General features: G+C 44.0%; 2 protein-coding genes and 1 long non-coding RNA gene across 6 annotated transcripts in view; 2 read left to right on the plus strand and 1 right to left on the minus strand.

Annotated features, from left to right (window-relative positions):
• cdc42bpb (CDC42 binding protein kinase beta (DMPK-like)) overlaps nucleotides 1-8,555 on the plus strand; it is a 236,186-nt gene extending 227,631 nt beyond the window's left edge. For 2 of the 4 annotated variants that reach the window (XM_070879333.1, XM_070879335.1), the window contains 7 exons: nucleotides 531-628; nucleotides 732-816; nucleotides 2,129-2,249; nucleotides 2,366-2,483; nucleotides 3,589-3,697; nucleotides 7,173-7,234; nucleotides 7,374-8,555. In XM_070879333.1, the coding sequence (XP_070735434.1) occupies nucleotides 531-628; nucleotides 732-816; nucleotides 2,129-2,249; nucleotides 2,366-2,483; nucleotides 3,589-3,697; nucleotides 7,173-7,234; nucleotides 7,374-7,505 (725 nt within the window). In that variant the 3' untranslated portion in view covers nucleotides 7,506-8,555. Of the gene's footprint in view, nucleotides 1-530; nucleotides 629-731; nucleotides 817-2,128; nucleotides 2,250-2,365; nucleotides 2,484-3,260; nucleotides 3,450-3,588; nucleotides 3,698-7,172; nucleotides 7,235-7,373 lie in introns of all 4 variants that reach the window. The other 2 variants (XM_070879336.1, XM_070879334.1) reach the window with 2 other exon arrangements.
• Nucleotides 8,556-35,571: 27,016 nt separating this feature from the next.
• On the plus strand, nucleotides 35,572-37,403 carry LOC139262343 (uncharacterized). Its single transcript, XR_011592951.1, has 3 exons — nucleotides 35,572-35,643; nucleotides 35,804-35,919; nucleotides 37,320-37,403. It is a non-coding gene; the product is annotated as an uncharacterized lncRNA (long non-coding RNA).
• Nucleotides 37,404-44,674: 7,271 nt separating this feature from the next.
• amn (amnion associated transmembrane protein) lies at nucleotides 44,675-104,875 on the minus strand. Its single transcript, XM_070877922.1, has 12 exons — nucleotides 104,674-104,875; nucleotides 92,827-92,945; nucleotides 92,688-92,732; nucleotides 82,266-82,353; nucleotides 80,564-80,799; nucleotides 79,896-80,033; nucleotides 77,311-77,419; nucleotides 71,242-71,324; nucleotides 69,230-69,416; nucleotides 63,443-63,611; nucleotides 56,824-56,941; nucleotides 44,675-44,791 (listed from the first exon to the last, which is right to left on the minus strand). Exons 1-12 carry the CDS (start codon nucleotides 104,873-104,875, stop codon nucleotides 44,675-44,677), a joined length of 1,611 nt encoding a protein of 536 aa, XP_070734023.1.
• Between the last annotated feature and the right edge of the window lie 20,770 nt (nucleotides 104,876-125,645).

Raw genomic sequence — 125,645 nt, forward strand, 5'->3', positions numbered from 1 at the left:
GAATTTCGCGGGAGTCGATCTTCTCGCCGCACCCGGTCGGTAATTGCTTATCACCCCCCCCCCCCCCGCCCCCGGAGGTGATAATGGAAGACACTAAGGAGGCCAATTTCTAGATCATAATTCCCTGAAGGTCCAAATGCAGATACTTAGTTTTTAAAAAAGGCCAATAGCAATTTTGGTTTTATAAATACAGGTATAGGGGTACAATAGTCAAAAAAAATAGTACATTTGTACAAGAGAATGGCTAGACCATAGTTAAGAATATTGGGCCCAACTTTGGCCATGACTTGCATAGTGATTAATTCGATCTGGGGATGTGGCCAGTTTTGTGAACCGGTTTTTAAACTAGCGTAAAAGATTGCGGAAACTGGATTTACGCTGAATACACTGGAAATTTCCTTGATCTTTTGAACTGCTTTAGCCGATTTGGGGCAAATTGCACTGGAAATACCAGCGCAACCTAGCGGAAGCTCCAGGTCCACATCTTTTACTGAATTTGACTAATTATTTACTTTTTACATCTATGCTAGGTTACGCCTCTTCATATCTAGCAGTATACAGTGAATATGGTGTGGACGTTTTTGATGTGAACACCATGGAATGGGTCCAAACAATTCCTCTTAGGAAGGTACTGTAGATGGTCACAAAGTCCAGTTTGATGCAAAGGTCTGTTTAATTTTACATATCTTGCATAATACAGTATTCAGATTGAATTTTATCTTTTAAACTAGATCCGACCATTAAATGCTGAAGGTACACTAAACCAGCTCAACTCTGAACCCCCACGGTTAATATATTTCAAGAATAACTACTCAGGTTTGTTGCATTAATTTCATATGTATGTGTTAGAGTGCATGTCACGTCCTTGCGTATTAGAGAAGTGGACCTTTATTTGGATTGGAAAGTCGAATATTTCCCATTTTGTCCTGAACACACTAATGTTTAGATGTTGCAATGCAATTGGCCTCAAACACTGCTGCACCTTATCGTTAAGATCAGCATGTAATTTCACTTTCATGAGCCAGTTGCAACTGAGTAAAAAAAAATGATGTTCAACATGTTTTTGCTGTGGATCTGTGTTTAGAGATGTCTGATTTTTTTTTTTAGGTAAAAGTGTAGTAAGTTTATAGTCACATTGTGGAATACTGTTTGTCTTATTTTTCTTTTTAATTGAGCATCTTTAAACATTATTCCACTGACATACAACAATGTTGAGTTCCAACTATTTTGATAAATAAAATCCAGTATGTAGTCCATTTTATTGCAATTATGTTTGAGAATTACTGACTATCTCATTGCCAAAGAATTTATATTTTGCAAGCATGAAATATTTGAAGCAGCACTTAACATTGTGTGCAATGCAGTGTGCTGCTTTTTCAGGAATTATTTTTTAAAAGGTGAATGAAGTCTTAAAGATGCCAAGGTAAATGCACCACACATGTAGTACTGAGCTATATAGAGCAAAAAGGGTCCAGACTTCATCTACGGTCTGTACTGATTTAAATTCTCAGCTGGGACAGTGGTGGGGAGACTAGAGTCTTCCTGGGTTAGACAACTCCTGACTATCATCTTATGATCGTTGATGGAAAAGCCACATGAGAAGGTTGAGTGAAGACAAGGTAGAAGTAACCTGCCAACATTCACTGTCTGGGCTTGCACCTGAAAGGCCACTTGGGCAAAATTCTGGACAGTTACCAGTGGCATCTGTTGCTCTATTCAAGCATCAGTTACAATCTTTAAGACTGAAGACAACTGAGGAAAAATGCTTACAGGACCCATGTGCCATTGAATAACTAAGAGTGTCTCAATGGCAACATTGTTTACTTTCTCCAGTTGATTAGTTCCCAAATATTTGAAAGGCCATCCAGCTTTCTTGTATTTTATGCTCATGAAAGGTCAGTCATAACTCCTCATCTTTGGAAAAATAACCTTTGTATAGCTTGTAATATAGCCATGCATCCACATTATCATAAGCTGAGACTGCTATGATTAATTCACTGATGCCCTTTAATATTCTTTTTAACATCTTGGCTATAATTCCACACGAGGTATCGAGGCCTTATGTCTTAATTGTCTGACACAATTGGCTTTATGATGGGCATTTATTTCAAATAAACATTATTTACAGAGCGAGATGATTTGAGTGTGCCAGACACTTCAGACAACAGCAGAAAGCAGATGCTCAGAACCCGCAGCAAAAAGAGGTTTGCTTTTAAGATACCAGAAGAGGAACGGTTACAACAAAGACGGTAGGATAACATCTTTGAGCACTGTTACAATACATGTCATTTCAGAGATGTTGAGCCACTTTTAATAGCAAATTTCAGATCTTGATTTGCATGTATTATTTATATTTTCATACCAGGGAGATGCTGAGAGATCCTGAGATGCGGTCAAAGCTGATATCAAATCCAACAAACTTCAACCATGTGGCTCACATGGGGCCAGGAGATGGCATGCAAGTACTTATGGATCTCCCACTGGTAAATATGGGGGAGGGATAGTGAAACTGCAATATTATTGTCCAACTGAAATGTTTATTATTCATTTAGTTAGATTGTAAACTTAGCACAGTGCAGAACTGTATTGTTCCCAAATTATTTTGTAAATTAACTAAACTGTGGAGATTACTTGTTTAATTCATTTACAATATAAGTGAAAAATGCATTCTGGGCAGTTGGAATTAGTCTTAAAGTGCCATAAACAAGTTTGTAAGAGTAATTAAAGTGTTCAGAAAGGTCTCCAGCTTTATCTATTCATGTAACAGTATCACACATTCTAAACTGTTCATTCTACACTGTATCTGAGCTCACCCATGTTTGTACTTTCTAGTTTTCTTTTTATTTTATATCCTTATGTGCCTTCATTCCTTAATTAGGGAGCATCTATTCATTATGAGCTTTACATTGCAATGGAAACATAACTTATTAAATCAAAAAACTTACACCAAGTTATTCATCAGGTCTTGCATGTATAGGCTGAGCATCTACCATCTTTGTGGGTTTCAAAATATTAAATGTCTACATGCAGCAAGCTAAAAATCTATTATCATAGTTTAACTTTTTTTCATTCTAAAATAAACATTATGAAAGTTGGACTTTTAGTATCATTTCTTTATGAAACAGGATTTTTTTTTAATATTCTGATTTTAGTTACCAAAATCTAAAACTGTGTTTTAAATGAATCATGGAATAGCACAATAGTTTCTTTGATGTTTTTCCTGAGATAATTAACTAGTCTGTTTCCTTTTGTTGACTTAGCAGAATGAGTTTCCTTCCCCCTCATCCTCTCGACACCATGCCCAGATATCTCCTCCAACCAACTTCGAGCACGTCTATCACATGAGCCCACTCTCTGCTGAAATCTATCTCCAGAATGATCATTCCTCACTGCAAGGCTTACCTCTACTCTCTTCCTCTTCCTGTCCCTCTTCCTCTTCCTCAGTCAGGGTAGGAATACCTATCCCAAAGTGCAGCTGGTTATATCCTCGAAAAACAAAATCATCATAAGCTCAATGTTTATAGAGGTATTGAGCTTTTCTTGAAAAAGGAAAGCAAATTGAATTTAATCTTTCACTTGTTGCTGCAGAGTGTGTCACCAGTATCACAGGATGAGCAGTTAAGGGAAAAGCGTGTTTCCCATTCCAATCTTTCAAGACAACAGCGAAGCAAACAGTACATTACACGTACAGCATCAGGTAATGACATTTGCTTTGTGTAATTACATGGTCCTTTGTATTAAGCATCTTTTTATTGTACATGGGTGTTACTAACCTCATGGTTAAGAAACCAACACATTTAAAATAACTGGATGTTCTAGATCTAGGCATACTTTAAGTACATAGACAGCAGGGGAGTACATAAGGGAGAATACGAAAAGATTAGGAGAGAAGTCAAAAAAACAATTAGGAAGGTAAAGAACAATGAAAATAAATTATCAAGGAATATAAACAAAACAGTAAAATATTTTACAGGCACATCAATTTAAAAAAAAAACAAAGGCTGGGATTGGAATAGGGCCATTAAGGGATAGACAGGATAATACCACAGGTAATGATAGAGAGATGGCAGAAATATTAAATTATTTTGCATCAGTATTTACCAGGGAGATAGAACAGGTGGACATGACGTTGGATCATGAGATTAGTAATGAGATAAGTACATTTAAAATAAAAAGAGGCGATATATTAAATAAACTAATCAAACTCAAAGAGGATAAAACCCCTGGTCCGGATGGATTGCATCCACTCATTTTAAAAGAATCCAGGGAAGAGATAGCTGAAGCATTACTACATATATAATAATTCATTAGAAAAAGTTGTAATGCCAGAGGACTAGTGGAGAGCTAACAGAATACCTATATTTAAGAAGGGGGATAGAACATGTCCAGGGAATTATAGACCAGTCAGCTTAATATCAGTGGTAGGAAACATAATGGAATCCCTACTAAAGGAGAAAATAGAAGAACATCTAGAAACCAAAAATATAATGAATAGTCAACATTGATTTCAAAAGGGAAAGTCTTGCTTGACCAATTTTATTGAATTTTTTGAAGAATTAACAGAGAGTAGACAATGGTAATGCAGTAGATGTAATTTATCTAGATTTTCAATAGGTCTTCGATAAGGTACCCCTCAATAGACTGATGAACAAGGTCAGAGAATGCGGAGTCATAGGGAAAACTAGCAGAATGGATAGCTAACTGACTTCAAGACAGAAAGCAGAGTAGGGGTAAAAGTTAGCTGTTCACAATGGCAGAAGGTGGATAGTGGTGTTCCGCAAGGATCAGTGCTGGGACCACTTGTTGACAATTTATATTAATGATTTAGACTTTGGAATCAAAAACACAATTTCTAAGTTTGCGGATTGGGGAAGGGGGCGGCGGGGTGGGGTGCGATGGTCAATACTGGGGCGGGCTGAAGCAAATTACAGGAGGACATTAATAAACTTGAAGAATGGGCATATAATTGGCAAATGAAGTTCAACACAGATAAATGTGAGGTATTACATTTTGGCAGGAAGAATAGGGTGATCACATTACTTGGAGGGTGCGAGTCTAGGTCGGGTAGAGGAACAGAGTCATCTTTTCAGGTCGATGATCTTTCGTTAGAACTGGAAAAAGTTAGAGGTGCAACAAGTTTTAAACAAGTACAGAGGCAGAGCAAGGGAGGAGGGGAGAAAAGAACAAAAGGGAAAGTGTGTGATAGGGTGGAAGGCAGGAGAGATTAAATGTTAAAAAGGATGATGTGTAATGCGAAAGGAGGTGGTAATGGGACAAGTAAAGAAACAAAAGTTTTAAAATGCTTGTTTCCACAAGATTTGATATTCATCATAAAACTGACCATTATATGCTGTCTCTCAAATAGTTAACTTTGTAAAGCTTTCTGTTAACAAAAGGGAAAAACCTTACTATATAGTGCATTGCCATCCCACATAAATGCTAAGCAACTTAATCTATCAAGCTGGCTGCTTGGACAGTTCTTCCTAGCTCTAGACACAAACTTTTAGCATTAATATTTATATTTAAGCTTCACTGAGTAGAAGAACCAACAGTTTTCATCCTCGTGTTTAAATCCCACCTTGGCCTCACCCCTACCTATCTCTGTAATCACTTCCAACCTTATGCCATGCCCCCAAACTCTTCCTCTGTCCTGTCGTCCCTTTCCCATCATTGGCAGCCATAAACCTTCATTTGTGTGATTAACTGGGAAATAAGATATACACTACATTTATTTTTCCCTTTAAATTCTTACAAAGGAGACAAACGATGACTTAAAAAGTATACTGTCCCGGCACCAAAGCAGCACTAATCAATTACATTGATTTTTTTTTTGAAAGGGCATTTTCAGTACAACATTGTATGCCTTCCTGAATTTGAGGGGAAAGACAAAATAGATTCAGATGAAGAAAGCCCTTCAGTCATTGATCATATCCTTCCTGAATATCAACTGTACCATTTTTCCTTTACAGCATTTAGCCGTTAGGACATCAGCATTTTAGTCTTCGATACCTACCTGGAAAGCAGCCCACTCCAGCTGTTGTTGCCCTCTGTAAATAAATACTTTGATATTTGTCCTAAACTTATAAGTTGTTCCTCTAGTTCATCCCTATAGCACTTGGAATCAACCACGATGCTCCTCTCTTTACTGCCTATAGCATTTGGGTGTTGGCAGAACCGTACACGATATACACCAGAAGATTGTACAGTTTCAGCATAGCTCCTGGAGATTTGAACTCAACTGATTTACAAATATAGTCCAGCAACATGTTTGCTTTGTTTATTGCCACCTCAGTTTGATTATGAAATAACACCCCTAAGTTTCTTTCGATTTGAGTAGGATACACCAGGGGTCTATGCTGGATCCTTTCTGTACCTGGTATAAATAAATGACCAACATTCCAGTCTCAATACAAAATGGTTAAACTGCAGATGGCTCCAAGCTAGAGGGAACTATGGATTAAGAGGAAGCAGCCAAGATCACATAAACCCTTGACAAGTTCTATTCTACCCAAGAAGTATCTGTGATTCTTAATTTTGTTCCAATGTGAAATGACTAAACTTCATTTGTCACTGATCAATCAAGTTGCATACTTTGTGAAGCTCCCTTTATATGGCTACTTTCTCTGAATGCATTGTTCCCTCTAGCTTGGTGCCTGCCATCTGCAGTTTAACCACTTTGTATTGCGACTGGAACGTTTGTCATTTATTTTTCCATCTACAGGAAGTATCCCAAGCACAGACCATTGGTGCATCCTACTCGATACCTTTTGCCCCCAATTAACTTGGCTCTCCTTACTTTCTTTTAGTCAGTTACTAATACATGCCCATATTTTGTCCTCGATACCCACTGACTTTAGTTGATAGCCAAAGCTTTCTGAAATCTAGATATACTACATCATATAGTTTTCCTGCCAATTTGAGATGTCATTTCCTCAAAAAGTTTGAGTTTGGTCAGGCAAGATTTATCCTTCTGGAGCGATGTCGGCTGTCATTTATTAGATTATTTTCATTTGGATGTTCTCTGCTTCTGATTATTGATTCCATTAGTTCTCTGTAGTTGCCAGAGATGAGTCTTGTATGGTTCTTAAATATGATATCTAAATATTAGCTGTGCAACTCATTAAATGTGTCAAAGTACTGACATAAGATGTACTTATTTCTTATATATTTAGGTGGGGAAGCTGTTATGACATCACGTAATATCTCCGATCCTGACCAAGATTTTGAGAGAGAGGTAGGTATTTAGATGTAATTGTTTAGGTTCAGTTCATGTGCAATGAAACATAATGAAAACAGTATTTTTCTGCATTTGATTATATTTTCTTGGAGATTATCAGCAAACAAACTGATATGCTTACCTTTTTATTTATCAGCAGGACTCTGATTCAACAAGGCATTCAACACCTTCAAACAGCTCAAACCCAAGTAGCCCACCGAGCCCAAACTCTCCTCACAGGAATCAAATTACACTGGATGGTTTGGATCACTCCGCCTGTGATGCATGACTGTTGCCTCCAGTAACACTTTACAGTGCATAAAGCCACACACCAATAGGATTCTCCATTTTCATAAGATTATTTTCTTCTTGAAAAATGGATTTTTGCTGAATTACTACAAGAAAGTGCCAAGAATGAAGAATAATTTCTTCGGTTAATTCTTGCTGATTGCACATTAAATTATGTACTCATGCTCCTTTATGAACAATTCCAGCTTATTTTGACTGTCAGCCCAATAAAATGACTGACTGACTAAGTGTCACTCATATTCTTTGGTGATTACGGTTTTGTGCAGTGTTGATAAATTGCAGTCTTTAACAGCCAAATAAATTTGGGATTGTGAGGCCCACACATTCTTTCACACCAAACTTTCCTTCCAAATTTCTAATATAGTTGGTAAATGGTGAAATAAAATTGTTTGTGTACTGTTCCTGTTTGTGCATCTTAGTTTATATATATATTAAAAAAAAAAGAAAAATGTTTTCTTCAGGGTATACATGACACCAGTAAATAATACTGTGAATAAGAATTTTAGTTGCTTTTTGTATTACTGTTTTTAACCTCTGAAATAGATGTCCTTTCTTTGTGCTGTATTGTAGTGAAAAATCACACCTATGTCTATAAATGTCTATGGACACAATGCAGAAATATTAATGCTGGGAAATGCCAGACTTGGACCTGCTGCATCTTCAAATATACAATTATTGTAAAAGACACAAAAAGTGTGATTGTCCTAATTGCTGATCAAGAGGTATCATAGATATAAGGCAGTGGACTCTGGGATACAAGAAAGCTGCATTAATTTGATCATTTTCAAAGTCTGTCTTTGCATGAATATACATTCCTCCAAAAAGTGTTATACTGGTTATGTTCTTTAAAAACAATAAATATCCACAACAGTCTTGTACATTTTGATATGCACCCAGATGATGTGCTCCTGGTGGATGCAGTTAATGTGTGTGCGTGTGTGTCAATGTATATATAACTCATGTTCAGTGTATGATAACATTATTACTCATAGAATTGTGTCCATATTGCATTAAAGGCTTGTACACCACAGCCAGTATATCCATTTTGTCATCACACCTGTGTGCCTTCTGTGCCGTATTTATGACAATTTACTGTTCATACAGATGCAGTATGATTTCCTTATTCAAGATCACTGTAAAGAGCTTGCATGTTTTAGTCACCCAGATCCCTGACCGAGTGGATGGTAATTGTGACGTGCCACATTAAGCAACTAATCAAACTTCTTTCTCTCTCATTTACTTAAAAGGGCTCACTGTGGAGCCTAACACTACTGGTGAAACAGTTTGATTTTTTATGTTAATTTGTGAAAGTGGGGAGTCTTAAAATCGGCTAACCACTCTTTGTAATTATGGAATTGTGCTTTGACAAAATATTGAAAATTGACCTGTCAATAAAGCATAAGCGGGAGGTACCAAACTGTTTAATAGTCTGTGTTTACATAAACAAAAACCCTGAAATGAAGCTGTGGAATACAGACAAAGGAACATTAATGCATTCTTCTGAAATTCTTCACTCCACTATTTTAGCAGCACCATTAAGCCATTTAAAAAAAAAAACAAGATTGAATGACTTAACTCCTCTGATAGAATAGAGAGAGGAGCATCGCTGGAGAGGCCCAGTGAGTGTTTAAAAAGAGTGCAGTGTATCTGAGAGGGCAGAGCATCACAGGAGAGACCCGGTGCGTATTTAAAAAGTATCGGAGCAGCCAGAGAGTGGAGCATCACGAGAGAAACATTTTAAAAGGGATGTCATGGCAAACACAGAGGATGGAACGATGAAGCCCAAGGAATAAAAGCTAAGTGTTTCATTTATTTATTTATGTTTTATTATTTAACTATATAGGTGATATGGGGCGACTAAACTTAAAAATATATATACAACCTGTTGGGCTAAAAGGAAGACTTCTCTTCCTCGGGACGGACTACCTGATATAGGTAATCAACCCGTCGCCCTCCGTATAACGACCACAGAATTAAACAAATGAAACCTTCAGTTTAACCGGCTTTATTTCAAGCAAATGCAAGGGAGGGTTAAATTGTTGAACCTTCAAAATACCAGAGATTTCAAGTATAATTTATACAGGCTTTGGAGAGGAGCTACCCTCCTACAAAATCATCGATAGGTCTATTGCTATCAGCGGAGTTACATTGATTTGTCAACTCTTATCAGACTGGCTCTGAGTGGTACATGCAATTGTCCATCTCCCATCATATGTTAATTGTGTTTGTTCCGTGATTTGCACTTTGCCATAGTCTATATGACGCCTGAAGTAACTGTTCCGAAAATACTGGCTTTCTTATCTCTTCCTCAAAGACTTCTAATCATAATTGTAACTGCTGATTTCTGCTGTTTTGTTAAATGTTATTAAGGTTAACTATATAGTTTTAATGCGTTATAAGTGTGCTATACTTATATAAGCTAGTGTTACATACAATAGGCAATTATTCCTCAGACCCTCCTAATACTGATTGGTTCACTACCTTTAGTATTGTGTTGTGACCACCTATCTGCCTGCTACAATTCTATATCCCTTACACAACCCAAGAGGCAAAGGCAAAAACTGAACTATCAACTTTTAGTAAGTAGACATTAACCTTAAGTAAAATACCAGGGCAGTTGAGACCTATTGCATGCACATCCTGTGCCATGTGGGAACTCTAGGCCGCTTCATGTATCCTGAATAGCCATGTGTTCAGGAAATGGCATCAGCAGCTCGAGCCCGAGGTTTCTAAACTTGAGTGGCTGGTATCACTACAGAGCATACGGGAGGATGATAGTTTATTGGATCGCATGGTTCAGGAGGTCGCCCCACCGCCACAGAGAGTTCGGGTGGAAAGTGAATGTCTGGCCATCCGGACTGGTAGGAACAAGAGGCAGGCAGTGCAGAAATCCCCTGGGATTGTGGCTCTCAAATCTGTTTTCTCTGCTGAACACTGCTGAGGTTGATTGCACCTTGGGAGAGTGCAGTCTAGAGCAAATCCACAACACTGGGAGGCAGAAATGTTCACACGGAAGTGTAGCAATACAGTTGTCAATGGAGATTCTATAATCTAGGAAAGACATGCATTTCTGCAACTACCAACGTGAGTCTTGCATGGTGTCAGGTCAGAGGGTGTCACGGAATGGGTGCAGAGCATCATGCAGGTAAAGGGAAACCGCCAGAAATCATGGTCCATGTTGGAACCAGTGACATAGGAAAGAAAAAGTTTGAGGTCCTAACGACAGTTTTAGGAACTAGGAAGGAGACTAAAGAGCAGGACCTCAAAGATGGCAATCTCTGGATTACACCCAGTGCCACATGCTAGTGCGTATAGGAACAGAAAGAGAAAGCAGGTTAATATGTAGCAGGGGAAACGGTGCAGCAGGGAGGGCTTCAGATTCCTAGGGCATTGGTACCAGTTCTGGAACAGGAGGGATCTGCATACGTTTGGATGGGTTGCACCTTAACCGGGCTGGGACCAATGTCCACAGAACCAGAATGAAGCATCAGCAAGAAAGAAAGACTTGTTTTTATGTAGCACCTTTTATGACCTCAGGATGTCCCCTAGTGCTTTACAGCTAATGAAGTACTTTCGTAATGTAGGAAGTGTGGCAGCTAATTGTGTACAGCAAGGTCCCACAAACAGCAATGAGATAATGACCAGATAATCTGTTTGTGATGTTGGTCGAGGGATAAATATTAGCCAGGACACCGGGGAGAGATCGAATGGTGCTCTGGGATCTTTTATGTTCACCTGAGAAGGCAGATGGGACCTCTGTTTTTAACAGCTCATCCGAAAGACAGCACCTCCCACAAGGTAGCACACCCTCACTACTGCACTAGAGTGTCAGCCTAGATTTTGTGCTCGAGTACCTGGAGAGAGACGCGTACCCTGAACTTTTTGACTCGAGAAACAAAGGGCGCAGAAGCCTGCGAGAGAAAGAGTAGTCCAGAAAGAGGAGCAATCGAGCAAGGAAGAAATGCCAAGCAGATTATGGCAGGTTTGAATTGTAAATGCTCAGAATGTAACCAATAAGGTGGTACAAGTTGGCACATGGGGTTATGATATAGTAGCAATAACAGACCTGGCTCAAACAAGGGCAGGAGTGACAACTTGACATTCTTGTATCCAGGAAGAATAGGGAAGGAAAAAAGTAGAGGTGGCAGTATCGAAAATACAGCTCCATCCCTGGAAAGTGATAATGTGCTTGACATTTCACAGATGGAATCTATTTGGTTAAATTTGAGAAGACTACAAGCTGATACACTGCTGGGTGTATGCAATAGACCACCAAATAGTGGGAAGGAGATGGAGGTGCAAATCTGCAAGCAGATTTCAGATAGATGTAAAAACAATAGTGATAACAATAGTAATTAGTCAATTATCCTAATATAGTTTGGAGGGGTGACAAGGAGGTGAAGAATTCCTGAAACGTGTACAGGAGAACTTGGTCAGTACGTTTCAGCCCAATGAGGAAGGAAGCTGTGCTGGATCTACTGAGGAATGAAGTGAGGCAAGTGAAGCATGTTACATTGGGAGAGCCTTTGGGACATGGTGATCACAATATCATTAGGCTTATAGTAGTTATGAAAAGGGACACAGAACAATCAAAGGTGAAGATACTCAACTGGAACAGTGCTAATTTCAATGAATTGAAAAGAGATCTGTCCCAGGTGCATTGGGAGTAAAACATTAAATGAGCAATAGAAGGCCTTTTAAGGAGGAGATTATTTGGGTACAAACTAAACACATTCATTTGGGGGGAGGAGGAAGGTCATACAAAGCTAAAGTTCCCTGGATGACTGAAGAAATTGAGATAAGAATCAAGTATTGCCGAAAAGGCATTTGATATAAGTACCGCATAACAGACTTATTCAGAAAATAGAAGCACATGGTGTTAAAGGGATGTTGGTAATTTGGGTACATAATTGGCTGAGATATGAGACAGAGTAGTGGTGAATAGATGTTTTTCTGAGAGAAATATGCAGTGCGGTTCCCCAGGGGTTGGTATTGGGACCATTGCTTTTCTTCTATATAAATGACCTGGACTTTGGTATAGTGTGTACAATTTTGAAGTTTGCAGATGATATGGAATGTAGTAAATAATGAGCAGGATAGTAGCAGACTTCAGGAGGACATAGACTGGTAGAATGGGCAGACACATGGCAGATGCAATTTAATACAAGTAAGGATATTGGTAGTGATTGTGGGCTAAGCTTTTCTTTTTTAAATTAACATATAGTATATAACTAAATACTAAAAACTAACCTTTATTTGTTTAATTTAATAATCAAGTATTTACCCTATATAGTTTAACGCTAAACTAATTAAATAAAATAATGGGAAAACAGGAGATGTGTTGCTGCTGCAATATGTGGGAGCTTCTGGACGTTTTGGTCCAGGGTGACTACATCTGCAGTAAGTGTCTGCGGCTTGACAAACTTCGGCTCCGAGTTGAGGAGCTGCAGACATTGTGAGACATCAGGGAGGGAGAAAGTTACCTGGACCTTTTGCTCCAGGAGGCAGCCACACCCTCTAGATTAAATACTTTAGAATTGACACATGGTCAGGGACAGGAGAGTGTGACTGAGTGAAGCAGGTAAGGGGATCCAGGAGGTAGTGTTGCAGGAGCCTCAGTCCCTGCACTTGTCCAATCGATTTGAGATTCTTGCAACCCTTGTGGACAAGTGTGCAGATTGTGGGGCACACTGACCAAGGCACCCTTGCAGAAAGCCATTCAAGTGGGGGGAGTTGAGAGGCAGGTGGTTGTAGTAGGGGACAGCATATTTAGGGGGGGATAGATAGGGTTCTCTGCAGTCGAGAGCGTGCGTCCCGAAGGCTGTGTTGCTAGGGTAAAGGACATCTCCATCGGGCTTGAGAAGAATTTGGAGTGGGAGAGGGAGGATCCAGTTGCTGTGGTCCACGTAGGTACCAATGACATAGGTAGCACTAAGAAAGCGGTTCTGCTGAGAGAGTTTGAACAACTATGGACTAAATTGAAAAGCAGAACCACAAAGGTAATAATTTCTGCATTATTACCTGAGCCACGAGCAAATTGGCATAGGGTCAATAAACTCAGGGAGATGAATGCATGGCTCAGAAGTTGGTGTGAGAGAAGTGGATTTTGATTCGTGGGGCACTGGCACCAATACTCGGGAAAGAGAGCTGTTCTGTGGGGACGGACTACACCTGCTGGGACCAGAGTTCTAGCGAACCGAATAACTAGGGAGGTAGACAGGGCTTTAAACTAAACAAGGGATGAGGGTGGGGGGCTTGTGGGGACAGTCGCAGTAGAGAGCAATCTAGAATGCTAAAGAGAAAAGGAAAGGAAGCAATGCAGGAAAGTGATTGTGGTAAGGATAACCAGATTATGTCAGGAAGGGACAGAGCATACAAACACAAGAGTGCACTAACAAATAGGGTCCAGGTAAGAAAAGATAGCGATAAGACAAATAGGACTATAGTACAAAATAATGTTAAGATGTCTAATAATAAAAAGACAAATTTAAAAGCATTGTATCTAAATGCACGAAGCATCTGTAATAAAGCAGACGAATTAACTGCAAATAGATGTAAACTGGTATGATATAGTTGCAATTACAGAGACATGGTTGCAGGATGACTGGGGTTAGGAACTGAATATCCAAGGATATTCGATATTTGGAGTGGGAGAGGGAGGATCCAGTTGCTGTGGTCCACGTAGGTACCAATGACAAAAAGGAAGAGGGGGGTGGTGTGAGTCAAGAATGAAATCACAGCAATAGTGAGAAAGGATAGTGGCTCATAAAATCAAGATGTAGAATCAGTCTAGGTGGAGCTAAGGAGCACCAAGGGGCAGAAAATATTGGTGAGCGTTGTATATAGGCCTTCAAACAGTAGTGGTAGTGTAGGGGACGGCATTAAACAGGAAATTAGAGATGCATGTAGCAAGAGTACTACAGTAATCGTAGGTGACTTTAATCTACATATAGACTGGCCAAACCAAATTAGTAATCTGTGGCAGCTGAATTCCTGGAGTGTACATGAGATGTTTATTTAGACCAGTATGTTTGAGGAGCCTACTAGAGAACAGGCTATCCTAGATTGGGTATTGTGTAATGAGAAGGGGTTAATTAACAGTTTTGTGCGGGGTCCTTTAGGGAAGAGTGACCATAACATGATTGAATTCTTTATTAAGATGGAAACTGAAGTAGTCCAATCCAAAACTAGGGTCCTAAATCTAAACAAATGAAACTACGAAGTTATGAGGAATTAATTGGTTATGATAGATTGGGAAGATTCATTAAAAGGCATGATGGTGGATTGGCAATGGCTAATATTTAAGGAACAAATGCATGAATTGCAACAGTTATACATTCCTTTCTGGCGTAAAAACACAAAAGGAAAAATGGCCCAGCCATGACTAACAAGAAATTAAGCATAGTATTAGATCCAAAGAGGAGTTATACAAAGTTGCTAGAAAAAGTAGCAAGCCTGAGGATTGGGAGCAGTTTAGAATTCAGCAAAAAAGGATTCAGCAAGAGATTGATTAAGAGGGGGAAAATAGAGTATGAGAGTAAACTTGCAAGGAACATAAAAACTGACTGCAAAAGTTTCTACAAGTACGTAAAAAGAAAAAGATTAGTGAAGACAAATGTAGGTCATTTACAGACAGAAATGGGAGAATTTGTAATAGGGAACAAGGAAATGGCAGAACAATTCGGTTCTATCTTCACAGAAGAGGAAACAAATAATGTCCCAGAAATGCTAGGGAACCAAGGGTCTAGTGAGCAAGAGGAATTAAAGGAACTGATTATTAGTAAGAAAATAGTGCTGGAGAAACTAATGGGACTGAAGGCAGATATATCCCCAGGGCCTAATGATCTGCATCCCAGAGTACTAAAAGAGGTAGCCATGGAAATAGTAGATGCATTGGTTGTCATCTTCCAAAATTATATAGATTATGGAACAGTTCCTGCAGATTGGAGGGTGGCAAATGTAACCTCACTATTTAAAAAAGGAGGGAGAAAGAAAACAGAACTACAGACCGGTTAGCCTAACATCAGTAGTAGGGAAAATGCTAGAGTATTATAAAGGATGTGATAACGGCACACATGGATAATATCAACAGGATTAAACAAAGTCAACATGGATTTATGAAAGGAAAATCATGTTTGACAAAACTACTGGAGTTTTTTGAGGATGTAACTGGTAGGATAGATGAGGGAGAACCAGTGAATGTAGTGTATTTGGATTTTCAGAAGGCCTTTGATAAAGTCCCACAAGAGGTTATTGTGGGAGTTAATGTATTGGCATGGATTGAAAATTGGTTAACTGACAGGAAACAGAGAGTAGGAATAAACGGGTCTTTTTCAGGCAGTGACTAGTGGGGTATCAATAGGATCAGTGCTTCGGCCTCAGCTATTCACAATATATATACAAATGATTTGGATGAGGGAACCAAATGTAATATTTCCAAGTTTGCTGACAACACAAAACTCTGTGGGATTGTGAATTGTGAGGAGGATGCAAAGATGCTGCAAGGCGATTTAGATAGGTTGAGTGAGTGGGCAAACACATGGCAGATGCAGTATAAGATGGATAAATGTGAAGTTATCCACTTTGGTAGGAAAAACATAAGGACAAAGTATTATTTAAATGGTGATGGCTTGGGAAGTGTCAATGTACAGAGGGACCTGGGTGTCCTTGTACACCAGTCATTGAAAGCAAACATGCAGGTGCAGCAAGCAGTTAGGAAGGCAAATGATATGTTGGCCTTCATTGCAAGAGGATTTGAGTACAGGAGCAAGGATGTCTTACTACAGTTATACAGGGCCTTGGTGGAACCGCACCTGGAGTATTATGTGCAGTTTTGGTCTCCTTACCCAAGAAAGGATATACTTGCCATAGAGGGAGTGCAGCGAAGGTTCACCAGATTGATTCCTGGGATGGCAGGTCTGTCGTATGAGGAGAGATTGAGTCGACTAGGCCTGTATTCACTGGAGTTTAGAAGAATGAGAGGGGATCTCATTGAAACGTATAAAATTCTGACTGGGTTGCATAGACTGGATGCGGGGAGGATGTTTCCCTTGACTGGGAAGTCTAGAACAAGGGGTCACAGTCTCAGGATACGGGGTAGGAAATTTAGGACTGAGATGAGCAGAAATTTCTTCAGTGAGGGTGGTGACCCTGTGGAATTCTCTACCACAGAAGGTTGTGGAGGCCAAGCCTCTGAATATATTTAAGAGGGAGATAGATTTCTAGAAAGAAAAAACATCAAGGGGTATGGGGAAAAAGCGGGAATATGGTGTTGAGATAGAGGATCAGCCATGATCATATTGAATGGCGATGCAGACTTGAAGGGCTGAATGGCCTACCACTGTTCCTATTTTCTATATTTCTAAGTATGAAGTGATGCACTTTGGGAGAAACAACTTGGAGAGGCAGTATAATATAACTGGTACTAATTTTGAGGGGGGTGCAAGAGCTGAGGGTCTTGGGGTGAATATTTACAAATCTTTGAATGTGGCAGGGCAAGTTGATAAGGTGGTTAAGAAAGCGTGTTGTAAAGATATGGGGTAACAATGGAAACACAAGTCTTTTATTGGCATATAAAAAAGTAAAATGATAGTCAAAGGAAGGGTGGATCTGAGTAGAGACCAAAAAGGAAATCTTTTTGTGGAGACAGTATAGCTGAGGTACTAAATGAGTACTTTGCATATGTCTTCACAAAAGAAGGGGTCACTACCAATGTCTCAGTAAAGGAGGAGGGGGCGGATAGAGAGAAATTGGATAGGGTAAAAATAGATAAAGTACTTTGGTAGCACTCAAAGTAGAAAGTCTGAGACACTGGATAAGTATGATTTTTTTTTAAACTGGAAAGTAAAAAATTGCAGACGCTCTCAGACGATGCTTGTGGTTCAGACAATTTGCATTTGAGTCTTAAGGGAGGTGAGGTCTTAAATTAGTGAAGTTTTAACTGGCATTTTGAAAATTTGCTAAATTTGACAGATTGTAAAAATGCTCAAGTTCAGAAATCACTGAATTTATTTTTAAAACCCATTAAACAAAACTGTACTTAGAGATGCTTTCGTAAGCTCTATTATCTGCATCAGACATGACTGTTGTGTTTCAGGCACATTTACCATTGTTAAACTGCATTAGAAAAGTGAAATTAATTCCAGTCTGCCTCCTAAGAGATAACTTGGAATATAAAATACACTTGTCCTTCTTCTTGGTCTTTTCACATTGATTATGACGAATAGTTTTGTTTTTTTAATTTTGAATTCCATTTGTTTTGTGAAATTGAGTACAAAATGTTTTCTCTATGGTACTTGATTTTGTTCTCGTGATTCAAACAGACTGGGGAGCACATTTCAAAAGGTTCTATTCCTGATCAACTTCTTGATTCCTCTAAGGAATCATGTAAAGGTCTCCTAGCTTGTTCGAGTGTAGGAAAACATCTTTGGGGGAGTGGAGGTCACTTACCCAATGACTAAGCAACAGTATCTAATTAGCTAGTCCTGAGGATTTTGGAACTTTTAGACCTACCCTTTGATTATGCCCAATACTCATTATCACAGTTGATGGTCAATGGCTAAACTCTTCCACCACAGCTCTCCAAAGGTTACACAATACTATGATTTTAGAACCTTCAAAATAAAGCAGTGTACATGTCTGTTGGAGTAAAAAGACTTCTCTTCCTCAAGGTGGACTCCCTGATATAAGGAATCGACACCTGCCCCCTCTCTCATAGTAACCACGGAATCACTCAGACTAAACCTTGGTTCAACCGGTTTTTAGTCAAGCATGCTCGGGAAGGTTCCAATGAACACTGCTTAGAACAAAGGTTTTCAATTACAGTTATACATTTTTCGGGTGTGCGACCCTCCTACAAAACCACCGATTGGCCTACTGCTCAGACTGGCTGTTGAGTGGTCCTCCCCCATCTGTCCATCTCCCATCACATCACCCTTCTGGAATGTGTTATTGAGTGGTGTCAACTTTGCCTCAGTTCCTCATGATGTGAATTGACCTTGCTTCCCAGGATTTTCTATCTTTCTAGACTGATGAGTCTCCACTGCCCTTGGTGGATGTGTTATTCAGTACTGAGTGTATGTTTTCATCTTCTATCAGTCTGTGCTAAGGGTCAGTGCATTGTTGACTACTTATGATTCCTCAGAACCACCTAATACTCGAACTGAATTGTAGGGCTCATCAGTATCAGTTTTCCTCCCCTTACAATGTTCAGTGTTCAATCCATTCAGAGATGCTGGAGAAGTTTGATTAGAAATACATTGTCAATCAGGTTGCGAGAGAACATGGACATAAATCTTCAGGTGGTTCAAATTGGACCATTTCTGTTGTATTGTTCAGTTCAACACATCCTAAAGAATTATACAAGAATCTTTAAAAGTATAATACTATCAGGTCAGTAAGTATTGAATTTAGTGTATTCTACAAATTACAATGCCCAGCTGAGAGTAGGGTAGATTTTTGTTTTTACCATTTGTGTGTTGAGCATTACCTGAGATTTCTCTGATTCTCCTTCCATTAAAATTATTGGAGGGAAAACCCAGTGGCTTCAATAAGTGAAGTGCAAACTTCTCCGCTTGATTTTTCTTTCTGCACTCCACTCAAGCACTGCTTAATGCCCAGATAATAATGAAAACCTTGCCTAATTATAGATTGGGGTAGTAATACTGTAAAGAGCAGAGAGGGGGAAGAATTTCTGAAATGTGTTCAGGAGAACTTTCTTGATAAGTATATTTCTGGCCCAACGAGAAAGAAGGCATTGTTGGATCGGGTTCTGGGGAATGAGGTGGGTCATTGGAGCAAGTGTCAGTAGGGGAACATTTAGGGAACAGTGATCATAGTATCATAAGGTTTATATTAGTTATGGAAAAGGACAAGGAGCAATCCAGAGTAAAAATACTTAATTGTAGGTGGGCCAATTTCAGTGGGTTGACACTGGATCTGGCCCAGGTAAATTGGAATCAAACATTGGTAAGCAAAATTGCAATCAAACACTAAGCTTCCTTTTAAAGAGATAGTTCGGGTACAGTCGAGGTGTATTCCCACAGGTGGGAAAGGTAGGCAACCAAATTCTGAGCTCCCTGGATGATAAGAGATAGAATAAGATGAAGCAGAAAAAGGGGGTGCTTGACAGATGTCCGGTTGAGAATACAAGTACAGAGGGGAAGTGTAAAAAGAAATTAGAGGCAAAGAGAGAGTATGAGAATAGATTGGCAGCTAGCATAAAAGGGAATCCAAAAGTCTTCTATTGGCATAGAAATAATAAATGGGTAGTAAGAGGAGGGATGTGGCCAATTTGGGACCAAAAAGGAGACCTACATATGGAGGCAGAGGGCATGGCTGAGGTACTAAATGAATACTTTGGCAGCATCATCTTCCTTGGTAAAGACAGGTGCAGAGTATAGTGGAAGAGGAGGTAGTTGAGATACTGGACGGGATAAAAATTGCTAAAGAGGAGGTACTTAAAGTAGATAAGTCACCAGGACCAGATGGGATACTGAGTGAGGCAAGGGTGGAAATTGCAGAATTTGTAAATTGCATAATCTTCCAATCCTCAGACATCTGGTGGCTGTGAAAGGTGCTATATAAATGCAAGTCTTTCTTTCCTTAGATACGAGGGTGGTGCCAGAGGACTGGAGAATTGCAAATGTTACAACCTTGTTCAAAAAAGGGTATAAGGATAAACCCAGCAACTACAGCCCAATCAGTTTAACCTTGTTAGTGGAGAAAATTTTAGAAATAATAATCTGGGACAAGTATGGATTAATTAAGGAATGCCAGCATGGATTTGTCAAAGGCAATTCGTATTTAACTAACTTGATTGTTACCTCATCAAAAAACTCAGAGGATTGAGGTAATAGAGAGAGTTGATGTGGTGGACATGGACTTCCAAAAGGCGTTTGATCAAGTGCCTCAAAATAGGCTTGCCAGCAAAATTGAAGCCCATTGCATAAAAGGAACCGTGATAACATAAATACGAAATTGGTTTAGCGACAAGAAACAAAGAGTAGTGGTGAACAGTTGTTTTCAGACTGGTGGAATGCATCCCCAGGCGTCGGTACTAAGACCACTGCTTTTCTTGATATATATATAATGATTTGGACTTTGGTGTACAGGGCACAATTTCAAAATTTGAAGATTATACAAAACTGGAAGTATAGTGAACAGTGAGGAGAAAAGTGATAGACTTCAAGAGGACAGAGACAGGCTGGTGGACACGTGGCAGATGAAATTTAACCCAGAAAAGTGCGAAGTGATTCAGTTTGGGAGGAAAAGTGAGAAGAGGCAATATAAACTAACGGGTACAATCTAAAGGGGGTGCAGGAACAGAGAGACCTGGGGGTATATGTGCACAGATCATTGAAGGTGGAAGGGCTGGTTGAGAAAGTGGTTAAAAAAACAAGTAGGATTCTGGGCTTCATGAAGAGAGTACAAAAACAAGAAAGTTATGATAAACCTTTATAAAACACTGGTCTGACCTCAACTGGAGTATTGTGTCCAATTCTGGGCACCACATTTTAGGAAGGATGTGAAGGGCTTGGAGAGGGTGTAGAAATGATTTACAAGAATGGCTCCAGGGATGAGGGACTTCAGTTATGTGGATAAACTGGAGAAGCTGGGGTTGCTCTCCTTGAAAAGGTTGCGAGGAGATCTAATGGAGATGTTCAATATTATGACGGGTCTAGAGAGAGTAGATAGAGAGAAACTTTTCTCATTGGTGGAAGGGTGAAGAACCAGAGGACACAGGTTTAAGGTGATTGGCAGAAAAACCAAAGGTGCCATGAGGAAAAACTTTTTTACGCAGCGAGTGGTTAGGATCTAGAACGCACTGCCTGGAAGGGTGGTGGAGACAGATTCAATCGTGACTTTCAAAAGGGAATTGGATAGATACCTGAAGGAAAAACATTTGCAGGGCTACGGAGAAAGGGCGGGGGAGTGGGACTAGCTGAAGTGCTCTTGCAGAGAGCCGGCAGGGGCTCGACGGGCTGAATGTCCTCCTCCTGTGCTGTATGATTCTACCCCAGTGAGTGATTGAAGTTGATTATTGCAGCCTAGCCATGCATGATAGTGGTCACATGATGGGTGTGAACGCACTGCCTGAAAGTCTCTCACAACTGAAAGTGTATTGCAATGGTGAGATAATGTGGTTACTGTAAGGGCTTGGTTTTAATACATTCTGAACTATCTGGATAATTTCCTGATAAACCATTTCAGTTACTTTTTATTTTCATTCTAGTTGATAGCTCTATTGTTAGGTTATGAAATACCCTTATATTGACTTGTCAGAATGAAATGTCAAATTATAATGAATGTCAGAAGTCTAATCCACTAAGTACTACGGCAGAAATAGAAAGCCCTAAATAAGCACCACTGCAGTGACTTGCAAAAAATAATTAGTCACAGATGACTTGAATATTTATAGTAATCTATATACAATATGATTTTTTTTTTAAGTGTGAGACTACTCTGCCCAGACATGAAATACAAGGCTGGAAATAAATGTTCCACAGGCTCATGATCCAGCTAGTTCAAACAGCAAAGGCACATGCTCCTACAAGAAGTACTGTATCCATTCATTATTTGACAGGCTACACCCTTTTTGTTAGTTTAACAGATAAAAATCTAAAGTTAGAAAAGTTCATCGGGTTTTTGTGCCTTATGTTGTGGGTTCCTGTGTGTCCAACTTAGAACGTCCCATAGAACAATGTGGAGAGCAAGAAACCGTTATTTTTAGCTGCCAACCAGGCATGTTTAAAATAGCTCCCATGGCAAGAACATTTGAGACTTCCCCAAATATTTCCTTGTAGCTCATCTAGTTATTTTATTTACACCCACCCTCTTTCTGGAAGCTAGCAGTTACTATTTATTATATTTAGATAGAATGCTGGGAGCTGAGGAACTCTCCAAATTCCTGCTGTTTTCTCAACTGATCCCCAGAGAAGAAATTACAGCAGAGAAGGCCTTACCATACCAGTCTCACTGAAACTTCTTAACAATTATCCAACTTAAAAGGGATGTGGCTTGCAGATTATTAACAACAGTTTCTCAGGAAGGCTTGCCAAAACATCATACCCTATCTTTTCTCTTCACATGTTAACTGTATTTCCAGCATTTTCTGTTCTTACTACCATTTTTTTCCCTGTTTGTTGATCAATAGCCTTGCTGACTTACACTGGCTCCCAGTTTCCCAACATCTGAAATTTAAAATTTCAATCCCTACAACCACACCCTTGCACTCTCCATTCTATGACTCTGGCCGCTTGGGCATTCCTCCCTCCCTTTGCCCTGTCATTGGCAGCTGAGCCTCAAGCCTCCGATTCAAATCCTTAAAACCCACCTCTTAATCCAAGTTTGTTGCCACCCTCCTAATATCCTTCTTTGTTTTGGCATTTGAATTTCTCTTGTGCCTCTTTTGAAGTGCTTTGGTATTTATTTTTCATTCTTTTGGGTGAGATATTAAACCAAACATCTGCCTATTTCAGTGGTTCAGGTAGATTTTAAATCTCTCATGATATTATTCAGAGGAGCAAGGATTTTTCCTCTACCAACACAATCAAAAACAGAGTAATTGGTCATTTATCTCATTTTTGCTTGTGGGACCTTGATGTGCACAACATGGCTACCTTGTTTTCCCAAGTTGTGACTGTCATCAGTGACTAAAGTAATTAATTATATGTGAAGCAATTTGAGGCATTTCTGAGAGGTGATAAGTCAAAATCTTTACCTTGGAGGTGGGTCGGCTGCAGGTAGGCCACCATCCCGAAGATTTCAATAGCGCATTCTGCACTGCACGTTTAACTCAATGGCACCAATTAAGAGTCATGCCCAGCCCAACTAAATGGAGCGGGTCTGATGATGTCACCAAGCACTCATTTTGTGTGTGGATATTTAAAGCGGCCTTGCACACATTTCATTTGTAGGAGTGTTTTCAAGAGCTAAAAATTGCTCAATAAGATTGAGAATTCTGTGGGTCATGGAGACACAAAGACAGAGGACAGCACCAAGATTCCCACATGCCTCCCTGGAAGTGCTGGTCCAGGGAGTAAGAGCATGCAGGGAACATGAGAACATAAGAATTAGGAACAGGAGTAGGCCATTTAGCCCCTCGAGCCTGCTCCGCCATTCAACAAGATCATGGCTGATCTGGCTGTGGACTCAGCTCCATTTACCCGCCCGCTCCCCGTAACCTTAATTCCCTTATTGGTTAAAAATCTATCTATCTGTGACTTGAATACATTCAATGAGCTAGCCTCAACTGCTTCCTTGGGCAGAGAATTCCACAGATTCACAACCCTCTGGGAGAAGAAATTCCTTCTCAACTCAGTTTTAAATTGGCTCCCCCGTATTTTGAGGCTGTGCCCCCTAGTTCTAGTCTCCCCGACCTATGGAAACAACCTCTCTGCCTTTATCTTGTCTATACCTTTCATTATTTTAAATGTTTCTATAAGATCACCCCTCATCCTTCTGAACTCCAATGAGTAAAGAACCAGTCTACTCAATCTATCATCATAAGGTAACCCCCTCATCTCTGGAATCAGCCTAGTGAATCGTCTCTGTACCCCCTCCAAAGCCAGTATATCTTTCCTTAAGTAAGGTGACCAAAACTGCAAGCAGTACTCCAGGTGCAGCCTCACCAATTACCCTGTACAGTTGCAAAAGGACTTCCCTGCTTTTGTACTCCATCCCTCTCGCAATTCCATTCGCCTTCCTGATTACCTGCTGCACCAGCAAACTAACTTTTTGGGATTCATGCACAAGGACCCCCAGGTCCCTCTGCACCTCAGCATGTTGTAATTTCTCCCCATTCAAATAATATTCCCTTTTGCTGTTTTTTTTTCCCCAAGGTGGATGACCTCACATTTTCCGACATTGTATTCCATCTGCCAAACCTTAGCCCATTCGCTTAATCTATCCAAATCTCTTTGCAGCCTTTCTGTGTCCTCTACACAACCCGCTTTCCCACTAATCTTTGTGTCATCTGCAAATTTTGTTACACTACACTCTGTCCCCTCTTCCAGGTCATCTATGTATATTGTAAACAGTTGTGGTCCCAGCACCGATCCCTGTGGCACACCACTAACCACCGATTTCCAACCCGAAAAGGACCCATTTATCCCGACTCTCTTTCTGTTCGCCAGCCAATTCTCAGGGAGGTACTCTTCCCTGCGGATGGCTAAAAAAGATCAGCCAGAGGCACTAAGAGGGCATAGCTAACAATCACAGAGGTCAGCAGTAAGGATGTGGTGAGGAGGACATGGATCCAGTGCTGCAAAAGGTTCAATGATCTCATGAGGTTATTAAAGATGAGTGCAATGCCGCACTCACCTACATCCTGATGGGCGTGTCACCCCAAGCCTACTCCTGCACCTCACTTCTCACACCAACCTACCTTGCAGGCACACCCATCCCTCTCTGTCTAAGAACCTACTCACATTCCCATCTGACTAACCACCACTGACACTTGCCCTCATCCTAATGCAATCATAGCAAGTAACACCACAGGAGGCTGCCATTTTGCAATGTAACACCACTTGCTCATAGTCACCCTCAACAGATGTAGCCTATCCATCAGTCTCACTCAAAGTTCTCTTCTTTCCCTCCTTGCAGGGGTGGCTCTCCAATATTCACAAATTGTTTGACTCCAGCAGAGGAGGAGGCCCTAGAAATCTCTGTTGTTGCAGAAATGCTAGCGGTGGGAGATGGAGAGAGGGGGACTTCCCAGGTGACGGAATTAAATCTCATACTGCCACATGGCATAAAACAATCATACATGATGACTGTTGTCAACAGCCTGTAAAATGTCATCATGTGTATAATGATAACATTAGCCATTCTTATAACACTTCGAATTCATCTCGTTACTCTCCTACAGATCCAAGAGCCCCCTCCCCCCCCCCCCTCGCCCCACCAACTGTAGCTGCAGGAGGAAGATGACTACTCAGTGGAAGCTCCAGTCGCTGAGGGTGGACCGTCAGCATCCCATGTGCACCCATCACCATTGTAGATATGCACACCTCCTGTGAGGTGTGGATCCTGTGAGAGATAGAGTAGTGTTATATGGTGTCTTGCACATTACAAGTGACTGAGAGCAAATAATATAGACAGGGACAGCAGTGGAGACTCCACTTCTGAGGGTGCAGGATGCTCCAAGCTCTGCTGAGCTGCATGCAGATGCTAAACCTCGGGGGCCATCGAGAAAGAGGGTGATCTTGGCGGAGCAGCAACAATTGCATGAGATTTGGCCAGCTTTTGCAATCGCGATGTGTGCAACTACAAAGAATGGAGGCCTCCACCTCCAACATGAGCACCACCATCTCGCAGGTGAGAGCGACGATGTGTTCCATGGAAAGGATGGCCACCTGCATGGAGCAGCAAATGCACCAGTCCAATGAGAACATGCTGTAAGCAGATTGCAGACACCCATTGATCTCATCTTGAGGAGGGATGTTAAAATAGACTTGGGCCTTTATTCCACCACTGATGTGCAGCAAGGTACTCTCCAGCTCTTTGCTGGTAGGGAAGGAAGTACAGGTGGCCCATGGGAGGGATGATGTTGAGAGGGGACATGGAAGTGGGGACTCTATTCAAATGCCTTCCACTCAGTCAAAGCCTCACATCCCGATGGCTGAGTCTGCCCCTGCACAGTTGCAGGAGGAGCAGTCTTTGGCGGGACCGTCACAGGCTCCAAAACCCAGAGAATTTCTGTCAAAAGTGTCTAAGCAGCCACAGTAGGGAAGTGAGCAGCCTGCCTCTACCTCTGCCGAAGTCACAGGGGTTGCACCTCGTAGAAGCACGCGGAAACAAACAAAAACATTATACTAAATCCACAAGTGTATGCACATGGGTGTATGAAAAATTGTTAATGTAAAGTTATATTTATGATACACATACATTTATTTCTTTACACAACTTATCCATCATCCATTTTTACCTGCTACCTGGAAAGTGGCTTTGTCACTTGAAGTGAATGAACATAAGAACATAAGAATTAGGAACAGGAGTAGGCCATCTAGCCCCTCGAGCCTGCTCCGCCATTTAACAAGATCATGGCTGATCTGGCCGTGGACTCAGCTCCACTTACCCGCCCGCTCCCTGTAACCCTTAATTCCCTTATTGGTTAAAAATCTATCTATCTGTGACTTGAATACATTCAATGAGCTAGCCTCAACTGCTTCCTTGGGCAGAGAATTCCACAGATTCACAACCCTCTGGAAGAAGAAATTCCTTCTCAACTCGGTTTTAAATTGGCTCCCATGTATTTTGAGGCTGTGCCCCTTAGTTCTAGTCTCCCCGACCAGTGGAAACAACCTCTCTGCCTCTATCTTGTCTATACCTTTCATTATTTTAAATGTTTCTATAAGATCACCCCTCATCCTTCTGAACTCCAACGAGTAAAGACCCAGTCTACTCAATCTATCATCATAAGGTAACCCCCTTATCTCCGGAATCAGCCTCGTGAATCATCTCTGTACCCCCTCCAAAGCTAGTATATCCTTCCTTAAGGTGACCAAAACTGCACGCAGTACTCCAGGTGCAACTTCACCAATACCCTATACAGTTGCAGAAGGACCTCCCTGCTTTTGTACTCCATCCCTCTCGCAATGAAGGCCAACATTCCATTCGCCGTCCTGATTACCTGCTGCACCTGCAAACTAACTTTTTGGGATTCATGCACAAGAACACCCAGGTCCCTCTGCACCTCAGCATGTTGTAATTTCTCCCCATTCAAATAATATTCCCTTTTACTGTTTTTTTTTCCCAAGGTGGATGACCTCACACTTTCCGACATTGTATTCCATCTGCCAAACCTTAGCCCATTCGCTTAACCTATCTAAATCTCTTTGCAGCCTTTCTGTGTCCTCTACATAACCCGCTTTCCCACTAATCTTTGTGTCATATGCAAATTTTGTTACACTACACTCTGTCCCCTCTTCCAGGTCATCTATGTATATTGTAAACAGTTGTGGTCCCAGCACTGATCCCTGTGGCACACCATTAACCACCAATTTCCAACCCGAAAAGGACCCATTTATCCCGACTCTCTGCTTTCTGTTCGCCAGCCAATTCTCTATCCGTGCCAATTTCCTCTGACTCCGCGTACCTTTATCTTCTGCAGTAACCTTTTGTATGGCACCTTATCGAATGCCTTTTGAAAATCTAAATATACCATATCCATCGGTACACCTCTATCCACCATGCGCGTTATATCCTCAAAGAATTCCAGTAAATTAGTTAAACATGATTTCCCCTTCATGAATCCCTGCTGCGTCTGCTTGATTGCACTATTCCTATCTAGATGTCCCGCTATCTCTTCCTTAATGATAGTTTCAAGCATTTTCCCCACTACAGATGTTAAACTAACCGGCCTATAGTTACCTGCCTTTTGTCTGCCCCCTTTTTTAAACAGAGGCGTTACATTAGCTGCTTTCCAATCCATTGGTACCTCCCCAGAGTCCAGAGAATTTTGGTAGATTATAACGAATGCATCTGCTATAACTTCCGCCATCTCTTTTAATACCCTGGGATGCATTTCATCAGAACCAGGGGATTTGTCTACCTTAAGTCCCATTAGCCTGTCCAGCACTACCCCCCCTAGTGATAGTGATTGTCTCAAGGTCCTCCCTTCCCACATTCCTGTGACCAGCAATTTTTGGCATGGTTTTTGTGTCTTCCACTGTGAAGACCGAAGCAAAATAATTGTTTAAGGTCTCAGCCATTTCCACATTTCCCATTATTAAATCCCCCTTCTCATCTTCTAAGGGACCAACATTTACTTTAGTCACTCTTTTCCGTTTTATATATCTGTAAAAGCTTTTACTATCCGTTTTTATGTTTTGCGCAAGTTTACTTTCATAATCTATCTTTCCTTTCTTTATTGCTTTCTTAGTCATTCTTTGCTGTCGTTCAAAATTTTCCCACTCTTCTATTTTCCCACTAACCTTGGCCACCTTATACGCATTGGTTTTTAATTTGATACTCTCCTTTATTTCCTTGGTTATCCACGGCTGGTTATTCCTTCTCTTACCGCCCTTCTTTTTCACTGGAATATATTTTTGTTGAGCACTATGAAAGAGCTCCTTAAAAGTCCTCCACTGTTCCTCAATTGTGCCACCGTTTAGTCTGTGTTCCCAGTCTACTTTAGCCAACTCTGCCCTCATCCCACTGTAGTCCCCTTTGTTTAAGCATAGTACGCTCGTTTGAGACATTACTTCCTCACCCTCAATCTGTATTACAAATTCAACCATACTGTGATCACTCATTCCGAGAGGATCTTTTACTAGGAGATCGTTTATTATTCCTGTCTCATTACACAGGACCAGATCTAAGATAGCTTGCTCTCTTGTAGGTTCTGTAACATACTGTTCTAAGAAACAATCCCATATGCATTCTATGAATTCCTCCTCCAGGCTACCCCGTGCGATTTGAGTTGACCAATCGATATGTAGGGTAAAATCCCCCGTGGTTACTGCCGTTCCTTTTTCACATGCTTCCATTATTCCCTTGATTATTGCCCTCCCCACCGTGAAGTTATTATTTGGGGGCCTATAAACTACACCCACCAGTGGCTTTTTCCCCTTACTATCTCTAATCTCCACCCACAATGATTCAACATTTTGTTCATTAGAGCCAATATCGTCTCTCACAACTGCCCTGATATCATCCTTTATTAACAGAGCTACCCCACCTCCTTTCCCTTCTTGTCTATCTTTCCGAATGGTGAGATATTACTTAACCTCGAGCTTTGGGAATTTGGGTGAGAGGAATGACTTGGTCATTGTAGGACTGCTTTGTGGTGTTACTGGTTGGGGGGTGGGGGGGTGGGGGGCGGTGAAAAGCCACAGGCGTGAGCCGTATGTGCGCGGTGGTGCAAGTTAAATAAATCTGGCCATTATGAGGCTATCCCGGGCAGCAATGTCCTCCTCCTCATGTTTCACCTACACCTCCTCCTCATCCTCCTCCTTTTTCACATGTACCTCATCCTCCTGTTTCACCTGTACCTCCTCCACCTCCTGTTTCACGTGCACCTCCTCCTCCTGTTTCACCTGCACCTACTCCTCCTCTTCCTCCTCCTGTTTCACCAGTACTTCCTCTACTCCTCTTCCTCCAGCTGTTTCACCTCCTCGTGTTTCACCCATACCTCTTCCTAAGAACATAAGAAATAGGAGCAGGAGTAGATCATTTGGCCCCTCGCGCCTGCTCCACCATTCAATAAGATCATGGCTGATCTGATCATGGACTCAGCTCCACTTCCCTGCCTGCTCCCCGCAACCCTTTACTCCCTTATCGCTCAAAAATCTGTCTGTCTCCGCCTTAAATATATTCAATGACCCAGCCTGCACAGCTCTCTGCGGCAGAGAATTCCATAGATTTACAACCCTCTGAGAGAAGAAATTTCTCTTCATCTCAGTTTTTAATGGGCGGCCCCTTATTCTGAGACTATGTCCCCTAGTTTTAGTTTCCCCTGAGAGTGGAAGTATCCTCTCTGCATCCACCTGGTCGAGCCCCCTCATTATTTTATATGTTTCGATAAGATCACCTCTCATTCTTCAAAACTCCAATGAGTATAGGCCCAACCTATCCTCATAAGTCAACCCCCTCATCTCCAGAATCAATCGAGTGAACCTTCTCTGAACAGCCTCCAATGCAAGTATATCCTTCCTTAAATATGGAGACCAAAACTGTATGCAGTACTCCAGGTGTGGCCTCACCAATACCCTGTACAGTTGTAGGACTTCTCTGCTTCTATACTCTATCCCCCTTGCAATAAAGACTAATATTCCATTTGCCTTTCTGATTACTTGCTGTACCTCCATACTAACTTTTTGTGCTTCATGCATAAGGACTCCCAGATCTCTCTGTACTACAGCACTTTGCAATTTTTCTCCATTTAAATTATAATTCACTTTTCTATTATTTCTGCCAAAGTAAATAACCTCACATTTTCCTACATTATACTCCATCTGCCAAATGTTTGCCCACTCACTTAGCCTATCTGTATCCCTTTGCAGATTTTTTGTGTCCTCCTCACAATTTGCTTTCCCACCCATCTTTATATCATCAGCAAACTTGGCTACATTACACTCAGTCCCTTCATCCAAGTCATTAATATAGATTGTAATTAGTTGAGGACCCAGCACCGATCCCTGCGGCATCCCACAAGTCACTGTTTGCCAACCAGAAAATGACCCATTTATCCCGACTCTCTGTTTTCTGTTAGTTAGCCAATCCTCTATCCATGCTAATATATAACCCCCAACCCCATGAGCTTTTGTCTTGTGCAGTAACCTTTTATGCAAAAAGGAGGCAGATAAAAAGCAGGAAACTATAGACCAGTTAGCCTAACATCTGTGGTTGGGAAAATGTTGGAGTCCATTATTAAAGAAGCAGTAGCAGGACATTTGGATAAGCAAAATTCGATCAGGCAGAGTCAGCATGGACTTATGAAGGGGAAGTCATGCTTGACAAATTTGCTGGAGTTCTTTGACGATGTAACGAACAAGGTGGATAAAGGGGAACCAGTGGATGTGGTGTGTTTGGACTTCCAGAAGGCATTTGACAAGGTGCCACATAAAAGGTTACTGCACAAGATAAAAGTTCACGGGGCTGGAGGTAATATATTAGCATGGATAGAGGATTGGCTAACTAACAGAAAACAGAGAGTCGGGATAAATGGTTCATTCTCTGGTTAGCAACCAGTAACTAGTGGGGTGCCGCAGGGATCGGTGCTGGGACCTCAACTATTTACAATCTATATTAATGACTTGGATGAAGGGACCGACCGAATGTAATGTAGCCAAGTTTTCTGATGATACAAAGATTGGTGGGAAAGCAAATTATGAGGAGGACATAAAATCTGCAAAGGGACATAGACAGGCTGAGTGAGTGGGCAAAAATTTGGCAGATGGAGTATAATGTTGGAAAGTGTGAGGTCATGCACTTTCGGAGAAAAAAAATCAAAGAGCAAGTTATTATTTAAATGGAGAAAGATTACAAAGTGCCGCAATACAGCAGGACCTGGGGGTACTTGTGCATGAAACACCAAAGGATAGTATGCAAGTACAGCAAGTGATCAGGAAGGCCAATGGAATATTGGCCTTTATTACAAAGGGGATGGAGTATAAAAGCAGGGAAGTCTTGCTACAGCTATACAAGGTATTGGTGAGTCCACACCTGGAATACTGCGTGCAGTTTTGATTTCCATATTTACGAAAGGATATACTTGCTTTGGAGGCAGTTCAGAGAAGGTTCACTAGGTTGATTCCGGGGATGGGGCTGACTTATGAGGAAAGGTTGAGTAGATTGGGCCTCTACTCATTGGAATTCAGAAGAATGAGAGGTGATCTTATCAAAACATATAAGATTATGAGGGGGCTTGACAAGGTGGACGCAGAGAGGATGTTTCCACTGATGGGGGGAGACTAGAACTAGAGTGCATGATCTTAAAATAAGGAGCCGCCCATTTTAAACAGAGATGAGGAGAAATTTCTTCTCTGAGGGTTGCAATTCTGTGGAATTTGCTGCCCCAGAGAACTGTGAAAGGTGGGACATTGAATAAATTTAAGACAGAAATAGACAGTTTCTTGAGCGATAAGGGGATAAAGGATTATGGGGAGCAGGCGGGGAAGTGGAGCCGAGTCCATAATCAGATCAGCAATGATCTTATTGAAAGGCGGAGCAGGCTCGAGAGGTCATGTGGCCTACTCCTCTTCCTATTTCTTATATTCTTATGTGGCACCTTATCAAATGCCTTCTGGATATTCAAATACACCACATCCACTGGTTCCCCCTTATACACCCTGCTCGTTACATCCTCAAAGAACTCCAGCAAATTTGTCAAACATGATTTCCCTTTCATAAAATCATGTTGACTCTGCTTGATTGAATCATGCTTTTCCAAATGTCCCGTTCCATCATTTTCCTAACGGCAGATGTTAGGCTAACTGGTCTACAGTTTCCTGCTTTTTATCTGCCTCCTTTTTTAAATAGGGGCGTTACATTTGCGGTTTTCCAACCTGCTGGGACAACCCCAGAATCCAGGGAATTTTGGTAGATTACAACAAATGCATCCATTATCTCTGCTGCCACATCTCTTAAGACCCTAGGATGTAATCCATCTGGTCCAGGGGACTTGTCCGCCTTGTCCACCTAGTCCTATTCTTTATGTTTCACTGTACCTCCTCCGCTTCCTCCTGCTTCACATCTTCTTCTTCCTCCTCTTCCTCCATGTTTCACCTGCTTCTCCTGTCTCATCTGAACCACTTCCTTCTCCTCCTCCTTCCTCCTCTTCATGCTTCACCTGCTCTTCCTCATCCTGCTCCTCCTGTATCTCTTCCTCCTCCTCCTCTTCATGTTTCACCTGTACCTCCTCATGTTTCATCTGCTCCTCCTTTTCAACATATATCACCTGTACCTCCTCCTTCCTCTTCTTGTTTCATCTGTACCTCTTCCTCCTCTAAATGTTTACCTGTACCTCCTCATCCTCTTCCACCTGTACCTCCTTCTCCTCTTCGTGTTTTGCCTGTACCTCTTGGTCCTCCCCTTCATGTTTCACCTGTACCTCCTCCTCTTCCACCTCTACCTCCTCCTCCATGTTTTATCTGTACCCCATCTTCCTCCTCCTCTGCAAAGGCTGTGCGCTCTGCGCCTTGCTCCTCCTGCAGCTCCAATCCTCACTGCTGTGCTATGTTGTGCAGCATTCAGCATATGACGATGATTCTGGAGACCCTGGCTGGTGTGTACTGAAGGGCTCCTCCAGATCTGTCAAGCACCTGAAGCACATTTTCATCACACCAATTGCTTGCCCTATGACACATCTGGTGGACATGTGGCTGTCATTATAATGCTCCTCGGCTTCATTTCTTGGCCTCCTCAAGGGTGTCTTCAGCCATGTCTTCAGTGGATAGCCCTTGTCTTCAGGCAGTCAGTGGTAAGTCTGGTTGTAGGTGCGAAGAAATGGAGGGTGGACTGGCGCAGCAAAAAAGAGTCATGTCAGCTGCCAGGGCATTTGGCACACACATGCATGATGATCTTTTTACAGTTGCAGATGAGCTGCACATAAAGGAGTGGAAGCCTTTGTGGTTCACAAAGACTTCTTGGTGATGTGGGGGTGCGTTGATGGCCACGTGTGTAGTCGATGATGTCCTGCCCTGTGGGAAGTCAGCCAGAGCCGTAAAGTCACACTGGCTTCATCAGTGGCGAAGTTTACATCATTGAGTGATTTGTGAAACAAGGTATCAATCACCTGGGTGATGCACCTGTGGGCGGTCAACTGCAAGATCCGGCAAATGTCTGCTGCAGATCCCTAGAAGAAGCCTGTGGCAAAGAAGTTGAGCAGTGGTGACTTTGACAGTCACTGGGAAGGCGTGTCCACCACATCCTCTAAGCAGCAGGTCTTGTTCCAGCAAGCTACAAATGTCTACCACAACCTGGCGCGAAAGCCTGATCCTCCTGAAGCACTGCTTTCAGTCATGTCCAGGCAGCTCATCCTCTGCCTGTATACTCTGTGTTGGGGTTATCGCCTCCGACGCAGTGCAGTCCTGTGCTGACCCCCTCTCTCTTGTGGCGCATCAGGTCGACGTGGAGTAGGCTGCTGGTGGTGTTGCTGCTGTTCTGGTTGTGGTTGTTGTAACTGGTGTTGGTGCTCATTTTGGTCCAATTCGGAGGTGCAAGGTGAGCTAGCATAAGCGCACCCATGCTGATCTAATAGACGGCAGGTAAAGTGGAGATCAGAGGCACAATCCCTAAATGTTCTGATAGTGACTAGTAATGTTGTGAGAGTGGCTACCGATGTTGCAGAAATGATCTGCAAATTCTTGCCAGCTAAATCGCCACATAAAGTGGTGTCAGCAAGAGCCTTTCCCTTAGGCAAGGAAGCCGGTGTAATGTGTGAGTATTTGTGTTTTTCCAGCTGCCACTTGATGGATTCGCACAATGGCCACTGAGCTCCGTCTCCCTTTCACAGGCAATGTTCCTGAGGATCCACAAGTTAAAGCCAAAACCTGATGTTAAAAAGTCACCAAGGGTTTCTTAACAAGCAGTTACCTCAATGTGGTCACCCATCTCTCCTGCGCGGGTATGTGCCGCGCCTCGAAATGTGCCCGAGTTAAAAGCAGAAGTCGACGTGTTCCCGACGCACTGTCAATTTCCGCGCTTTAAACTGCCGACCCACCCCCAAACCCACATGCTTGGCAATGGGAAACTTCCGGCCATTGTGAGGGAACTGAGTCAGCATTAGCACAGAAATATATTCATTAACCTAAAATATTACAGCTTTAACTGGACATTAATTTGTCTCCCTTGTCAGGAAGCCTTCCAGACTTTCCTGGATGATTTCATCTGAATTCATTGTTGATTTCTGCTTTGCATACTTTAGTTTAAACCAAAAGTCAGAAAATGAAATGCTCAGTTAACTGCACTTTTATGTAAGCTCTTGATTGTTGAGCAGCAGTTCTAATATTGGAATTTTCTTGAAAGAAGTCACCAGATGGTCTTTATAGACGGGGTGGGGGAGGGGGCAGGATTACAATTGCATGTTCAAGTCAGGGCTGTTATTTAACTTTTGCACCAATCAACCCCCCCCCCCCCCCCCCCCGCTGCCGCCGCTGCAGACACGTGGTGTCACTATAGGTGGTGATTCTTTACATTTATCTTCACTACTCTCTCAGTATTTCCCACAAGAGGCGTTTTCCAGCTCGACCTGCTTGAGACAGGAGTGGGGCGGATGGTGTGAGCTACAGATGTCTCCACTGCTACTGTCAATGTGGCTCTGTAATTAGCTGGCACAAACATCTGTTTCTCCCTCGGAGACAATCCTCTCATAATGTAGCACTCTAGCTATTCAGCTGACCAACAAATAACAGAGATCACTGGCATCTGAACCTGGCATCAATGATATTGCTGTAGTGAAAAGGCAGATTTTCTTTTTTTTAATGTTTAAATCATTGAAATAAACTTTAGGGCAGAAACCATGGAAATATAAATGAATTATTTTATAGCTGCTGGATATTGATAAGTAAAATGTTTTTGATTTTAACAAATCAGAATAAACATGATAGAAAATGAAGGCAGTATATTAATTTCACCAGTTTTGACTGACAGGAAGCGGCTCCATGTTCACCAAGGTAGGAATGGAGAGTCAGGAAAGTGCAACAATTCCTGTAAATAGATACTAAAAGAAATACTTGTATTTATATAGTGCCTTTCACAATCTCAGGACATCTCAAAGTGTTTTACAGCCAATGAAGTGAAGTCACTTTTTAATTTTTATAAATTTGTTCACAGGATGTGGGAGTCACTGGCAAGACCAGCATTTATTGGCCACCCCTTGAGGTCATTTCAGGGAGCAGTTAAAAGTCAACCACATTCCTATGGGTCTGGAATCACATAGGCCAGACCGGGTAAGGATACAGATTTCTTTCTCTAAAGGACATTTGTGAACCAGATGGGTTTTTACAACAATCCGGTAGTTTCATGGTCACCATTACCGATACGAGTCTTTTATTTCAGATTTATTTAATTGAATTTAAATTTCCCAGCTGCCATGAAGGGATTTGAACTCTTATCTCCAGATCATTAGGCCAGGACTCTGAATTACTAGTCTAGTAACATTACCACTATGCTACCGTCCCCTAACATGTAATGGAGGAAACGTGGCAGCCAATTTGGGCACAGCAAGTTCCCAACAGCAATGAGATGACGACCAGATAATCTGTTTTAATGATTTTGGTTGAGGGATGAATATTGGCCATGACAATGAGGGAGAACTCCCCTGCTCTTCGAACAGTGCCATGGGATCTTTTGCATCCACAACCTTCTGACTTCGAGGCAAGAGTGCTACCAACTGCAATGTCTGACACATTATACATATTAAGTGTGTGGCTACAGGATACACCTTGGGTAGCAATGGTGTACGGGACCATACACTACTGAATGATATTGGGGTGAATAGGTTGTTCTGCATTTTAAAATATATTAAAAAAAAACAGTGTACTGGCTCCATCTAGTGTTCTGTGCTGAGCTTTTTCACTTCCTGTGGAACAATATCATTGATGACAGTCTTGTTTGAAGTGGTATGTGGCTGACAATACATTCACTGGTGTGATCTGCGTAAATTGTCACAACTGAGTTATCCTTCACATTTCCTAGTGATAGAAAGAAGCCTCATGATCATCAGTTGGATCCCATTCATCACATTGAGCCCAGTGCTTCCCAAAATGATGGGGCTCCAACAGCTATTTCATTCAGGAAGTTTACATTCGTACTTTCTTATGTTGAAGTGATGCCAACTCCACTCACATGACACTATAGGATACAGGGAAAGGACAGGTAAATGAGATATAGAGGAGATAACTCCAGTTGAAACATTCACACTGACACAACCACAATGGGCCACCTCCTGTGCAGTAATTTCTATGATTCTACATCCCATTTCTGCAGCATGTCCTGCCTTCTTAATCAAGGTCTTTTGATGTCACTCATGAAGTCAACAATTTTTAAAAGTCTAAGCAAGGGTTAGACTCGCCACAATCGGTACCATTTCACAACAGCGGCCCTCATCTTCCATGTAATCCTTTGGTTCTACATACTTTGGAACTTTACTTTCAAAACTGCTTCCAGCTCCAACCTTCCACAGGACAGTCAGTTCCTTAATAAGTATCATCTTCGACCTTCTGCCCCACAGCACTGTTTCCAGTTGGATGTTTATCTGAATAATCTCGACAGTTACAGCCATGTTCAACCTCTCTGCAGTAGGCTTCACTTTCAGTAACTTTCACAAATGTCCGATTTTCTCCTGCAGGCATAAACATAACAGGGCCAAAAATCCGCAGCCCTTCTAGTGCTCCTCTGCAGGAAAGAAGGGTTGGAAATTGTGATATAGGGCTAGACTTTCCCAAGAGCTCCTTAACGCCCGATTGCCCGCCCAGAAAAACTGCTAAAGTTTGGTAAGTAACGCTGGCGAAAATTTTCACTTAAGTTAAAACTAATCGCCCGGTGAGAAAATGGTTCTTGCACCATTATTCTTGGAGGTTAAGGGGAAACTAAGTAAAACAGGCGGTTTGTAAAAAATTTAGCCCGAAGCTGCGTTTGGGCCTAGGGAGGGGGAAATCTTTAAAAAAAAAATGTCACAATAAAAATTAAAAAACATTCCCAAAACACTTTTACACCTAATCGCTGTTTAAAATGTTAAAAAAATATATAGAACCTTTAACTTACCTTTCTTTGCAGAATACTCACCTACCACCCTGTTCAAGCAGCTTTCACAGGACAGTTCCCTCGGCGATTTGGACGGGCTTCCGTTGAGACAAAACTTAGGCCCTGACGATTTTCTCGGCGGTGCACGTCGGTGATTTGGTCTCAGCGGGCGTTTGCAGATTTGGACGATAACATTGAAAAACACAAGGGGAAACTTTCGCCGAGCGGAAAAACAACTATACTGCCGAGGAAATCGGCAAGAACCCACCGAAAATGAAAGGAAAGTTTAGCCCACAGTGATTCCTGCCCTTGCCTATCTTTTTCCAAGGGTTTTGTTTTGGGAGGAGCCTCTGTCTACTTTAAGCAAGAACACTGGCATGAGTAGGGATGGGGTTCCATGGCTAGAACTTCCCTCATCCCCAGCCTGACAGAACATTAACAGGTTGATACAGCAGGTAAAAGCAGGAATATCCTGAAGGGTGGAAGACACCTGTGCATGGAGTTTTTTTTAACGTGTGGTGGCCGTTGCACCCCAGCCATCACACGAGCTTGACAGAGCTAAGTCTTGGTCCAGTGGCAAGGATTAACCAAGACGGCTGTGTTAGATATACGCTGTAACACCACTGCCCGTATCCTGTTTACCCATAACCCCTGTGACATTGGCTCCTGGTCTGGTAACGCCTCAATTTTAAAGTTCTCAGCCTTGTTTTCAAGTCCCTCCATGCCCTCACTCTCCCTATCTCTGTAACCTCCTCCAGCTCACTCCATTGGTGTCCATGTTTTCAGCTTTCCTAAACCTCTCCGCCTCGCCTTCTTTCTCCTTCTTTAAGACACTACTTAAAACCTACCTTGTTGACTGTCCTAATATCGCCTTATGTGGATCAGTGTCAAATTTTGTTTGAATGCGCTCCTGTAAAGTGCTTGGGGACATTTTGCTACGTTAAATGCTCTATAAAAATGCAAGTGTTGTAACACTGTTATGTACTTGGTTTTTTATTATCTGTACTGTTTAAATACATTCTCCTAAATATCATGGCAAAAAATATGGATAACGTGCATAAAAACCAATCTGTTTTGTTATCGTGTGTAGTCAGTAATATGCTCAATGTGTTCATGTCGCACCATCAACAGTCAGTAACACATTAAGTGACAAGGGCCAATTATGCAAGCCAATCCGGAGACTTCATGGGATTGGGCTAAAAAGTTTCCTTGTATTTCAAAATGGATAAATATGAGCACGACATTGTCTGTGCTTAAACCTTTGTTTTGCAACTGCTATTCCTAACTGAGATTGTTGTAATCAATAATGTGGTATATCTGTACATTTTATATTTGAAATTATTTCTCTACAGTTAATTCAACTTCTAGTAAAATGTTGCTGTTTTGAAACATTAGAATGTGCTTTGAAGAATGAGCAATAAATTATATAGTGTAATAACGCTTTATATTGTGAAAACATCATCTGAAATTGACAGAAAGTCAGAAGATACAGAGCAGTTATAGGGGGCATGGTGAGGAGTATAATTGATCCCTAGATGAGTCCAACAACATATCATCTGTGAAAAGAACCACTGCAATACTAAAAAACTCAGAACAGACTCTCCAAAGCTGTCTTTTAAAGATTTGATAACATTGAGAGATAATTTTGAGAGAGAGGGGAAGAGAGATGGGTTCTGCAAATCTTTCATCTACCCTCACATGGAAATTGGAGCAGGAATACATATCCCAAATAAAAACTGCCACATATTCCCGTAGCTTCTGGCTTCCTTATGAAGGTCAAATGAAGCACTACATCAAAATCCTTTTGAAAATCAATGAGCACCGTCTAAGTTCCATTTCCATGAGCCTTACAATGCTCTGTGATATCATATAAATCTGCAACCAGCTCTACAAATGCCTCATGAGAACAAATGCCAGCCTGGTCCTTTCTAATGCTACTAACCTCAAAAGCATTGGCATGTGTGTTATAATAACCAAAGAACCATTGATGTCAGCCACATTGATATCAGCAAGGTTCCTTGGTAGTTTTTGAGCTCACTGGGATCCTCCCTGTGAATGGAAACCACAGCTGCACTCTAGAACACTGATGGCATGCATGCCTCAAACAAAATACTATTCACCAGTCTCAGAGAAGTAGCCCCAAAGTGAGTTGATGGTTCCTGCCACTATTCCCCCCACTTTGCCTAAAACAGCAGTCCAAACACTCACATTTGGCAAGTATCTATCACCTCTCTGATTGTAGATTTTACATAATGGCTGTGTCTCATGCATTGGCTTAAAAATGTTGACAGTTCACATGTATGACTATGTATAGTGAAATAGTAAACCTATTTACCACAAGATCACAATATAACTATGGACGGGAAAGCCCATATGACCACCTTAGTTCATCCATCCAAAGAGAGTCTAATGTCTCTCCAATTTTGGTATCCAAGTGTTTAAGTAACTTCAACATTTTCGACTCCATTACCCTACCCTGAAATCCATTCCATATTTTGATTGTGCATGTGTGTGCATATACACGTGAAGAACATACTGCTATCAGCCATAAATTTGCTACTTTGAACCTGCCTTTGAACTTACCTCTCATAATTTACTTGGTCATTTTCTGAATTTCCACATTGTTTACTGTTAAGTATCGAATAACTCCACGAGGCTAAGTACGGTGAGCTAGTTCAGGCATGCCCTTACTCCAGTTTATTTATTCTCAAAGTGAGGATTCAACATGGCTGCCAACATTATATACACAGCTTGCACGTGTCTGCCAGTGACCATTAGGACTCTGACAGTCGCGCCCTCCGGTGGCAGGTAAAACCCAGTTAACATACATAACATTTACTATCTTGTACATTTGCATAAGATATACAAATGCACAGAAACAGGCCATTTGGCCCAACCAATCCATTGCTACAAGGTCACCTCTCCATTGCCTTGTTTCAAGCACCATTCGTGGGGTACATTTGTCAACTTGCTTTTCCTATGTGCAGTACTTTAAATTAAATTTTATCTGGGACATATTTTGTCCAACTGATTTTATTCTTTCTAAGTTGTCTCTTCAGTATCAGTTGCCCGTCCTAGTTGGGCATCTTCTTCAAATTTCACCAATTTACATTATATATCTGAATCCAAGTCATTGATATCAATTAGAAAATGTAGTGGTCCCACTAATAATCGCTGGCAGCACTACATTAATTCACCATTCAACCCCTCACCCCACCTGCCCCTCCCCCCCCCCCCTCCACTCCACCCCCCTGCCACCTACCCTACAAAACAGAACTAGTCTCTACTGTTTTTTGCCCTTCAGGAAATTCGTCATCCATTCCCAAGGATTACCCTGAATCCCCATTGCTTTGAGTTTTTTGTGCATATCTTGGTTAAATGTGATTAGGAGGTCTAGCTTTTCTACACCATGGGGGTTTCCACCATTCACCTGGAATGTCATTTCCGCAAAAGAATTAAGGAGTTTGGTCAAACAGGATGTTCTCCTTCTGAATCTGTGCTGGCTGTTGTTTACTGAATTATTATTGTACCGATAATCCTCAAGTTTACCCTTTATAATTGTTTCAATTATGTCACATGGTATAGAAGTTAGACAAATTGATCTATAGCTCTCTGCATCTGCTTTGTCATTAAATTAAATATTACCATGCTAGCCTGTTTCCAATCTATTGGTATCTCCAGAGTGCCCACGACTCTCCAATAACATGTTTCACAAATCTTGTCTCCTGTTTCTTTTAGTACTCTGACATAAATGCCCTTTATTCCTGTGAATGTATTTGTTTAGAGCCTATTTAGCCTGTCTAGTATTTCCATCTCATTTAGATCAAAATCACTAGTTCTAATTAGTTTATCACTGCTTATGAATACTTGGAGAAAATAAATGTCCAGAATATTAACTATTCCATTTCCTGACATTTCCATACCCCTTTTCCCTGAATGGGCCTCTCATCATCTTAGTTTTTGCACCTTCTTTTGTTTTGAAATGTTTTTCCATTCACTGAAATTTTTTTATATCAGTTAACAAATTTCTGCTTTTCTTTTAAACAGATTACAGGTCTTTCAACCCATTAACTTTCTCTCTTCGATTGGAGCAGTTAATATGGCTTTTGGGGTTTTTTCTCCTTTTTTCTGGTTCTGTAAAATGCTCGCTTATTTTCCAGATTTCAGTTCTGAAGCAAGTCCTACCTAAAATGTTAATTTCTCTTTTCTATCTACATACAGACTTATCTGCTGTGTGTTTCCATCATTATCTTTATTTTGTTTCAGTTTAACCTCCCTCTGGCCTTGTAATTTGCATATCCTTTGCTCCATTGCATCACACACAAAAGTCTTTATTTTGCATTAAAATGCCAATACACTTAATTAAAAACCTAAAAAATTATTTTCAAACAATTGCATAAACCATTGGAAATTTCAGAGAGATGCTCAGATCTGAAATAAAATATATGCACGGTAACCATCATAACAGAGACACAACTTGAGCATGGAGGATGGGTGGGGAAAGATTTCTCTGTGCATTCTATGTAGTGAAAACTATGAATTTATGCCTTTGATGCAGTACAACAAAAAGATATGGATGTTACAAAGCCAGCGGGAGATTGCACTGGTCTGTGGATCAAGTAGGTTGGTATCAGACAGTGGAGAGAATTTCCGCAGGGTTCTCCTGATCTCCCGCAGTAACTTTGATGGGAAATCAGTGGAAACCCTGGAGAAATGGTGTAAGCAGCAGATTAAGCCAATTTTGCAGAGGTGCTGTCAGAGAACCTCTAGAAATTCCAGGATCTGTTCGTGAGCTGTATTGAACCTTTTTAAAAATGTTATATTGTGTGTAGCAGGTATAAGGATAAGTAAGGTTTTTTTGGGGGGGTGTGGGGGGGGGGGGGGGGGAATGCAGCCTGCTGTATTAACATTTAAAAATGATTTAATACTGAAAGCCATAGTCAGAGGAGCTGAGATGTGTAGTTCTCAGGCTAAACTGGTAATTGAGGATCTGTTGATACTGGATAATCTCTCCAATGTCTAATCAGCAATATGGAGCAACAGTTGTCTTGCCCATCCTGAGGCGTTTAAACCTATCTACAAACATCATCTCATTAATTTTCAACTCTGTAGATATTTTTTAATTCCCCTATATATTGTGCTAGCTGTGCTATAAAACCCGAGAAAGAATTTTGTCTCAAACAGAAACATTTTTGTACATTCTAAAATTCTTTGCCAAGTTTCACAGTAGAATTACAAAGCACAAGCTGACCAATCACATCATCCTTACCAGATATGTCATTATTTCCATAATTCAAGGCCTGTAAAAAAAATCCAGGGATATTGTCTGCGGTTTATGGTTACTGTGGTGCACTACTCCCCCTGCTGGTGAAACTATTTAACATTTCAAAACAGGAACAATTTGTTCAAAATATTTGTTGAGCATTTTGCTTTAAAGCAAATGATGGATGTTGAAAAGTATTTAAACAGGATAGCATTCACTTGATACTCTCTGGATCACTTCAGTAGAATCAACTGTGTTTTACTGGTGTTTAATGCAGCAGCCACTAGCCAATGAACATTAAGGCTTATTTAATTTTCTTTATCGCTGTGTCTGATAGAATGAGGATAGGGAGGAGATTGTTGTCCTTTTTAAATGAAGCATGGTGAAAGACAACAATTCAAATTTTTAACTGCACAATGACAATCTATGGGTTTACATTTTTCTGTCAATGGTGTTTGTAAACAGGATCATGAACTTGTTTTTTTTTAAATTTATTTCTCATAGCCATTAAAATATGATTTAATTTTAATTATTGCCTAAAAACATTAGTCCAACATAAAATGTGTTTACAATATATGTAAAAGGAACAATAGAAAGAACAGACATCATAAGATAGTCACCTGTCTATCTGTGTAGATCTTTCTCTGTCCTTTAGTCCGTGTCTGAGTACTAGTATCTGTTTATGATCTCCTATCTACTTACCTGTTTCAATTTTCTAGATGCCATGTCGTTGTCTACATTTGATCAAATTTACACCAAAAAATCAAATGTAATTGAGGCAAAGCTAAGTTGTCTGTTTATGGTTCAAAGTAAACCCCTCATTTCTTTACCTCAGAATTGGCCTGGATCAAGATAATAACAGTTATGCAATAGTTATAAATGTCTGATGCTAATCCCCTGCCCTTCTTTGTGGAAAGGAGAAGTCAGTCTATGTGTTAGGCTGTCAATTTAATCATACCAGAAGCTGAATATGGACTGAGTCTGAATTAGCACAAGAATTAACCCCAGGAAGCTGGCAGTTACTCCTGATAATCCAGGTTCAAACTAGGAGTATTCACCATAGCGATTGTAGGATAAATTAAGCATTAACCCAGTTTCTGTCAGTTGCCCATCAAAAAATTATTTCATCTCTTTTGCTGTTCTTTCATTTTTTACCTTTTCAGTTTAGTATATTACTCAGTTTATTTTCTCCCCATTGATCTACCTTTGTTGCCATCATCTGTCCCTTGAGGTTTTCTTTCACTCTCTAATTATTTTTCCTTAATTCAGTCTAAAATCCAGTTAAGCGCATTAGTGAGTAAGACTGGGAGAGAGTATTTAGCATCAGGCAGAAAGGAAACAACATCCTGTGGATTCACAAGTTTTTCTTGGCAATGAACAGACAGGCTTCCTAACAGGCAGCTAGGTTCATCTGCTCAGCTGAATTAATGTCTGCAGGTTGAAAGGTGAAAACGTATGTTATCACATATTAAAAACACATTGGAAAGCATTTAAGTTTATATACCACTCAATGTCCCATTGCTACCCGAGACAACTTTCATTGAGAGAAGTTTGAAACTGAAATAAATAATTTTCTACAATTGTGGTAAACAAGCAAACTCTCACCATGCGATTGGTCTGTGAAGAGGGAAATTATATCTTGCAAGTTAACTTGGTTTTCAGAATATTAAAAATGAACACAGCAACAACACAATTTTTTAACAATCTTTTTTGCCAAAATCGTGCTCATCAAAGAGTGGATTAACAAAATTGGTCTCAGATTGAGTTGTGACTATGTTTATTGCATTTTCTCCGGAGTAAAGACCATAAGAATCCTGTAAAAAAAGAAAGAAAAGGTTTGTCTAGATCAAGATAGATGCAAGGCTATCTATCAAGTTGCCTATTATCATCTGATGCCTGATTGAATTTTGACGTGTCTGTTTGCAACACAGTGCTGTAAAATGTACATCAGATGGTTACAGATTGCACTCTTGATCATGTTACAGGTTTGAGTCCTGGGGTTGCCTTCCACTTGCCTTAGTTCAGTAAATTTCAGAACCTCTGATAAAGCTGTGCATGTGCCATTCTACATTAGCAAAGTGAAAAATCAACATCAGCCGAGTTATCTAATAGTAATGCAACTTAATCAGAGCTCCTGGAGTAATACAGCAACCTGATCTCCTGTGCTGCTATCCTGCTCTCACACTATGCTGAAGTCTGCATCAGATAGGCTGGAAGGGGCAACAATCTATAAATTTGCATTTGTTTTCCAATTTTCTAGACGCACAGCGTGGTAAGTTTTTGCAATGCAATGATCACAATAATTGGATACTGGTACAGAAGCCAACCTTGTCTTGGGTGTACAAAGGAAAACATTTTAATATTTGCAATGTGAAGTGGCAGCTATAATCTTCTTAATTACTAAGCGTCAAACTGGATACAATAGAATAGTCCACAGCTGTCTTTGGGAATGATGTGTATGTGACAACGCATCAGTTCCACTAGTTAGTACAAAAAGGATTTCAATCTTAAGACATTATAGTCTGATTTTACAGTTTTCATTGAATCGCTTCCCCTGGGTAACGAATGTGGCTTCTAATGTTACAATACAAGTCTCCCATCCACTCTACCTTCAGGAAGCCACACAGGCTCGAATAGTTAGATTTTGTTGATGTCAGTAAGTAGTCTTTAGTGAAACATCTTATTTTTAGATTGAAGTATTGCATACACAAAGCCTACTCTTTAATAAATACAGATGGTGAAACATCTAGAACTCTGAACTATGTCACCACCCGCTGATTGAAGGAGATTAAACTGATTGAACCAGTATCCTGATCTTAAATAAAGGCTATTAAAAAGGTATGAAGGCAGAGTTGGCTAACGTGGACTGGAAAATAGATTAAAGTGTAAGATGGTTGATAAGCAGTGGCAGACATTTAAGGAGATATTTCATAACTTTCAACAAAAATATCATCGTCATCATAGGCAGTCCTTCGGGGTCGAGGATGACTTGCTTCCACACTAAAAATGAGTTCTCAGGTGACTGAAGAGTCCGATACGGGACCTACCGTCTCCGTCACAGGTAGGGCAGATGGTGGTTGAAGGAACGGGTAAATGGGGTGCTTCGGTTGTCGTGCGCTCCTTCCGCTGTCAATGCTTGGCTTCAGCTTGCTCTCGGCGAAGTGACTCAAGGTGTTCAGCGCTTGCGCGGATGCTTTTCCTCCACTTTGGATGGTCTTGGGCCAGGGATTCCAGGTGTTGGTAGGGTTGTTACAATTTTCAAGGCGGCTTTGTGGGTGTCCTTGAAGAGTTTCCTCTGCCCACTTGGGGCTCGCTTGCCATGTTGGAGCTCCGAGTAGAGCACTTGTTTTGGGAATCTTGTGTTAGGCATGTGGATGATGTGGCCCGTCCAGCGGAGTTGATCGAGTGTGGTCAGTACTTCGATGCTGGGGATGTTCACCTGAGTGAGGACACTGACATTGGTGTGCCTATCCTGTAGGTGGATTTGCAGGATCTTGTGAAGGCCACTTTGGTGGTACTTCTCCAGTGCTGTACATAGTTCATGTCTCTGAGCCAAATAGGAGGGTGGGTTTCACCACTGCTCTGTAGACCATGAGCTTGGTGCTGGTTTGAGGTCCTGGTCTTCAAATATATATATTCCAGTGAGAAGGAAAGACTTTAAGAGAAGGGAATACCATCCGTGGCTAACTAAGGAACTAAAGGGTGGTATCAAACTGAATAAAATGGCATACAAAGTGTCCAAGATTAGTGGGAGGCCAGAGGATTTGCACATTTTTAAAAACTAGCAAACGATGACTAAAAATATAATAAAGAAAGATAGACTATGAGAGTAAACTAGCAAGAAATATAAGAGCTTCTCCACCTATATAAAAAGAAAGAAAGCAGCTAAGTAAACATTGGTTCCCTTAGAGGATGAAACTGGGGACTTAATAATAGGGAATAGGGAAATGGCAGAGACTTTGAACAAATATTTTGTATCGGTCTTCACGGCAGAAGACACTAAAAACTTCTCAATAATGGATAATCAAGGGGCTATAGGAAGGGAGGAACTTAAAACAATCACTATCACTAAAGAACAAGTGCTCAGTAAAATAATGGGACTAAAGGTGGACAAGTCCCCTGGACCCGATGGCTTGCATCCTAGGGTCTTAAAAAAAGTGGCTGCAGAGATAGTGAATGCATTGGTTGTAATCTACCAAAGTTCCCTAGATTCTGGAGAGGTCCCAGCAGATTGGAAAAGTGCAAATGTAACAAGCTTATTTAAAAAAGGAGGCAGACAGAAAGCAGGAAACTATAGACCAGGTAGCCTAACATCTGTCGTTGGTAAAATGCTGGAGTCCATTATTAAGGAAGCAGTAGCAGGACATTTGGAAAAGCATAATATAATCAAGCAGAGTCAGCATGGTTTTATGAAAGGGAAATCACGTTTGACAAATTTGCTGGAGTTCTTTCAGGATGTAGCAAGCAGGGTGGATAAAGTGGAACCGATGGATGTGGTGTATTTGGATTTCCAGAAGGCATTTGATAAGGTACCACATAAAAGGTTACTGCACAAGATAAAAGCTCACGTGTTTGAGGGTAATATATTAGCATGGATAACGGACTGGCTAACTAACAGAAAACAGAGAGTCGGGATAAATGGGTCATTTTCTGGTTGGCAAACGGTAATTAGTGGGGTGCCACAAGGATCGATGCTGGGGCCTCAACTATTTACAATCTATATTAATGACTTAGATGAAGGGACCGAGTGTAATGTAACCACGTTTGCTGATTATACAAAGATGGGTAGGAAAGCAAGTTGCGAGGAGGACTCAAAGAATTTGCAAACGGATATAGACAGGCTAAGTAAATGGACAAACATTTGACAGATGGAGTATAATGTGGGAAAGTATGAGGTTATCCACTTTGGTAGGAAAAAATAAAAAAGCAAATTATTATAGAGAGAGATTACAAGATGCTGCAGTACAGAGGGACCTGGGGGTCTTTGTGCATGAAACACAAAAAGTTAGTATGAAGGTACAGCAAGTAATCAGGAAGGCAAATGGAATGCTGGCCTTTATTGCAAGGGGATGGAGTATAAAAGCAGGGAAGTACTATTGCAACTATACAGGGTATTGGTGAGACCACACCTAGAGTACTGCGTACAGTTTTGGTCTCCAGTGGATGTGGTGTATTTGGATTTCCAGAAGGCATTTGATAAGGTACCACATAAAAGGTTACTGCAAAGATAAAAGCTCATGGGGTTGGAGGCATTGGAGCAGGAGTAGGCCATTCGGCCCCTCGAGCCTGATCCACCATTCTATAAGATCATAGCAGATCTGACTATGGACTCAGCTCCACTTCCCTGCATCCTCCCCATAACCCTTCACTCCCGTATCTTTCAAAAATCTGTCTATCCCCACCTTAAATATATTCAATGACCCAGTCTCCACAGCTCTCTGGGGCAGAGTATTCAACAGATTTATGATCCTCTAAGAGAAGAAATTCTCCCTCATTTCAGTTCTAAATGGGTGACCCCTTATTCTTAAACTATATCCCCTAGTGCTAGATTCCCCCACGATTGAAAACATCTTCTCTGCACCTTCCTTGTCGAGCCCCCTCAGTATCTTATATGTTTCAATAAGATCCCCAAGATCCCCTCTCATTCTTCTAAACTCCAGTGAATGTAGGCTCAACCTACTCAAATTTTCTTCATTAGTCAATCCCCTCATCTCAGGAATCAACCTAGTGAACCTTCTCTGAACTGCCTCTAATGCAAGTACATCCCTCCTTAAATAAGACGACCAAAACTGTACGCAGTACTCCAGGTGTGGCCTCACCAATATCCTGTACAGTTTTAGTAGGACTTCTCTGCTTTTATACTCTAACCCCTTGCAATAAAGGTCAACATTCCATTTGCCTTCCAGATTACTTGCTGTACCTGCATACATACTTTTTGTGTTTCATGCAGAAGGATCCCTAGGTCACTCTGTACTGCAGCATTTTCTAATCTCTCTCCATTTAAATAATAATTTGCTTTTTTATACATTATATTCCATCTGCCAAATGTTTGCCCACTCACTTAGCCTGTCTATATCCATTTGCAGATTCTTTGTGTAATCAGGGGGCTTTGTCCAGCTTTAGTCCCATTTCTTTACTGAGTACTTTTTTTTTAGTGATAGTGATTGTTTTAAGTTCCTCACTCCCTATAGCCCTTTGATTATCCACTATTGGCATGTTTTTAGTGTCTTCTACCGTGAAGGGCGATACAAAATATTTGTTCAAAGTCTCTGCCATTTCCCTGTTCCCCATTTTAAATTTGAGGTAATGCTTCCCTCTTCCAGGTGTTAGCTCCTGGCTGCAAGCAGGCATTGGGATGGTCAGAGATCCACTTCGTGGAAGGAGGAGAGGTCAGAGTGGCCACTGCCATTGCACTCACCACGTGCTCGACAGGGGCTCCGCAGCTGTGTGGGACCAGCGGCCGGAGGGAGGCCAGAGTGTCGCCGGAGGGAGGCCAGAGTGTCGCCGGAGGGAGGCCAGAGTGTCGCCGGAGGGAGGCCCGAAACGTCGCTGGAGAGAGGCCTGAAACGTCGCTGGAGAGAGGCCTGAAACGTCGCTGGAGAGAGGCCTGAAACGTCGCCAGAGGGAGGCCTGAAACGTCGCTGGAGAGAGGCCTGAAACGTCGCTGGAGAGAGGCCCGAAACGTCGCTGGAGGGAGGCCCGAAACGTCGCTGGAGAGAGGCCCGAAACGTCGCTGGAGGGAGGCCCGAAACGTCGCTGGAGAGAGGCCCGAAACGTCGCTGGAGAGAGGCCCGAAACGTCGCTGGAGGGAGGCCCGAAACGTCGCTGGAGAGAGGCCTGAAACGTCGCTGGAGGGAGGCCTGAAACGTCGCCGGAGAGAGGCCCGAAACGTCGCCGGAGAGAGGCCCGAAACGTCGCCGGAGAGAGGCCCGAAACGTCGCTGGAGGGAGGCCCGAAACGTCGCTGGAGAGAGGCCCGAAACGTCGCTGGAGGGAGGCCCGAAACGTCGCTGGAGAGAGGCCTGAAACGTCGCCAGAGAGAGGCCCGAAACATCGCTGGAGAGAGGCCTGAAACGTCGCCGGAGAGAGGCCCGAAACGTCGCTGGAGAGAGGCCCGAAACGTCGCTGGAGAGAGGCCTGAAACGTCGCTGGAGAGAGGCCCGAAACGTCGCCAGAGAGAGGCCCGAAACGTCGCTGGAGAGAGGCCCGAAACGTCGCCAGAGAGAGGCCCGAAACGTCGCCAGAGAGAGGCCCGAAACGTCGCCAGAGAGAGGCCCGAAACGTCGCTGGAGAGAGGCCCGAAACGTCGCCAGAGAGAGGCCCGAAACGTCGCCAGAGGGAGGCCTGAAACGTCGCCAGAGAGAGGCCCGAAACGTCGCTGGAGGGAGGACCAAAACGTCGCCAGAGAGAGGCCTGAAACGTCGCCAGAGAGAGGCCCGAAACGTCGCTGGAGGGAGGACCAAAACGTCGCCAGAGAGAGGCCCGAAACGTCGCTGGAGAAAGGCCCGAAACGTCGCCAGAGGGAGGCCCGAAACGTCGCCAGAGAGAGGCCCGAAACGTCGCCAGAGGGAGGCCCGAAACGTCGCCAGAGAGAGGCCCGAAACGTCGCCAGAGGGAGGCCCGAAACGTCGCCAGAGGGAGGCCCGAAACGTCGCCAGAGAGAGGCCCGAAACGTCGCCAGAGGGAGGCCCGAAACGTCGCCAGAGAGAGGCCCGAAACGTCGCCAGAGGGAGGCCCGAAACGTCGCCAGAGGGAGGCCCGAAACGTCGCCAGAGAGAGGCCCGAAACGTCGCCAGAGAGAGGCCCGAAACGTCGCCAGAGAGAGGACCAAAACGTCGCTGGAGAGAGGCCCGAAACGTCGCTGGAGGGAGGACCAAAACGTCGCCGGAGGGAGGCCCAAACGTGAGGGTGGAGAGAAAAGACAGGGCCTGTCATGTATCTCACACCACTGTATATAACTGTATCTTACCATGCTATACATGACTGTAACTAGATACGACCTGTAAACACAAGCATACCTTACCACCAGGGGTGTACTTGCAGGAGACACTGCACACCTGTCCCACACAGGTATATAAAGGCAGGTCTCAGGCAACTGAGGCATTCCAGAGCTGGAAATAAAGGTACAGGTCCTGAGTGACCTTGACTTCAAGATGTGCCTCGTGTAAGTTTGTACTGCAGGATCAGGACTTTACAGTGGCGACGAGTTACGGGATCACAGAATCCACAGAATGGCTACCAACGGCTCAGATGAGAAATACAATGCTGGAGATAATTGGGAGGACTTTATAGAAAGGCTCCAGCAAAGCTTTGTAACCAAAGACTGGTTAGGCGACGATAAGGCAGATAAGAGAAGAGCCCATCTCTTGACCAGAACAAACGCCTTATTGAAGGACCTGCTGGCACCCGAGAAACCAGCAAGCAAGTCGTTTGAAGAGTTGAGCACACTGGTGAGACACCACCTGAAGCCAGCAAGCAGCCTACACATGGCCAGACACAGGTTCTACAACTACAGACGGTGTGTGGGCCAGAGCATACTCGACTTTGTGGCGGAACTTCAGAGGCTGGCTAGTTTATGTGAGTTCTCCGATGAACTAAGGAGAGAAGTACTGAGAGACTTTTTTATTGAAGGAATAAGCCACGCAGGCATATTCCGAAAGCTCATAGAGACCAAGAACTTGACCCTAGAGGCAGCAACACTGGTCGCACAGACATTCTTGGCAGGAGAAGAAGAAACAAGGTTGATCTATTCTGCGGATATGACAACTAACAAAACATCGGAACAAGGGGTTCACAGCATGAAATGAGCCGCTACCCCCACACACAGACAAATCAGGAGAGCAGGCCTTCAACAGCAGGCAGTGGCGCCAGAAGCCATCAAGGGCCACATGAATGGCCGTTCACACCTCATCAACCCACAATGCAAACAATCAACTACAAACTGAGAGAAGCTCAAGCGAGATCAGCCAGATGCAGCTCATCCTTCGGAAACAATGGAAGCGGTCTGTGCTGGAGATGTGGGCGAAAGCACTCATCAAGGGGGTGTCGATTTCAGCATACCATTTTCAGAAACTGCAACTATACAGGGCATCTGGCCCGCATGTGCAGAAAAACAGCAGCTTGGCTGGTATATAAATCGGAAGGGTCGGAAAGCGGACCAGAAGACGGTGGGGACAGTGCCCGGGACACCGAGATGCAGCGGGTCAATACGATCAATGTCCACTGTTCTTACAACAAGACGCCTCCAATAATGATGAGGGTCCTACTCAATGGAATACCCGTCAACATGGAACTGGACACGGGAGCGAATCAATCTCTCATGAGTGTCCAAAAATTTGAACAGCTGTGGCCGCACAAAAGCAACAGACCAAAACTCACAAGGGTCGACATCAAACTAAGGACCTATACCAAAGAAATCATCCCAGTCCTTGGCAGCGCCATGCTCTCAGTCACACACAAAGGGACGGTGAACCGACTTCCCCTGTGGATTGTCCCTGGAGATCTCCCAGCACTGTTGGGGAGAAGCTGGCTGGCAAAACTAAATTGGAAATGGGATGATGTTCATGCCATGTAATCAGAGGAACGGACCTCCTGCTCAACAATTCTAAAGCGATTTGAACATCTCTTTCAGACACAAAGGGGCTAAAGTTAAAATCTACATCACACAGGATGCTAGACCGGTCCATCACAAGGCTAGAGCTGTGCCTTATGTGATGAGGGAAAAGATTGAACATGAACTGGACCAGCTTCTGCAGGAAGGCAGTATCTCACCCGTGGAATTTAGTGACTGGGCAAGTCCCATCGTCCCCGTCATGAAGCCTGATGGATCCGTACGAATCTGTGGGGATTACAAATCTACCATAAACAGAGTCTCCCTACAGGGCCAATACCCGCTGCCCAGAGCGGAGGACCTATTTTCCAAATTGGCTGGAGGAAAACTTTTCTCGAAACTAGATCTCACATCTGCGTATATGACGCAAGAATTGACCGACGAGTCTAAGCTACTCACCACCATCAACACACATCGAGGCCTTTTCATGTACAATCGATGCCCATTCGGCATCAGGTCGGCAGCTGCTATATTCCAGCGCAACATGGAGAGTCTGCTCAAGTCCATCCCGGGGACGGTTGTGTTTCAAGATGACATACTCATCATGGGCAGGGACACCGACTCTCATCTCCGCAATTTGGAGGAAGTACTAAAGCGATTGGATCGGGTAGGCCTAAGAGTTAAGAAATCCAAGTGTCTGTTTCTCGCGCCCGAGGTTGAATTGCCGCTGATGGAATCCGCCCAACAGAATCCAAAACCGAAGCAATTCGTCTGGCACCCAGGCCCCGGAATGCCTTGGAACTGCACACATTTCTTGGGCTACTCAATTACTTTGGGAACTTTATGCAGAACTTGAGCACGCTGCTGGAGCCTCTCCATGTGCTGCTCAGAAAGGGGTGCGATTGGTTTTGGGGGGACGCCCAAGAACGTGCCTTCAATAAGGCACGCAGCCTTCGATGTTCCAACAGTGTTTTGACTTTTTTGACCCAGGTAAAAAGCTAGTTCTTACATGTGATGCATCAGCTTACGGGGTCGGGTGCGTTTTACAGCATGTCAATGGTGCAGGTAAATTACAACCCATTGCTTATGCCTCCAGGTCACTTTTGCGGGTGGAGCGCGGGTACGGTATGGTTGAGAAGGAGGCGCTCGCGTGCGTGTACGGTGTCAAAAAGATGCCTGCCCCGAGGAGATCAAACCTTTCCATAGGCGCATGCATGAACTATCACTACAGGCAGAGTGCCTGATGTGGGGCAGCCGAGTAGTCATGCCTTTGCGAGGCAGAGAGGCGTTTGTCCGGCAGCTCCACCGCGATCACCCGGGGATCGTTCTCATGAAGGCCATAGCCAGATCTCACGTCTGGTGGCCTGGCATTGACGCGGACTTGGAGCTCTGCGTCCGACAGTGCACCATTTGTGCCCAACTCAGCAATGCCCCCATGGAGGCCCCCCTGAGCCCCAGGCCCTGGCCCACCAAACCGTGGTCGCAGGTGCACGTAGACTATGCGGGCCCATTCATGGGCAAAATGTTCCTTGTAGTCGTCGATGCATTTTCAAAGTGGATCGAATGCACTATTTTAAACTCGAGCACCACCTCCACCACTGTGGAGAGCCTTAGAACCATGTTTGCAATGCACGGAATTCCTGACATATTGGTCAGTGATAATGGTCCGTGCTTCACCAGCGCAGAATTCCAAGATTTTATAGTTGACCAGGGCATAAATCACGTTAAGACGGCACCGTTCAAGCCGGCCTCCAATGGCCAGGCGGAGTGAGCAGTGCAAATCATTAAACAAGGCATGCTTAAAATCCAAGGTCCCACGCTGCAGAGCCGCCTGTCGCGATTGCTGCTGGCATACAGATCTCGTCCGCATTCGTTGACTGGGGTTCCCCCCGCGCAACTATTGATGAAATGGACCTTAAAGACTAGGCTCTTGTTAATCCTCCCAGACATGCATGAAATTGTTGAGGCAAAGCGCCGGAAGCTAACGGAGTACCATGACTGAAATTCGAGGGGGAGGTGGAATGAGATAGGGGAAAAATTGTTTGTGCTAAACTATGGCAGGGGTCCCAAATAGCTTGCAGGGACAGTAACAGGCAAGGAAGGAAATAGGCTACTGGTTGTACAAATGGACAATGGCCAAGCCTGCCGGAGACATGTAGACCAAGTAAAAAGTAGATTCACCAACAACACTGCAGAACCAGAGGTAACTACAATTTGGAACTCACACCACACCTGGTGGATAGACAGAGGGAACAACCTGAGGAAAGGGTAGTCTCAACAGACAGCCCAGGCGAGATACCAGCAATCATACTGAACGAAACAGACAGCCCAGGCGAGATACCAGCAATCACACCGAAAGAAAAACAGGCACCAAGGCAAACAACTGAACCACAACTAAGACGCTCCACGCGAGAGCGTAGACCACCTGAGAGACTGAATCTATAAAGACAATAAGACCTTGGGGGAGGGTGATGTCATGTATCTCACACCACTGTATATAACTGTATCTCATCATGCTATACATGACTGTAACTAGATATGACCTGTAACCACAAGCATACCGTACCACCAGGGGTGCACTTGCAAGAGACACTGCATACCTGTCCCACACAGGTATATAAAGGCAGGTCTCAGGTAAGTGAGGCATTCCAGAGCTGTGAAATAAAGGTGCAGGTCCTGAGTGACCTTGACTTCAAGATGTGCCTCGTGTAAGTCTGTACTGCAGGGTCAGGACTTTACAGGGCCCAAATCTGAGGTCAGGGCTGGTCGGAGGCTCACCGGACGCCATTGGGGATCAATTGTTAGGTACCACCAGCGCTGCATCCGCAAGATCCTGTAAATCCACTGGGAGGACAAACGCACTAACGTCAGTGTTCTCGATCAGGCCAACATCCCCAGCATTGAAGCACTGACTACACTCGACCAGCTCCATTGGGCGGGCTACATCGTCTGCATGGCCGACACAAGACTCCCAAAGCAAGTGCTCTACTTGGAACTCCTACACGGCAAGCGAGCCCCAGGTGGGCAGAGGAAACGTTTCAAGAACACCCTCAAAGCCTCCTTGATAAAGTGTAACATCCCCATCGACACCTGGGAATCCCTGACCCAAGACTACCCACAGTGGAGGAAGTGCATCCGGGAGGACGCTGAGCACCTCGAGTCTCATTGCCGAGAGCATGCAGAAATCAAGCGCAGACAACGGAAGGAGCGTGCGGCAAACCAAGTTCCCCACCCACCCTTTTCTTCAACGACTGTCTGCCCCACCTGTCACAGAGACTATACAGCCACTTGAGAACACACTTTTAGAGTGGAAGCAAGTCTTCCTCGATTTCGAGAGGCTACCTATGATGATGATGACTTTCATAATCTATCTTCCCTCTATTATTTTTTTTAGTCATCCTTTGCTGGTTTTTAAAAATGTCCCATCCTCTGGTCTCCCACTAATCTTGGACACTTTTTATGCCACTGTTTTCAGTTTAAACCATCCTTTATTTCCTTAGTTAGCCACGGATGGTATTCCCTTCTCTTAAAGTCTTTCCTTCTCACTGGAATATATTTTTGTTGAAAGTTATGAAATATCTGAGGTTAATTTGATCCCAAAACTATTTTAACCTAATAAGTTGTGATGTCAGAGCCTGGTGACAGCCTTGCCAGGGAAACCCGACGGCAAGTAGCAGGCCCAGAAGAGGGGCATGATGGTAACTGATTTTTTTTTTTTAAGATTTACTTGTGGGCCAAGAAGAGCAGGTGTGCTCTTCCGGGCCCAACAAGAAAACCCAGGGCTTTTCCTGCCCCCCCTTCACCAACCACAATCGCTTAATCGCTTGCACCCCCTGCCTGTTCCCCCCCCCCCGCCCCTATCCACATACCGGACGGCTGGGGCTGCGGCCTTCTGCCTCAAACACCCAACTCCCACCAACCAGTCTCATATCATTGATGCTGGGTTCTGTTCGGGCAAGAGTCGGGCCTGGTGCATTTAAATGAGTCCTGGGAGTTAAATTGCTCTGGGACTCACGTTGGCGAGCTTGACACTCACCCCGACGATCTCATGCTTGCCTCTCGCCCGTTTTAAAACCAATGTTATGGAGATTCAAAGAGGGAAAAAATTGTATGGAAATCTGAGGAAATTAGCTATTTTAAAAGAGCAACTTGAAACAAATATATATGAAGACTCTGTCTGCAAATGCGTGTACAGCTACCCTTAAGATCTCACTTGGTTAACGTGTTGAGCATCATTCAAATCCCTTTCATTATTTGCTGGTTTGTAAAGGGAAAGGAGCAGATTTTAATGACTTACAGGCGACAGATTTACTGGTGGATCAAACATAGGATTGCTGAAACCTTTGTCAATGGCTTCTCCGGTGTCGAAGTTATAATAACTTTTGAAATCGATGAGAACTGATGGAATCTTGACTCTGAAGAAAAATTCATAAGAAGAGATTGTTAATCATTTCTTCAAGACACAAACTGCTGTAAACTGTTCGTGTGCTGCCAGTTCCTAACCCATGAGACTTATACAACTGCTGACAGTCACAAGCTAACCATGTTGGATTTGTTTTTATTAGGTTTTCCCGACTGCAGCTGATCTTCCTGAGCCCAGTAAATGTTCTGTTGACCGTGCAATCCTACCAATGACATTATCACAATAGCACATAGGGCTCAATTTTCCCCAATTATTTGTGCGTTTTTTGGCGCCAGCGTAATTCACTTAGGTGCAATTTCTTTAGGCCACCCTCCTGCTCCAACGCTCGAGCCCAGTGAGGAGAGGTTCGGTAGTGGGGTGGTACTTTGAAAGAAAATCAAAAATTCAACAATTGCATTACACTTTGTTGCCTCAAATGTCTTCATTGAATGCCTAGCTTCCCGTTGTAAGCAAACCTATTGCGCATGCACAGACCAGTGTGTGGTCCATATTAGGGCATCCACCTTGGAAAGAGAGAGGAAAGAAGAGATGTCAGTGTTTTGACTTGCTGTTTTGAGGTTGTTGCAAAGCTACAATCTAATTATGGGGGCAATATTGACAATGCCATACCTCGTGCAAGCCTTCTGCATGATGGTGTTGCGGAGGAGAAGATTGATTAAACAGCATCACCTGAGGAACCTCAGAGCATGTAGGATGATGGGCAGGAGGCCTTACCCACATCGGGTATATGAAGACAGGCGTTCATACCTGTACCTGAGTGAGGCGGACTGTGTGAGAAGGATGCATTTCCACAAAGATGTTGTAACTGAGATCTGTGAGTTAATAAAAGCAGACCTGCACCCTAGAAGCGTCAGGAGCACTGCTTTGTCAGTTGAAGTAAAGGTTACAGCTGTACTTTCATTTTATGCATCTGGATCATTCTAGGCCACAACGGGAGATGTGTGTGCCATTTCTCAACATGCAACACATATCTGCATTCGGCAGGTGACTGCTGCACTATATGCCCGGAGGAATGACTACATAAAGTACCCCATGACCACACAGGCAATGCGTGACAAGGCTGTGGGCTCCTCCAGGATTGCTGGCTTGCCAAAGGTACAGGGCTGCATTGATTGTACCCACATCACCTTGCGAGCATCTTTGGAGGATTCCGACATGTACAGGAACAAAAAAGGCTTCCATTCCATGAGTGTGCAGCTCGTCTGTGACGACAAGCATCGCATCATGGCAGTTGATGCAAGATACCCTGGGAGTACCCATGATGCTTTCATCCTACACGAGAGTGCTATATCTGCCATGTTTCAGCAGCAGCCAGAAGGACAGAGCTGGCTGCTGGGGGACAAAGGGTACGGCCTTGCCACCTGGCTCATGATGCCCCTACGCGTAACCCAGATGGAAGCTGAGTGGGAATACAATATGCAGCATAATAGAGAGGACCATTGGCATCTTGAAACAGCGTTTCCGATGCCTGAACCATTCCGGAGGCTACTTGCAATACTTCCCTGAGATTGTCGGTCAGTTCACTGTTGTCTGCTGATTGCTGCACAACTTAGCCATCATGAGGCAACAGCAGCTGATAGTTGAAGACCCACCTGAGCTGATGATGAGAAGGAAGATGCAGATGAGGAGGATGAGGAATCTGTGCAACTACCTGAACCCGGAACATGATGGCAGAGGAGGGCGGGCACGTGCAGACATTAGGCTCCACCCTCCGAAGCTAAAGGACAGGCTGCGTGGTGTAAATTTCAAAAATTAGAATGGGAAAACACTAACGGGTTTTTTTGGCGTAGTCGGGTCCAAAAAAAACGGGCATAACTCTTCAAAAAACGGCATTGGGGAGAATTGAGCCCATAGAGCAGAGCAGAGCTTCATTGTGGTGATGTCATGGCGCATTGTACTTCGTGCATGCTCATCAGCCAAACTTGTCACAGCTAGAAACCAGCTGCTAGATTCAATTGCAATCATGAGAGAGTGGTGCACATAGATTGGTCTCCTGAAACCCAACCTGTTATATAAAAGCCACTACCACTGTGTCTTCACAGAAAAGAGAATTCTTACAAAAGCTAACAAAAATCTGCAATCTACCACAAATGAGATAATAATGGATACTGTGATACTCAGCTTCTAAACCTTGCAAGGTAAGGATTGTGGAGTAGAATTAAACAAATCACTAAACAACGGATATGAAATAACATTGTACTGGGAACAATGTCATCCTTACTCCCTCCCCTCCCCCGCAATAATTCTTTGAACACTTACTGACAAGACCGGAGTGCATCCAATCCTCTCTTTGATGCCAATACTAAAAGCTCCTTTTTGTGCACTGCCTCCAAATTAAACATTACAGTCAACAGAAGCACTGGAGCAGAAAAGTGTCTATTCCTAAAGCAAATCATTACTATCAAGCAGCATCCTATAAATACAGAGTTGCAAAGAATTCTGATTATGATTAAGATTAAGATCCTTTAATTTTAATGTTTCCATATCTGTTGTTTATTGGGACCGGGGGCTCTGAGTGCCAGCATACTCAACGGAGTACATTGGAGCACCATCGAACTGTTCAATGGCAGAAGAAGCAATGACAGCCAGTTGTCATGGTGCACATTGGTACCAACGATAGAGGTAAAAAAAGGGATGAGGTCCTACAAGACGAATTTAAGGAGCTAGGAGCTAAATTAAAACGTAGGACCTCAAAAGTAGTAATCTCAGGATTGCTATCAGTGCCACGTGCTAGTCAGAGTAGGAATCGCAGGATAGCTCAGGTGAATACGTGGCTTAAGCAGTGCTGCAGCAGGGAGGGATTCAAATTTCTGGGGCATTGGAACCGGTTCTGGGGGAGGTGGGACCAGTACAAACCGGACGGTCTGCACCTGGGCAAGACCGGAACCAATGTCCTAGGGGGAGTGTTTGCTAGTGCTGTTGGGGAGGAGTTAAACTAATATGGCAGGGCGATGGGAACCAATGCAGGGAGACAGAGGGAAACAAAAAGGAGACAAAAGCAAAAGACAGAAAGGAGATGAGTAAAAGTGGAGGGCAGAGACACCCAAGGCAAAAAACAAAAAGGGCCACTGAATTTTAAGGGGCTGCAGGAGGGGTCAAAACTAAAAATCATGGTTTAAAAACTAGTATTAAAACACTCTACCTAAACGCACGCAGCATTCGAAATAAAGTAAATGAGTTGACGGCACAAATCATTACAAATGGATATGATTTGGTGGCCATTACAGAAACGTGGTTGCAGGGGGGCCAAGACTGGGAATTAAACATACAGGGGTATTTGACGATTCGGAAAGATAGACAAGAAGGGAAAGGAGGAGGGGTAGCTCAGTTAATAAAGGATGATATCAGGGCAGTTGTGAGAGACGATATTGGCTCTAATGAACAAAATGTTGAATTACTGTGGGTGGAGACGAGAGATAGTAAGGGGAAAAAGTCACTGGTGGGTGTAGTTTATAGGCCCCCAAATAATAACTTCACGGTGGGGCGGACAATAATCAGGGGAATAATGGAGGCATGTGAAAAAGGAACGGCAATAATCATGGGGGATTTTACCCTACATATCGATTGGTCAAATCAAATCGCAAGGGGTAGCCTGGAGGAGGAATTCATAGAATGCATACGGGATTGTTTCTTAGAACAGTATGTTACAGAACCTACAAGGGAGCAAGCTATCTTAGATCTGGTCCTGTGTAATGAGACAGGAATAATAAACAATCTCCAAGTAAAAGATCCTCTCGGAATGAGTGATCACAGTATGGTTGAATTTGTAATACAGATTGAGGATGAGGAAGTAGTGTCTCAAACGAGCGTACTATGTTTAAATAAAGGGAACTACAGTGGGATGAGGGCAGAGTTGGCTAAAGTAGACTGGAAACACAGACTAAACGGTGGCACAATTGAGGAACAGTGGAGGACTTTTAAGGAGCTCTTTCATAGTGCTCAACAAAAATATATTCCAGTGGAAAAAGAAGGGCGGTAAGAGAAAGGATAACCAGCCGTGGATAACCAAGGAAATAAAGGAGAGTATCAAATTAAAAACCAATGCGTATAAGGTGGCCAAGGTTAGTGGGAAAATAGAAGAGTGGGAAAATTTTAAACGACAGCAAAGAATGACTAAGAAAGCAATAAAGAAAGGAAAGATAGATTACGAAGGTAAACTTGCGCAAAACATAAAAACGGATAGTAAAAGCTTTTACAGATATATAAAACGGAAAAGAGTGACTAAAGTAAATGTTGGTCCCTTAGAAGATGAGAATGGGGATTTAATAATGGGAAATGTGGAAATGGCCGAGACCTTAAACAATTATTTTGCTTCAGTCTTCACAGTGGAAGACACAAAAACCATGCCAAAAATTGCTGGTCACGGGAATGTGGGAAGGGAGGACCTTGAGATGATCACTATCACTAGGGGGGTAGTGCTGGACAGGCTAATGGGACTCAAGGTAGACAAGTCCCCTGGTCCTGATGAAATGCATCCCAGGGTATTAAAAGAGATGGCGGAAGTTGTAGCAGATGCATTCGTTATAATCTACCAAAATTCTCTGGACTCTGGGGAGGTACCAGCGGATTGGAAAGCAGCTAATGTAACGCCTCGGTTTAAAAAAGGGGACAGACAAAAGGCAGGTAACTATAGGCCGGTTAGTTTAACATCTGTAGTGGGGAAAATGCTTGAAACTATCATTAAGGAAGAAATAGCGGGACATCTAGATAGGAATAGTGCAATCAAGCAGACGCAGCAGGGATTCATGAAGGGGAAATCATGTTTAACTAATTTACTGGAATTCTTTGAGGATATAATGAGCATGGTGGATAGAGTTGTACCGATGGATGTGGTGTATTTAGATTTCCAAAAGGCATTCGATAAGGTGCCACACAAAAGGTTACTGCAGAAGATAAAGGTACGCGGAGTCAGAGGAAATGTATTCGCATGGATAGAGAATTGGCTGGCGAACAGAAAGCAGAGAGTCAGGATAAATGGGTCCTTTTCGGGTTGGAAATCGGTGGTTAGTGGTGTGCCACAGGGATCGGTGCTGGGACCACAACTGTTTAGAATATACATAGATGACCTGGAAGAGGGGACAGAGTGTAGTGTAACAAAATTTGCAGATGACACAAAGATTAGTGGGAAAGCGGGTTGTGTAGAGGACACAGAAAGGCTGCAAAGAGATTTAGATAGGTTAAGCGAATGGGCTAAGGTTTGGCAGATGGAATACAATGTCGGAAAGTGTAAGGTCATCCACCTTGGGAAAAAAAACAGTAAAAGGGAATATTATTTGAATGGGGAGAAATTACAACATGCTGCGGTTCAGAGGGACCTGGGGGTCCTTGTGCATGAATCCCAAAAAGCTAGTTTGCAGGTGCAGCAGGTAATCAGAAAGGCAATTGGAATGTTGGCCTTCATTGCGAGAGGGATGGAGTACAAAAGCAGGGAGGTCCTTCTGCAACTGTATAGGGTATTGGTGAGGCCGTACCTGGAGTACTGTGTACAGTTTTGGTCACCTTACTTAAGGAAGGATATACTAGCTTTGGAGGGGGTACAGAGATGATTCATGAGGCTGATTCCGGAGATGAGGGGGTTACCTTATGATGATAGATTGAGTAGACTGGATCTTTACTCGTTGGAGTTCAGAAGGATGAAGGGTGATCTTATAGAAACATTTAAAATAATGAAAGGGATAGACAAGATAGAGGCAGAGAGGTTGTTTCCACTGGTCGGGGAGACTAGAACTGGGGGCACAGCCTCAAAATACGGGGAGACAATTTAAAACCGAGTTGAGAAGGAATTTCTTCTCCCAGAGGGTTGTGAATCTGTGGAATTCTCTGCCCAAGGAAGCAGTTGAGGCTAGCTCATTGAATGTATTCAAGTCACAGATAGATAGATTTTTAACCAATAAGGGAATTAAGGGTTACGGGGTGCGGGCGGGTAAGTGGAGCTGAGTCCACGGCCAGATCAGCCATGATCTTGTTGAATGGCGGAGCAGGCTCGAGGGGCTAGATGGCTTACTCCTGTTCCTAATTCTTATGTTCTTATGGATTCAAGACGAGTTATTGTCAAGGTAACAGTGAGTGACAGATGCATCTTGAGAGGAGTTGACTTGGAAGAATTGCATGAGCACAAAGCCAGGACCTAGTGAACATCAATAATGTGTACTAGTTCAACTCCATCACACTGAGGCACTCCAGCTGAGTAACCGAATAGCTATCCCCCTCCCCGACTCCGCCATGATGCCATCAGGACTCACTCTAAGCAAATAAAACATTTTTAAATCAACTGAAATGGGCGGAACAAACATAGATTAAATTCCCCAATCTTTAGCATTGGATTGGCCGATTTGTGCTGATATTACTGGTGTAAAGGAGTGGAAACTACCGCAAGGATGGTAATATTTATCAGAATTCTTTGAATCATTTGTAAAAAGTATCCTGATGGAAAGGCTTGGATACAAACTAAATACTTGTAAATTTCTTCTCTTCCAGAAGAAATTCTTTTCACCTAATTCTTCCTGAAATGATGAAGAATATCAAGCTTCCCATTAACAGGACAGCAATGATAACTCCAGCCACAATCCCAGCAATCGCTCCGGCAGTGAGGTTTCCTCCCTCCTGTCCTTCACTGTTGGTGCTTTTCTGGAGTTCAGCATTCGTGATTCCAAACACATCGCCTGTATTCAAACACAACAGACACAGATTGCTTGAAGATCATTAGTTGATAGCATCGTTTGCTCTAACTGCAATGAACCTTTTTAAATAGCTATTAATTTAACTCGAAGTGTTGAACAAATGATAAATGCAAGTTTACTCAAAGATTAAACTCTGGTCTCGTGCTATGAGATCTGATTCACTCCATCATATTTTGGGATTTTATGATAATTTTTTCACAGAAATGATTGGAAGGGGTGGGTATGTTACTTTTAATGTCAGAATCTTAAAGGCGTAGAGTATTAAGACGTTAAAAAAAAGGTGGATGATAGTTACAAAACTAATGAGTTATAATGCTTTTATTTCCCCATAGATTGTAAATAATAAGCAATTTGTTAGACTGGCTCAGTCATCAAAATCTGCCTTGTATTGTACTGGCTGTGAACAGCTGGAGATACGAGAGAAGCTGGTAGAAAGGCTTTGTGAAACCAGAAGGCTGTGAAGACAGCCAGATTTTGTTTAAAAAAAGAAAACTATGAGGATTTTTTTAAGTCAAAGAGGCTAGAAATGCTGAAGGTCATCAGGGGAAATTTTAAGGTTTCTCACCAGTGGAAATGGGTGGTAGTGTACCTAACATTGTGACGAAGAACTTGCCAACCCATTCCCACTGCTGCTATAGCCACTGACATTTTGCCAGATTCCTGGAAATAAGAGGCCCTGGCAGCCAACTGAATTAAGTGCACATAGGAACATAGGGTCAGGATTAGGCCATTCAGCCTCTCGAGCCTGTTCCATCAGTCAATGAGATCACAGCTGATCTGTATCTCAACTCCATCTACCCACCATGGCTCCATCTTCTTTTATACCCATGGCTAGCAAAAAACTGCCGATCTCAGAATTAAAATTATTGGGCGATAAATTGGGGCCTCTCCGGGTACGAACGATGTGTGCACGCACCTGAAGAGGCCTCGCAAATGCCGGTTCTCAGTGCACGATGCACATGCGGCAAGAACCAGCTTGGCAATCTGTCAAAATTTCTTTTGACAGAGTGCACGTGTCCCCAGGAGAAGGACATTCACATGCAGAAATTTGGCTATTTACCTAACTCTTGCCCAGCGAATGTCCTTCAAACTCTTACGCCTGGTAAAAGTAGGTATATAGCCTAGTTTTACCAGCGTAAGAGTTTTAAAAGATAGAAAAATTCAATTTTATCATAAATTTTTATATTAAAAACCCTGTCCATTAAGGTAAGTTTATCTTTAACCCTTATTAAAACCTTTTTAAAACATTTCCCCAAAAATAATTTTTTTCCTAAAACATTTAATTTAATTCAATTTCAATTAATTTTTAAATATGTGAAGTGTTTTTTTATGGGGGGGGGGGGTTTCTCATTGATAGTAATGTGAGCTTGTACAAACGTAATTATCAATGAGAATATTACATTGTGATTGGTGGTCCAGGCCCACGTGATCCCAGGTTGTGCTTATATCCCTGGGATGTGTGAGCCTATACGCTGGGCTGCGAAAGGATGCCTTGGACCGCAAGTATACGTTCCTCTGGGACCACCAGGTACTTACATTAAAAAAAATGCAGTCAGAGGTGTTCGCACACAGGAAGCCTCTGATCGCAATTTTCGGGCCAATAATTAAGCTAGCATCTACTGCTTTTTTGGAAGAGAGTTACACACTTCTAACACCCCTTGCATGAAGAAGTGTTTCCTAACTTCTCTCCTGAATGGCCTGACTTTGATTTTAAGATTATGTTCCCTTGTCCTAGGCTCCCCCACTAATTGAAAAGGTTTCTCTATCCTTTAAAAATCCTTTAAAAATCCGAGTAAGCTCAAACAAATCACCACTTAACCTTCTACATTCCAGGGAATAAAAGCCTAGTTAATGTAATCTCGCTTCATAATCTAACCCTTGGAGCCCTGGTAACCTCTAATTTAGGTATTTAAATCAGCGTTCGATGATGTCAATGGGACTCAATGCCATTTTAGGGCTGAACTGGCGTGTACTGTGCCCACTCTGCCCAATACTCTAGCCGAAGAGGAACCCAAAAGTAAGTACTTATTTATTTCACTAATACAAAAGCAAAATACTGCGGATGCTGAAATCTGAAGTAAAACCAGAAAATGCTGGAAATCTCAGCAGGTCAGGCAGCATCGCTGGAGAGAAACAGAGTTAACATTTCAGGTTGATGACTCGTCGACAGTTCTGATGAAGGGTCATCGACCTGAAACGTTAACTCTGTTTCTCTCCACAGATGCTGCCTGACCCGCTGAGATTTCCAGCATTTTTTGTTTTTATTACTTATTTATTTTTGTGAGGCTAGACAGCAGCAGTGCTCCTTGGGCTCCACAAAAATAAGCTGGGTTACTGCTGCCCCTCCCCCTCCCTAGAATGGATCCCCACCAACCTTTTTCTGGGCCCAGTGGCTGGCCGGGCTGCCCAAGGGCACTTGTTTTCTACCTGCAGCCCGCTGGCCCTAGGTTAATGAGACACAACCTTCACACTGGGCCAAGCCTGTGTTGGCACAATCTGGTGGCCGGCCAGTACGTTCTGCTGAACACTGCACAGAGGGAGAATCTACCCCATCGTGTTTAACTCAAGGAAGATGACCCATTGACGTCGTGTAACATGTTTGTTGCTTTTGTTGTATTATTTCGAGAAGATAATTTTTGTTGTTTGAATGAAGTCTGATCATATGCTCACCGTACTATGAAATAAAGCAGCCTATTGATTTGTATCAAGCCTTTTCTCACTGAGCATTTGTTCAGTCTGTCTTCAGAGAGAATGATGCAAATAGACGCAAATTGGACCCTTCAACCAATATCCCAGACTCCTCCATCACCATATTCGGGATGTGGCAGCACAGTGGTATAGAGTCAGGAGGGAGTTTTCAACATTTGACTCCAAACCCCATGAAGTCTCATGGCTTCAGGTCAAGCATGGGCAAGGAAACCTCCTACTGATTATCACCTACCGCCCTCCATCAGCTGAAGAATCAGTACTCCTCCATGTTGAACACCATTTGGAAGAAGCACTGAGGGTAGCAAGGGTAGGTGGGGGAGTTCAATGTTCATCACCAAGAATGACTCCATAGCACCACTACTGACCGAGTCCTGAAGGACATAGATGCCAGACTGGGCCTGCAGCAGGTGGTGAGAGAACCAACACGAAGGAAAAACCTACTTAACCTCGTTCCCATCAATCTACCTGTCGCAGATGCATCTGTCCATGACAGCATTGGTAGCAGTGACCACCGCACAGTCATTGTGGAGATGAAGTCCCGTCTTCACACTGAGGACACCCTCCATTGTGCTGTGTGGCACTACCACCGTGCTAAATGGGATAGATTCAGAATAGATCTTGCAGCTCAAAACTGGCCATCCATGAGGCACTGTGGGCCATCAGCAACAGCAGAATTGTATTCCACCACAATCTGTAGTATCATAGCCCACCATATCTCTTACTCTACCATTACCATCAAGCCAGGGGACCAACCCTGGTTCAATGACGAGTGCAGAAGAGCATGTCAGGAGCAGCACCAGGTGCACCTAAAAATGAGATGCCAACCTGTAGAAGCTGTAACACAGAACCACATGCATGCTGACCAGCAGAAGCAGCATGCTATAGACAGAGCTAAGCAATCCCACACTCAACGGATCAGATCAAAGCTCTGCAGTCCTGCCACATCCAGTCGTGAATGATGGTGAAGAATTAAACAACTAACGGGTGGAGGAGGCTCTATAAATATTCCCATCTTCACTGATGGCAGAGCCCAGCACGCGAGAGCAAAAGGCAAGGTTGAATCGTTCGCAACAATCTTCGGCCAGAAGTGCTGAGTGGATGATCCATATCAGCCTCCTCCTGAGGTCCCCCCCATCATAGAAGTCAGTTTTCAGCCAATTCGATTCACTCCACATGATAATCAAGAAACGGCTGAGTGCACTGGATACAGCAAAGGCTATAGGCTCCAACAACATGCCGGCTGTCGTGCTGAAGACTTCTGCTCCAGAACTAGCCGCGCCTCTAGCCAACCTGTTCCAGTACAACTAGAACACTGGCATCTACCCAACAATGTGAAAAACTGCCTAGGTATGTCCTGTCCACAAAAAGTAGGTAAAGCCAATCTGGCCAATTACCGCCCCATCAGTAAACTCTCAATCATCTGCAAAGTGATGGAAGATGTCGTCGACAGTGCTATCAAGCAACAACTACTCACTAATAACCTGCTCACCGATGCTCAGTTTGGGTTCCGCCAGGACCACTCGGCTCAAGACTGCATTACAGCCTTGGTCCAAAAATGGACAAAAGAGGTGAATTCCAGAGGTGAGGTGAGAATAACAGCCCTTGACATCAAGGCAGCATTTGTCCGAGTGTGACATCAAGGAGCCTTAGCAAATTTGAAGTCAATGGGAATCAGAGGGAACACTCTCCACTGGCACAAAGGAAGATGGTTGTGGTTGTTGGAGGTCAATCAGCACAGCCCCAAGACATCACTGCAGGAGTTCCTCAGGGCAGTGTCCAAGGCTCAACCATCTTCAGCTGCTTCATCAATGACCTTCCTTCCATCATAAGGTCAGAAGTGAGGGTGTTCGCTGATGATTGCACTGTGTTCAGTTCCATTCACAACTCCTCAGAAAATGAAGCAGTCCATGCCTGTATGCAGGAAGACCTGGACGACATTCAGGTTTGGGCTGATAAGTGGCTAGTAACATTTACACCACAAGTGTCAGATAATGACTATCTCCAACAAGCGAGAGTCTAACCACCGCCCCTTGACATTCAATGGCATTACCATCACCGAATCCCCCACCATCAACATCCTGGGTGTAACCATTGACCAGAAATCTAACTGGACCAGTTACATAAATACTGTGGCAACAAGAGCAGGTCATAGGCTGGGTACTCTGCAGCGAGTGTCTCACCTCCTTACTCCAAAAAGCCTTTCCATCATCTACAAGGCACAAGTCAAGAGTGTGATGGAATACTCTCCACTTACCTGGATAAGTGCAGCTCCAACAACACTCAAGGAGCTCCACACCATCCAGGACAAAGCAGCCCGCTTAATTGGCACTTCATCCACCATCTTCAATATTCTCACCCTCCACCATTGGTGCACCGTGGCTGCAGTGTGTACCATTTACAAGATGTACTGCAGCAACTCGCCAAGGCTTCTTCGGCAGCACTTCCCAAACCCGCAACTTCTACCACCTAGAAGGACAAGGGCAGCAGGCACATGGGAACACCATCACCTCCACGTTCCCCTCCAAGTTACACACCATGCTGACTTGGAAATATATCGCCATTCCTTCATTGTCGCTCGGTCAACATCCTGGAATTCCCTCCCTAACAGCACTGTGGGAGTACCCGCACCTCATGGGCTGCAGCGGTTCAAGAAGACTGCTCACTATCACCTTCTCGGGGCAATTAGGGATGGGCAATAAATGCCAGCCTTGCCAGTGATGCCCATATCCCAGGAACAAATTTTTAAACAGATTCAATCCAGTTGATAAACCACACATCACACTCTCAGTGCTGCCTTGGAGTACCAGCGTAGGTTATGGGGCTCAAACTCTCAAGATTCTACCCAGAAGGCACAATGATTTAAACAAATGTATCAATGCAAATATGGTTACCTTGGAAGGTGATATCCTCCATAATTTCACGTGCTAGTGCAGCTGCGAGTGTTCCTATTGCTGACTCGGTCTCATTATCGATTAGCGTGATCTGAATATGGGGAACTGCATCAATTGGGAAGGTTTGCTTGGAAGACTGCTTTTTGGAAACTTTTGTCATGGATATCTGCACACCTTTATAGTTCTTCTGATAAAGTGAAAAGAAACTTTCAAGTATAATGAATAACAGACAATATTCAGCAAGTAATGTCATCATTATACAAGTACAGGTATAGAAATAAAGGCTACAGATCCACTGTACAGGAAGGCCCAGAGCTGGTCACCTGGCATCAGTCGAAATAAACTCACTTCCACTCATATTCTAAAAACCAGAAGAGAGTATTTGATGGAATGCAAATCCACCCTCTCTTTGCAGTTTCAGCTTTCACTGTAATCCTCAATATACGTCTAGCGTTCCAAAGAATTATAACCGTCATTCTTTTGTTTATTTTCTTTCTATTCATGATCACGTTTAAATATTCATTTGTTTAAATAGTATATACTAAAGACATCATCTGGTTTGAATGAGTTCCGGAGGCTATTAGCAGTTCAATTACCATTCAGAGATTTACAATATTTACAGCACTGCTTGCTACCAGTAATTCACAGGCTAAATATTAGAAACCAGGAAAGAGGTCATCCAACCAGGTTTTAGAGTCCTCAGTCTATATCCAAGAGAGGTATCAGTTCCAGAAGAAAGTGTAGCAGTATAACATAATAGGACCCCATGGTCATTAGGGTAGAACCTTGGAGTATCCAAATACCATAGTTTCAACGAAACATTATAGCTCCTTCGTGGCTAAATGCACTACCTGATGTGGTAATGACCTACATTGATAAGGGAGATCCAGGTTTGATTCCTGGTCTGTATTGCAGTAGCTGGTCCCAACTGAAGCAGTGGTAGTAGCACTGCAGTTAGTCTGAGTGCCTCTGGGCTAGGGAAGGGAAAATCAGCCATGATTTCTGCTGCTACTTGTTATGCAGTTTTGCTGGTAAAATAGTGAACATTGAGTAAGGTTAGAATCAGGCTCAGCTGCCATTTCTCCCATGGTCAAAGAAACCCACAAACACTCACTATCTACGCTTACATGTAAAGAAAGCCACTCATATAATACTGCAATGCCTGGGGAATGGTGCCTCAGGAAAGGAAGGGAGAAAACTGCATAAAATAGGAAGAAACTATGTTTTATAGTCTTCAATCAGCATTGACCACGCTCGACCAGCTCCGTTGGGCGTTAAACTTCACTGACCACCTGCAGGGAAATTGCAACCTCGGAACTTAAAGCAAAATGTCGTCATCATCATCATCATAGGCAGTCCCTCGAAATTGAGGAAGACTTGCTTCCACTCTAAAAGTGAGTTCTCGGGTGACTGTACAGTCTAATGCGGGAATTACAGTCTCTGTCACAGGTGGGGCAAACAGTGGTTGAAGGAAAGGGTGGGTGGGGAGCCTGGTTAGCTGCACGCTTTTTCCGCTGCCTGCGCTTGTTTTCTGCATGCTCTCGGCGACAAGACTCGAGATGCTCAGCGCCCTCCCGGATGCTCTTCCTTCACTTTGGGTGGTCTTGGGCCAGGGATTCCCAGATGCCGGTGGGGATGCTGCACTTTGTCAAGGAGGCTTTGAGGGTGTCCTTGAAACGTTTCCTCTGCCCACCTTGGGCTCGCTTGCCGTGTCGGAGCTCCAAGTAGAGCGCTTGCTTAGGGAGTCTCGTGTTGGGCATGCGGACGATGTGACCTGCCCAATGGAACTGGTCGAGCATGGTCAGTGCTGATTGAAGACCATAAAACGTAACACTGTAATACCAATAAGTACTTATTTTGTTCTTACAACTACTGCATACGGTTGAAAGAAAGACAGGAGAACAAAAGAAAAACAAAAGTTGAAAAATATTTGGCTGTCATTATTCGGCAAGCTTTATTTATTTATTTTGTAAAGAAAAAATGAATTACTGAGAGATTTGAAGACAACTTACCAAGCCAAGAAACGAGTGGATGAGTTGGGCCTGGTATGATTCCAGCTCAAAATCTGGGCCATATTCTAAATAAATAATAGCACCTAGAATTCAATGTGAAAGCAATAATTTGTTATTGTTCCAATTTTTTGACTTTTCCACCTTAAACATTCACTCCCTCCATCATTGGCGCACCGTGGCTGCAGTGTGTACCATCTATAAGATGCTCTGCAGCAACTCGCCACAGCTTCTTCAGCAGCACCTCCCAAGCACCACCTACAAGGACAAGGGCAGCAGGCGCATGGGAGTACCATCATCTTCAAGTTCCCCTCCAAGTCACACACCATCCTGACTTGGAAATATATTGCTGTTCCTTCATCATTACTGGGTCAAAATCGTGCAACTCTCTCCCTAAAAGCACTGTGGGAGCACCTTCACCACAAGGACTGCAGTGGTTCAAGAAGGCGGTTCACCACCACCATCTCAAGGGCAATTAGGGACGGGCAATAAAAGCTGGCCTTGCCAGCAATGCCCACATCCCAGGAACGAATAAAAAAAAGATTTGGTTATTTATCTCATTACTGTCTGTGGGACCTTGCTATCAGCAAATTGGCTGCTCTAGTCCCCAACATTACAATTTCAAAACTTTAGGTTTGTTAACTTGATGCTATATTAACATATCTAGTCATGCACTTTTTAAGACTTGCATATCAGAGGTGGGAAATATGTATATACTCTTAGACTCTTTTCTAAAATGAACCTTTTTCTGAGTGTGGGCGCTACTCATTGAATGTGAGAGGTGATACAAAATGGATATCTTCATACAGGAAGAAATAAGTCAGCTGAGAGAGCAGACTAGTTTCCATCGCCTAGGTGGATCAGAGAGGAATTTCCCAGATTTTCCCCCCCCAAATTTGCCTGAGTTTTTATCTGGTTTTTCACCTCTCTCGGGAGATCATATGGTTTTCGGTGTGGTGGAGAGTATATATATTGTGACATACTAGCTATCATAATTGGACCAGCGGGCCTTTACCTCTCCGTCATTGTTTGTATGTTGTATTCACGTTACCATGGATATATTTCTAAATCTGTACAAATAGCAATCCTGCTAAGGGAGGAGTTCTAGATTTTGTTTGCTGATTCAGGATGCATAATTCAAGAATTTCTAATGACAGACATCAATTTTTCACAGATTTTGGGTCCAATCCAATTTCTCACTATGATATAAACTGTTCCTAATTTGGCACTGTAGTATATTCTTTATGACCTCACAAACACACAGACTTCAAGATGGCTGTTAACACAGGAACTTGTCTGGTGACCTATCATCTGATGTCTTTATCGCATTTACAGCAATGGTTGCATTACCACAGTAGTCCACTAGGTGGAACTATATATTACACTTCTCCCTCCTTAAAAAGAAACAATCATCATACATAACTTGCACGGTTATACATAACAAAAGATATGGACTTATTTTGCCATATTTACAAATCAAACTTAACCACTTGTTTTCTGTTTCGAAGAGGATACCTTCACTTTCGAACAGAACCTTCCAAACATGGTTACGAACTTAGACTCATTCAAGGCTGATCCTGAGGAGAATTTGTCTCCAAGGGACGTCAACATCTACATTTGAACTCTCTTCAACTTCAGACTGTTTGTCTGCCTGACTCAGACTCAGACTTAAATTCTGACTTTCTCTTGGACTTGTTTCTAGTACATTTGATGTACGATATGCTACTGGTGCTGTACTTGTAATAAGACTAACTGATGTCAGAAATAATCAAATCATTCCAACTTTCAACTCCTTCCATATCTGTAGGTAAAATATGATCAATGTGAATAAACCTAACCTGTCCATGATCAAGCATCTTGACCAAATATGTGCGAGGACCACATATCTTCACCACTCTTCCTGGTAACTACTTTAATTATTTATGGTGATGGTTCTTCACTTACACCTTCTGATTTAATTTCACGCTTCTCTCTCTTACTCTATATCATGATTCTCTTTCTGTCTTAATTGTTTCTCTTCTACTGACTGTGCCAAGTTTGGCTTTAACAACAAGAATCTGATTCATGGCTGTCATTTGAGAAACAACTCTGCTGGTGTTTGACCAGTAGTTGTATGAGGAGTATTACGATAAGTAATTAAAAAAGTAGCGAATTTGTGGTTCAACGACACTTGTCGTTTCTTTGGATTTGTATCTAGCATTTGTTTGATGAGGGCACGTTTTACAATTTGTACTGTGCACTCTGCTGCACCATTTGAAGCAGAGTGGTACAGTGGAACCTTGGTATGTTTCACACCATTTTTGCTCGTGAACAGTGCAAATTCTTCTGAACAAAATTATGGTCCATTATCAGACACAGTTTCTTCTGGAAGGACATATGAAGAAAATATTCTTTGCAAATTGTCTAGTGTTTTACTTGTTGTTATTTTTCGCATCAGAAACACCTCTACCCACTTCGAATGGCTATCAATCACAATGAATAATTGCTGTCCTTCTAGTTCAGCAAAATCGATATGTAACCTTTGCCACACCCTGAGAGGCCATGGCTGTAATGGTACTAATGGTGGTTTCTTGCTCACCAATTAACATGTTGTACACTGACTAACAATATACTCCGTATCTTTATCTAGACCTGGTCACCATAAGTAACTGCATGCAAAACTCTTGGTCAAGCACATTCCTAGCTGCTGGTCATGAAGATCTCCTAATAACTTGGACCTGAATTTATTTGGTATAATCACTCTTGCACCCCATGTGATACAATCTTTATTCATGGACAGTTCATTCCTACAAATAAAGAATGAATTAATATCTTTCTCTGATACCTGGTTTGGCCAGCCATTTGCTATGTAATCATACACCTTTGACATAACTGGGTCACATTTGGTTGCTCTACCAATCTTTTCAGCTGCGACTGGCAGTTCATCAATGTATGAAAAATAGAACACTTCATCCCTATTGGGTGTAACTTGTGATGGGGATGGCAAACTAGATATAAAATCAGCATTACTGTGATCAGCTGATCGTCTGTACTCAATGTCATACATATATGCTGACAAAATCAAAGCCCATCTCTGCATTTGGGCTGCAGCTAATGTTGGAACTGGAGACTTTGGATGGAGGATTGCTGTCAGTGGCTTATGGTCCGTAACGATGGTAAACTTACAACCACACAAAAACTTGTGGAACTTCTTGACCCCAAAAATTAATGCCAAAGCTTTCCTTTCGATTTGCTCATAATTACACTCTCTGGCACTGAGAGTGCGTGAAGCAAAAACAATTGGTCTCTCCTCCCCACTTCGTAGTACATGAGAGATCACTGCCCCAACTCTATAGGGAGAGGCGTCACATGCTAGCTTGATCTCCTTTGATACATTATAGTGAACTCATCATCATCATTGTAGGCAGTCCCTCGAAACAAGGATGACTTGCTTCCACGCTGGAAAGGGATGAGTTCACAGGTGTTTCAATGAAGGATCTAATATTCTGGATCCCGAACTACATCTTGAAGGGTGGAAGATGCTTGCGCGTGGATTTTTTTAACGTGTGGTGGCTGTTGCACTCCAGCCACCACACGGGGTTGACAGAGATAGGTCTTGGTCCAGTGGCAAGGATTAACCAGGACGACTGGAGACCAGCTGTGCTGCATGCGCATACATATCGCAGTGTGGGCTGGCCCGTGCTGCCCTTGGGCCCTAACATGGTGCTCTCTACCAACTGGCTTTTACATTCCTTGAATGCTGCGTCGCATTCTTCTGACCACTTCCAATGGACCTGTTTTTTCAACAGTTCATTCAGTGGATGTAACACTGTAGCCAAATTTGTTAGGAACTTCTTATAATAATTTAAAAGACCCCAAAATTATCGAAGTTCAGTGACATTCTTGGGAGTGGGTGCATTTCTGATTGAATCCAGCTTTCCCTTGGTTGGAAGTAAACCATCTTTGTCTACTCTGTGCCCTAAGTACTCCACTGAGTTTTGAAATAACTCACACTTGTGAGCAGTCACTCGTACTCTGTGCTTCTCTAGCCGTTTGAGCACTTCATTCAATATATTATTATGGATTTACCTGTTTGGTGCTGAAATTAGTATGGCATCTAAATAACATATTACCCCTTCAATGCCTTGCAAAATCTGGTTCATCACCCCTTGGAATATGGTGGGGGTGGAAGACACTCCAAATGATAGCCTATTAAATTGATATAGGCCTAGATGAGTATTTATAGTCAAGCATGACTTGGACTCCTCATCTAATTACAGTTGTAAGTAGGCATTTGTAAGATCTAACTTTGAGAAGATCTGATCACTTGTCAGTATTGTGACCAAATCTTTTAAAGTTGACAATGTATTGGGTATATTACCCTCTAGAACCTGGTTTACGGTTATTTTATAATCACCACACCACACTTACCTTACCATCTGACTTAGGTACAACAACAATAGTTTAGCCCAATTATATAGATCTATTTTAGAGATAATGTTCTCAGTCTCTAGTCTTTTGAGTTCTTGCTCAAATCTCTCTGAGTGCATATGGCACAGGATGTGGCTTGCAGTAAACTGGTCTAGTGCCCTTCTGTACCCTGACACTCGCCTTGAAGCCTTGGATCTGACTGCCTGTTTCATAGAACTCCTTTGGATACTTCTTGATGACATCACCCTACAATGCAAATCTCATTTCAACACGAAAAATCTCATTCCAATCCAGCTTCAGTGATCCCAACCAATTTCTTCCTAATAAGGCAGGCTTGTCTCCTGCCACTACTGAGAGGCAAGCTTTGAAATTGATCCTGTATTTCACCGGTACGGTGATACGACCTACCACAGGAATTTACTCTCCTGAGTAGCCTTGCAGCTCTACCTTAGATTTCTCCAATGGAAAATCACGCAATTTATCGAGATATAGCGATTCCGGTACTATGCTCACGGATGCACCAGTGTCAATTTTCATGGGCATCCTGGTTCCTGCAACATCTACTTGGATGATAATTTTTGAATTGCTGTGAGATACATTTGTGCTCCCGATGACTTGTATCCCCAAAACCTCCTTGCCCTGTTGCTTTTCTTCCATTCTATGTAGTCTCTGGGGATTTTTACTTAGAGCCTTGAAAGTTGGTTTACTTTTCAGTCGGCATGCCTTTGCAAGATACCCAGTTTTCCTGCTTTCATATATGGACAACTTTGAGCAATGTTTTGTCCTAGACACCGATAACACGACTTCAATGCGCTGTTACCTTGGCAAGTTGCTGAGGCCTTGGGACCCAACTGCCTTTTAGTTTTAACCTGCAGACGATTCACCTTGATTGTCTGATGACTGGAAATGGTACGAAATTCTCGGGAATATTGTTCGGCCATATACATTGACATAGCTGTCTGACTAGCTAAATCAAAAGTCAAGTTAGGAGTTGTCAATTACTTTTTTCTGAATGCTTCATTTTTTTTCATCCCACAAACAAAGTGGTCACGCAATGCTCGGTCCTGAAAGTTTCCGAAATGACAGTGAATGGATAGTGTTTTTAATGCTACAATGTACTCACTGATACTTTCTTCAGGTTATTATCTTTGGATTCCAAAACGATAACTTTCAGCAATTTCCAGGGGCTTAGGACTGTAGTGCTGAGTTAGAATCTCCGTAAGTGATGTGTCCTTTGGCTTGATGGGAACAAGCACATTTTTCAAGGTTTCATATATCTCAGTTAGGAAAATAGCCCGTTTTCTTTCTAAAACCACATGGTTACTGTTTTCATCATCGGGGACTTTGATGATAATATTTGCAGTGAAAAACATTTCTAGCCGGTCCACATAGGCTCCGAAAGTCTTTCAGTCACGATGGAATTCACCAAAATGCCCTATTATTCCCATAGGCGCAGCCATCTCAACTCTTCAGTTCAGCCAAGTGAGCTTATAATTTACCTTGGATTTTTAGCTGTTATTCAAAACAAAGGACCTCTCTCTGTTCACCAACAAAAATTTTAGCTAGGAAATCCAGAAATCCTATCCTTTTTCCCAATGTGGTATAAAATCGAAGTGGATCAAAATTGAATATAAAAGTAAATTTAGCATTAGCAACACTCACCACATATCTCACAGCAGTGTCCTTGAGGCTTCAAGGGGTTTGTACAAACAAGCTCTGGACAATGGCCTCCTGATTCTTGTTGCAAATTAGAACAAATCCTTTCGAGGTTCTGCAAATGAAAACATGAGTTATAGCAGCACAGTGTGTCCAATGATTTAATAGGTTGTGGACACACTTTATTACATTAAAGGGTTATGGGGAGCGGGCAGAGAAGTGGAACTGAGTCCATGATCAGATCAGCCATGATTTTATTAAATGGCGGAGCAGGCTCGAGGGGTCAAATAGCCTACTCCTGCTCCTATTTCTTATGTTCTTATGTTCTTATTCCCACTGCCTTGTTGGTAGATATTCTGTCCTTTTACAGCAGTCTTCCTTATCTATTGGGGCAAAAATCCCGGCCTTCCCGGGTCCACATGGAGTACTCATTGCTATTAATGAGAATGCTGTGGAATACTTTACCTGATTGGTTGTGCGGTCACACGTGACTGCACCTTCTGCATCCGAACCTGGAGGACGGGAGCATGTTTCGCAGCGCGGGAAGAGAAGGTCTCCCCACCAGAATCCCAGGGCCTCCGGGACCACCAGGTAATTTTGTAAAAGTTCTCCGGTCGGAGGCGTTCATTCGAAAGAAGCCTCCAACCGGAATTTCAGGGCCATATATCTTTCTCCTTACAACCCATCCAGATGCTCTCTATACTCCTTCCAGCTCTGCAGTATCTTTCTCCTCCACTTGAAACTAATTAAATGGGGAATTAGATTGGAGATGTAAACCACCTGATTCATTGCAGTACCCTGTGTAAATTAGCCACACTGCCTCCTGCGTACTAAGCAAGCTGAATCTAGCATCCCTATTCTTCGCTGATTGTAACTTCTCATTAGCAGTCAGGACTAGACTGACGTTGTTCCACACTACTGGCACTGGAGAGGAGTTGACATTTCAGGTGTGGACCCTTTATCAAAACTTTGAAAATTCAACTCCTCTCACCAGATGTTGCCTCAGCTTCTGATTGTTTGTAGCATTTTCTGTTTCTTGCTTTCAGATTTTCAGCATCTGCGGGGGGGGGGGGTTTGTTTATATTTTGTTAACATCAACCTATGAAATAGTAATTGATCGCTTTAAGTTAGTTCTACAATATCTCAGAGTCTCTGGGTGAGGTCGAATACACATTCTATAGGTGTGGCTACAATTTGCATTGTGAGGCAAACCAGGTCCACAGTTAATACAACCAAATACGGTTGACATGACACTAGTTGATATGTTAACATATTTTATGTGCAAAGCAAGTAGTATTGATCTCTTGAGAAGCACTTCCTGTTCACTAGTTGCCTAGTTTTGAATCTGGTTGATTGGCAACTGGTCCCTTTGGGTCACTGGTTCCTGAGGAATAAGTTTGATTTCTCTGAAGCTCACTTGATGGTCAGTTCAGGAAGTTACTGATTCTGAAGGATAAGGGGGACAGCTTTCCCCAGTTCTTCTCATACCATTGTACTGGAGCCTGGGTGGAGGGAGCACTTGGAGACTCCATAATAACCATATGAAATCTCATGATCCAGATTTATTATTAAGAGAATTAGCAACATTTGTTACTTTTAGATTCAAAGAGATATGTAGGAAATTCTGCAACCAAGTGAAATTTGCTGTATGGACTTTATGCTGCTGCTTAACCTTTACTTGTAATAAATCTGAGTTGTAGTTTATAGCTAAGTCACATGATTCAATGGATAGTTCATTTATTTACTATCAGAAGGCTAGGAGAGCACAAAAGGTTTGGTATCAATGGCAGAAAGTTATTATAAGAAGCAACATTACATACAGAAGAAAGGAAGGATTTGCATTTCTACTATCATATCCTCAGAATGTCCCAAAGTGCTTTACAACCAATTACTATTAAAGTTCAGTTGCCGCTGTTATACAGATAAGCGCAGCAGCCACTGTAGGCAAAACCGCATGAATTAATGAGCAGATCATCTATTTTTAATGGTGTTCTGGCTGAGGGACGTATGTTGGTCAGGACACTGGGAAAACGTCCTGCTTTTCTTCCAATAGTGCCACGAGACCTTTTACAGCCACCAGAGCCGGCAGACTGGGCACCAGTTTAACGTTTCATATGACAGCACATCCAACATTGCAGCACTTGCTCAGGACTGCACTGGAGTGTCGGCCTAAACTGAGCTCAAGTCTAGAGTAGATCCTGACTCAGAGGCAAGAGTGTTATGAAAATGAGCCAAGCTGACTGTTAACCAGGGCATACAATGTCACACTCTGGTTCATAGGGTGCGATGTCTCACTTTTGGGAAGGAGGTTTGGCAGTCAGAATGACAAAAATATTTGAGTGAAGGTTAAAAATGTAACAATATGATCCAACTGTTTAAAACATAGTTTAAAAAAAATCTATTGCCAACAAATATATGGTCAAAAGGTTACATATTAAACTTATTATCCAGACCAGTTTAGTCTCCACCTGACCCTAAAAAGATTATGCAATGATGGTGTCTAAATAACAACTTCTTCATGGAAGTCGAGAACATGAATGCTTCACAAATCTAAGGTTAACACAGTAATGTGATTTGAGCTTGATGCTTACACCTGAGTTACCACATTCACAGCCAGATTTATCTTCACACTTGGCGTTAGTCACAGCGATTGAGCCATTTCCATGGAACTGCAGTTTTCCAGTGTTTGACCGCTTGTACTCACCGAAATTTTCACTGCTAGCAAATTTCTATTATGTGAAACAAAATATTCAATCTCATGTCATTTAAATGAGCAAAAGACAATAGTTAGACACATGATCGATTGTCATCATTATGCATCGATTCAAAGAGCTGAAGGCCTAGAAATTCATATAGAGCAGTTTTCAAGCAGCAAATGGTCTGCCTTGCTGATAAGTCCCGGGAGAGGTGAGGAGGGCAGCAGGTAGGAGGCCAATCACAGCCGGTAGGAATGCTGTGGAGCTGAAAAAATATAATTAAATTGACCTTTTCAGTGGCAGCTGGCTCGGCCACATCCATGTCTAGAAAACCTGATGCCAACTCCGTTCAGGGTCGCCCAATTTCCCAGAGGCTTCCTAAAACAGGCCTATTTTAGGTGGCCACACCTGACCTCTGCAAAACAGCCTGACCTAATTTGTTACTTTGTCTCGGTAAACCTTTTCACAAAGCAGGAGCTTCACATTTTAAATTGAGAAATATGGATACGGATCAATGTATAGGATCAAAAAGCGGTTGGCTTTTGAGGAAATGGAGGACTCACCCTATTCATTATCGAAATGGTTTTAACATTAATATCTTGCGTATCACTGTCCAAGTCTACACGAAAAGATGTTCCAGGTCGGAAAATTATATCATCATGTTGGCAGGGGATGCTTTCCTCATCCACAATGAACAGGTAGTTCTCATTTTCCAGGTCACTTGTCGATGAAGCTGTCTGCCAATATTTGGGATCATACCATTTATACTGATCAGGGTCTTTGAAAATGATATCCTCGCCTGCAGTTGAAAAAAATGTGACATGTAATTTTAGTACTTCAGAATTAATATCTCAGTATTAATTGTTTTATTCGTTTTTCTATGTGGGGTTATTTGTTCTCCTCATTCTGGTGAGAGCAATTAATACTGGGAAATTAAATATTTCCCACTTTGTGAATCCAGTATCAATAAACCTTCTTATCTATATCATGTGTTACATTCTCAAAATAACTCCCAGACAACCTTCGCAACGTGCCTTAACTGGAATTCTAGAAGCTTACGCACGACTAAATCAGTGTTGGACAGTCCCATGTCTTACAACAGCACTCTACATAGCTTCTTTGAGAAACAAATTGATTGTGAGCAGTGGTGAATTATGGGCAGTTTGTGCCAGTGAACTGTTGGGCACTCAGGACTGAAAATGTATTTAGCTTATAAGCATCAGAGGAAAGATCTGTGACAGATTTCAATCAGGTCCGAAAGGTAAACTTGGAGCGCGAGTCAAGACGGACGGCTGCTGGAGGTCAGAAAGACTTGAAGGAAGTAAGATGCTGCACATTTTTGAGGTTTTGGGAAAGAAAGCATTTGAGCTGCAATCTTGATTTCAACACTGTGCGAATGCAGAGATGGGGACTAGCACGTAGAATGGTGTATTTGCCTCTTATGAGGAAAAAAAATAAATGTTTAACCTACATTTTCTCCTTTCTGACGCTGAAAGATCCACTGTGTATTTTTATTCAAGAAGCGATAGCTTTTGGTTGGACATACTAAAAATATGCCGAAACTCTGTCTTTAACGAATGACAAGAAACAAGACTTTTGTTTCCCTGTTGAAGGGTGTGGAGGAGATCAAGGTGTGGTGATTGAACCCATTACACTGTAATTGGAATGAAGACCACATGTTCTAAGCACGCAATCTGAAAGATGTTAATGAGTGTAAAGTGGTTAGGGCTGCATGGTGAGTCCAGAGGCCATTGATATGCAAAAGGCACAGAGTGAGAGAGAGAACATTGAACCAAAATTGTCAGAAAGTGGTGATCCAGAACTGGGAGCATAAGTCAGGGGAGTCCTGGGTCAATCATTCAAGTCAGGATAGATAAATAAATCAAAGGCAAAATTATCTTTTTTGGAGGCCTGTAATACAGGGTTAGATATATGTTATTTTTAGTTAATGATATGGACATGACTTTAAAAGCTTGAGCAGGCTAAATATGGGTTTTCTTTTCCTAAGACTATGATTTTAGCAGCAATCTGTGTCTGGTATTTCATTTCTTCTGCTGACAGCAGTATGTTTGCCTGTGTGCAATAATTAGCTCTGCTCTTCCACAGCTTTAAAATTGAAGTACATTAAAGATATTGGTCGATACTAGGGAATGAAAATGTTTTTATATTGGGAATAAGGTTAGTATTGGCATTAGCATTAGTACAGACTTTAGGAAGGTTGACTGCTTTTTTTTTGTTAAGTAAAATCACTAAATGACATTATACCTCTTTCACATCCTGGTTCACTCTGACCATCACTAGCAGCAAATCCAGCACCGTGGGTGAGGATGAACTCCCCATCAAGAGGTATGTACTAAACAGATCAAGTAAAAGATAGTTACATTCTTTTCAATCCGAATAGACAATAGTTCAAAGTGATCATCACTAATATTTTTATCTTAATGTTTCATCATAGGCAGTCCCTCGGAATCGAGAAAGACTTGTTTCTATTCCCAAAGTGAGTTCGTTGATGGCTGAACAGTCCGATACAAGAGCCACAGACTCTGTTACAATTGGGACAGACATTCGTCGAGGGAAGGGATGGGTGGATCTGGTTTGCCGCGCGCTCCTTCCGCTGCCTGCACTTGACCTCTTCATGCTCTTTGCGTTGAGAATCGAAGAGCTCAACGCCCTCCTGGATGCACTTTCTCCACCTCAGGCGGTCTTCGGCCAGGGTCTCCCAGGTGTCAGTGGTGGTCACAGTATTGTGGGTCTAGGTCAGCTCACTGATACAGGGCATGGTCCTGTGCAGTAATTACGGACGAGGGGTGGGGGGTTGGGGGGAGGGGAATTACGGTCGGAGGCTACCTTCGTTCCTCTGACGATAAAAAAATCTACAAAGTGCCTGGTGGTCCCGAAGGAACATAGGATTCCGATCAGAGGTCTAGATTCGCTGCGCAGCGCATGGGGAGATGTCTTTCAGGTACATGCTGGAGTCACGTGGGCCTGGACCACCAATCACGATGCAGTATTCGCATTGATAAAAATGGAAGCTCTGTTTGTACGGGTTCCCATTACTATCAATGAGAAACCCCCCATAAACACCAAAACACAGCATAATAAATAAATAAAACACTTCACATATTTAAAATTAATTGAAATGAAATGTAATTAAATGTTTTAGAAAAAAATATATATTTTTTGGAATTTTTTTTAAACTGTATTTTAATAGGGTTAAAAATAAACTTACCTTAATAGACATGGGGCCCGAACTTGGTGAAAGCCAAGGCCGGCCGAGAGACCGGGCGGTACTTTGCCAGGAAGATTCCTCTAAAAGATCTGCCAGTACCGCTCGGTGGCAAAATACCGACTTACAGCCTAAATCTGGGCGGCAGCAGGCGGGAGCTCCCAATCTCGGCAGCAAATGCGAACCTCGCCAAAGTGCCGCCAAGGATTGAGTCGGGCCCAGGAATGGGGGAAACACATAAAAATAAAAATTAACACCAAAAAAAAATCCACTTGAACACCTTCAGGGGATCCCATCCCCCTGATTCGCTGAAAAAAATAACTGAAGTTTACTAACCTTTTTTGAAGGTCTTCATACTTACCGTTGGGGTTAGACCTGCCTCCACACAGCGGTCCTTCCCCTATTGCCACCAACTCCCGGCCGCACCAATATGGCAGCTCGGCGGGCGGGAGGCCACTTACGTGGCTTGCTCGCTAGCGGCTGTCAGCAAACAGTTCGCAGCGGTCCACCCCTTGGGAGGCCTCCATGAAAATGGCACCGAGGGGAGACTGCCCAGAAAACTCGCTAGCGGCAGTAGGTGGTAAGGCCATCAAGTTCGGGCCCATGGTTTTTAATATAAAAATGAGTGTTTAAATTAAATTATTATATGTTTTTAAAGTATTATGCTGGTAAAAGTAAGCTATGCGACTGCTTTTACCAGACATAAAAGTTTGAAGGACATTCGCTGGGCATGAGTTGGACAAATAGACCAATCTTTCACGCTTGGATGTCCTTCTCCCGGGGATGCGTAGGACCTGTACCGAGAAATCTTGACCGATCGGTAAAGCCGGTTCTCGGATCATGCACATTGCGCACCGAGAATCGGCTTTTGCGAAGCCTCGCCGGGTCCATGCGCAGAGGCCGGAATTTTCGGCTCGGTTTATTTGTTACATGAAATTATTTCCCCTGCAATCTTCAGTGATTATTCACTGCTAAGGTGAGAGACTTCAGTCCTGGAAGAATAGAACATTTGGTTTACTGTTTAACAGCATCTGCAGAGATTTATTGCAGAGTAAAGCATCTTCCAGTTAGTCGCAGCCTCAGAAAAACATCACTATTGCACAGGCGTAACATTTTCAGTTGCCGCACCAGGCATTCCAGAGCCTCTCAGTGACATTGTGCAGCTTAATGTTAATTAGTGCTACATTATGGGCAGTTTATGTCAGACTATTAGAAGCAAAGACTCTTCTCTCTACTAGCTGCAAAGATCCTATCTGAAATGAGCTTGACAAACTCAACTCAGTTCCTATTGGGGATGAATGCACAGTATTACCCATAAGTCTGCACAACTGGCTCTCTCACGCCGAAACAACAACATTAACTTGCACTTATATAGTGCCTTTAATGTAGTAACACAACCCAAGACACTTCATAGAGCAATAATCAGACAAACCTAACACTGAGCCAACGAAAGAGATATCAGCAGAGAGGCCTAGAAACTTGGTCAAAGAGGTGAGTTTTAAGGGGGGGTGTTAAAGGAAGAGAGGGAGGTGGAGAAACGCGGAGGATTAGGGAGGGAATGCCAGAGTATAGGGCCTAGACAACTGAAGGCACAGCTGCCAATGATGGGGTGAATAGAGTGGGGAATGTACATGAGGTCAGAAGTTGAAGAATGCAGAATTCTAGAAGAGCTGTAATGCTGGAGAAGGTACAGAGATAGGGCTGAAATTTCCCCAGGAGTTGCCCTGTTTTTTTGGAGCAAGTAGTTTTTTTTGGAGTAATTTAAAAATCGCAAATTGCCCCATTTAACTTGTTCCAGTGTAAGTCAGTTAGTTAGGTTTTTTTTAGTTTCGTTTTTTTCCTCCAAGAGGGGGCGTGGCCAGCCACTTACGCCTGTTTTGGCCATAGAAGCAAATTTGGCCAGCTAAAAGTTACTCCAAATTAACTTAGGCCAGTATATGTGGCCATTTTTGTAGGCGCAGAAAAACCTTACCTACATTTAAGAAATCAGCGTAGGTAGCCAGAGATGGGGGGGGGGGGGGGGGGGGGGTGGAGGTGAATTAGAGGATTCTAAAGCACTAACACCTTCACCGCACACAGCACCAGCACAACATCACAACATCTTCAGCACAACATCTTCACAACATCATCAAAAATAAAGGAAAGATAAATCAGCTACTGAAAATAGAGCAGTCCTGTCTTGCCAACTGCAGAACGCACCGGCGAGCCCTTCGGCTGGGATTAGGGGCGGCAGGCACGCATGACTGTAGGGGTGAGGGATTTTTTTTTAAAACAGGTGTTCCTAAATGTTGTGTGGTGATAATGGAACATGATTCAGTCTTAATGCAAAATATATTTTATTGGAAAGTTTACAATGCACTTCAACAACAACAACAACAACAACAGTGACAACAGCAAAGAAAGTTTGCATCCATTCTCACATCTCGGGGAAAGTGCACTTCCTCATAGAGTCGGTGATGGTAGTGGGGGGGGTTGGGGGCCTGGCTTGGATCTCACCGGTGGCTGATGCGCGGATTGAAGTGGGAGTGGCATTTGAGTATCCGGCCTTTGTGCCCTTATTGCAGCAGCTAGCTCCCTCATGGCATCTGCCATCGTTTGCACACCCTCTGAAATACTTACCCTCAAGTTCCCATCTCAGTGCTGATATTTCTCCTGACAGTGTCGCCGCTACCTCATCACGCACCCCACTGACGGCCACCATGAGTGATCTTGTGAGGGCATTGGTCTCCTCACCCAATGCCATAACCTGATTAACAACTGATGAAGGCTGCATCTCAGGAGAGACTGGTCGGCTTCTCCTTCCCCTCGCCGTGGGTCTGCCTAGTGGCACCCCTCCAGTGCGAGGCGCAGGCTGGGACAGTGGGGCACTGGGTGTTCCATCATGCACTTCACCACCGCCATTGGGACCTGTAACCTCGGAAGGTGTGAAACCATGGAGTGTCGCCGCGGAGCTCATGGAGGTTTCTGGCAGTGTGATGCCCTGTACTATGGACTGATCCATATCACGATCAGCATTCTCCCGTGAACACATTTCCATGGAGCCCTCCTCTCCCCACCCGCCTTGGTCTGGAGCGCACACATCTGGATATTCTGGTGGATCTTCAGGATGTTCAGGATTGTCGTCGTCTTCTGCAAAATACAACAGAACAGTCAAATGGTTAGCAGCACAGGAGGGGGCAGGATGGGTGGCATGAGTAGTCTCATGTGTAGCAGGCCAGTCAGCAGGTTGATTTGAAGGGCGACGATGCATTTTAATGACTCACCCTCACCCTTGCGTGTGGGTCCAGCTTGTGTAGAGCTGATTCTTTTTCTGCAGGTGCGACTCAGCAAGACAGCAACCCTCTGTTCCAGGGGTGATAGTTGGTGCAGATTTGGCGGCCCTCCTCCTGTTCTAAGTCTTTCCCTTATGTTGTGGGCCAATTTCTTCTGCAAAGATGAAAATATAACTTTTCACACATGGTGCACTTCTGATGGGTGGGACATATACAGATGGTCATACTTACAATTGCAATTCCATTTAAAGATGAAGCTATTACTTACACTCACTACTTGACCAAAGTCCTGCCATTTCTTTTTACACTGGCTTCCAGATTTTGTGGTAGTCACCTCTGCGGAGTATTCTTCTGCAACTATGCTCCATCGTCTTCTCATTTCTTTGGGTGGAACATTTGTGGGACTGCATTTACTGATATCCAGCTCCAGCCATTTGTCCTCCATGACAGTGACTAGTTTCTCCACTTCCTCATGGAGGAAATTCTTTGTTCTTGTTGCACGCTCTTGCATCATTGGTGTATTGGACTTACACTCAGGTTATCTTGAAAAATCACAGTTCTCACCTTTCTTCCACCTATGCAGCACTCCTTTCCACTCCCTCAGCCACCCAAAAATCACTATTCACACCTTACCTTTATATATGGTCCATTGCCAATGCTGCTGTGGCACTGAGGATGCTCTCCCTTTAATTGGCCGATTGCCAAGCTTCCTGCTCCATTGCGCATGCGCACACGCTGAAACGGACATGCGTCCCCCTGCCAGCATTCGAGGAGACGCTGGTACCAAGTCCCGCCCCCCTGCCGGCTGCGCTGAGCAAGCGCGGCCGAAGCTCTGCCCCCCACAGTCTCTGCAGTGCCATGCCACAGGACCAGAAGGATGACGGAGTGGCCAAATTAAAAGGTACATTTTTAACGCGTTTTTTGCCCCTCGAAGTCGGTGTACCACGGCTAACTACGCCGCTCTAGGCGGCTGGGGAAATTTGGGCCCATAGAGAGGGGCAAGGTCATGAAGCGATTTGAAAGCGAGGTGTGAATTTTAAATTTGAGGTGTTAGAGTACTGGAGTCTCGTGTGAATCTGTACTGAGGGGACAGGACTTTACAGAGCCAAAGTAGGTCAGCAAGGAAAAGGGATGATGGGTGAGTGGATAGGATACAGGCAATTTACTCTGCACACCTCCTTGGCTCTCCATTTTCCACTGGAAAACCTCCAGCAGTGCATCCTCTGATACTCTGCTCCCAAATAGCTCCTAGACTTGCTCACTCTCTTTGAATCTGGACATTGATCCATCAATGCTCCAAGCAGACTCCACCCTGTCTCCAAGTCAACTTCGTCCCACCACAGGTTCTCAAGTTTAAACTTTTGATCCTCTTATATTGTCTGCTCTCTGTCCTCAATCAGAACATGTTTCCTGAGGTTTGCCATGCCTGTTTAACCTGAATTCCCTCTGCGTCCATTCACACGCGCATTTCAGCTGCTGCTCTGGAACGGAGCCCAATATGTCAATCTCCTTTATTTTTCCTCTTCTCTTGATCCCTCTTGAGCCCTTCTCCCCTGTTGCCCCTCCTCTCACCCAAGTCATGCCACCTTTGCCTCACCAATCTCTACCCTAACCCATCACTAGTTCTTTGGCTTTCTGCTCTCCTGCTGCCTTCTCAGGCTTGACATCCTCCTGGCTTCCCTCTGTGCCTCTGCTGGCATTCTCAGAAGGGCCAAGCAAGGCATATCGCTGCCTCCTTAGAAGCAGTAACCCCAACTACCCCATTCTCAACTTTCGCTGAACTTTCTGCCCAGTGCACCTGCTGGGGACTACTTTCACCAAAGTCCATCCTATACCTCTCACCCCACCACTGCCCCTTCAACTCCACCAGATGATCAATAATTACTGCCCCTTTTTGCTTTTCCCTCCAGAATGTCTGTCAACTTGTGAGCAGGACCGTTGCCATCCACAAGCTTATTGTGAATGATTACACTGAGATCCTGACTTTGATGGAAACATTTTAAAAATTTGTTCCTGGGATGTGGGCGTCGCTGGCAAGGCCAGCATTTGTGGCCCATCCCTAATTACCCTTGAGAATGTGATGGTGAGCCGCCTTCTTGAACCGCTGCAGTCCGTGTGGTGAAGGTACATCACAGTCCCCAGGACATCGCTGCAGGAGTTCCTCAGGGCAGTGGCTTAGGCCCAACCATCTTCAGCTGCTTCATCAATGACCTTCCCTCCATCATAAGGTCAGAACTGAGGATGTTCCTCATGATTGCACAGTGTTCAGTTCCATTCGCAACTCCTCAGAAAATGAAGCAGTCCATGCCCGCATGCAACAAGACCAGGACGACATTCAGGCTTGGGCTGATAAGTGGCAAGTAACATTCACCTCACACAAGTTCCAGACAATGACCATCTCCAACAAGCAAGAGTCTAACCACCTCCCCTTGATATTCAATGGCATTACCATCGCCGAATCCCCCATCAACATCCTGGGGGTTACCATTGACTAGAAACTTAATTGGACCAGCCACATAAATCCTGTGGCAACAAGAGCAGGTCAGGGGCTGGGTATTCTGTGGCAAGTGTCTCACCTCCTGACTCCCTAAAGCCTTTCCACCATCTACAAGGTGCAAGTCAGGAGTGTGATGGAATACTCTCCACTTGCCTGCATGAACACAGCTCCAACAACACTCAAGAAGCTCAACATCATCCAGGACAAAGCTTGATTGGCACCCCATCCACCACCTTAAACATTCACTCCCTCCACCACCGGTGCACCATGGCTGCAGTGTGTACCATCGAAAAAATGCACTGTAGCAACTCGCCAACGAGTCTTCAGCAGCACCTCCAAAACCCGCGACCTCTACCAGCTAGAAGGACAAAGATAGCAGGGGCATGGGAACATTATTACCTGCAAGTTCCCCTCCAAGTTACACATCATTTTGACTTTGAAATATAATCGCCGTTCCTTTATCATGGCTGGGTCAAAATCCTGGAACGCCCTCCCTAACAGCACTGTGGGAGTACCTTCGCCACACGGACTGCAGCAGTTCAAGAAGGTGGCTCACCACCACCGTCATTTAGGGATGGGCAATAAATGCTGGCCTTGCCAGTGGCACCCACAGCTCGGAACGAATGAGAAAAAAACAGTGTTGTTAAGGGGGCAGTTCCAGGATTTTGACGTAGTGATGATGAAGGAACAGCAATATATTTCCAAGTCACTATGGTGTGTGACTTGGAAGGAAATTTGCAGGTGGTGTTCCCATGTGCCTGCTGCCCTTGTGGTGAAGTTTGCAGGTTTGGGAGGTGCTGCTGAAGAAGCCTTGGCAAGTTGCTGCAGTGAATCTTGTAGATGGTATACACTGCAGCCATGATGTACCGGGGGTGGAGGGAATGAATGTTGAAGGTGGTGGATGGGGCGCCAATCAAGCGGGCTGCTTTGTCTTGGATGGTGTCGAGCTTCTTGAGTGTTGTTGGAGCTGCGCTCATCCAGGCAAGTGGAGAGTACTCCAAAGCCTTTCCACCATCTACAAGGCACAAGTCAGGTGTGTGATGGAATTCAAGCTGGAGAAGTGTGAGATAATGCATTCGGGGAGGGCTAACAAGGCAAGGGAATACCGAATAAATGATAGGACACTGAGAATTGTAGAGGAACAGAGATACCTTGAAGAGCACATCTATAGATCCCTGAAGGTAGCAGAACAGGTAGATAAGGTGGTTAAGAAGGCATAAGCAAAAGCTAGATTTTTTTCTGGCTGTGGCGGAGATTGACTCTTATATACTGCAGGGAATTTAATGACCAGAGTGATGATCTGGACTAATTTCGATCGCCTAGATGGGTCAGAGAGGAATTTCCTAGATTTTTTCCCCCAAATTGACCTTGGATTTTTTAATCTGTTTTTTTCTTTCCCAGGAGCTTACATGGTTTTGGGTGGGGTGGAGTGTATATTTTGTGATACACAAGGTATCGCAATTGTGTGGGACAGGCTCGATGGACCCGATGGTATTTACCTGTGGTTATTGTTCGTGTGTTCCTATGTTCATACGGGATACTTCCCTTCATTAGCTGAGGCATAGAATATAAGAGAAGGAATTGTATAAAATCACAGCGACAGTACTGTGTACAGTTCTGGTCATCTGGTCATTACAGGAAAGATGTCATTGCACGAGAGAGGGTACAGAGGAGATTTATGAGGATGTTGCCAGCTCTGGAGAATTTTAGCTATGAGGAAAGATTGGATAGGCTGAGATTGTTTGCTTTGGAAAAGAGAATGCTGAGCGGAGATTTAATTGAGGTGTATAAAATTATGAGGGGCCTAGATAGAGTGGATAGTCCTATTTCCCTTAGCATAGAGATCAATAACCAGAGGACATATATTCAAAGTAATTGTTACAAGGATTAGAAGGGAGTTGAAGAGAAATTTTTTCGCCCAGAGGGAGGTGGGGGTCTGGAACTCATTGCTTGAAAGGATGGTAGAGGCAGAAACCCTCATAGCATTTAAAAACGACTTCAATAACTTGAAGTGCTGTAACCTACCAGGCTACGGACCAAGAGCTGGAAAGTGGGATGAGACTGGATAGCTCTTTTTCGGCCAGCACAGACTTGATGGGCCGAATGGCCTCCTTCTTTGCCACAAATTTCTATGATTCTAGGTGGCAACATCTTGCCCATTGCTAACGCCTTCCCGTCTGGCCATACTTTCCAGCACCTGCCCCGTCCAAACCACGGTGGCAGTATGGCTCTCGTTACCAAATCACTCTTTGGTCTCTTCCCCCTAAATCTCTAATACTTCTCTTCGTTTGAGCATCTTGCCTTGTTTCACAACTTTCTCCTCTCCTTTAAAATCCTTATTCTCTACAACCCACCAAGCTCTGCCTGGAGTTAGATAAATGTAAAATTGTCATCTGATTGGCTGCTGAATAGTCATTAATTCCCATGCCTCGTACAAGCTCTGATTTCAACCTTCCTTGCGTACAGATCCTGCCTACAGCTGCTGTAATGAGTGATCCAGTGAGTATCATGTTGTAATATAGACCTTGGACTAAGCCGTCGTCTTAGCTTTCCATCCTGTCATTCAGCCAGAACTTGCTGAGCTGTTTAAAACTCATTTCAAGTTTAATTAAAAAGGTGTGGTTTGGTTCAATTGAATTCAAACTCAGCACATCTAATGTAAATGTAGCAAACCTGTTTTGTGTCGTTCTCTTCAGCTCAACTGCAAATTGAACCATGGGCAAAATGCGGAAATATTTCCACATCATAATAAAAAACTCAATAAAGGCCTCTCCAAAACAGAATACCAGTAAAACGCGTTGTATCCTTGATGCAATTGTCACATGCTGGGCGAGGGGAAGATTAGTATTGAATTTTAATTGTGGAACTATCAGCACAAGTAGCAGCTTGCCATAGGGATTTTATTTAAACTTCGATAATTTTACTGAGCAATTGTAGTAAACTTTATAAATTAAATGCCATTCCCCACCTCCAATAAATATTAAGCATCCAAAGTATAGCCATTTTACTTTGGACAGGCTCAGGTGAGTTGACAAAGAGTAAGGCTCCACAGCTTGCAATTGCTCAGAATTTGAGATTTATTAGACAATCTTGCTGAGAGGGATCAAGGATAGCTGGCATGTGAAATGGAAATGTCTCAATCATGTAGTAAGAGATGTGCTTTTGGAGGTAGAATATCGGAAGTTTTGCGAGCTATGGGCTATATCTGACCTGGGGAGTATTTTTTATGCCAACACTGGATGCAAAATGTGGAAATGTTCAATTCCTCGGCACAAATTTGATGAACTTTGAAAAGTAAATGAAATGGGAAAAAAATAAAAACAAATATGGTTCAGTTGTTAGAAAATAATTTTGAAATAGTTATTGCAACGTCTTTCTTCACGCCCCACGCTCTCTGTTAAGCTACCCATTTGCTATTAGGTATGTCAGATTGTTCAGTTGTATATTGATGGACTAATGCTGTGAATTCCAACAGTGATTCTTCCAATCAGCTGCATTAACCTCAGTGGAAACCCTGTTTACACATACATAACTTCAGCAATCATGTTATCTATGAGAATAAATACCCCAAACTACACAACACGTTAACACTTATTGAAATAGTGCTTGTTTTGCCAGTGCTAAAAAGCACACTTGAATCTAACCATTTCCTTTACAAAGGTCTCTTTACAAAAATACTAAATTATTCTTACCATTTCCATCAAATCCAGCGGTGATTGCACAAAAACAGAAAAACTCTGCAAGAAAACAGTAAGGTTAAAAAGTAAGTTTATTTGTCACACTGTAAATATAAAATACAAAGAAAACAAAGACAATCGTACTCTAACATACCTTATCTCTGGGAAATTGGACTCGGTCATTTTTACAAGGAATTCTCCCTTTGTCCCAGTTTGTGACATTGTTGAAGTTGGTGTCAGGAATCCATTGTCTGTACAAAGCACCCGCAACATCTTTAATAAAAGTATTGAGAGATAATTGAAATAAAACCAGTAGAACGAAGAAGGCAGGAGCAGGCAATTAGGCTCACTCACTGGGTAAGGTCAGAGTAGGAGCAGGTCTATATAGCAGTTCACACCTGGTGTGGTAGTAGAATTTACAAACATCATGAAGATAAGATGAAGGAGACCATCTGGCCCATTGAGTTCATCTTTGTACATAACAGAAAATTCCCTCCATCACAGCACTTTACCTCCGTTATGCTACCTGGAAGCCCATCCCATTCTTGTTTCCCAAGATGAATTGTAAACTTACTTTTTTAACCAGGTTGTTCCTATGTCCCCTTGTCCTGCAGTCATGGGTTAACGGAACAGTGCTCAGGTTAAAGGTCTTCGATTCCACTTTATGTGCATGAATTTCCACAGCTGTTTTCCCGCTCACTCCCAATAACTTAGAATCACATAACGGTTACAGCACAGGAGGAGGCCATTTGGCTCGTTGAGCCTGTGCGTAATCTCTGCAAGAACACTTCAGCTAGTCCCGCTCCCCCACCCATAGTCCTGCATTGTTTATTCCTTCAGGTACTTATCCAATTCCCTTTTGAAGGCCACGATTGAGTCTGCCTACACCACCCTTTCAGGCAGTGCATTCTAGATCCTAGCCACTCGATGCGTAAAACAGTTTTTCCTCATGTAGCCTTTGATTCTTTTGCCAATCACCTTAAATGTGTGTCCTCTGGTTCTCGAATCTTCCGCCAATGGGAACATTTCTATCTATCTAATCTGTCTAGACCCCTCAATATTTTGAGCAGCCCTATCAAATTTCCTCTCAACCTTCTCTGCTCGAAGGAGAACAATCCTAGCTTCTCTAGTCTATCCACAGAACTGAAGTCCCTGGAACTATTCTCATAAACCTGTTCTGCACCTTCTCTAAGGCATTCACATCCTTCCTAACCAGTGCTTTATAAAGGATCATCATAACTTCCTTGCTTTTGTACTCTATGCATCTATGAAGCCCAGGATTCCATATGTGTTGTGTATCTGTAAAGCATGCACTCCCATGATCCGCCACCAGGGAGCGCATCCCCTGAAGTCCCAAGGGATCCCAGCATCCCTTGGGAGCACTGTATATAAGCCGGCCCTGAAGGCCTGTTCCTCACACTGGAGTGTCTTAATAAAGACTGAGATCACTGTTACTTTAACCTCCCTGTGTGCAGCCTCATCTGTGTTAGGAACACAATAACTGGCGATGAGTATACGAATCCAACGCAAAGATGCAGCAAATTGTGGGCATCCTTGAAAAGTTCTCGGAGGGTGAGGACTGGGAAGCCTATGTCGAACGACTAGACCAGTACTTTGTAACAAACGAGCTGGACGGAGAAGGAAGCGCTGCAAAAAAGAGACCGGTCCTCCTCACAGTCTGCGGGGCACCGACCTACAGCCTCATGAAGAATCTTCTAGCTCCAGTGAAACCCATCGATAAGTCATATGAGGAGCTGTGTACACTGGTTCGGGAGCATCTTAACCCGAGGGAGAGCGTGCTGATGGCGAGGTATCGGTTCTACACGTGTCAGCGATCTGAAGGTCAGGAAGTGGCGAGCTACGTCACCGAGCTAAGGCGACTTGCAGGACAATGTGAGATTGATGGCTACCTGGAGCAAATGCTCAGCGACTTTTTTGTACTGGGCATTGGCCACGAGACCATCCTACGAAAACTTTTGACTGCAGAGACACTGACCCTCAGTAAGGCCAATGCGATAGCACAGGCGTTTATGTCCACCAGTGATAACACCAAACAAATCTCTCAGCACACAAGTGCCAGTAATGTTCATAAATTAACCGGAACTGTGTTTGCGAGCAAAAATGTACAGGGCAGAACCCACGAGATTGCAACTGCCAGCAGGCCTCAGGTGACCCAGATGGCTCAGAGTCCGCAACAAAGGATGAATGCAAGGCAATTTACATCTTGTTGGCGTTGTGGAGGCTTCCATTCAGCCTATTCATGCCGCTTCAAAGGGTATGTTTGCAAGGGCTGTGGAACAATGGGGCACCTCCAATGAGCTTGCAGACGAACTGCAAGCTCTGCAAAACCTGCTAACCACCACGTGGTAGAGGAAAGATCGGTCCATGGTGGATCAAAGCAATTTCGAGCCTCAGAGAGAGGAGGCAGATGCTGAAGTACACAAGGTGCACACATTTTTGACGAAATGTCCACCTATAATGCTAAATGTAAAATTGAATGGCTTACCCGTAGCCAATCCATCATGAGTAAAAAGATGTTTGAGAGACTGTGGTGCAACAAGGCACTCAGACCAGCCCTGAGCCCCATCCACACGAAACTGAGAACGTACACCAAAGAGCTTATCACTGTCCTGGGCAGCACCATGGTCAAGGTCACCTAAGAGGGCACGGTGCACGAATTGCCACTCTGGATTGTCCCGTTCGATGGTCCCACACTGCTTGGAAGGAGCTGGCTGGGCAAAATCCGCTGGAACTGGGATGACATCCGAGCACTATCACATGTCAATGAGGCCTCATGTACCCAGGTTCTTAACAAATTCCCTTCCCTTTTTGAGCCAGGCATTGGAACTTTTCCAGGGCGAAGGTACGGATCCACTTGGTCCCAGAGGCATGACCCATTCACCACAAGGTGTGAGCAGTACCTCACATGATGAGGGAGAGAGTGGAAATCGAGCTGGACAGGCTGCAATGCGAGGGCATCATCTCCCCAGTGGAATTCAGCAAGTGAGCCAGCCCGATTGTTCCAGTCCTCAAAAGTGATGGCACGGTCAGGATTTGCGGCGATTATAAAGTAACTATTAATCGTTTCTCGCTACAGGACCAATACCCGCTACCTAAGGCAGACGACCTATTTGCGACGCTGGCAGGAGGCAAGACATTCACCAAGCTCGACCTGACTTCGGCCTACATGACGCAGGAGCTGGAGGAGTCTTCAAAGGGCCTCACCTGCATCAACATGCACAAGGGACTGTTCATCTACAATAGATGCCCATTTGGAATTCCGTCGGCTGCAGCGATCTTCCAGAGAAACAAACAGAGCCTACTCAAGTCGGTACCACGCACGGTGGTTTTTCAGGACGACATATTGGTCACAGGTCGGGACACCATCGAGCATCTACAAAACCTGGAGGAGGTCCTCAGCGACTGGATCACGTAGGGCTGTGGCTGAAGAGGTCGAAATGCGACTTCATGGCAACAGAAGGAGTTTTTGGGGAGAAAGATCACGACGGATAGCATTCAGCCCACAGACGCCATGACAGAGGCTATCAGGAACGCGCCCAGGCCACAGAACGTCACGGAGCTGCGGTCGTTCCTGGGACTCCTCAACTACTTTGGTAACTTCCTACTGGGGTTAAGCACCCTCTTGTGTTATTGCATAAAGGTGAGAACTGGGTATGGGGAAAAAAACCAAGTAATTGCTTTTGAGAAAGCCAGAAATATTTTATGCTCCATCAAGCTGCTTGTATTGTACAACCCATGTAAAAGACTTGTGCTAGCATATGATGCATCGTCGTACGGAGTCGGGTGTGTATTACAACAAGCTAATGTTGCAGGGAAGTTGCAACCTGTCGCCTATGCTTCCAGGAGCTTGTCTAAGGTTGAGCGGGCCTACAGCATGATTGAGAAAGAGGCATTAGCGTGTGTGTTCGGGGTAAAGAAAATGCATCAGTACCTGTTTGGCCTCAAATTTGAGTTGGAAACCGATCACAAGCCCCTGCCCTGCAGCGCATTTGGAAAGCAGTGACAGGATCGGACCAAGTCGGCATGGATTTATGAAAGGGAAATCATGCTTGACGAATCTTCTGGAATTTTTTGAGGATGTAACTAGCAGAGTGGACAAGGGAGAACCAGTGTATGTGGCGTATTTGGATTTTCAAAAGGCTTTTGACAAGGTCCCGCACAAGAGATTGGTGTGCAAAATCAAAGCGGATGGTATTGGGGGTAATATACTGACGTGGATAGGGAATGGGTTGGCAGACAGGAAGCAGAGAGTCGGGATAAACGGGTCCTTTTCAGAATGGCAGGCAGTGACTAGTGGAATGCCGCAGGGCTCAGTGCTGGGACTCTAGCTCTTTACAATATACATTAACGATTTAGATGAAGGAATTGAGTGTAATATCTCCAAGTTTGCGGATGACACTAAACTGGGTGGCGGTGTGAGCTGTGAGGAGGATGCTAAGAGGCTGCAGGGTGACTTGGACAGGTTAGGTGAGTGGGCAAATGCATGGCAGATGCAATATAATGTGGATAAATGTGAGGTTATCCACTTTGGCGGCAAAAACACGAAGGCAGAATATTATCTGAATGGCAGCAGATTAGGAAAAGGGAAGGTGCAACGAGACCTGGGTGTCATGGTTCATCAGTCACTGAAAGTGGGCATGCAGGTACAGCAGGCGGTGAAGAAGGCAAATGGTATGTTGGCCTTCATAGCAAGGGGATTTGAGTATAGGAGTAGGGAGGTCTTACTGCAGTTGTACAGGGCCTTAGTGAGGCCTCACCTGGAATATTGCGTTCAGTTTTGGTCTCCTAATCTAAGGAAGGACGTTCTTGCTATTGAGGGAGTGCAGCGAAGGTTCACCAGACTGACTCCAGGGATGGCTGGACTGTCATATGAGGAGAGACTGGATCAACTGGGCCTTTATTCACTGGCGTTTAGAAGGATGAGAGGGGATTTCATAGAAACGTATAAGATTCTGACGGGACTGGACAGGTTAGATGCGGGAAGAATGTTTCCAATGTTGGGGATGTCCAGAACCAGGGGACATAGTATTAGGATAAGGGGTAGTCCATTTAAGACTGAGATGAGGAGAAACCTCTTCACTCAGAGAGTTGTTAACCTAAGGAATTTCCTGCCGCAGTGAGTTGTTGATGCCAGTTCATTGGATATATTCAAGAGGGAGTTAGATATGGCCCTTATGGCTAAGGGAACAAGGGGTATGGAGAGAAAGCAGGAAAGGGGTACTGAGGGAATGACCAGCCAGGATCTTATTGAATGGCGGTGCAGGCTCGAAGGGCCGAATGGCCTACTCCTGCACCTATTTTCTATGTTTCTATGTTTCTATCCCTGTTCGCTGAAAACAAGGGGATAAATACTAATGCCTCAGCCCGCATACAAAGGTGGCCACTTGCGCTATCAGTTTATAACTATACCATCCACCACAGGCCAGACACTGAGAACTGTGCGGATGCTCTCAGTCCGCTACCATTGCCCACCACGGGGGGTGGAAATGGCGCAGCCCGCAAACTTGTTGATGGTGGCGCAGCCTGCAGAATTGTTGATGGTCATGGAAGCATTTGAAAATGATAAGTCACCTGTCACGGCCCACCAGATTAGGACTTGGACCAGCCAAGATCCTCTGCTGTCCCTAGTAAAAAAAACTGTGTACTGCATGGGAGCTGGGCCAGCATCCCCGTTGAAATGCAAGAGCTAATCAAGCCGTTCCAGCGGCGAAAGGACGAGCTGTCCATTCAGGCAGACTGCCTGTTGTGGGGTAAACGTGTAGTGCTACCCAAAAACGGCAGGGAGACGTTCATCTCGGATCTCCACAGCACACACCCAGGTATAGTAATGATGAAAGCGATAGCCAGATCCCACATGTGGTGGCCCGGTATCGACTCTGACTTAGAGTCCTGTGTACGGCAATGCAGCGTGTGTGCTCAGTTGAGCAATGCGCCCAGAGAGGCACCACTAAGTTTGTGGTCCTGGCCCTCCAGACCATGGTCGAGGATCCATGTCGACTATGCAGGCCTTTTTCTCGGTAAAGTTTTCCTGGTGGTGGTGGATGCTTTTTCAAAATGGATTAAATATAAAATAATGTCAGGAAGCACCGCCACCGCCACCATTGAAAGTCTGAGGGCCATGTTTGCCACCCACGGCCTGCCTGACATACTGGTCAGTGACAACAGGCCATGTTTCACCAGTGCAGAATTTAAAGAATTCATGACCCGCAATGGAATCAAACATGTCACCTCAGCCCCGTTTAAACCAGCCTCCAATGGGCAGGCAGAGCGAGCAGTACAAACCATCAAACAGAGCCTTAAACGAGCCACAGAAGGCTCACTCCAAACCCGCCTGTCCCGGGTACTGCTCAGCTACCGCACGAGACCCCACTCGCTCACAGGGGTGCCCCCGGCTGAGCTACTCATGAAAAGGACACTTGAAACCAGACTCTCGCTGGTTCACCCCAACCTGCATGATCAGGTAGAGAGCAGGCGGCAGCAACAAAATGTAAACGATGGTCGCGCCACTGTGTCACGGGAAATTGATCTGAATGATCCTGTGTAAACTATGGACGTGGTCCCAAGTGAATCGCGGGCACGGTGATAGCTAAAGAAGGGAGCCGGGTGTTTGTAGTCAAACTAGACAATGGACAAATTTGCAGAAAGCACCTGGACCAAACGAGGCTGTGGTTCACAAACTGGCCTGAACAACCCACAGCAGACACCACCTTTTTCAAGTCCACAACACACACCCAAATGATCAATGACACCACACCGGACCAGGAAATCGAACCCATCATGCCCAACAGCCCAGCAAGGCCAGACTCACCCAGCAGCTCTGCAGGGCCAACAACACGCCAGCCCAGCGAGGGCACAGCCAAAACACCAGAACAGACATTTGTACCGAGGCTGTCCACCAGGGAAAGAAAGGCTCCCGACTGCCTCACCTTGTAAATAGTTTTCACTTTGACTTTGGGGGGAGTGATGTTGTGTATCTGTAAAGCATGCACTCCCATGTTCCGCTACCAGGGAATGGATCTCCTGAAGTCCCAAGGGATCCCAGCATCCCTTGGGAGCACTGTATATAAGCCAGCCCCTAAGGCCTGTTCCTCATTCTGGAGTGTCTTAATAAAGACTGAGGTCACTGTTACTTTAACCTCCCTGTGTGCAGTCTCATCTGTATTAGGAACACAATAATATGCTTTTTTAACAGCTTTCCCAACTTGCCCTGCCATCTTCAACGATTTGTGCACATATATCCCCAGGTCTCTCGGTTTATGCACCACCTTTAGGATTGTCCCCTTTAGTTTATATTGCCTCTCCTCGTTCTTCCTACCAAAATGTATCACTTCGCACTTTGCTGCGTTAAATTTCATCTGCTACGTGTCCGTCGAAAAGTACAAACTTCAGGAGAAGAGCTGCGGAAGCCCTTGGAAAACGGTGTAATCAATGAAATGAAAATCGGGTGGGTTACCGCCCAGGCAGTGAAGTTGAAAATTACCCACAGAATGCCCCCACTAGAAACAGTGGTGGAAACAGAATCCATAATAGCTTTTCAAAGGAATGTGGATAAGTATTTTTTTAATAAAAAATGTGGGAGAAGGACAGGGCAGGGACTGAGTGGCCAGCTCTTTCAGAGAGCCAAGACAGACAGACAGAGAAGGGAGAAGGAAAGAGAGAGGGAGAGAGGGAGAGAGAGGGGGAGGGAGGGAGAAGGAGTGAGCAAGGGAGGGAGAAGGAAAGAGAGAGGGAGGGAGGGAGAAGAAAAGAGAGAAGGAGAAGGAAAGAGAGAGGGAAAGAGGGAGAAGGAAGTAGAGGGAGAGAGGGAGAAGGACAGAGGGAGAAGGAAAGAGAGAGGGAGAGAGGGAGAGACAGACAGCGAGAGAGAGAGAGAAACAGTCAGCGAGAGAGAGGGAGACAGCCGTGGCTGTGGTAACACTCTCACCTTTGAGTCAGAAGGTCACGGACTCAAGGCCCGCTCCAGAGACTTGAGCACATAATCTAGGCTGACTCTTCAGTGCAGTACTGAGGCAGTGCTGTACAGTTGAAGGTGCCATCTTTTGGATGAGACATTAAATCAATGTCCCATCTGCCCTCTCAGCTGGATCCTATTACGTATGCAATAAAGGTACAAACTGAGTACTGTTTAACTGAACAAGGTACACTCTTGGCTCTGCTTTATTACGGCCCAAAGTGCCTGACTCACAAAATGGCTGGCCTTTTATACCAGAGCAGCACCATGTGCGTGCTGCTCAGTGGCCTCCAAAAATGACACCATCTGGTGGCTACAAACAGCATGTACATACATGACAATACCCTCCTCTGAGATCTTATCACAGTTTTCACAGGTTGAGACAGTCCGGTGCTTTATACTCCCGGGTTGACCGTCTCAATTCGATTCCAGCCTTGGGTGAATGTGCGGAGTATGTTGAGGCTGGTGGCTGGATGGCTGACTTGTTGGGAGTGGCAGTGGCTATGTCAGGAATTGCAAATCCATTTTTATTGAACAAGTCCGTGATGAAAGTTCCGGGTTCACTGATGACCCTTGAGTCCACTGAAGGCTGCTGGTATGTTGGTTGGTCGTTGACGGTTTCTTCGTCTGACTGCTCTGGCTCGTCTGTGTGCCTCAGCTTTGTTTGATCCATGTGTTTCCTGAAAGTTTGCCCATTCTTGAGCTTAATAACAAATACTCTGTTGTCCTCCTTGGCCATGACCATACCAGCGATCCATTTGGGACCCTGACCATAATTCAACACATATACAGGATCATTAACAGAAATCTCACGCGATACAGTTGCGCAATCGTGGTATCCTTGTTGACTCTGTCTTCTGTATTCAACGTGATTACTTAAATCTGGGTGTAGAAGAGATAACTTGGTCTTAAGTCCTCTTTTCATCATCAGTTCAGCAGGTGAGACCCCTGTGAACGTGTGGGGTTTTGTCCTGTAACTCAGCACTATGCAAGACAAGTGGGTCTGCAGTGACCCTTGGGTTACTCTCCTCATGCTTTGCTTGATAATTTGTACTGCACGTTCTGCTTGCCCGTTGGATGCAAGCTTGAATGGTGCTGACCTTACATGGTTTATGCCATTAAGTTTTACAAATTCCTGAAACTCCTGACTGGTGAAGCACGACCCATTGTCGCTCACCACTATGTCAGGCAGACCATGTGTCGCGAACATGACATTGAGATTCTCTATGGTTGCCATGGATGTACTGGATGACATGATTATGCATTTTATCCACTTTGAATAAGCATCCACCACCACTAAAAACATCATGCCCAGGAAGGAACCTGCAAAATCTACATGGATCCTGGACCAAGGTTTAGATGGCCATGACCACAGACTCAGCAGCAACTCCGCTGGTGCTTTGCTGAGCTGCATGCAGGTGTTGCACTGATGCACGCATGCTTCCAGCTCAGAATCAATTCCTGGCCACTATACATGGGACCTGGCGATGGCCTTCATCATCACTATACCAGGATGTGTGCTGCGTGACTCATGCACAAACTTCGCTTTCCCTTTCTTAGGCATTACAATTCAATTGCCCGACAATATGCAATCTGCTTGAATAGACAGTTCGTCCTTGTGACGAATGTACAGTTAGGCCTCCTCGCACATTTGCTTAGGTATGGCAGACCAATCCCCTTTGAGGATAAATCCCCTTATCATCGATAATATCGGGTCCTGACTGGTCCAGGTCTTAACTTGTTGAGCCATGACAGGGGTACCTTCACTCTCAAAAGCATCCATGATTAACATTAAATCTGCCGGTTGTGGTGTTTCCACCTTCAGTGTGGGCAACGGCAACCGGCTCAAAGCATCGGCACAATTCTCTGTGCCAGGTCTGTGGCGAATTACATAATCATAGGCAGATAATGTCAGCGCGCCCACCTTTGGATGCGGGATGAAGTGTTGGTATTGAGACCTTTGCTCTCGGAAATTAATGAAATGAGCGGCTTGTGATCGGTCTCTAATTCAAACCTCAGACCGAACAGGTATTGATGCACCTTTTTAACACCGTACACACATGCTAAAGCTTCTTTTTCTACCATACTGTAGGCTCTTTTTGCTTTAGACAAACTTTTGGATGCATACGCGACAGGTTGAAGTTTCCCCGCCTCATTGGCTTGTTGTAACACGTAACCAATTCGATATGATGATGCATCATAGGCCAAAACTAAATGTTTACATGGGTCATAATGTACCAGCAGCTTGTTCGAGCAAAGTAGATTGATGGCATTCTCGAAAGTTCTGTCTTGCAATGCGCCCCACACCCAGTTGTTGCCTTTTCTCAATACCATGTGCAGTGGTTCAAGTAAGGTGCTCAATTTAGGTAGGAAGTTACCAAAGTAGTTGAGTAGACCCAGGAACGAACACAGCTCCATCATGTTCTGCGGCTTAGGTACATTTTTGATGGCTTTGGTTTTCACGTCAGTTGGTCTGATGCCATCAGCGGCGATTTCCCTCCCAAGGAATTCGACCTCCGGTGCCATGAAGACGCACTTCGAGTGTTTAAGTCTGAGTCCCACTCTGTCCAAACGCAGTAGAACCTCTTCCAGGTTGTTCAGATGTTCCTTGGAGTCACAACCAGTGATCAGGATGTCATCTTGGAACACGACGGTTCTGGGAACGGACTTCAGTAGACTTTCCATATTCCTCTGGAATATTGCTGCAGCCAAGCGAATTCCAAACGGGCACCTGTGGTAAATAAACAGTCCTTTGTGCGTGTTAATGCACGTAAGTCCCTTCGACGTCTCGACCAATTCCTGCATCATATAGGCTGATGTCAAGTCCATTTTTGTGAACAACTTCCCTCCGGCTAGCGTCGCAAACAAGTCATCAGTCTTCGGTAATGAGTACTGATCTTGTTTCGAAACCCTGTTGATCATAGCCTTGTAGTCTTCACAGATTCTGACTGTGCCATCACTTTTCAGTGCAGGAACAATGGGGCTGGCCCATTCATTAAATTCGACCGGTGATATGATCCCTTCCCACTGGAGTCTATCCAATTCAATTTCGACCTTCTCCCTTATCATATACGGCACTGCCCTAGCTTTATGATGGACGGGTCTTGCATCTGAGTCCACGTGGATCTGCACCTTGACTCCCGTGAAGTTGCCGATACCCAGTTTGAACAGCGAGGGGAACTTGCTCAATAATTGGGCACATGTATCTTCCTCCGATGACAACGCCTTTATGTCGTTCCAGTCGCATCTGATTTTCTCCAACCATCTCCTGCCGAGCAGCATTGGGCCATTGCCTGGAACAATCTACAGCAGTAACTCGTGAACCGCACCGTTATATGACACGTTAATTTGTGCATTGCCAATCATCTTTATCAGTTCTTTGGTGTACATGCGCAGCTTGGCGTTAACAGGGCTCAGCCTGGACCTCACAGTCTTAGTATCCAACAGCTTATAAAATGCCCTCTCGTTCATGAGCGATTGACTCGCCCCAGTTCCATCGATATCAGTATCCCGTTACACTTCACATTATTCAAAATTGGTTTACTCTTGGTTATGAAAGAGTACAGTCCATACACTTTCTCCTCTGGCATCTCGGATTGCGTATCCGGATCCGCGCTAGTCTGACTCTCATCCTCCACGTGGTGTGTCGCAGCTCGCTTGCTCATCTGCGGACACTTGCGCTGGAAATGCCCCACCCTCAGACAGCCTTTGCAATTATATTGCTTAAATCGGCACTGCTGGTGCCGGTGATTTCCCCCACAATGCCAACACGGAGAATTCAGATACATTCCCGCTGGCGGACTTTGGGCAGCCACAGTTTGGCGAACACAGCCAGATAGGCCCTGCCACGTGCCGCTCTGCCGAACGCTGAATCAATCGCATTTACAGTACTTGCCGAAGTTAAGTTCTTCACTATTTGCTTTAGACTCCTGTCCATCGTCATATATGATTGAGCGATCTGGATGGCTCTTTTTAAATCCAACTCCTCCACTGCCAGAAGTTTGTGCAGGATCACCTCGTGGTTGATACCGATAACAAAGAAGTCCCGCATCATGTCTGCCAACACTGTCCAGAACTTGGACGGTCCCGCTAGACGTCTCAGGTCGGCAATGAATTCCGCCACGCTCTGGTACTCCAATCCATTGTGTGTATAAAACCTGTATCTCGAGATGACGATGCCGTCGGCTGGCTTGAGGTGCTCCCGTACCAATGTACACAACTCCTCATACATTTTCTCTGTTGGATCACTAGGCATGAGTAGATTCTTTATCAGACTGTAAATCTTTGAACCGCACAAAGTGAGGAACACGGCCCAGCACCGATCTGCATTGTCGACCCCCTTCATTTTGTTGGCCACGAAGTACTGGTTCAAATGGCTCACAAAGTCTGCCCAATCTTCTCCCTCCATGAACCACTCTAAAAATCCAATCATGCTCATTTTGCAAACAAAGGTTCTTGTATTCTCGTCGCCAAATGTTATGTATGCAATAAAGGTACAAACTGAGCACTGTTTAACTGAACAAGGTACACCCTTGGCTCTGCTTTATTATGGCCCAAAATGCCTGACTCACAAAATGGCTGGCCTTTTATACCAGAGCAGCACCATGTGCGTGCTGCTCAGTGGCCTCCATCAATGACACCATCTGGTGGCTACAAACAGCATGTACATACATGACAGATCCCATGCACAATTTTGAAGACGAGCAGGGCAGTTCTATGCTGTTTCCTGCCAACATTTATCCCTCAACCAACATCTCTAAAGCAGATGATCTGGTCATTTAACTCATTATTGTTTGTGGGACTTTACTGTGTGCAAATTAGCTGCTGCCTTTCCTACATTACAACTGTGACTATACTTCAAAAGTACTTAATTGGCTGTGAAGTGCTTTGTGACGTTCTGAGGTCGTGAAAGGCACTTTAGAAACGCAAGCTCGTTCTTTCTTTAGTTACTTCTCAATTTTCAAATTTTACCTCGGATACTCACTGCCTTAAGCTTATGTGGAAATTTATCAACAGCTATCTAGAAGTCAATGGGGGGAGAAATTCGGTCGCGCCTCTGTTGCAGCGTTAATCCAAGCGGAGCAGTACTTTTAGCACCTTGAAAAAGTTTGCGCCTCCCACCCAGAAATTCAGCAGAATCGGCTGAACGCTAAACCAGCCGTTGCACACCAGAGCTGCGGGTGTGATAACAAAAGTTTGGTCAGTAAATTTTACGGACCCATTGCGTATGCGCCAAGTTCCGATTCAGACCCCGGAAGAATCCGAGTTTTAAAGGCGCGGCAAGGTAAGTTAGCACATGAGCAGCTCCAGCTCCACTGTGTCTTCAGAGTGCGAAAATGGAGGAGCAAGGAGGATTACAGTTATCTCCCCGCTTCTCGCCCACTGCTCTTGATGCCTTGCTGGAGGCAGTGGAGAGTCGCTGGAATGCCCTCCAGCCTGGAGGGGGACGAAGGCCATCGCTCCAACAGATTCTACCCTGAGGGAGTGGCAGCCAGTCGGTCACGATGGAACCTGATGTCCTCTCTCAGAAGGACATCATTCGGTCGCTCGACACTATCATTCCGCCTTTGCAGCTGCCGCGGCCTGCACCCCAGCCATCCCACACTGCTGCCGCCCATTCTCAGGCGGTGCTGTCAGCAGCCGGGCCTTCCAGGCCCAGAGCTGTTCCAGGACGTCGTGCTAGGTCAGCTGTCCTGTCTCCCTCAGATACACAGCAGCCCTCAAGCGGCCTTGTTGCAGGCACAGAGGATCCATTGAGGAGGAGCAATAGGCGAGGGAGGGGGCTGAGGCAGAGGGGTGGGAAATGCCAGAAGACGCACTGAATAAATGTGTCCCCATGGGACACATTTGGGATGTTTCAGCATCATTTTTTGAAGGGGTGGGTGCTCCATTTTGTTTTATTGGAGGGTGTGGCATTTTTGGGGTTGTTTGAGGCATGTTTGACAAATAAAATGCTAGTTGAACCATTTCCTTCAGCCTCTGGTGTCTGACTGTTCAGTTGTGATGGAGATATGGCATAGTCGTGGCACAATGCATGGTCATTATTAGCTGCATCCTTCAGCTACCTCCATTTAAGCAAAGCTCTCCCTTCTGAACCGCCGGCGAATAGCCCTGATGCCGCCAACATTGGCACGCTGCTTCCTCCGTGGCTGCTGCTGGTCCTCGTCGGTTGCTGGAGATTCGGGGCTCCTGTTCCTCTTCACCTCTTCCTGAGATGGGCCTGTGATCCCCACTGGCAAGGCCTGAGCCTTCATGATGGCCAAGTTGTGCAGCATGCCGCACATCACAATGAGTAGCGAGACCAGTTGAGGGGAGTATTGAAGGCCGCCTCCAGAGCAGTCCAGGCATCGGAATCGCTGCTTCAGCACCCCCATTGTCTGCTTGATGATGTTGCGGGTGGCGGCATGGCTCTCATTGTAGCGTTCCTCCGGCTCTGTGGTGGGGTTGCAATGGGGGAGGGGCATTAGCCAGGTGGCCAGGCCGTATACCTTGTCCCCGAGCAGCCAACCTCGGTCTTCCCGTGGTGGCTGAAACAATCGTGGCACAGTGCTCTCCCGCAGGATAAAGGCGTCATATGCGCTTCCAGGATAGCGAGCATTGACTGCGAGGATGCATTACCAGTGGTCGCACACCAGCTGCACATTTAGGGAGTGGTATCCCTTTCGGTTTCTAAAAACCTCTGCATTCTTGAATGGTGCTCGCAAGGCCACGTGCGTGCAGCCAATTGCTCCTTGCACCCTAGGAAAGCCTACTATCCTGGCAAATCTTCATGCGTGCTCATCCTCTTTCTCCCTAGTCGTCTAGAAAATAATGAAGTCCATTCTGCATGTGTAGAATACCTGTGTAACGTCATGGATGGAGCAATGTTCTGCGAATCTGCTGTATATGTCCCCTGATGCAGCCTGGATGGAGCTGGAGTCATAGAAGGTGAGTGCCACCGTGACCTTCACTGCAACGGGCAGCGCAGTCCTGGTGCCGGTGAGGCTGCAGGTCTTCCTGCAGTAGATGGCAAATCTCTGGAACAACCTCCTTTCGGAAGCACAACATTCTGACACTCTGCTCCTCAGACAGGTCCAGGTATGAGCGTTGCCGCTGAAGAAGCTGTGGGGGTTATGGTCCCCTGCACTGACGTTGAGGGGCTCTCCTCCTTCGGCCGCTGACATAGACAACAGCCCTTCTCCGTTGATGCTGCCTTACTAGAGCATGTACAATGCGACGCTGGCGGCATAGTAATGCACCCATCAAAGTTTAGCAAATTACTTTTTGTAATGCTAAACCATTGTGTGTCTGCTGCTGCAAACTCAGAGGCTTACGCACCATGCTGTGTGTAAACGTTGCACTGACTGTGACCTCTGAGGGAAGCACTTCCTCATCCCTTTAAATAGCCACCAGTTAACGATTCTGCAAGCCTGTACCGACTGTTTTTCCAGATGTTGTTATTGCCGAGCGCTCAATGAGGCGCACACACTGAATCTAGCCACCGGAGTGCAAGTGTGGGGTTGCACCAGGATTACGTCACGATTGGAGTGATTGTCAGCAGCCAGATGCTAATAGTTGCCGCCCCCGGTGAGCCTCCAATGAATTTTCCGTCATGGCGCTAAAAGTCGCGCGCCTGGTTGCTAAGCTCTAACGCTCGCATTAACGCCCCCTCTGGCTATAGACAACCAAAAATTCAGCCCAATGTGTACTATATCATAAGAACATAGGAACAGGAGTAGGCCATTTAACCCCGTGAGCCTGTTCTGCCATTCAATTAGATCATGGCATATCTGTGACCTAACACCATATACCCGCCTTTTTCCCATTGCCTTAATACCTTTGGTTAACAAAAATCAAAATTACAGATTTAAAATTACAACTGATCTAGCATCAAATGCCATTTGCAGAAGAGAGTTCCAAACTTCTACCACCCTTTGCATGTAGAAGAGTTCACTCCTGAAAAGCCTGGCTCTAACTTCAAGGCGGAGTCACCTAGTCCTAGAGTCTCCAACCAACAGAAATAATTTCTCTCTATCAGTTCCCCTTAATACCTTGAAAACATTGATCAAATCACCCCTTAAATTCCAGGAAATACAACCCTAGTTTATGTAATCTCTCCTTATAATTTAACCCTTGGAGCCCAAGTATCATGCGCAACTCCTCAGATAACGAGGTAGACAGTGCCTGCATGCGGCAATACATGGACAACATTCAGGCTTGGCCTGATAAGCGGCAAGTAACATTTAAGAACATAAGAAATAGGAGCAGGAGTAGGCCATTTGGCCCCTCGAGCCTGCTCTGTCATTTAATAAGATCATGGCTGATCTGATCATGGACTCAGCTCCACTTGCCTGCCCGCTTCCTATAACCCTTTGTTCTCTTATCGCTCAAAAATCTGTCTATCTCTGCCTTAAATATATTCAATTACCCAACCTCCACAGCTCTCTTGCAAAGAATTCCATAGATTTACAACCCTCTGAGAAAGGAAATTCCTCCTCATCTCAGTTTTAAATGGGCGGCCCTTTATTCTGAGACTATGCCCCTTAGTTTTAGTTTCCCCTATGTGGAAATATCCTCTCTACATCCACCTTGTCGAGCCCCCTCGTTATCTTATATTCGTGCCAGACAATGACCATCTCCAACAAGAGAGTCTAGTCACCTCTCCTTGACATTCAACGGCATTATCATCACCGAATCCCCTCCATCAACTTCCTGGGGGTCACGATTGACCAGAACTACTGTGGCTACAGGAGCAAATCAAAGGCTAGGTATTCTGCGGTGAGTGACTCACCTCCTGACTCCCCAAAGCCTTTCTACATTCTACAAGGCAAAAGTCAGGAGTGTAATTGAATACTCTACACTTGCCTGGATGAGTGCAGCTCCAACAACATTGAAGATGCTCGGCGCTTGAGGATAAAGTAACCCACTTGATTGGCACCCCATCTACCACCTTAAACATTCACTCCCTCCACCAGAAGCGCACCGTGGCTGCAGTCTGTACCGTCTACAAAGTGCACTGCAGTAATTCACCACAGTTTCTTTGACAGCACTTCCAAACCCATGACTTCTACCACCTAAAGCGACAAGGGAAGCAGGCGCATGGGAACACCATCATCTGCAATTCATACACCATCCTGACTTGAACATATATTGCCGCTGCGTCAAAATCCTGAAACTCCCTCCTTAACAGCAATGTGGGAGTACCTTCATCACAAGGATTGCCGCGGTTCAAGAAGCCGGTTCACCACCACCTTCTCACGGGCAATTAGGGATGGGCAATAAATGCTGGCCTTGCCAGTGATGCCTACATTCCATGAATGAATAAATAAAAAATAAAATTCTGGTATCTGTGCTGCACTCCATCCAAAGCCAATATATCCGTCCTAAGGTGTGGTGCCCAGAACAGAACACAGTGCTCCAGGTGTGGTCCAATTAGGGCTTTGTATAGCTGTAGCATAACTTCTACCCCCTTGTATTCTAGTCATTTAGATATAAAGGCAGCTTTCCATTAGCCTTTTTAATTATTTTCTGTACTTGTCCATGATATTTTAACTATCTATGTACATGGACCCCCAAGTCTCGTTGGACCTCTAGCTTTTCACCATTTAGGAAGTACTCTGATCTATCCTTTTTAGGTCCAAAGTGGATGACCTCACACTTGCTTATATTGAAATCCGTTTGGCACAGTTTTCCCATTCACTTAATCTATTAATATCACTTTTTAATTTTATGCTTCCACTTAACACTGCTTACAATACCATCTATCTTTGTGGCATCGGCAAACTTGGATATGTGGCTCTGTATCCCATCATCTAAGTCGTTAATAAATACGGTGAATAGTTGAGGCTCTAACACAGATCCCTGTGGAACATCACTAGTGACATAGGGCCTTACAACATCCACTTGGGATGTCACTTCCTCAAAAAAGTCAAATGTTTTGGTCAGATAGTATCTACCCCTTCTGAACTGAAATTGGCTGCCAATTACAACAATGACTACTCTCTAAAAGTACTTCATTGGCTGTAAAGTGCTTTGAGACATCCGGTGGTCATGAAAGGCGCTATAGAAATGCAAGTCTTTCTTTCTTTACTAGGTTATTTTTGTACAGGTTCACTTCAGCTCTGTTTCTAATGATCGATTCCATTATTTTGTCAACTACTGATGTAAAGCCAATGGTTTTTTAGTTACCCAGGTTTATTTTATTGCCTTTTTTATAAATAGTTACTAAAATAAATAGCTGTATTTTTTTCCCAATCCATTGAAATCTCCCAGTATTCAATTACCCGGATTTTGTGGTCAGCAGCAAAGGAACGGAGCTTGCTATTCCCCTCGCTTACAACGGTCTACAGTTTTCACAGGCTTTAGAGTGCAGAGTTGCTCTTATCCAGCGTCTGTTTCAGCACAGCACCCTCTACAGGGCACGTGACGTCTGTGAGCAGAGCAAGAAACAGCGAGATTCTTCAACCGATCAGATTGAAGAATCCTCACTGAAACTTGCAGAGTCTAAACCAGAAACTGTAAAACAGGTAATATAAATTAGATTTAAATGATGTACAGCAAGGGAAATAAAGATTGGGAAATACACGAGATTAAGGGATACCGGCAGACAGAAAAAGTAAAAACAAATTATTTAAAATAAAATCTCCGACACTAATTTTCTCCTGAGGAATTGGGACACCACATTTGTAAAATTAAATGTTATGGGCCAGAATGATGGTCCAGTATTAATTATCATGCCATTAAAAACTCACTTACTTCTGAATGCACCAACCCTAACTTTTTCATCCGCTTTTAGTGCAGAACTAGTGGGCAAGTACCCCAAGTTCATGCCGTTGGATTCATTTCAGTGCCGAATCTATCGGCGAGGACTGCAACAGTGTACCCTGCGGAGTATCTCCTATAACAACTTCCGGATTTGCGCGTTTAACTGCACATGTGCGGATGCCAGAAGTTGCTGCCCTATTTACCCCATAATAACGGTGAGCATTATTAACCTCAACCGTATTATCAAAAAATTTGGTCCATTGACTTGAGTACATAAGGGGTATGAAAGACTCAAAAACCACAACTGACAACTGTTTCATGAGTAGAATTACACCTGTGATAATGGCAATGTGTTTTGTTCTGTTGTTTGTTCTGCTGGCTCAATCTGGAACACATGGGATGGCACCGGTTGTAAAATAATAATAAACTCCCTTTGTTTCTATTTCCACAGTACTTAATCAACATATTCCTGAGCTGCAGAATTGACACCAATAACCAGTGAATGGAATTTTAGGACTGCCTACATAGTCATTGCATTGGCTTTGTTTCATTGCACATATGGAAAAGACACCAGTCATCGTTTCTAAGAGAATCCCCATCTCGTATATCTGGACAACCCCACCTTTCCAGATAAAGAAAGCTTTACGATGAAAAAAATGTTTTTCTTTCTTCTCATTCCAGTGCACAATTCAGCTATTTCCTTCTGTCCTACTAATGCAAATAATAGTTACTACATCTAGGACAATACTTACGGAAAAGCAGGCCGAAGATGAAGTGTGCTGACCTCATGTCGCTTAATCCAGGAAGAACAGTTTCCTCAGTTGTTATGCAACCTTTGGTTGCATTTTACAGTAAACTTTGAACGATCTTGTGTGTGGAAATGTCATGTGAAGAAGTGAATTGCAGTAGTTAAACAGTAATGACATTAGTAACACATTAAAACTTTTCTAACTCTTTTTCTCTTTCATCTTCCTCTTTTGAAGGCCTCAATTCATAATAAAATATAGTTTCACGGGTGCAAGCAGCCTTCTCATATGACACATAACTGGCGATAATATGACTTTTCGTGCAATGGATGCTGGTGATGGGCAATAGAACATTTGCCATTTCAGGTGTCCCAGGTCCCCCCACTGCCAGCAGCAAGCACTCCCAGGTCATGGGGAATGTATAGTTCCCTCAGCTCTACACCAACTGCAGAAGTTCACCTTCTGCTGCACCAGTGTAACGTTATTCCATTTCCCAGACTGGCCATCCTGTGATTCTCTGAGTGAGATTCCCAATTTAGTAGCCAATGAGTCTTGTGTTGAAGCTCCCTCACCACTGGGAACTGGACTAAGACTGCCCAAACTGATATAACATAGGATCATTATAAACAGCAGAGGAGATTTGCATCCCACTTGTCTAGGTTGGATTCAAATCCACACCTCAGAGATGAAAGACCAGTCCCCAAGTGGCTGTTTCACATACCTGGCTCCAAACAATGATTGTTGGCAAGCTATTCAACTGTGGGGCAATAATAGCAAACCCTGATCCTGCCCTCACTCAAATGCACAAACATGTATTTCCAGCAAAGGTTACTAGATAGTGAGCAATGTAACTATGTAACTACTGACTCAGGAAATCGCCATCCTTTGGGTGCTCTGCAGCTCCAAAGATTTTAACATTATCTGAAGCATGTAAACATTTGACACACTCTTTTGATTCAGTTTATAATTAGGGCCCAATTTGTCTTTCACATGTCCTCCATTAGCCATTAGCAGGGACCCAGTCCTTCACAATTTCCTCCTCAGTTTCCTTGCTGTGTTTCATCTCTATAAATCTTTACTCCAGCAAACCAGTTTACTCTCATCATAGCTTAAGATAGCCTCGACTCAATCATCTTCTGCACTTGAACTTTATCCCATTTGTGGGCCTTTAGTAGGGTGCCCAGAAATGTCATAAGGTGCTATAAATGTGACTTTATCAGTGTTAAAATAATCCGCGATGACATAATAAATGTCCTCAAACTGTATCTCTGTACTTATTGAGCCCTGCTAGAATATCTTCCCATATTGACTGGATGTTTCCAATGATTGGTCAACGATCACAGCAAAATCCCTTTTCCACATTTGCTAATGGCCACCCATCAGTTTATATCTATGTTCCATGTCTGCTGTACCAACATTCAACACATTACAATTAACCATATTAAAATCCATAGGCCATTCCTTAACTCATCCATTTACTTTGTCCAACTACCTTTAAATCTTCTTTTCACTGGCTACCTGGTCACATAACTTAGTGTTATCAAATTTGATGGTGATATTATTAAGTACTCTATAAAATTTATGAATAGTGTAAGCCTTATCCATGACTTTATGCTGAACTGACAGTCTGTCAACACAGAGATTGGGGGAAGTGGTGCAAGCTGGGTATTTCCACGCTACATATGGGAGCTGATACATGCCTACTATGATTCCTATATTTATGGAGCTCCTAAAAATATTAACCAGAGCCTCATTTATGTCCTTAAGAATTCTAGAATATATTATATCTGGTCCATGCCAATAAGGTTACATAATTCAGCCACAGTCTCCAAGTCAGTTATTTTTAGAAGTTGCCTATTTATTTAATATTTAAGGTTTATTAAATTACATTAGAGTTACTAATTCTATAAGGCCCATCGAGAAAATATTTTGTAATATGTAAATGTGTTATATATTATCTGGGTCTTCATAGGACTTTGAATTTAATTTATAGGTGATCGTGTGTCACCAACTGAAAACTTCAGTAATTCACTTTACTCTTCAAAGTCACAGTGGGGAATGTAAATCCTCCTCACTGCAAGTGTGCAGTGGACAGGTTGGGCCGAATCTGGCATGGACTGGTTGGATCGAATGGCCTGTTTCTGTGCCATATATCCTATGTAAAAGTTGGTCACATTTGTAGATAACACTGAGTGGATGGCAGTCAAATCTGATGAAACATCCAAGAAGTATCCAGTCAAATTTTGCAAGTCAACAGAAATATGGCTGATGAAATTCAAAACAAGGGGTTACATGTTGAGAAAAAAAACATGAGGACATACTTACTGAATAAGGTCAAACTAACTTGGACAGACTGAAAGGGATCTGGAAGGGACAGTAGACTCAATGCTTACCAGATCCCATATTGCAAAGCAACAGCCAACAAAGCAAACCAAATGCCGAGCTTCATTGCTAAAATATAGGCCCGAGGTCATCATGTTGCATGTTGAATAGAATGCTCAGTTCATTTAACTGAGACACAAAAGAGACAGATGTGAAGAAAAGAAGGGCAATGAAGCTGATCCCTAGTGTCAGAGGAGTGAGCGATAAGGAATAGTTCGAAAAACACTTTGCAGCCTAGAAAGGAGAGAGAAGGGTGGGGGAGGGGGTCGGGGAGTTGGGTGAAGAAGGAGGAGGCTACTTTCTAGAGGTATCCAAGACCCTAAGCGGAATAAAAAAGGTTAATTTGGAAAATAATTTCAAGTTCAACCATGTCTGCAGGTCATGGGGATATCATAGAATCATAGAATTATATAACACAGGAGGCCATTTGGCTCATCGTGTCTGTGCTGGATCTTTGGAAGAGCTATCCAATTAGTCCCACTGCACTGTTCCTTCCTGAAGTGGGACTAAGCTAACATTATAATAGCAATGCTTGAATTGTTAGTAAAGTGCATCTTTGAAATAAAGGCTGTAGATGGTAATGGCTCTTCACTTAGGCATGATGGGATACTTCACCAAGGATATCTTTAGAGATAGCTAGCTCATTTAGAAGCGTGGAAAAATAGTTATTTAGAATCTTGGGAAATTTCTCATTGTTATGTTCAGAACAAGAAGATGGGGAGTGTTATATATGTAAACTTGTATTTACACTGTACAGCCACCAGAGGGCTCATCCCCTGGAGTTCCAAGGGAGCCCATAATCCCTTGGCAGCGCAGGTATTTAAGGAGGCTTCACAAGTTGGAGAGGCACTCTGGAGACCTACAATAAAAGACTAAGGTCACACTTTACTTTGAGCTCACAGTGTTCAGTATGACTATTTCTCCATACACAACAACTGGCGATGAGATACAGATAGCGAACCCAAAGATGCAGAGAACATTGGGCATCCTGGAGAAATTCTCGGAGGGTGATGATTGAGAAATTTTTGTGGAGCGACTCGACCAATACTTCATGGTCACAACGAGCTAGATGGGAAAGAGCGCTGCCAAATGTAGAGCGATCCTCCTCACCATCTGTGGGGCACCAACGTATGGCCTCATAAAGAATCTGCTCACTCCAGCGAAACCCACGGAGAAATTGCACGACGATTTGTGCACACTGGTCCGAGAGCATTTGAACCCGAAGGAAAGCGTTCTGATGGCGAGGTACCGGTTCTACACCTACAAAAGGTCTGAAGGCCAGGAAGTGGCGAGTTATGTCGCCGAGCTAAGACGCCTTGCAGGACATTGCGAATTTGAAGGACATTTGGAGCAGATGCTCAGAGACTTTTTCGTACTTGGCATTGGCCACAAAACCATACTTCGCAAACTTTTGATTGTAGAGACCCCAACCTTGAGTAAGGCCATAGTGATAGCCCAGGCGTTCATTGCCACCAGTGACAATACGAAGCAAATCTCTCAGCACACAAGTGCTGCTACAAGTACTGTGAACAAAGTGATGTTGTTTTCGAATCGTAACGTACAGGGCAGGTCACATGTCTGCAGCTGCACGTCCACAGATGACTCAGAGTCCACCATCAAGGGTGATGAATGCAAGGCCATTAACACCTTGTTGGCGCTGCGGGGGTGATCATCGTTTCCATTCATGCTGATTCAAAGAGTACGTTTGCAAGGGCTGTGAACAATAGGACACCTCCAACGAGTGTGCAGATGAGCTGCAAAGTGTGTTAAACCTGCAAACCACCATGTTGCAGAGGAGGACAGATCCACGGAGGATCACGATGAACCAGAGCCTCAGATCGAGGAGGCAGAGGTACATGGCGTGCACACATTCACCATGAATTGTCCCCCGATAATGCTGAATGTTGAACTAAATGGACTCCCGGTGTCAATGGAGCTGGACACGGGCATGAGCCAGTCCATCATGAGCAAAAAGACTTTCAAAAGGTTGTGGTGCAACAAGGCCTCAAGGCCAGTCTTAACACCAGTTCGCACGAAACTAAGAACTTACACAAAAGAACTGATTGCTGTAATTGGCAGTGCTACCGTAAAGGTCTCCTACAATGGAGCGGTGCACAAGCTACCACTCTGGGTGGTACCGGGCGATGGTCCCCCGCTGCTCGGCAGGAGTTGGCTGGGAAAGATACGCTGGAACTGGGACGACGTCCGAGTGCTATCGCCCGCTGACGACACTTCGTGTGCCCAGGTCTTAAACAAATTTCCTTTGCTGTTCGAACCAGGCATCAGGAAATTTCAAGGAGCAAAAGTGCAGATCCACCTAATTCCGGGGGCGCGAACCATCCATCACAAGGCGAGAGCAGTACCGTACATGGTGAGAGAAAGGGTAGAGATCGAGCTAGACCGGCTGCAAAGAGAGGGCATAATTTCCTCGATCGAGTTCAATGAGTGGGCCAGTCCTATTGTCCCAGTCCTCAAGGGAGACGGCACCGTCAGAATCTGTGGCGATTACAAAGTAACTATCAATCGTTTCTCCCTGCAGGACCAATACCTACTGCCAAAGGCCGACAATCTCTTTGCAACACTGGCGGGAGGAAAGACGTTCACGAAGCTGGATCTGACTTCAGCCTAAATGACGCAGGAACTGGAGGAATCATCGAAGGCTCTCACCTGCGTCAACACGCACAAAGGTCTTTTTGTTTATAACAGATGCCCATTTGGAATCCGATCGGCAGCAGCGATATTCCAGAGAAACATGGAAAGCTTACTGAAGTCGATTTGTGTTTTTCTGGTACCTGAAGTGGAGTTCCTGGGAAGGAGAATTGCAGCGGATGGCATCAAGCCCACCAACGCGAAGACGGAAGCAATCGACAACGCACCGAGGCCACAGAACATGATGGAGCTGCGGTCGTTTCTGGGACTCCTGAACTACTTTGGTAACTTCTTATCAGGTCTCAGCACACTGTTAGAACCACTGCATGTCTTACTATGAAAAGGGGACGAATGGGTTTGGGGCAAAAGCCAAGAAAATGCCTTTGTAAAAGCGAGAAAATTGTTATGCTCAAACAAATTGCTTGTGTTGTATGATCCATGTAAGCGCTTGGTACTAGCATGTGATGCGTCGTCATATGGCATCGGGTGTGTATTGCAACAAGCTAATGATTTCGGGAAACTGCAACCGGTTGCTTATGCATCCAGGAGTCTGTCTAAGGCTGAGAGAGCCTACAGCATGATTGAGAACGAAGCGTTAGCGTGTGTCTATGGGGTAAAGAAAATGCATGAATACCTGTTTGGGCTAAAATTCGAATTGGAAACTGACCATAAGCCACACATATCCCTGTTTTCCGAGAGTGAAGGGATAAATACCAACTTAACGGCCCGCATCCAGAGATGGGTGCTCACATTGTTCGCATACAACTGTGCCATCCGCCACAGGCCAGGCACAGAAAACTGCGCCGATGCTCTCAGTAGGCTGCCATTGCCCACCACGGGGTGGAAATGGCACAGCCCGCAGATCTAGCCATGTTTATGGAAGTATTTGAGAGTGAGCAATCACCCATCACTGCCCGGCAGATCAAAACCTGGACAAGCCAGGACCCCTTATTATCTCAAATCAAAAGCTGTGTGCTTCACGGGAGCTGGTCCAGTGCCCCATTGGAAATGCAAGAAGAGATAAAGCCGTTCCAGCAGCGCAAAGATGAAATGTCTGTACAGGCAGATTGCCTTCTGAAGGGCAATCGAGTAGTGATCTCCAAGGAGGGCAGAAAAACCTTCATCAATGACCTCCACAGTACTCACCCAGGCATCATAATGATGAAAGCGATAGCCAGAGCCCACGTGTGGTGGCCCGGTATCGTCCTGAGGGCATGGATTTGGGAGGCTACAACATGTTCAAGGACTTTGGAGAGGAAAGGGAGGTTGGAGATGGGGTGGTAGTTTGCAAGGATGGACAGGTCAAGAGTTGTGTTTTTGAGGAGAGGGGTAATGACAGCAGATTTGAGGGAGAGGGGACAGTACCCAAGGAGAGAGAACCGTTAACAATGTCAACTAATATGGAACCAGAAAAGGAAGTTAGGTGGTCAGCAGTTTGGTGGGAATAGGGTCAAGGGAGTAGGAAGTGGGTCTCATGGACAAGAAGAGCTCGGAGAGGTCATGAGGGGCAATCACTGAGAAACTAGAGAAAGATGTGAGGTCAGAGCTAGGGCAGGGAGATCCTTAGAGGAAGTTTGGCCTGGTGGGCTAGGGGAAAGAGGGGAAGTGGCAGAGACAGCTGAATAGGATGGTCTCAATCTTTGATACAAAGAAGTCAATGAGCACCTCACACTTATTGTCGGAGGTGGAGACTGGGGAGAGGGGTTTTAGAAGATGGCTAGCAGTGGAGAATAGAAGCCAGGGTTTATCTTTGCATTCCAGAATGATTCTGGAATAGTGAGCAATTTTGGTCATCAAGAGCAGGTGACACTAGTGCTTTAGCTGGTCTTACTTAGGTTATCAAGCTGCCAAGTAGCATTAGTAAACATACGGATATTAAAGCTGAATTAAATAATAATCATGGCCAACTTGCCTTTTTGGCATCTTTGATTTTGCTGAAGGTTCTGGATTTAGCAATCGTGATCACTACACACTTTGGTGTATGGCAAACTTTTAAGATTAGCTAAATAAGTTTGGGGTGCAATTTGCTCACGAGTGTAACTTATCCAGCAAGAAGCCCTCAATGTTATCAGACAGGTAAGAGAACACATAGGATGTAATCAGCTGTCTGAGGGCGGTGCCTGTTTGGTGAGTTTTCTTTAAAAAAAAATTCTTATCAAATTACAATGTAATGTAAATAATTTACTTTCTAATGTAAAAGTAGCATTTGGTCCACTGCAGTAGCCGTACACTGATCAGAGCAGCTATCTTGAATCTAAGGCGGATTTCATGAGTATTGTTGTCACAGTTCCAGGAAATCACCTGTTGAGCCAATATTGCTGTCCTTTAAATTTGTAACTGCAAAAGGTCCAAAAGACACATTCATCAATACCAGGGCACTGATCATATTATTAGATCACATGCAGGGTCAGCTGTTGTTATTTTTATGTTGAAATATTCTTGTCCAGCACAATATCAAGTTAGAATCAAATTGGCATGCCTGACCAAATATTCATTCTACAGGTGATTTCCTAGAAGTGTGCCAACAATGCTCATGAAATCTGGCCGAGATGCAAGATAGCTGCTCTGATCACTGTACGGTTACTACAATGAACCAGCCCAATGCTCATGTTGTATTAGAAAGTATATTCTTTACATTTTCTTTTCTTCTACCCAGCAGTTTATTACGAGGAAAACACAGAAAATGTACAAGAAAGCACCCCACTGGGGAGAGTTTGAACTGCATTTCACGTATGGAAGACCTGGTTAATTCACCACTGAATGTGGCATTTAAGTGGTGTACAGTATTTTCCACTACTGAAATAAAAACAACACATTCTTGGCAATGTTCCCTCTCATTTTTTTTCATTCGTGTGGGGTAATTTAAATTTGCTGCATGGCCACGCATGCGTGGTATCTTTTCCAGCGGCAACAGCTTGTGAGCGGCCTGGGCAGGACCTCTCGATCGATGCGCGGCTGCACTCCTGTCATCATCATCATTAGGCAGTCCCTCGGAATCGAGGAAGACTTGCTTCACTCTTAACATGAGTTCTTAGGTGGCTGTACAATCCAATACGAGAACCACAGTCTCCATCACATGTGGGACAGATAGTCGTTGAGAGAAGGGGTGGATGGGACTGGTTTGCCACACGATATTTCCGCTGCCTGTGCTTGATTTCTACACGCTCTCGGCGACGAGAGTCGAAGTGCTCAGCACCCTCCCGGATGCACTTCCTCCACTTAGGGCGGTCTTTGGCCAGGGACTCCCAGGTGTTGCACTTTATCGGAGAGGCTTTGAGGGTGTCCTTGTAATGTTTCCACTGCCCACCTTTGGCTCATTTTCCGTGAAGGACTTCCGAGTAGAGTGCTTGCTTTGGGAGTCTCGTGTCTGGCATGTGTACTATGTGGCCTGACCAAGTGCAGTCAGTGCTTCAATCCTGGGGATGTTGGCCTGGTCGATGACACTAATGTGGTGTGTCTGACCTCCCAGGGGATTTGTAGGATCTTGCGGAGACATCATTGGTGGTATTTCTCCAGCGACTTGAGGTGTCTACTGTACATGGTCCATATTTCTGAGCCATACAGGAGGGCGGGTATTACTACAGCCCTGTAGACCATGAGCTTGGTGACAGTTTTGAGGGCCTGGTCTTTAAATACTCTTTTCCTCAGGCGGCCGAAGGCACTGAAGGTGGTGTTGGATCTCGTCATCAATGTCTGCTCCTGTTGATAGGAGGCTCCCGAGATAAGGGAAGTGGTCCACATTGTCCAGGGCCGTGCCGTGGATCTTGATAACTGGGGTGGGGGGGGGGGCAGTGCTGAGCGGCGAGGACAGGCTGGTGGAGGACCTTTATCTTACTGATGTTTAGCGTAAAGCCCATGCTTTCGTACGCCTCAATAAATACGTCGACTATGTCCTGGAGTTCAGCCTCTGTGTGTGCACAGACGCAGACGTCGTCCTCGTACTGTAGCTCGACGACAGAGGTTGGGGTGGTCTTGGACCTAGCCTGGAGACGGCGAAGGTTGAACAGGTTCCCACTGATTCTGTAGTTTAGTTCTACTCCAGCAGGGAGCTTGTTGACTGTGAGGTGGAGCATGGCAGTGAGGAAGATTGAGAAGAGAGTTGGGGCGATGACGCAGCCCTGCTTCATCCCAGTCCAGACGTGGATTAGGTCTGTGATGGATCTGTTGGTAAGGATCACGCTTGCATGTCATCGTAGAGCAGGCAGAGGATGGTGATGAACTTTTGGGGGCATCCGAAACGGAGGAGGGCGCTCCATAGACCCTCACAGTTGACAGTGTCAAAGGTCTTTGTAAGGTCGAAGAAGGCCATGTATAAGGGTTGGTGCTGTTCCCTGCATTTTTCCTGCAGCTGTCACGCTGCAAAAATCATGTCCGTTGTGCCCCATAGGAGACGAAATCTGCACCCCAACTCCGGGAGGAGCTCCTCGGCCACAGGGAGAAGATGGTTGAGGAGGACTCTAGCGACGACTTTCCCAGTGGCTGATAGCAGGGAGATTCCTCTGTAGTTGCTGCAGTCGGACTTGTCCCCTTTTTTAAAGATGGTCACGATCACTGCATCTCTGAGATCTCCCGGCATGCTCTCCTCTCTTCAGATGAGAGAGCTGAGGTCATGTATTCGCGCCAGCAGTGCACCTTAGGGGAACGTTGATTCTTCACCATATTAACTAATGCGAGGCTTTCTAATTCAAGGTATTTGTAATCCATTAAACAGTGAGGGGTGGAGTTTTTGCTTTGGGTGCAAATTGCGCTTGAAATGATGCTGTTTTTCTGAAGTGAAGTTATGGTTCAAGTTTCTTCCAAACTCATTTGCATAATCACAAACATAAACTCTTCATGAACCAGCGGCAATCTGGCAGCGTAATAGAATGTAATTGTTAATCTTTTATCCTTGCATTAAAAATATTCATTGTTATATTTAATACAGCTGAAAATGGGGTTGTCATAAAAAAATAAGCATTTTTAATCAGAGTGTCTAGTCCACCACCTGTGAGTAACCATACGTTAAATAACCAAAAGTGACAAAAAAAATTCAGAATCATTTACTAGTTACATTGGTGTACAGTAGTCAGTTTCTTATTAAATTATAAAAAATATTTAAGAGCTTTTAAAAAGCTGCCTATTAGTGCCCTTGCGCCGAAAAGAAAAAACTTTAATTTTAAGAGTATCTTCGAAGGTCCGCTAACGGGAGAAATTAGCAGGTGATTAACTTGCCAGGTGATTAATTTGGATCCGGTATTGGCAGTGTTTTGGCTGATTGGTCCACTTGGAGGATATGCCACACCCACAACTTTATCTGGAATGTGTAATTGGAACCGCCCAGCCAAAGTTCTGCGTGACTTTGCAAAGTGTAATTCGAGCCATCAGAGAGAGCTTAGAGCTCCACAAACCCAGAACAAGCCTCCCAAGTCCCTGACCCCAGCCCAAGTTCAAAGCTTTTGATAAGGTCCCACATGGCAGACTGGTCACGAAAGTAAAAGCATGGGATCTAGACCAAAGTGGCAAGTTGGATCCCAAATTGGCTCAGAAGCAGGAAGCAAAGGGTAATTGGTTGATGGGTGTTTTTGTGACTGGAAGGATGTTTCCAGTGGGGTTCCGCAGGGCTCAGTACTAGGTCCCTTGCTTTTTGTGGTATACATCAATGATCTAGACTTGAATGTAGGGGGCTATGATTAAGAAGTTTGCAGACGATACAAAAATCGGCTGTGTGGTTGATAATGAAGAAGAAAGCTGCGGACTGCAGGAAGATATCAATCAATGGTCAGGTGGGCAGAACAGTGGCAAATGGAATTTAATCCAGAGAAGTGTGAAGTAATGCATTTGGGGAGGGCGAACAAGGCAAGGGAATACACATTAAATGGTAGGACACTGAGAAGTGCAGAGGAACAAAGGAGCCTTGGAGTGCATGTCCACAAATCCCTGAAGGTAGCAGGCTAGGTAGATAAGGTGGTTAGAAGGCATACGGAATACTTGCCTTTATTAGCCAAGGCATAGAATGTAAGAGCAGGAGGGGTTATGCTTGAACTATATAAAACACTGGTTAGGCCACAGCTGGAGTACTGCGTGCCACATTACAGGAAGGACGTGATTGCACTGGAGCGGGTGCAGAGGAGATTTACGAGGATGTTGCCGGGAGTGGGGAATCTTACCTATGAGTTCAGATTAGATAAGAACATAAGAAATAGGAGCAGGAGTAGGCCATTTGGTCCCTTGGGCCTGCTCCGCCATTCAATAAGATCATGGCTGATCTGATCATGGACTTAGCTCCACTTCCTTGCCTGCTCCCTATAACTCTTTACTCCCTTATCGCTCAAAAATCTGTCTATCTCCGCCTTAAAATATTCAATGACCCAGCCTCCACAGCTCTCTGGAGCAGAGAATTCCATAGATTTACAACCCTTTGAGAGAAGAAATTTCTCCTCATCACAGTTTTAAATGGGCGGCCCCTTATTCTGAGACTATGTCCCCTAGTTTTAGTTTCCCCTACAAGTGGAAATATCCTCTCTGCATTCACCTTGTTGAGCCCCCTCATTATCTTATATGTTTTGATAAGATCACCTCTCATTCTTCTGAACTCCAATGTGTATAGGCCCAATCTACCTTCATAAGTCAACCCCCTCATCTCTGGAATCAACCTAGTGAACCTTCTCTGAACAGCTTCCAATGCAAGTGTATCCTTCCTTAAATACGGAGACCAAAACTGTACACAGTACTCTAGGTGTGGCCTTACCAATACCCTGTACAGTTGCAGCAGGACTTCTCTGCTTTTACACTCTATCCCCCTTGCAATAAAGGCCGACATTCCATTTGCCTTCCTGATTACTTGCTGCACCTGCATACTAACTTTTTATGTTTCATGCACAAAGACCCCAGGTCTCTCAGTACTGTAGCACTTTGCAATTTTTCTCCATTAGGCTGGGTTTGTTTTCCTTGGAATAGAGGAGGCTGACGGGAGACCTCATTGAGGTTATAAAATTATGAGGGGCCGAGATATAATGGATAGCAAGGGCCTATTCCCCTTAGCAGAGGGGTCAACAACCAGGGCGCATAAATTTAAAGTAATTGGTAGAAGGGTTAGCGGAGATTTGAGGGGAAATTTCTTCACACAGAGGGTTGTGGGGGTCTGGAGCTCACTGCCTGAAAGGGTGGTAGAAGCAGAAACTCTCGCCACATTTAAAAAGTACTTGGATGTGCACTTGAAGTGCTGTAACCTGCAGTGGAAAAATGGGTTTAGACTGGATAGCTGCTTGTTGGCCGGCACGGACACGATGGGCCGAAATGGTCTCCTTCCCTGCTGTAAACTTCTATGATTCTATGAAGCCCCCCCTGCAGCCGAAGTCCCTGACCCCAATGCAAGTTCATCCCTTCCTCCTCAGCCCAGATTCCTGACCTTACTCCCCCCCCCCCCCCCCCACCCTAGCAGCCATAGATGGGGTATTGTGTGTGGGTCACGGATTGTTAACAGGTTTATTGTATATGAAGTGAATAGTGACAGTGTCGTGACTTCCGGATTTCACTTGTAACACACACACACAGATCTTTCCGAGAAATTGGGTGTGGTGTAAAGGGGGTTGGAAGAACGTGATACATCTTCCCCTGTTTCTCCTCTCGCTCTCCCCCCATCTCTCTCTCTCTCTCTCTGCCCCCCGGCTGCCCACCGCCCTCTCTCCCACTACTTCCGACGTTTTCTCTCCGACAGAAGGCTGCAATAATGCAAAGGCTGGAAGCAAAAGGTCGGCAGGAAATGTTTCGGCAGCAGACTCCATGCGGACTCGTCGGGACCCCACTTCCAGTTCCGGGTCCGTGGAGTCTGTGCATGCGCGAGAGGCATCGGGGGCAGTCGAGAGGACGCAGGCGCAGAAAAAACACAGTGCAAATAGTCACAGTGGATTAATTTGATCTGAGGATGTGTCCAGTTTTGTGGGTGGGGCCAGCTGTCAATGCAATGCTTGTTTAAAAACCAGCACAAAAGATCGCAGAAACTCGATTTGCGCTGAACGTAATTTGTGTTTGAAATTATGCGATCTTTTGCGCTGGTTTGGCTAATTTGGGTTGAATTGTGCTGCCTCGCAGAAATTCCAGCCCAATTAGGAGGCAATAACTAGCAGACTTCACATTCAGAATTTTGACAAGTTCAGAAAAATCTTTTGGCACAATTTTAATTCAATTCTGGGACGGGTAGCAAGGGGCCAGACAGCAGCAGCTCACTTTGGCCACTATAGGGCATACACCCAGTAATGACACCCTCATCCAGTTTTCACTGTTCTCTCCAATGAGAAAATGCCATCGCCTCCACCCAGCAGTCCCCAAAAACAAGCCTTGTAGTTCAGAACAGAGCAGAGAATCAAATCTATATCCTGTGACACTGTGTGCAAGGGCTCAAAAGCTCAGTGTCATCCTGTCTATAGCCTGGAAACCTCAACAATTTTAACTGTCCCTAAATCTCCTTAAACTGTGAGAATGAAGTGCCTAGACAGATCCCTC

Source organism: Pristiophorus japonicus, chromosome 4 (genome assembly GCF_044704955.1).
Source record: "Pristiophorus japonicus isolate sPriJap1 chromosome 4, sPriJap1.hap1, whole genome shotgun sequence".
Lineage (NCBI taxonomy): Eukaryota > Metazoa > Chordata > Chondrichthyes > Pristiophoridae > Pristiophorus > Pristiophorus japonicus.

Excerpts from the sequence above, each read along its gene's own strand:
- amn (XM_070877922.1), bottom strand. The coding sequence starts at position 104,875 with ATGTATGAGGAGTTGTGTACATTGGTACGGGAGCACCTCAAGCCAGCC. Across the intron at positions 80,034-80,563 it reads CCATTTCGATAATGAATAGG|AAATTTGCTAGCAGTGAAAA; the intron begins GTGAGTCCTCCA and ends TTCACATAATAG. Across the intron at positions 77,420-79,895 it reads GTGAATGTGGTAACTCAGGT|AACCTCGAAAGGATTTGTTC; the intron begins GTAAGCATCAAG and ends TTTCATTTGCAG.